The sequence below is a fragment of the Desmodus rotundus genome, chromosome 3, assembly GCF_022682495.2.
Source record: "Desmodus rotundus isolate HL8 chromosome 3, HLdesRot8A.1, whole genome shotgun sequence".
In the NCBI taxonomy this organism is placed as follows: Eukaryota; Metazoa; Chordata; class Mammalia; order Chiroptera; family Phyllostomidae; genus Desmodus; species Desmodus rotundus.
Genome location: NC_071389.1, coordinates 154,893,597 through 155,034,370, shown reverse-complemented (window position 1 = coordinate 155,034,370; position 140,774 = coordinate 154,893,597). Strand labels below are relative to the sequence as shown.

The window sequence follows — 140,774 nt, the reverse complement described above, 5'->3', positions numbered from 1 at the left end:
CTTCACTGAAAAAGAAGAGAAAAGAAAAACACCTATTACTAAAAGCCAAAACTAAGTGGATATCCAAATGAAGGCACACACATGCACACACACAAACTCAGAGCATGCATTGCTGAAATGGACACACAGTGAGGAGAAGCACATATACTTAAGAAAACGGGAGTCAGGTACCCAGGTGCTAAAAAACATCACAGATATTGTTGTCATGTACAGATGTGAGGCACATCTGCTCAATCACCCTATCAGTACTGGTACATTGTTTGCTTCAGTTTCCTCATTGCAAAAATTAAGATAATGCAGCCCTCTTGTTTTTGTTGTGATAAATAGCAATACCTAGAACACAAATGGCACTAAAGAAATGTATGAGTCCATGTTTATGGATTTCCAGAGAAACAAATGTATGGAAAAAATCAGAATAATGGTTTGATCTGATGGGGAGATCACTGAAAAGGAACAGACAGAGATCTTTCTGGCACAATGAAAATGCTCTGTGCCCTTGCTGGTGTGGCTCAGTGTATAGAGCACCAGCCTGTGAACCTAAAGGTCTGCAGTTTGATTCCCAGTCAGACACATGCCTGGGTTGTGCGCCAGATGCCCAGTTGAGGGCAAGAGGAAACTGGTCAATGTATCTCTCACACATCAATATTTATCTCCCTCTCTTTCTCCCTCCCGTCCCATCTTTCCAAATACAGATAAAATCTTTCTAAAACATTATAAAATCTGTTATAAAATCTTTATACACAAAATTTTTCAAAAAGAAAGAGAATGCTCTGTATCTTCATCAGTATAATAGTTACACAGAGTACAGATTTTCAAGTTTTTAATTTTAAAAAATGTATACATGTAAACTTTTTGCATTTCAATTAATGTACAAGTGCAAATGTTTTTATTATTATTTATCCACATTGTTGCATGTATCACCAGTTTATCTATTTCTTGCTAAGCAGAATTCCTTTCTGTAATAAACCACCTCATTTTTTTATCCATTGTTTAATCCACTGTCCTTGATGCTCATTTGGGGTTTTTCTCCCCAGTTTATGTCAGTTAGGGTAAAAATGGTGCTGTGAATATTTTTGTACAAGCCGTTCTGCCAACATACTCACTTTGTTAAAGAGTGAAATTGCTGACGCACAGAACAGGTACATGTCTAGCTTTGTGAGAAACCACCCGACTTTCCAAAGTGATTATATTACTTTACACTCTACAAGAAAAGTTCCAGGTGCCCCACACTTTCTGCCAACACTTGGCAATGTTAGCCATTCCAGTGAGTGTTCAGTGGCTCCTCATTGTGGTCTTTGTGTGCATTTCCCTGATGACTCTGTTGGGCAACTTTTTATAAGCCTTCTGCTCATTCACATGTTTCCCTTTCTGAGAGTCTTTTCTCGTCTTGGGCCCATGTTTTTGTATGGGATATTTGACTTTCTTATTATTGTAATATTTAGTGTGATTGGCATATTTATGATTGATTTATGGGCATAGGTTACATATATGTGTACTATTTTCAATAGTTTTCCCCAGGCTCTAGCTTGCCTATTCTCTCTTGATGGTTTCTTTTGATGGACAATTCAGTTTTGGTTTACCTGTCCTATCATTTAACTTTATTTTTTATTTAAAAAATAGGTTTAGCAATTTTCTTCCTATATCAACTCTCCAACACACACACGCAGAGCTTTCCAAGTTGATTTTAAGAGTAAACCTTTCACGTGTGTGAAAGATAATAACGGGAAAAACAGCACACATAGTACATAATTTAGTAGTAGACTCTATTACAGAGTCTTGACTTGGAAGTGAAAGATGGAAAATAAGAAGAATAAGAAGGATTAGAACATACTCTGCAGAAAGTTAGCTCTTGACCAGAATGTTACAGAACAAAACCAAAGGCTCAGTTTAAGGAGATAGAAAATTATTCAAGGGTCAAATCGGAAAAAAAGTTTAAATTTCTCTAGAGCTGTTTGTAACAGAAGAGCAACCAATGGAAAGAGCACAGTGAGTTCAGACTTTGCAGCAGGACATCGATGAAGGGAAAGCTATGCTGCAAGGGACACCATGAGAGCTGTCAGACAACTGTAGCAGTGATGGGAAGTTGAGGGGAAGGTATGCACACATAGAAAGGGGGACACTCTGGGCTGCTAGAGGAGGCAGTTAATGCTTCTTTCTCTCTGTTTCCTTCCAAAGGGTTATCATCCTTCAATGGCCTTGAGGAACCACAGCACCATGACTGAGTTCCTCCTCCTGGGGCTGCCTGCTGATCATCCCAGCCAGGCCCTACTCTTTGTGTTTTTCCTGGTAATTTACCTCCTGACTCTGTCAGGGAACCTACTGATGATCCTGGTGATCAGGGCCAACTCTCACCTTCACACCCCTATGTACTTCTTCTTGAGTCACCTCTCCTTCCTGGATCTCTGTTACTCTTCAGTCACGGTGCCCAAGACGTTAGAGAACCTCCTGTCTGAGAAGAAAACCATCTCTGTGGAGGACTGTTTGACCCAGGCCTTCTTCGTGTTTGACTCTGGGGGAACAGAGATCTGCCTCCTTGCAGCGATGGCCTATGACCGCTATGCTGCCATCTGCCACCCTCTACGCTACAGTCAGATGATGAGCGACCAGCTGTGTGTGGGGCTGGTGTGGGGATCTTGGGGCCTGGCCTTTCTGGATGCTCTCATCAACACCCTCCTAGCTTGGAACTTAGACCTCTGTGAGACTCGAGTCATCTCCAACTTCCTTTGTGAGATACCTTCTCTATTCCCCCTCTCCTGTTCCAACAGCTCCAATAACTTTGCTGTCCTGCTCTGTTCTGCCCTTCTGCATGCCTTTGGGACCTTCCTCCTGCTTTTCTACTCTTATGTCCGCATTGTCTCTACCATCCTGAGCATCAGCTCTACCTCAGGCAGAAGCAAGGCCTTCTCCACCTGCTCCTCCCACCTCACTGCAGTGACCTTATTTTATGCTTCAGGCTTCCTTCGCTATCTTATGCCCACCTCAGGCTCCCCATGGGAGGTGGTTTTCTCCATGCAGTACAGTGTGGTCACTCCCCTAGTGAACCCCCTTGTCTATAGCTTAAAGAACAAAGAAGTAAAAGCAGGTCTGAAAAATATGTTGCAGAAAAGTGTGCATCTTTTTTAGGGGTTACCAAGTTCTCTCCTAGATAGCAGAGAACAGGTAGAGGATGACTGGGAAACAGCATAATCACAGCAAGTTACATAGGTAATAGACACAAAGGACAAATTTTGTTCCCTCATAATGTCAGACATAACAAGCTATCTCCTAAAGACTCCTTTCTTGGACGTGCACACAAAAATGCAGCACATCGTTTCCCTGCTTCCTTTGGTTTGTATTTCATCTTTCTCAGTGGCAGAAAAATATGTATCAGAGAACTATTTCAATACAAATAATTTGGTTTTGACTTAGAGGTATATTATTCCTTTTGTTTGTGTAATATTACCAAAATCCCTAACATTGAAAAAACTGTTTATGTCCTGCATGCTCACCTGGATTCCTATGGGTATGAATTTAGAGTTACAGCCTTGCTTCAAAGTGAAAAACCAAGGTCTCTGAACGAAGAAAGACATCGGCTTCAGATTCATGGAGGAGTGAGTGGAAGGTGGGTTTAAGATGAGCTCTGACTGAAAAGGGTGTCCAGGCAAGGCAGGTGCAGCTTCAGTGTCTGAGAGAGGAAGTCAGCTTGTTGGACTTTAGTCCAGGCTGACAGACACCTTCCACAAGCCCTGTGAAGCATTATCTGCTATGTGACAAATGTAGCGAATGCCACTCATTCTAGGGTGGTATAGAAGCCCTGCTTTTTCCCCTTCTAAGTTTTACTGGTGCCACAGAAGAAGTGTGGTAAAGCTTGTTCTGGGGAAAGTGATGAGATTTAGATCAGAAGTGCATCAAGTAGAGAGGATCCTAGATAGGAGTTTCCTGAGAGACAAAAGAATGGTCATAGAGAAGAAGACCAGTCAGAAGAACTGCATGAAGCCACCTACCAAAGCATCACAGACATCTACATAAAACTGCTTGCTAAACCATCTTAGAAACCCAAAGGTAAAGCCATACGGACACTGTTATTTATTCTGAATATCTTAAGTGAAGATGATTTAATGCTAAGTCATTAGCCCTGACTGGTGAGCTCAATGGATTGAGCGCAGGCTGTGAACCAAAGGGTAGCCAGTTTCATCCCCAGTCAGGGCACATGCCTAGTTTGCAGGCCAGGTCCCCAGTACTGGGCGCTCGGGAGGCAACCACACACTGATATTTCTCTCCCTCTCTTCTCCTTCTCTTCTTCTCTCTCTAAAAATGAATACATAAAAATCTTAAAAAAATACTAAGTTATTAGAATTGAGCGGGGCCCAGAGAAGCAGAAAAGCATAAAGCTATACCAACCCTAGACTGAAGCTGATGATTCTACCTTGGCTGCTCTGCTGCTGGGGGCATCGGAGCCAGGACCATTTAGGAGAGGAACCGCAGATGATGCTAGACTCCTGAAGAAGGGCTGTGCTGCTCCTGTCAGAGTCAGAACATGGCTGCAGTGCTGTCTCCTCACCCTCATCTTCCTCTTCCTGCATCCTCTGCTTCTTCTTCCTCTTTTTCTCCTCTTTCTCCTCCTCCTCCTCCTCTTTCTTCATCTTCATCTTCTCCTTCTTCTCCTTCTTTATTATTAGTATTTTTAAAACAGACCACTGCCTCCAATTGGTTAAATGTAACCAGAAGACTATTAGCAAGAGACTCAGAGAAATGTCCTACGCAGGCTTCCAGCCAAAACAATGTAAAGTCAAGAATGTAAGGATGAATGTAGCGCTTGTAAATGTGACACTCCTGGGCAAGAAAAGAAGATTACAAAGGACACACCTTGGGAGGACAGGAACTGAGAACCTGGGTCTGTACCTGCCCCACAGAGCTACTGGCTGAGGTATTCACTGCCCCAATGAAAGCGTAGGAATGCAGGCAAAGGACATGTGAAATTTCTGTAACTCTACTCTAAGGCAAACTAGTGCAATTTGGGGCTCTAAGAGGCCTGTGGGTTTTTTCTCCACTCTGGAAACTCTGGAAATTACCAGACAGCCTTCAGAAAGAGGCTGCTTAAGGCCCCCTGCTCCTTTTTTGTCCCCCTCTTCCTTGGGGTGTTTATGTTCCTGCCAGGGCACTGCCCCTCTGCAGACCCTGCCCTGGCTCTTTCAGTGATCCAGCAAATTCACCCAAGGTTTTCTTCTTCGTGTTTTATTCTGGTTTTTTTTTTTTTAAGGAAATTTGGCTAAAGCAATTTTGTGTTATGATGACCTCTACTGACAAAACAGTGGCAAAATACCTCTTGTTACCTAATTTCAGAATCTCATACAAAGCAGACCTCATGCAGCTCCTTCCCTACTGTGCCCTCCTTCAGGTCTGTTTCCAACTGGGGCAATTTCCAAAGTTTGCAGCCAACATGCCTTTTTCATTTAATGACATTTTAAAAGGAGTATTTGTCACATGTTTAATTCTCAGCATCTAATTCATTAAAGGTACAGAGTCTAGAACTCATAACTGCTTTCAGATATTTTATCATATTTGCAGTTTTTGCAATACATAGACTTATGAAGCATGTAAACAGCTATTTGTTATTTTCCACATTACAGACCACAAGACTGAAAATATTCCATGGATTCTGCTAAGCAGTTTAAATTATTTTTACTTTACTTTATGTAGAAATCATAAGTTTATTGATTCATGTAAGACATTAATTTTTTTTATATTTTTAAATTATAAATTGTTAAAATACAGAAACATTGTTATACTACACAGTGAAAACCACTATTTATATTTAGGTATACCTCAGCCCAATTTTTCTATGACCAATGTCTTTAGGGTGCATTCTCATACATAGCTGGAACTATAATTTATAAGAATTTTGTCTGACATTTTACTTATCATAAAATAAAAATTCTACATTTTCAATAATATTGTAGTCTATATTATATTTTATCAGAAACAAAAAGTCCTCTAATTTAACAATTTCCCTATTAAACATTTGCAGTGTTTCCCCATTTCACTCAATCATTTATCTGGCAATTGTTTAAAGAGTTCTGCCCTCTTCTTCCCTCCTTTTTTCTGTCTCTTTTCTTTTTTATTTTTTGTGATAAGTTCTCATGGAGTAGAACCAGCCTTGCTGAGGTAATGGTGAAAAGCATAGGCTTGGGTGACAAAAAGAAAGGGCAGCAAGAGCAGGGGTGGCCAGACTATCAGGCCTTTGTCCTGGGGACTTACATAGTTGGCAGCATTGGGGTGAGGGAGTTACATATTGATAGGTGGGTAAAGGTGGTGTCAGCTCCCCCTGTGGAACATGACTACCCACCCCTCCCCACTGATAACCCTGCATGTGATTTCTGTGATTCTGTTCCTGTTCTAGTTGTTTGCCTAGTTTCTGTTCCATTTTTGTTTTTGTTGCTTTAGGTGCAGTTGTTGATAGTTGTGAGTTTGTTGTCATTCTACTGTTCATAGTTTTGATCTTCTTCTTTTTCTTATGTAAGTCTCTTTAACATTTCATGTAATAAGGGCTTGGTGATGATGAACTCCTTTAAGTTGACCTTATCTGGGAAGCACTTTATCTGCCCTTCCATTCTAAATAGCTTAGCTGTATAGAGTAATCTTGGATGTAGGTCCTTGCCTTTCATGACTTCAAACAGTTCTTTCCAGCCCCTTTTTCTCTGCAAGATTTCGTTAGAGAAATCAGCTGATAATCTTATGGGAACTCCTTAGTAGGTGACTGTCTCCTTTTCCCTTGCTGCTTTTAAGATTCTCTCCTTTTCTTTAATCTTGAGTAATGTAATTAATGATGTGCCTTGGTGTGTACTTCCTTGGGCCCAACTTCTTTGGGACTCATTGAGCTCCCTGGACTTCCTGGAAGTCTATTTCCTTTGCCAGATTGGGGAATTCTCCTTCATTATGATTTCAAATAAGTTTTTAATTTCTTGCTCTCCCTCTTCTCCTCCTAGCACCCTTATGATTCACATGTTGTAAAGTTTAAAGTTGTCCTGGAGATTCCTAAGGTTCTCCTCATTTTTTTAAATTCCGGAATCTACATTCTGATCCAGTTGAATATTTATTTCTTCCTTCTGCTCCAAACCATTGATCTGAGTCCCAGTTTCCTTCACTACACTGTTGGTTCCCTGTATTTTTTTCATTAATTCACTTTTCATACCCTTCACTTTTTCCTCTATTTTGCAACCATACTCAAACATTCCTGCGAGCATCTTGATTCCCAGTGTTTTGAACTGTGCATCTGATATGTTGGCTATCTCTTCATTGTTTAGTTGTATTTTTTCTGGAGCTTTGATCTGTTCTTTCTTTGAGCCATATTTTTGGTCTTGGTATAGCTGTTATGTAGGAAGGGGCAGAGCCTTAGGTGTTCACTGGGTTGGGCTAACCCTCTTTGCTGCGCTGTGACGCTGTCTATGGGAGAGGGGGTCTGAGAAGGAACAATACCGCTTGCTCAGCTCTTGCCTCACTTTCTGTCACTTCCCTAGCTCCCCACAGTTTGTGCCCTTTCAGGTGCTGATTCCCTGGTGTGTGGGTTTGTGTACCTTCTAGGACCCTGTGAGCCTCTCCAACAGACTCTCCTGTGAGATTGGGAGTTTCTCCCACCTTCACAAACCCCACATGCTTTTACAACCATAGGTTTTCAGTCTTTAGTTTCCCGTGCTGAAACCCTGGGTCTCGTGGTGTGTCTGGCTCCCCAGTTGTTCCTCCTGCTTATCAATGCAAAAATGTGGAACCACCTGGTCCGCCAGCCCCCACCTCTCCTGCATGGTCATTTGCCTTGCTGGGCATCCTCTGCACCCGGCTTCCAGTCTCTGCCCCTCCTACCAGTCTGCATGAATGTTTCTTTAACTCTTTGGTTGTCAAAATTCCATGCAGTTTGATTTTCTGGCATTCTGCTTGTTTTTTGTTTTTCAATTCATTCCTACTTTCTTTTGGTTGTGTGAGGAAACAAAGCATTTCTACCTATGCCTCCACCTTGGACAGAAATCCTCTCACTGTTCATTGTTCATCTGTGATCTCTGTACCACTGGCTGATAAAAAATGACTTCCAGTCAGCAGTTCTGCAATCATCGGCTCTAGAGCTAGGATGTGGGAGTTTTGGGAACACCCTGCTGATCCTTCTACTGCAAGGTTCCCTGACCTAGAACACTTGACTCCTCTTCACTCTCCTCTATCCTACCCCTTCTCTAAAACTAGCAACACCCCATAGGCTCTTCCTACAGAGGAATCCAACCCCAAAAACCACATGGGATGTGACAAGTGTGAGAGTCTAAAGCCATCTCTCTACCAAGATAAGCAATGTCTCCCCCCTTGAAAATTCACATATTCTTGTCATGTAAAGCAGTGGGGAAGCAGGTTGCTACATTTCAACCTGCCTTCTCTGCCTTCTCAGCTCTTCCAGGTCTTCTCACCCGGGCTCAGACAGGCACAGAGGAAAGGTCAGCAAGTCTACTGCTGAAGCAGAAGACCAACAGAGAAATGAGATCTGTTTCTTCAGCTTCCAGGCACTCCATGCTTTTGTGTGTTTTTCCTGGGATCTCATTCATTTGCATTATAAATTTTTATATAGCCAGGGAAGGAGAGAATTGGTGATAACTAAAGGTAGTATCACAGAATCTGCTATCCTTGTCAAAGGTGTCCGATGCCATTATTGGTAGGTATTATCAAATGTAGGGTATCTATGTCATAGGGAATACAAGTTGATTTAGCCACTATGGAAAACAATACAGAAGTTCCTCAAAAAATTAAAAATAATACTATCATATGACCCAGCAATCCCACTTCTCAGTTTATACCCAAAGGAAATAAATACAGGGTATCGAAGATACCCCATGTGGACTCCCATGTTTATTGCAGCATTATTCACAATACCCAAGATATGGAAATAACCTAAGTGCCCATCAACAGAAGAATGGATAAAGCAGATGTGGTACACAATGAATAATGTGGTATACAGTGGAGTACTATTTGGCCATGAGAAAGAAGGACATCCTGCCACTCACAACATGATGGAAACTGACAACATTATGCTAAGTGAGACAAGTCAGCAAAAGACAGGTAATGTGTGGTATCACTTATATGTAGAATCTAAAAAAGGCAAACGCATAAAAACAGACAGTAATTGGTGGTTACGAGCAGATGGGGTGTGGAGAAACAGGGCAGATCGTGTTTGAGGGTGAAAACTTGCAATGAGGAGTAACTCCAAGAGCTCCAATGCACAGTTCAATGAATATAGACAACAAAAGTCTACTATAATTATAACACTCACTAAGAGACTAGAACTTAACTACTCTAACTGTGGATGGAAAAGGGGCCCATATACTAACCCTGACAAGTTCAGAGAAGGCCTGCGAGGTGGGCCTTACCAACTCAGAGAACAAAAGTAATCACATGGAATGGTCTGAACATAAACATTTCTAACTAAAGGCAGGTCACAGCAGGTGGTCACATCCTAGGCCTGCAGCTTCCTTACCAAAGGTCAATCTTTGCCCCTAGTGAGCCTGTCTATCGTCCTTTTGCATCTAAAACAACACACCTCTGGAACTTCAGAGTAATCTCTTCTCTAGACCCCTCAGGGCATGACCACAGGCACCAGAGCAGGAGACCACAGAGCCCCTCAGTGTTATCTTGGTCCCACCTACCAGCTTACCTGCTGTGCATGTTAATTATTACCTGTTCTGTATCCACCAACCTAAAAGTATGTGGCTCTCCATTTTGCTTCTTATTCAATCTCTGCCTTGCTTTCTCCTGCCCCCTGAATCTCCTGCCTCCTTACATCACTTCCTTTTACTCTAATCTATAAAATAAGCTGCAAAACTGCCATGCTCTGGAGCATTTTTCTCAATTCACTGAGATATTGCTTCCTGGCAATTGTCATCAGTTTGGCTCAAATAAACTCAAAAAATTCTCTACTGCTTTAGATGTTTCTCACACGGACATAACCACTACAAATGCTAATTATTTAACGTGGTGGAGGTACTGTTACCACTACAATGGCAATCATATTGCAATATATAAATGTTGGATCTGCACAGTTGTAGTCTATGAAAAGAGAACAAGCCAACAGCTAAACCTCTGGAACAGTCAAAGTGGTACTCCAGTTGTCCTTAATGGTATGACTCCCTGCCTGGTGATGCTGCAGGTAGATTCTTTGGTGACTTCCATGGATAATCAAATGAAAATGTGATATCCCGAAAACACACACCACTTAACATATACTTTCTACTTCTGTATATGTTTAAACGTGTCTATAATAAAAAGTGTTTACCACAATTAAAATTTTGTTTTAAAGTTTTTCATCTATTTGGATTTCATTTGAACTGCAATAAATGCATGAATTAATTTTGGATGACATATTAAATTTTCATTTTCTTCTTTTCTCATTAAAATATCTTTAATAACTTTTTCATTTTACATATCTTCAATATCTTTTTTATTTTGTTTTATCATTACCATATTTTTATGATCACAAATATAAATATAAAAATAAGAAAATGGGAAGGAAGGGAAGAACAGAGGCAGGGAGGAAGAGAGAAGGGACGGGAGGCAGGCTATGAGAGAGGGAGGGAATTTTAACATTTAGGACTAGAAAACCTTGGAACTCCATATTTCTATCTTTACAAATTATTGGCCACCTTAGGGCCCTGCTCATATGATGCAACCCCCTGAAATAAGACTGATGCTGAGGGAAGAGTTGGCCCTGGAGAACTCATTCAGATTCAGAGCAGGCCCTCTGCCTAAGGGCCTCTCCAGGGACCTCTCTCACTCTCTAGGTCTAGCCAGGATCAAGTCCCTCCGGCCATTGTTACTTGGGCAGCAGAGCCAAAAAGCCTTCCCTTTGCACAGAAAGACTACAGGGACATTTCCCTGTTCAGAAGTTCCATCCCTGTGTCTCCTAAAGGAAGGACAAGGTCAGGGAAGCCACAGCTCTAACCATGTCTGTGGCTTTTGCTCCAGTGTTGGAACAGATGCCATTCAGGCATCCTCCACTGACAGCATCTCTTGTTGGCCTAGGGAGCCCAGGGGAAGAGAAATCTCCTTCTTATTAAAATCGATCTTCTCCAAAAACTGTCCATTCTGGGAACCTGTGAACATGCAGCCATGAATAGAAATTAGATCCTCATTTACCATCCAGGAGGGAGGGCTGACCATTTTGCCTTCCTCTGATCTAGACTAAACCCTACAATGTTCCATTTTACCATATGATCTGTGTGTTCTTTTATCTTTTGTCTTATTTATTTGTTTGTTTATTTGCTTCAGCTTTTGCAATCCCTATAATGTGGAGAATACGGTCCAAGTTTGACTTGGTTTTATACGAATCTCCTGGTACCAACTCAGGGAATAGGCAGTCTTTGCAGACTGTCTCGTTAAAGCCTGAAATTCAGGGCAAATTACAGATTCACACCTACCCTGGGATGGGAAGGCCTTGGAGTGACTTGGTGTGCACAACCCTTACTTCCATTTTGAGGACTCCTTCATGCCCACCTTTGTGAAACCAGTAAGCACCCCTGTGCACCACTTCTGCTTGGGTTGGCACAGAAGACGAGGAATTTTCTGCTTAGTACCACAAAAGGCCAAGGAAGATCGTTCCGCAATATTTAGCATTTCTAAGTTGAAATGGACTTTAGAAATTGCATGGTTCTCCCGGACTGTTTTCTCTTAATGAATTTGTTTTGTTGGTGGTGTTGTTTTAACTCACACATTTACAGTGGCATGAGAAAGGTCTTGTGCCATCATCAGCTGTCACAATACCCCTAACAATCTTTCAAATAATCCTCATGGTCTGTCAGCCAGATGGTCAGCCAAACCTTTACTACTACTCACTCACTAAGCCAGTCAGCCCTCCTGTGGTTTGATCTCAGTTCCTTTTGGAGCCAGAGAAGCTGGAGAAATGACCCTCTCAGTGCTCTGGCATCTGTTACCAACCCCTGTCCTTTCCTTCTCCAGTCGGGATAATCTCTGCTCTCTTCTCTTTCCCTCCTAGGTCTCATTATCTGCACTCTTTCTCCCACCTCTCCACCTTGGCCAATAGGTTACTGCCTTAAGCTGGGAAGGGCTGATGAGGTCCAACAAGGCAGGGCTGCCTTTGCTGCATGATCTCTCCTGGGTCTGCCGTGAAGCTTGACTCACAATGCCTCATCACCAGGCATCTTCTGAGACTGGACCCTTTTGAGCATTCTTTTCCATTTGTGTCCCTCTGAAGGAAAACTTGACTGCTCCATGGAAATTGGCAACATAACCACCGTCACTGCATTTGTTCTCCTAGGACTATCCAACAACCCTCAGATCCAGGCAATACTCTTTGTACTGTTCCTGGTGATTTACCTCCTGACCCTCATGGAGAACCTGCTGATGCTGCTGGTGATCAGAGCTGATTCCCATCTGCACAGCCCCATGTACTTCTTCCTGAGTCACCTCTCCTTCCTCGATGCTTTCTATTCCTCAATCATTGTGCCTAAACTGCTCGAGAACCTTCTTTCCAAGTGGAAGACTATCACCCTTCCTGAGTGTTTCACCCAGATTTCCTTGGTCATATTTTCTGGAGCCACTGAAGCGTGCCTCCTTGCAGTCATGGCCTATGACCGGTTCCAGGCTGTGTGCCACCCACTGTTGTACATGGTGGCTATGAACAGGAAAGTATGTATTGGCCTGGTGGGAGCATCCTGGGCCATAGGAATGGGGACTGGCCTAGTAAACACCCTTCTCCTGGCTCAGCAGCACTTCTGTGGCCCCAACCTCATCAGCAGTTGTTTCTGTGAGCTTCCTCCAGTGCTCCTGTTGGCCTGTTCTGACTCCTACATTAGCAATGCCGCCATCCTGACAACCATGGTGTTCCTGGGCTTTGGCACCCTTGTCCTATTGCTGGGTTCCTACACCCGCATCATCATGACAGCCCTGGGCATCAACTCTACCTCGGGTCGGAGCAAAATCTTCTCCACTTGCTCTTCTCATGTTCTTGTGCTCATCATATTTTATGGTTCAGGATTTATCAGGTATGTCATACTATACCTCCTGAAAGTAAACATAGGATATTTCTTACCCTCAGTGGCCTTCATCTGTAGAACAGAACATTGCAAAGTACCAGGATAATACTCAAGATGGAATTCAGGAAGCTACGTTCTAGTTTTGGCTCCACTGTAGACTAACTGTGAATTAGAAAAAATCCCTTTTCTTTTTCAGACCTCAGTGGGCTACTCTAAAAAATGAGCTTATACAAGAACTAAAATTGTTCCTACTTTCATTAACCTATGATTTGGGAGTTCTCGTAAAGGAAATCAGGAAACCTTGTTTAAAGTTCAGTAGATATTTATTCAGTGCAAGATTAAAAATAAAACATATCCTTGAAATAGATCCCATCTTTTCTGTGGGAAGATGATATCTCCAAAGCCTATTTATGCTATAACTATCTATTAGACACCTGCCAGACACCAGCTGCTTTACATGATCAAGCTTAGTATGTATCATGCTACAAGAGAAATATTAACCCCACTTTCAAGTAAGGAACCTGAGTTTCAGGATTATCAGGTAATTTTTGAAGGTCCCAGGACCAGACAGTTATGGAGCAATAATTTAAAATAAGTCTCACTGACCTCAAACCTCATGCTGTTCTCTACCATGCTTCTCTCAAACATAAACAACTACAGCTGATGAGTCCTCGCTTACTAGGAGACACAATAATTATGGTGTGTGCTCTCCATTAGTAAAATAGGGGTGGACTTGCACAAATTGTTCCATGTTTCTCTCACCTGCTTGAGACTTGGAGCAAAGCCATGGCTGGAAGAGGATGGTAAAGAATTGTCTGGGAGAGCTCACCTGAGCCTGTGAATAATTGTCATCATCTCTCTATCTCCGTTTCCTCGTATGCCATTGGGGGACAATAGAATTTCTCCTACCTATCTCACAAAAATTATTTTTGGGAGAAATAAATTAGAGAATGAAAAATCAGTGTAAAACAAATATCTTTTCAACCAAACACACCAGCACCCACAGAGAACATTTCAATGACGATGGTACCACTGTTTAAAAATAATAATAATAATAATAATGCTTCTTCGGGCAACACTGTCACTGGCATTCAACATGATGCATCCAAAATTTTAGCCTTATTATTTTGGATTCATGGATTGCACTTAACTCACTTTTATACTTCCCATTATTTAAGAAGCATGCTTCCTTTCTGAGTCAGAGAAAAAGGCACCTTAAGATAAATGTTTGTTGCACTAAGCATTATAAAACTAATGTGCTATGACTCTGAGGGTAGCTCCCAGACTTTGGATGTTGAGAACAATGACAGCTTTATTGAACTAAGCATACAGTTTTGTAAGGAACAATGATCACAAGTTGAGAAGATGTAGTTGTATACATTGGGAAAAGAAGATAAAAATTCCTCATATTATTCATAGCTAATACAGAAACATGCTTTGAAGAGTATGAAGTGCTGGGGAGATGCATGGAATTATTATTAGTTCTGCTTGCACCTGCAGCACTTAATCTGCCTGAAAACTAACTTTTCCCCAGTGCAGCTTCTGTAATATTCTGCATAAGATCATGCATGTTTGGAGGCCTTTGAAGGCAGAGATGCCTGACTTCTCACTGACCACAGAGTCATTTCCACGTGCTGCTACCAGTGATATTCGGCTCAGCCCTGAGGACCCTCTTTGCAGATTCTCCAAGATAGGATGGACAGCAGCTGCCAACAGTGCTGTGGCCATTGTCCTGAGCCTAGTTTATCCCTTTGTGCAATTACCTTCCAGGTACATGACTCCAGCATCTGGCTCAGTCCTGGAGCAAGTGCTCTCTGTGCAGTACAGTGTGGTGACCCCTCTGTTAAACCCCCTCATCTACAGTCTGAAGAACCAGGAGGTGAAGGCAGCTCTCAGGAGGGTGCTGGCCAGGAAGCCCAGAATGACCTTCTAACCTGGCCTCCACTGCCTCACCAGGAGGAAGTTACAGGAAAGAAGAGGACGTCAGAAGAGCTGTCACCATGCAGCTATCTCAGCACTCATTCTTTTCCAAAACAGAAGCCTTAGTTCTTCTGACTCCAGTCAAGTCAGATTTCCAGTCAAGCTTCCATAGACCAGATGACATCCATCCACGGGGGGCCCAGTCACCACCCATGAAAATTGGTACAGCTTCACTGGCCATTTCTACAACCATTGCTCATTCCTTGTCCTTTCTACCTTTCCTCTTTCTTCCTCCTCCTCACTCTTTTACTTTTGTCTATGCACAAAGTGTAAACCGACCTATCTCACCACTAGCAAATATTCTACTGCATTCTGGGGGAGCCCCTTTTGGTACTGTGAAACCCAATTTCCCCTTTGTTCCCTTCCCAATATATTCCTGGAAAGATTTACAGCTCCATAATAACATAGAAAGAAATAACATAAGTGTGTCTCCTCGTATCTTTGTTCTTGACAAGTCACATGTAAAGCAAAGCCTAGCAAGTTCCGCTAAAAAGGGCCTGTGCACAGACTAACGTGGACTCACTCCCTCTGAGCGCCAGCACAGGAGCAGCAGATTGAAAGGCACACAGGGAGAGAATGAAGTGTCCAGCATCATGGCAAGAACTGGGGAGCAGCTTTCTCCCAGACAAAATGCTGTCAGAGGCCACTGTTCCTTTTCTGAATGCTCCCACCCTCCCCCCAACAGGGCTAGAGAACAAACTGGCAGGTGCCATATCTGAGTCTCTATCAGGCTGCTTCACACTATTTGCCTTACCCTGGTGATTTCCTGAGATTCTGCCCAACCCAACTTTTCGACCCACCAAAGCTGTTTCATACAAGTGGCTTTTCTTGGCTCATGCTTCAGATATTCCTAAATTCTCTCAAATAACCAGCATCTGGCCTCAGCTTGCCCCATGCCTATTGCTAAGTGGCCCCAGGCCCAGCACTAACATCAGCCAGCCTTGGTTCACACCTTGGACTTATTTGGACACCTCCAAATCTGGCACAAGTAGCAGTTAACTGCAGATCATTCTGTAGCTTATGCCAGGTGGCTCCAGTCAGAACACAGGTGGTGGCTGACCTTTGCCTGCACCTCTCAGGAGGCACCAGAGCCTGCACACCCAGTGGAAAGCCACAACCACAGTGCAGCACCACCACCCTGCCACCTCCATAAGCAACCGCTCAAGGGGCAGAATCAGTGAGCACACTCAAGGGGCAGACTGAGCTCTCTGCTGAAGTAAGTCCTGCTCTGTGGAGTGAGTCCCTGCATAGCAGATCCTCCACAGTGGTCGAAGGTTGGTGATCTGTGGTCACAGTCAATCCTTGCAGCTGACTGGCCTGGGTAAATCCCTCCCATTGAACTGCCAATACCAATTAAGGCTCAACTACAGGAGGAGGGTGTACACAGCCCACACAATGGGTACACCTCCACCCACTGGACACTATGGGTTGTAGGGTAGGCTGTACCACTGGATCCTATACGACACTTACTACATTAGGCTATTTTACCAAACCAGAGAGTCATCGCAACTCTACATAATACATAGAAACAAACACAGGGAGGTGGCCAAAGTCAGGACACAAAGAAACCTGGCCCAAGTGAAAGAAGAGTTCAAAACTCCAGAAGAAGAACGAAACAAAATGGAGACAAGCAATCTACTAGATACAAGGTTCAAAACACTGGTTATAAGGATGCTCAATGAACATAGGGGAACAGCAGGTGAAATTAGAACTTCAACAGCAAAACACAGGGCATGGAAACCATAAAAAAAACCAGTCAGAAATGAAGGATACACTAACTGAAAGAAAGAACAATTTATAGGGAATCAACAGAAGGGTACATGAAGTCGAGTACCAAGTAGTGATTTAGAATATAAGGAGGCAAGAAATACCCAGGTAGAACAACAAGAAGAAAAAAATGAGGAGAGTGAAAGCAGCCCCTGGGACAACTTTGAGCTTACCAATATTTGCTTCATGAGAGTGCCAAAAGGAGAAGAGAGCAAGAAACTGGAAACCTATTTGAAAAAATAACGACAGCAAACTTCCCTAACTTGGTGAAGAAAATAGACATACAAGTCCAGGAATCTCAAAGAGTCTCAAACAAGATGAACCCAAAAAGGCCCACACCAAGACACATCATAATCAAAATGCCAAAGGATAAAGACAAAGAGAGAATCTTAAAAGCAGCAAGAGAAAACACCATTAGTTACCACAAGGGAGCTCCCATAAGACTGTCAGCTGATTTCTCAAAAGAAACTTTTCAGGCAAGGAGGGATTGGCAAGAGATGTTCAAGGTGATGAAGAGCAAGGACCTACAGCCAAGATTACCCTACCCAGCAAACCTGTCATTTAGATCAAAGGACAGAAAAAAGACTCCCCAGACAAGAAAAAACTAAAGGATATTATCATCACCAAAGCAGTATTATATGAAATGTTAAAGAGTCTCCTTTAAGAAGATGAAAAAAATGAGCAATAAAATGGCAATAAATACACTTCTATCAATAATTGAATCTAAAAAAAAAATAAATGAACAAGCAGCACAGAAACAGAATCACAGATACAGAGAATGTTTTGACAGTTGACAGATGGGAGGAGTGTCAGTGTGATGGGAGAAAATGGTCAAGGGATTAAGAAGTACAAATGGGACCTCTGGCCAATGGAGGCATAGGAAGATGCACTTTACCTCCTCGCACAACCAAGAAGGCCAACAACAAATTTAAAAACAATAAATACCCAGAACTACCAGAAAATTGAACTGTATGGAAGTCTGACAACCAAGGAGTTAAAGAAGAAACATTCATGGAGACCCGTAGGAGGGCTGGAGATGGGCATCCTGGGGTGGAGAGGACTAGTGGTTAGGTGGTGGCTTGAGTACTGGGCACGGCAGCAGCTGGCAGACCAGGTGAGTCAGTGGCTGGTGGAGCAGGCTGTCCCACATTTGTATGTAGATAAACTGGGAGGAGCAACTGGGGAGCAAGACAAACTGTGCCACCCAGGATTCTAGCGTGGGAAATAAAGTCTCAAAACCTCTGAAACAACCTGTGAGGGGTTGAGGAGGTGGGAGAAACTCCCACCCTCAAAGGAGAGTTCCTTGGAGAGACCACAGAGTCCTAGAACATACACAAAAACATCTACCCAGGAATCAGCACCAGAAGGGCCTAATTTGCTTGTGGGTAGTGGAGGAAGTGACTGAAAGCTGGCTGGAGAGCTAAGCAAGTGGCATTGTTCCCTCTTGGGCCCCGCCCCCACATGCAGCACCATAGTCAAGCAACCTGGGTTGTCCTGCCCATCTTTTAGTAAAATACCTAAGGCTCCACCCCTTGCTAGGTAACAGGAACACGGAGACAAAAAATTATGTCCCAAAGGAAAGAACAGATCAAAGCACCAGGTAAAATACAACTAAGCAACGAAGAGATAGCCAACCTACCAGATACACAGTTCAAAACACTGGTAATCAGGATGCTCAAAGAAATGGTTGAGTATGGTTGTAAAATAGAGGAGAAAGTGAAGGCTATGAAAAGTGAAATAAAGGAAAATTTACAGGGAACCAACAGTAAAGGGAAGGAAACAAGGACTGAAATCAATGGTGTGGACCAGAAAGAAGAAATAAACATTCGACCGGAACAGAATGAAGAAATAAGAATTCATAAAAATGAGGAGAGGCTGAGGAACGTCCGGGACAACTTTAAACATTCCTACATCCAAATCATAGGGGTGCCAGAAGGAGAAGAGGAAGAGGGAGTAATTGAAAACTTATTAGAACAAATAGTGAAGGAGAACTTCCCCAATCTGCCAAAGGAAATAGACTTCCAGGAAGTCCAGGAAGGTCCAAGAGTCCCATAGAAGTTGGACCCAAGGAAGCACACACCAAGGCATATCATAATTACATTACCCAAGATTAAAGAGAAGGAGAGGATCTTAAAAGCAGGAGGAGAAAATGGGACAGTTACCTACAAAGGAGTTCCCATAAGACTATCAGCTGACTTCTCTAAGGAAACCTCACAGGCAAGAAGGGACTGGAAAGAAGTATTCAAAGTCATGAAAGACAAGGGCCTACATACAAGATGATTCTATCCAGCAAAGCTATCACTTAGAATGGAAGGGCAGATAAAGTGCTTCCCAGATAAGATCAAGTTAAAGAAGTTCATCACCACCAAGCCCTTATTATTTGGAATGTCAAAGGGACTATCTAAGAAAAAGAAGATCAAAAATATGAACAGTAAAATAACAACAAACTCACAACTATCAACAATTGAACCTAGAAAAACAAAACCAAAAACGAACGAAGCAAACAACTAGTAGAAGAACAGGTTCACAGAAATAGAGATCACAAGGAAAGTTATCATGGGGAGGGGGGGAATGGGGGAAAAGGTACAGGGAATAAAAAACATAAAGGGTAGGTACAAAATAGATGGGGGGAGGGTAAGAATAGTATGGGAAATGGACAAGCCAAAGAACTTATAGGTATGACCCATGGACATGAACTAAGGTGGGGGAATGATGATGGGAGATGACTACAGGGTGGAGGGGAATAAAGGGGAAGAGAAAAATGAGACAACTGTAATAGCATAATCAATAAAATATATTTTAAAACAAGAAATACAAATTGGTTGTTACAGAATAATCATGGGGATGCAAAGTACAGCATAGGGAATGAAGTAGTCAAAAAATATATATGCATGGCCCATGGGTATGGACAACTGTGTGGGGATTGCCTGAAGTAGTGAGGGGATCTGGTTGGAGGGAGGCAAAGGGGGGAAAGTTAGGACAACTGTAATAGAATAAACAATAAAATATAATTTAAGTTAAAAATAATAATAGGTGTAAAAAAGTAAATTAAAGAATAATAAAGTAAAGCCTAGTATATGACGAATCCTCAATAAGTATTTGTTGACAAATTAAGGAATGAATGATGAGTCTGTCTTAAGAGTCTTTTCTCTTAGATGATCCTAGAAAATGGGAGAAGTTTAGAAATACCCTTTTCTAACATGTAACTCTTGACAGCAAAGCCCCTATCTAATAGCTTTTGTATCCCCATTGTCTAGAATAGTCCTGTCACCTAGAATGGACAGGACAGCATAATGAAAATCCCAGAACCCAGTGGTGAGGCTGACCACCGCCCAGGACCTCAGACACTGAGAAGGACCACATTAGAAAGGTAAGAGGAGCTACTACCCTTCGACCACAGCACCCCTCCACCAGGCCAAACAGCGCCACACCAAGAGGGCCCCTCAGGCACTACTGTTTCTCCAGTGGGAAAAAGAACACCCATGGTTGACATCTAGCTCACCCAGGGTGTGGCACCCTTCCTGAGAGGCCCACTCAGGTCTCACCTCACAGGGCTAACTGGGAGAATTTGAGGCCCTTAACCACTTGGTATCAGACAAAAACAGAGGAGGAACAGGTGAAACCATATATGTACTCACATATTGTTAGAAATTTGAAAGCCTGAAACTCCTAAGTGTTCTTGAGAGCATGAAACAGTAAGAACCTATGCCTCTGGTGGTGGGGATGTCAATTGGGGTAACTACATGGGCCTGAGACTGCCACCCCACAAGTGGGTCAGGTCATTATAGCTTTATCAGCCTGGCATGGGCAAAACTACTTAGGCACATAAAATATCTTCTCTGTTGACTGGCTCCTTTGATCATCACAACTTGTAACGCTGGTGTTGATATTCCCCAGCTCATGTGGGTGGAGGAAAATAACTTAGAAGCAAACCATGGGCCCCTGTATAGCTTCCCTGTGAGCTCCTCACAGGCCCACAGGAAACTGCTACCCAGCCTGATACCCTTCCAAGTCCCTAAACATCCACCTAAGTGTCAGGGCCCTTGCTTTGCTCTGACAGTTTCAACATGCCCTCCTGAGGAGAGTGCCTGATGGTTCTTACACATTCCATCCCTTGTAGTTAATTAGAGTTTGGCATTTGGTGGTGACTTCGGGGAATTCAAAAAATGGGCTCATCTGTCTCCCGAGCCACCAAATTCAGTTGGCCAATTTACTGGTTGCCTTCCCGTTGTGTTATATGTGGAAATTGCCTGCTTCACTGATACTTGGCCCAGTATTTAGACCCACAAAGGCAACTAAAAGTACAGAGGCCCATGGGATTTCATCTGGATCATATGAGAAGATTCGCCGATACCTCTTGTAAGAATCTGAGTGTTTTTCTTCTGTGCTTATTTAGTTAGAAAGACGTAACTAACCGTGTAAGTTACCCAAGACTCCTTCATCAAGAGTCTATCTTCCTGCCACCATTGAGACTTCCAACTAAGGAAAATGAAAATTGCCCTCTGGTTGAATGAATGAGCTCTAGAAGTATTGGTTCTTGTGTACAGAAAGAGCACTCGACTATGGATGACTCCTTAGTGTATGGAAAGACCAGAGCAAAGAGATGTCTTGTGTGCCGAGAAGTGTCAGGAGCTGGGTAACATCCTTCATGATTTCTGTAATGGTCTTCATCCAGGCCACCGCCACCATACCCGGAGACCTACAGCTCACGTTGAGGACTCTCTTCTCACAGGGGCCTTCTCATCATTCTTTCCTTGTGCTGGAGCTCAGCTCTGGACTCTGAGCACCAGCTGTGTCAGGGCTTTAAGGGTTTTTTCTACAAGGATTTTGTCATCAGTTACTCTTACTAGCTACTCAGTCATGTCTCTCTATGCTTCCAAAGTATTGTTAAAAATTGGTTTTGTTGACTTCTTGCATTCTTGCTACAAGTTGCATTAATTATAAATTTCAGGTGTAAGAGAAGCTGAACCGAGCAGGTTCCTACCTATGGGGAAACATATCAGAGTAGACCGGGAGTTCCTGGGGACCTAGAATCCCCTCCTCTTCCAAAAGTCTAATCACATCTGCTAAAGAGAGTTCAATCTTTTGTTCTTCTTTACCTCCCTGTCAGTTCTAGCTGCCAATATTGTAGGTGGTGAGAGGAGAAAAAGGAAAGGACGGAAGAGTTTCGGGAGGAAGTGCTAAGGTATGTGAAGTGTAACTGTCATGCACACTGACTATTTCTCCCTGTTCCAGGAGACCCGCCCCTTCCAAGGTAACAGGGGCAAAGGAGTTCTGCCTTCCAACACTAGACCTGTCATTCCTCCTACCCCATTACTCATCCTCCACAATGACTTCAAATTAAAAACTTTCTCTGTAATTATGCTGAGCAGGTAAAATGTCACACATGGAATAGTCCTCAGCTACCTATATCTTTGGAAATAATAGGATAAGAACATTGGACATGAAGGATTTATTAATTTATAAATAAAATAATGTGTTATGTCCCCCAGAACTGATTGAATTTTAAATTTAGACACAAATTATTTTTAATGTGAATTCACAATAGTGACATTCCAGCATAAATCATCTGGGGTTTTTTTTCTTAAAATGAATTCAACATTTTTCTTAAAATGTCTCAAAAATCAACCTTCTGCTCCACTTCTCCTTAAGATAGAATCTGAAAAAAAATGCAGACGAGAAAAAAGTGGCCACCTGAGAAGTGCTCAGGCAAAACTATCCCCGGCAAACTGGCAAATAAGTATCATATTAATAGGAAAGTACCGGGTTCCAATTTTGGACATACCACTCTCCTCTCTGTAAAGAAAGACGCCTGTCCCTCTTCCCCCTTTTCTGAATTTCAAAAATAATCATTAAGACATCCGTGTCAGCGGATTCCACTGTTCCCTCTTTAAAGGCTAGTGAACAGAATTTGGAATTTGTGTTTATCTTTGACTATGCTGTTAAAATAAGCCTGTTCCTATTTTGTCACCAAAGGGTCTGTGTTGAGCACTAGGGTAAGAAAATCTGGAATCCTACAATATGGGCTTCCACCTACCTTGCTAATGGGTTGGGTGGCCAGATGTACATTGTATGTATGTGTGGTAGAATCAACGCCATTATCAGCTCAAAGCTAAGCAGTAAATTGAAAGTGCTTAGAAATTTTTCTATTGGATTGAATGGATTTAACTTGCTAATGAAGAAGACAGAGAGAATGTTTATTTCAACAGGATTCTAGAAGCACATAGATGAGAAAAACAGGAAAATTGACTTTTCCATTTGATTTTCTTCCTTACCACAGAGTCTAAATTAACTTGGGCCACCACCCTAGACCACACATTACCCACTGGACACAACTGACAGGTAACTTGCATCTGATACCTGAGAAGGACTTGAAATATGGGAAGGTGCCTAAATGCTGCATAGCATGAGTGAAGCAAGCCAGGAAGAGCAAGGGCGAATTCATGGGCTGCCCCAGCAGAAATACAACTTGAGTCCTATGTGCAACACCAACACCAGACCACTTTATGTCAGGCAAAAGCCAAAGGATTCACAGATAATTCAGAGTGTCTGTGGGCAAGTAGGGATTATTGTAATAAGTTACCACCCCAGGCAAGTGGGTTCTTCAAGGGGCAGAGTTTGAGTGTATGATGATGGGTCAGATTTCAAGCTTGTTATAAAGAAGGCTATAAAGGCAATTCAGCTTTGGGGATTGGGAGCATTTTATTTGAAATCTAAGTCAAATAAGTACATTCATACAGTAGTTCATGAGAGGATTATGGCAGGCTGTCGGTCCAGTCTAAGTACAACACCCTACACAGTGCAATCTATAGATATTTGTTGATTATTGAATGATTGAGGGGAGGAATAAAGGAAAGAAGGAAGGAGGTAGGTATAGGTGAATAGATGGATGGATAGATGAATAGATGACTAAATGCTGAAGTGGATAAATGAAAAATCAGATGGATAATCAGAGGACATGAGGATGAGTGAGTGAATAGATAGGTGGTTGAATGTTGTGGTTTTCATCAACCTTCCTGATATGGACAAAAATGAGCTAGTGTGTGTGATATGCTCCCTGTGGATCAGGGGTTGTAGGCACTGTTATTTATCAGGAAAGCCTTCTTGCAATCCTTTACAGCTAGGTGATTACCTCCACACTCCTTTGCATTTATTTTTCTTTCAGTCTCCTTCTTGGTTAGTTTGCTTTCGAATCAAGCTGGATTCAAGCTGGGCAAATTTCTCAAGGAGAGGCCCTACATAGCTTTTCCATTCTTTCTACATTTTACAAATTTTGATAAAGACTCATCACATGCCTTATAGTGCAATGTGTATTGGGTATTCAAAACAATATAGAGCTTAATTCCTATCTTCAAAGAACATGTTGCTTCACTGAAAAAGAAGAGAAAAGAAAAACACCTATTACTAAAAGCCAAAACTAAGTGGATATCCAAATGAAGGCACACACACGCACACACACACAAACTCAGAGCATGCATTGCTGAAATGGACACACAGTGAGGAGAAGCACATATACTTAAGAAAACGGGAGTCAGGTACCCAGGTGCTAAAAAACATCACAGATATTGTAGTCATGTACAGATGTGAGGCACATCTGCTCAATCACCCTATCAGTACTGGTACATTGTTTGCTTCAGTTTCCTCATTGCAAAAATTAAGATAATGCAGCCCTCTTGTTTTTGTTGTGATAAATAGCAATACCTAGAACACAAATGGCACTAAAGAAATGTATGAGTCCATGTTTATGGATTTCCAGAGAAACAAATGTATGGAAAAAATCAGAAAATGGTTTGATCTGATGGGGAGATCACTGAAAAGGAACAGACAGAGATCTTTCTGGCACAATGAAAATGCTCTGTGCCCTTGCTGGTGTGGCTCAGTGTATAGAGCACCAGCCTGTGAACCTAAAGGTCTGCAGTTTGATTCCCAGTCAGACACATGCCTGGGTTGTGCGCCAGATGCCCAGTTGAGGGCAAGAGGAAACTGGTCAATGTATCTCTCACACATCAATATTTATCTCCCTCTCTTTCTCCCTCCCGTCCCATCTTTCCAAATACAGATAAAATCTTTCTAAAACATTATAAAATCTGTTATAAAATCTTTATACACAAAATTTTTCAAAAAGAAAGAGAATGCTCTGTATCTTCATCAGTATAATAGTTACGCAGAGTACAGATTTTCAAGTTTTTAATTTTAAAAAATGTACACATGTAAACTTTTTGCATTTCATTGAATGTACAAGTGTCATGTTTTTATTATTATTTATCCACATTGTTGCATGTATCACCAGTTTATCTATTTCTTGCTAAGCAGAATTCCTTTCTGTAATAAACCACCTCATTTTTTTATCCATTGTTTAATCCACTGTCCTTGATGCTCATTTGGGGTTTTTCTCCCCAGTTTATGTCAGTTAGGGTAAAAATGGTGCTGTGAATATTTTTGTACAAGCCGTTCTGCCAACATACTCACTTTGTTAAAGAGTGAAATTGCTGACGCACAGAACAGGTACATGTCTAGCTTTGTGAGAAACCACCCAACTTTCCAAAGTGATTATATTAATTTACACTCTACAAGAAAAGTTCCAGGTGCCCCACACTTTCTGCCAGCACTTGGCAATGTTAGCCATTCCAGTGAGTGTTCAGTGGCTCCTCATTGGGGTCTTCGTGTGCATTTCCCTGATGACTCTGTTGGGCAACTTTTTATAAGCCTTCTGCTCATTCACATGTTTCCCTTTCTGAGAGTCTTTTCTCGTCTTGGGCCCATGTTTTTGTATGGGATATTTGACTTTCTTATTATTGTAATATTTAGTGTGATTGGCATATTTATGATTGATTTATGGGCATAGGTTACATATATGTGTACTATTTTCAATAGTTTTCCCCAGGCTCTAGCTTGCCTATTCTCTCTTGATGGTTTCTTTTGATGGACAATTCAGTTTTGGTTTACCTGTCCTATCATTTAGCTTTATTTTTTATTTAAAAAATAGGTTTAGCAATTTTCTTCCTATATCAACTCTCCAACACACACACGCAGAGCTTTCCAAGTTGATTTTAAGAGTAAACCTTTCACGTGTGTGAAAGATAATAACGGGAAAAACAGCACACATAGTACATAATTTAGTAGTAGACTCTATTACAGAGTCTTGACTTGGAAGTGAAAGATGGAAAATAAGAAGAATAAGAAGGATTAGAACATACTCTGCAGAAAGTTAGCTCTTGACCAGAATGTTACAGAACAAAACCAAAGGCTCAGTTTAAGGAGATAGAAAATTATTCAAGGGTCAAATCGGAAAAAAAGTTTAAATTTCTCTAGAGCTGTTTGTAACAGAAGAGCAACCAATGGAAAGAGCACAGTGAGTTCAGACTTTGCAGCAGGACATCGATGAAGGGAAAGCTATGCTGCAAGGGACACCATGAGAGCTGTCAGACAACTGTAGCAGTGATGGGAAGTTGAGGGGAAGGTATGCACACATAGAAAGGGGGACACTCTGGGCTGCTAGAGGAGGCAGTTAATGCTTCTTTCTCTCTGTTTCCTTCCAAAGGGTTATCATCCTTCAATGGCCTTGAGGAACCACAGCACCATGACTGAGTTCCTCCTCCTGGGGCTGCCTGCTGATCATCCCAGCCAGGCCCTACTCTTTGTGTTTTTCCTGGTAATTTACCTCCTGACTCTGTCAGGGAACCTACTGATGATTCTGGTGATCAGGGCCAACTCTCACCTTCACACCCCTATGTACTTCTTCTTGAGTCACCTCTCCTTCCTGGATCTCTGTTACTCTTCAGTCACGGTGCCCAAGATGTTAGAGAACCTCCTGTCTGAGAAGAAAACCATCTCTGTGGAGGACTGTTTGACCCAGGCCTTCTTCGTGTTTGACTCTGGGGGAACAGAGATCTGCCTCCTTGCAGCGATGGCCTATGACCGCTATGCTGCCATCTGCCACCCTCTACGCTACAGTCAGATGATGAGCGACCAGCTGTGTGTGGGGCTGGTGTGGGGATCTTGGGGCCTGGCCTTTCTGGATGCTCTCATCAACACCCTCCTAGCTTGGAACTTAGACCTCTGTGAGACTCGAGTCATCTCCAACTTCCTTTGTGAGATACCTTCTCTATTCCCCCTCTCCTGTTCCAACAGCTCCAATAACTTTGCTGTCCTGCTCTGTTCTGCCCTTCTGCATGCCTTTGGGACCTTCCTCCTGCTTTTCTACTCTTATGTCCGCATTGTCTCTACCATCCTGAGCATCAGCTCTACCTCAGGCAGAAGCAAGGCCTTCTCCACCTGCTCCTCCCACCTCACTTCAGTGACCTTATTTTATGCTTCAGGCATCCTTCGCTATCTTATGCCCACCTCAGGCTCCCCATGGGAGGTGGTTTTCTCCATGCAGTACAGTGTGGTCACTCCCCTAGTGAACCCCCTTGTCTATAGCTTAAAGAACAAAGAAGTAAAAGCAGGTCTGAAAAATATGTTGCAAAAAAGTGTACACCTTTTCTGGAGGTTACCATGTTTTCTGCTAGGTTACAGAGAACACATACAGGATGGTTGAGAAAGAGCATAATCACATCAAGTTACATAAGTAATAGATACAAAGGTAAATTTTGTTCCCTCATAACGTCAGACATAACAAGCTATCTCCTAAAGCCTCCTTTCTTGGACGTGCTCACAAAAATGCAGCAAATCACTTGCTTGCTTTGGTTTCTATTTCATCTTTCTCAGTGGCAGAAAAATATGTATCAGAGAACTATTTCAATCCAAATAATTTCGTTGCAGACCTCTGTATAATAGTGGTATATTTTTCCTTTTGTTTGTGTAATATTAACAAAATCCCTAGCATTGAAAAAACTGTTTATGTCCTGCATGCTCACCTGGATTCCTATGGGTATGAATTTAGAGTTACAGCCTTGCTTCAAAGTGAAAAACCAAGGTCTCTGAACGAAGAAAGACATCGGCTTCAGATTCACGGAGGAGTGAGTGGAAGGTGGGTTTAAGATGAGCTCTGACTGAAAAGGGTGTCCAGGCAAGGCAGGTGCAGCTTCAGTGTCTGAGAGAGGAAGTCAGCTTGTTGGACTTTAGTCCAGGCTGACAGACACCTTCCACAAGCCCTGTGAAGCATTATCTGCTATGTGACAAATGTAGCGAATGCCACTCATTCTAGGGTGGTATAGAAGCCCTGCTTTTTCCCCTTCTAGGTTTTACTGGTGCCACAGAAGAAGTGTGGTAAAGCTTGTTCTGGGGAAAGTGATGAGATTTAGATCAGAAGTGCATCAAGTAGAGAGGATCCTAGATAGGAGTTTCCTGAGAGACAAAAGAATGGTCATAGAGAAGAAGACCAGTCAGAAGAACTGCATGAAGCCACCTACCAAAGCATCACAGACATCTACATAAAACTGCTTGCTAAACCATCTTAGAAACCCAAAGGTAAAGCCATACGGACACTGTTATTTATTCTGAATATCTTAAGTGAAGATGATTTAATGCTAAGTCATTAGCCCTGACTGGTGAGCTCAATGGATTGAGCGCAGGCTGTGAACCAAAGGGTAGCCAGTTTCATCCCCAGTCAGGGCACATGCCTAGTTTGCAGGCCAGGTCCCCAGTACTGGGCGCTCGGGAGGCAACCACACACTGATATTTCTCTCCCTCTCTTCTCCTTCTCTTCTTCTCTCTCTAAAAATGAATACATAAAAGTCTTAAAAAAATACTAAGTTACTAGAATTGAGCGGGGCCCAGAGAAGCAGAAAAGCATAAAGCTATACCAACCCTAGACTGAAGCTGATGATTCTACCTTGGCTGCTCTGCTGCTGGGGGCATCGGAGCCAGGACCATTTAGGAGAGGAACCGCAGATGATGCTAGACTCCTGAAGAAGGGCTGTGCTGCTCCTGTCAGAGTCAGAACATGGCTGCAGTGCTGTCTCCTCACCCTCATCTTCCTCTTCCTGCATCCTCTGCTTCTTCTTCCTCTTTTTCTCCTCTTTCTCCTCCTCCTCCTCCTCTTTCATCATCTTCGTCTTCTCCTTCTTCTCCTTCTTTATTATTAGTATTTTTAAAACAGACCACTGCCTCCAATTGGTTAAATGTAACCAGAAGACTATTAGCAAGAGACTCAGAGAAATGTCCTACGCAGGCTTCCAGCCAAAACAATGTAAAGTCAAGAATGTAAGGATGAATGTAGCGCTTGTAAATGTGACACTCCTGGGCAAGAAAAGAAGATTACAAAGGACACACCTTGGGAGGACAGGAACTGAGAACCTGGGTCTGTACCTGCCCCACAGAGCTACTGGCTGAGGTATTCACTGCCCCAATGAAAGCGTAGGAATGCAGGCAAAGGACATGTGAAATTTCTGTAACTCTACTCTAAGGCAAACTAGTGCAATTTGGGGCTCTAAGAGGCCTGTGGGTTTTTTCTCCACTCTGGAAACTCTGGAAATTACCAGACAGCCTTCAGAAAGAGGCTGCTTAAGGCCCCCTGCTCCTTTTTTGTCCCCCTCTTCCTTGGGGTGTTTATGTTCCTGCCAGGGCACTGCCCCTCTGCAGACCCTGCCCTGGCTCTTTCAGTGATCCAGCAAATTCACCCAAGGTTTTCTTCTTCGTGTTTCATTGTTTTTTTTTTTTAAAGGAAATTTGGCTAAAGCAATTTTGTGTTATGATGACCTCTACTGACAAAACAGTGGCAAAATACCTCTTGTTACCTAATTTCAGAATCTCATACAAGGCAGACCTCATGTAGCTCCTTCCCGTACTGTGCCCTCCTTCAGGTCTGTTTCCAACTGGGGCAATTTCCAAAGTTTGCAGCCAACATGCCCTTTTCATTTAATGGCATTTTAAAAGGAGTATTTGTCACATGTTTAATTCTCAGCATCTAATTCATTAAAGGTACAGAGTCTAGAACTCATAACTGCTTTCAGATATTTTATCATACTTGCAGTTTTTGCAATACATAGACTTATGAAGCATGTAAACAGCTATTTGTTATTTTCCACATTACAGACCACAAGACTGAAAATATTTCATGGATTCTGCTAAGCAGTTTAAATGATTTTTTACTTTACTTTTGACTATGTTGAAATCATAAGTTTATTGATTTGTGTAAATATTAATATTTTTCTTTATATTTTTAATTATAAATTATTAACTACAGAAACATTGTTATAGTACACAGTGAAAACCACTGTTAACATTTAAGTATACCTCAGCCCAATTTTTCTATGACCAATGTCTTTAGGGTGCATTCTCATACATAGCTGGAACTATAATTTATAAGAATTTTGTCTGTCATTTTACTTATCATAAAATAAAAATTCTACATTTTCAATAATATTGTAGTCTATATTATATTTTATCAGAAACAAAGGTCCGCTTATTTAACAATTTTCCTATTAAACATTTGCAGTGTTTCCCCATTTCACTCAATCATTTATCTAGCAATTGTTTAAAGAGTTCTCCCCTCTTCTTCCCTCCTTTTTTCTGCCTCTTTTCTTTTTTATTTTTTGTGATAAGTTCTCATGGAGTAGAACCAGCCTTGCTGAGGTAATGGTGAAAAGCATAGGCTTGGGTGACAAAAAGAAAGGGCAGCAAGAGCAGGGGTGGCCAGACTATCAGGCCTTTGTCCTGGGGACTTACATAGTTGGCAGCATTGGGGTGAGGGAGTTACATATTGATAGGTGGGTAAAGGTGGTGTCAGCTCCCCCTGTGGAACATGACTACCCACCCCTCCCCACTGATAACCCTGCATGTGATTTCTGTGATTCTGTTCCTGTTCTAGTTGTTTGCCTAGTTTCTGTTCCATTTTTGTTTTTGTTGCTTTAGGTGCAGTTGTTGATAGTTGTGAGTTTGTTGTCATTCTACTGTTCATAGTTTTGATCTTCTTCTTTTTCTTATGTAAGTCTCTTTAACATTTCATGTAATAAGGGCTTGGTGATGATGAACTCCTTTAAGTTGACCTTATCTGGGAAGCACTTTATCTGCCCTTCCATTCTAAATAGCTTAGCTGTATAGAGTAATCTTGGATGTAGGTCCTTGCCTTTCATGACTTCAAACAGTTCTTTCCAGCCCCTTTTTCTCTGCAAGATTTCGTTAGAGAAATCAGCTGATAATCTTATGGGAACTCCTTAGTAGGTGACTGTCTCCTTTTCCCTTGCTGCTTTTAAGATTCTCTCCTTTTCTTTAATCTTGAGTAATGTAATTAATGATGTGCCTTGGTGTGTACTTCCTTGGGCCCAACTTCTTTGGGACTCATTGAGCTCCCTGGACTTCCTGGAAGTCTATTTCCTTTGCCAGATTGGGGAATTCTCCTTCATTATGATTTCAAATAAGTTTTTAATTTCTTGCTCTCCCTCTTCTCCTCCTAGCACCCTTATGATTCACATGTTGTAAAGTTTAAAGTTGTCCTGGAGATTCCTAAGGTTCTCCTCATTTTTTTAAATTCCGGAATCTACATTCTGATCCAGTTGAATATTTATTTCTTCCTTCTGCTCCAAACCATTGATCTGAGTCCCAGTTTCCTTCACTACACTGTTGGTTCCCTGTATTTTTTTCATTAATTCACTTTTCATACCCTTCACTTTTTCCTCTATTTTGCAACCATACTCAAACATTCCTGCGAGCATCTTGATTCCCAGTGTTTTGAACTGTGCATCTGATATGTTGGCTATCTCTTCATTGTTTAGTTGTATTTTTTCTGGAGCTTTGATCTGTTCTTTCTTTGAGCCATATTTTTGGTCTTGGTATAGCTGTTATGTAGGAAGGGGCAGAGCCTTAGGTGTTCACTGGGTTGGGCTAACCCTCTTTGCTGCGCTGTGACGCTGTCTATGGGAGAGGGGGTCTGAGAAGGAACAATACCGCTTGCTCAGCTCTTGCCTCACTTTCTGTCACTTCCCTAGCTCCCCACAGTTTGTGCCCTTTCAGGTGCTGATTCCCTGGTGTGTGGGTTTGTGTACCTTCTAGGACCCTGTGAGCCTCTCCAACAGACTCTCCTGTGAGATTGGGAGTTTCTCCCACCTTCACAAACCCCACATGCTTTTACAACCATAGGTTTTCAGTCTTTAGTTTCCCGTGCTGAAACCCTGGGTCTCGTGGTGTGTCTGGCTCCCCAGTTGTTCCTCCTGCTTATCAATGCAAAAATGTGGAACCACCTGGTCCGCCAGCCCCCACCTCTCCTGCATGGTCATTTGCCTTGCTGGGCATCCTCTGCACCCGGCTTCCAGTCTCTGCCCCTCCTACCAGTCTGCATGAATGTTTCTTTAACTCTTTGGTTGTCAAAATTCCATGCAGTTTGATTTTCTGGCATTCTGCTTGTTTTTTGTTTTTCAATTCATTCCTACTTTCTTTTGGTTGTGTGAGGAAACAAAGCATTTCTACCTATGCCTCCACCTTGGACAGAAATCCTCTCACTGTTCATTGTTCATCTGTGATCTCTGTACCACTGGCTGATAAAAAATGACTTCCAGTCAGCAGTTCTGCAATCATCGGCTCTAGAGCTAGGATGTGGGAGTTTTGGGAACACCCTGCTGATCCTTCTACTGCAAGGTTCCCTGACCTAGAACACTTGACTCCTCTTCACTCTCCTCTATCCTACCCCTTCTCTAAAACTAGCAACACCCCATAGGCTCTTCCTACAGAGGAATCCAACCCCAAAAACCACATGGGATGTGACAAGTGTGAGAGTCTAAAGCCATCTCTCTACCAAGATAAGCAATGTCTCCCCCCTTGAAAATTCACATATTCTTGTCATGTAAAGCAGTGGGGAAGCAGGTTGCTACATTTCAACCTGCCTTCTCTGCCTTCTCAGCTCTTCCAGGTCTTCTCACCCGGGCTCAGACAGGCACAGAGGAAAGGTCAGCAAGTCTACTGCTGAAGCAGAAGACCAACAGAGAAATGAGATCTGTTTCTTCAGCTTCCAGGCACTCCATGCTTTTGTGTGTTTTTCCTGGGATCTCATTCATTTGCATTATAAATTTTTATATAGCCAGGGAAGGAGAGAATTGGTGATAACTAAAGGTAGTATCACAGAATCTGCTATCCTTGTCAAAGGTGTCCGATGCCATTATTGGTAGGTATTATCAAATGTAGGGTATCTATGTCATAGGGAATACAAGTTGATTTAGCCACTATGGAAAACAATACAGAAGTTCCTCAAAAAATTAAAAATAATACTATCATATGACCCAGCAATCCCACTTCTCAGTTTATACCCAAAGGAAATAAATACAGGGTATCGAAGATACCCCATGTGGACTCCCATGTTTATTGCAGCATTATTCACAATACCCAAGATATGGAAATAACCTAAGTGCCCATCAACAGAAGAATGGATAAAGCAGATGTGGTACACAATGAATAATGTGGTATACAGTGGAGTACTATTTGGCCATGAGAAAGAAGGACATCCTGCCACTCACAACATGATGGAAACTGACAACATTATGCTAAGTGAGACAAGTCAGCAAAAGACAGGTAATGTGTGGTATCACTTATATGTAGAATCTAAAAAAGGCAAACGCATAAAAACAGACAGTAATTGGTGGTTACGAGCAGATGGGGTGTGGAGAAACAGGGCAGATCGTGTTTGAGGGTGAAAACTTGCAATGAGGAGTAACTCCAAGAGCTCCAATGCACAGTTCAATGAATATAGACAACAAAAGTCTACTATAATTATAACACTCACTGAGAGACTAGAACTTAACTACTCTAACTGTGGATGGAAAAGGGGCCCATATACTAACCCTGACAAGTTCAGAGAAGGCCTGCGAGGTGGGCCTTACCAACTCAGAGAACAAAAGTAATCACATGGAATGGTCTGAACATAAACATTTCTAACTAAAGGCAGGTCACAGCAGGTGGTCACATCCTAGGCCTGCAGCTTCCTTACCAAAGGTCAATCTTTGCCCCTAGTGAGCCTGTCTATCGTCCTTTTGCATCTAAAACAACACACCTCTGGAACTTCAGAGTAATCTCTTCTCTAGACCCCTCAGGGCATGACCACAGGCACCAGAGCAGGAGACCACAGAGCCCCTCAGTGTTATCTTGGTCCCACCTACCAGCTTACCTGCTGTGCATGTTAATTATTACCTGTTCTGTATCCACCAACCTAAAAGTATGTGGCTCTCCATTTTGCTTCTTATTCAATCTCTGCCTTGCTTTCTCCTGCCCCCTGAATCTCCTGCCTCCTTACATCACTTCCTTTTACTCTAATCTATAAAATAAGCTGCAAAACTGCCATGCTCTGGAGCATTTTTCTCAATTCACTGAGATATTGCTTCCTGGCAATTGTCATCAGTTTGGCTCAAATAAACTCAAAAAATTCTCTACTGCTTTAGATGTTTCTCACACGGACATAACCACTACAAATGCTAATTATTTAACGTGGTGGAGGTACTGTTACCACTACAATGGCAATCATATTGCAATATATAAATGTTGGATCTGCACAGTTGTAGTCTATGAAAAGAGAACAAGCCAACAGCTAAACCTCTGGAACAGTCAAAGTGGTACTCCAGTTGTCCTTAATGGTATGACTCCCTGCCTGGTGATGCTGCAGGTAGATTCTTTGGTGACTTCCATGGATAATCAAATGAAAATGTGATATCCCGAAAACACACACCACTTAACATATACTTTCTACTTCTGTATATGTTTAAACGTGTCTATAATAAAAAGTGTTTACCACAATTAAAATTTTGTTTTAAAGTTTTTCATCTATTTGGATTTCATTTGAACTGCAATAAATGCATGAATTAATTTTGGATGACATATTAAATTTTCATTTTCTTCTTTTCTCATTAAAATATCTTTAATAACTTTTTCATTTTACATATCTTCAATATCTTTTTTATTTTGTTTTATCATTACCATATTTTTATGATCACAAATATAAATATAAAAATAAGAAAATGGGAAGGAAGGGAAGAACAGAGGCAGGGAGGAAGAGAGAAGGGACGGGAGGCAGGCTATGAGAGAGGGAGGGAATTTTAACATTTAGGACTAGAAAACCTTGGAACTCCATATTTCTATCTTTACAAATTATTGGCCACCTTAGGGCCCTGCTCATATGATGCAACCCCCTGAAATAAGACTGATGCTGAGGGAAGAGTTGGCCCTGGAGAACTCATTCAGATTCAGAGCAGGCCCTCTGCCTAAGGGCCTCTCCAGGGACCTCTCTCACTCTCTAGGTCTAGCCAGGATCAAGTCCCTCCGGCCATTGTTACTTGGGCAGCAGAGCCAAAAAGCCTTCCCTTTGCACAGAAAGACTACAGGGACATTTCCCTGTTCAGAAGTTCCATCCCTGTGTCTCCTAAAGGAAGGACAAGGTCAGGGAAGCCACAGCTCTAACCATGTCTGTGGCTTTTGCTCCAGTGTTGGAACAGATGCCATTCAGGCATCCTCCACTGACAGCATCTCTTGTTGGCCTAGGGAGCCCAGGGGAAGAGAAATCTCCTTCTTATTAAAATCGATCTTCTCCAAAAACTGTCCATTCTGGGAACCTGTGAACATGCAGCCATGAATAGAAATTAGATCCTCATTTACCATCCAGGAGGGAGGGCTGACCATTTTGCCTTCCTCTGATCTAGACTAAACCCTACAATGTTCCATTTTACCATATGATCTGTGTGTTCTTTTATCTTTTGTCTTATTTATTTGTTTGTTTATTTGCTTCAGCTTTTGCAATCCCTATAATGTGGAGAATACGGTCCAAGTTTGACTTGGTTTTATACGAATCTCCTGGTACCAACTCAGGGAATAGGCAGTCTTTGCAGACTGTCTCGTTAAAGCCTGAAATTCAGGGCAAATTACAGATTCACACCTACCCTGGGATGGGAAGGCCTTGGAGTGACTTGGTGTGCACAACCCTTACTTCCATTTTGAGGACTCCTTCATGCCCACCTTTGTGAAACCAGTAAGCACCCCTGTGCACCACTTCTGCTTGGGTTGGCACAGAAGACGAGGAATTTTCTGCTTAGTACCACAAAAGGCCAAGGAAGATCGTTCCGCAATATTTAGCATTTCTAAGTTGAAATGGACTTTAGAAATTGCATGGTTCTCCCGGACTGTTTTCTCTTAATGAATTTGTTTTGTTGGTGGTGTTGTTTTAACTCACACATTTACAGTGGCATGAGAAAGGTCTTGTGCCATCATCAGCTGTCACAATACCCCTAACAATCTTTCAAATAATCCTCATGGTCTGTCAGCCAGATGGTCAGCCAAACCTTTACTACTACTCACTCACTAAGCCAGTCAGCCCTCCTGTGGTTTGATCTCAGTTCCTTTTGGAGCCAGAGAAGCTGGAGAAATGACCCTCTCAGTGCTCTGGCATCTGTTACCAACCCCTGTCCTTTCCTTCTCCAGTCGGGATAATCTCTGCTCTCTTCTCTTTCCCTCCTAGGTCTCATTATCTGCACTCTTTCTCCCACCTCTCCACCTTGGCCAATAGGTTACTGCCTTAAGCTGGGAAGGGCTGATGAGGTCCAACAAGGCAGGGCTGCCTTTGCTGCATGATCTCTCCTGGGTCTGCCGTGAAGCTTGACTCACAATGCCTCATCACCAGGCATCTTCTGAGACTGGACCCTTTTGAGCATTCTTTTCCATTTGTGTCCCTCTGAAGGAAAACTTGACTGCTCCATGGAAATTGGCAACATAACCACCGTCACTGCATTTGTTCTCCTAGGACTATCCAACAACCCTCAGATCCAGGCAATACTCTTTGTACTGTTCCTGGTGATTTACCTCCTGACCCTCATGGAGAACCTGCTGATGCTGCTGGTGATCAGAGCTGATTCCCATCTGCACAGCCCCATGTACTTCTTCCTGAGTCACCTCTCCTTCCTCGATGCTTTCTATTCCTCAATCATTGTGCCTAAACTGCTCGAGAACCTTCTTTCCAAGTGGAAGACTATCACCCTTCCTGAGTGTTTCACCCAGATTTCCTTGGTCATATTTTCTGGAGCCACTGAAGCGTGCCTCCTTGCAGTCATGGCCTATGACCGGTTCCAGGCTGTGTGCCACCCACTGTTGTACATGGTGGCTATGAACAGGAAAGTATGTATTGGCCTGGTGGGAGCATCCTGGGCCATAGGAATGGGGACTGGCCTAGTAAACACCCTTCTCCTGGCTCAGCAGCACTTCTGTGGCCCCAACCTCATCAGCAGTTGTTTCTGTGAGCTTCCTCCAGTGCTCCTGTTGGCCTGTTCTGACTCCTACATTAGCAATGCCGCCATCCTGACAACCATGGTGTTCCTGGGCTTTGGCACCCTTGTCCTATTGCTGGGTTCCTACACCCGCATCATCATGACAGCCCTGGGCATCAACTCTACCTCGGGTCGGAGCAAAATCTTCTCCACTTGCTCTTCTCATGTTCTTGTGCTCATCATATTTTATGGTTCAGGATTTATCAGGTATGTCATACTATACCTCCTGAAAGTAAACATAGGATATTTCTTACCCTCAGTGGCCTTCATCTGTAGAACAGAACATTGCAAAGTACCAGGATAATACTCAAGATGGAATTCAGGAAGCTACGTTCTAGTTTTGGCTCCACTGTAGACTAACTGTGAATTAGAAAAAATCCCTTTTCTTTTTCAGACCTCAGTGGGCTACTCTAAAAAATGAGCTTATACAAGAACTAAAATTGTTCCTACTTTCATTAACCTATGATTTGGGAGTTCTCGTAAAGGAAATCAGGAAACCTTGTTTAAAGTTCAGTAGATATTTATTCAGTGCAAGATTAAAAATAAAACATATCCTTGAAATAGATCCCATCTTTTCTGTGGGAAGATGATATCTCCAAAGCCTATTTATGCTATAACTATCTATTAGACACCTGCCAGACACCAGCTGCTTTACATGATCAAGCTTAGTATGTATCATGCTACAAGAGAAATATTAACCCCACTTTCAAGTAAGGAACCTGAGTTTCAGGATTATCAGGTAATTTTTGAAGGTCCCAGGACCAGACAGTTATGGAGCAATAATTTAAAATAAGTCTCACTGACCTCAAACCTCATGCTGTTCTCTACCATGCTTCTCTCAAACATAAACAACTACAGCTGATGAGTCCTCGCTTACTAGGAGACACAATAATTATGGTGTGTGCTCTCCATTAGTAAAATAGGGGTGGACTTGCACAAATTGTTCCATGTTTCTCTCACCTGCTTGAGACTTGGAGCAAAGCCATGGCTGGAAGAGGATGGTAAAGAATTGTCTGGGAGAGCTCACCTGAGCCTGTGAATAATTGTCATCATCTCTCTATCTCCGTTTCCTCGTATGCCATTGGGGGACAATAGAATTTCTCCTACCTATCTCACAAAAATTATTTTTGGGAGAAATAAATTAGAGAATGAAAAATCAGTGTAAAACAAATATCTTTTCAACCAAACACACCAGCACCCACAGAGAACATTTCAATGACGATGGTACCACTGTTTAAAAATAATAATAATAATAATAATGCTTCTTCGGGCAACACTGTCACTGGCATTCAACATGATGCATCCAAAATTTTAGCCTTATTATTTTGGATTCATGGATTGCACTTAACTCACTTTTATACTTCCCATTATTTAAGAAGCATGCTTCCTTTCTGAGTCAGAGAAAAAGGCACCTTAAGATAAATGTTTGTTGCACTAAGCATTATAAAACTAATGTGCTATGACTCTGAGGGTAGCTCCCAGACTTTGGATGTTGAGAACAATGACAGCTTTATTGAACTAAGCATACAGTTTTGTAAGGAACAATGATCACAAGTTGAGAAGATGTAGTTGTATACATTGGGAAAAGAAGATAAAAATTCCTCATATTATTCATAGCTAATACAGAAACATGCTTTGAAGAGTATGAAGTGCTGGGGAGATGCATGGAATTATTATTAGTTCTGCTTGCACCTGCAGCACTTAATCTGCCTGAAAACTAACTTTTCCCCAGTGCAGCTTCTGTAATATTCTGCATAAGATCATGCATGTTTGGAGGCCTTTGAAGGCAGAGATGCCTGACTTCTCACTGACCACAGAGTCATTTCCACGTGCTGCTACCAGTGATATTCGGCTCAGCCCTGAGGACCCTCTTTGCAGATTCTCCAAGATAGGATGGACAGCAGCTGCCAACAGTGCTGTGGCCATTGTCCTGAGCCTAGTTTATCCCTTTGTGCAATTACCTTCCAGGTACATGACTCCAGCATCTGGCTCAGTCCTGGAGCAAGTGCTCTCTGTGCAGTACAGTGTGGTGACCCCTCTGTTAAACCCCCTCATCTACAGTCTGAAGAACCAGGAGGTGAAGGCAGCTCTCAGGAGGGTGCTGGCCAGGAAGCCCAGAATGACCTTCTAACCTGGCCTCCACTGCCTCACCAGGAGGAAGTTACAGGAAAGAAGAGGACGTCAGAAGAGCTGTCACCATGCAGCTATCTCAGCACTCATTCTTTTCCAAAACAGAAGCCTTAGTTCTTCTGACTCCAGTCAAGTCAGATTTCCAGTCAAGCTTCCATAGACCAGATGACATCCATCCACGGGGGGCCCAGTCACCACCCATGAAAATTGGTACAGCTTCACTGGCCATTTCTACAACCATTGCTCATTCCTTGTCCTTTCTACCTTTCCTCTTTCTTCCTCCTCCTCACTCTTTTACTTTTGTCTATGCACAAAGTGTAAACCGACCTATCTCACCACTAGCAAATATTCTACTGCATTCTGGGGGAGCCCCTTTTGGTACTGTGAAACCCAATTTCCCCTTTGTTCCCTTCCCAATATATTCCTGGAAAGATTTACAGCTCCATAATAACATAGAAAGAAATAACATAAGTGTGTCTCCTCGTATCTTTGTTCTTGACAAGTCACATGTAAAGCAAAGCCTAGCAAGTTCCGCTAAAAAGGGCCTGTGCACAGACTAACGTGGACTCACTCCCTCTGAGCGCCAGCACAGGAGCAGCAGATTGAAAGGCACACAGGGAGAGAATGAAGTGTCCAGCATCATGGCAAGAACTGGGGAGCAGCTTTCTCCCAGACAAAATGCTGTCAGAGGCCACTGTTCCTTTTCTGAATGCTCCCACCCTCCCCCCAACAGGGCTAGAGAACAAACTGGCAGGTGCCATATCTGAGTCTCTATCAGGCTGCTTCACACTATTTGCCTTACCCTGGTGATTTCCTGAGATTCTGCCCAACCCAACTTTTCGACCCACCAAAGCTGTTTCATACAAGTGGCTTTTCTTGGCTCATGCTTCAGATATTCCTAAATTCTCTCAAATAACCAGCATCTGGCCTCAGCTTGCCCCATGCCTATTGCTAAGTGGCCCCAGGCCCAGCACTAACATCAGCCAGCCTTGGTTCACACCTTGGACTTATTTGGACACCTCCAAATCTGGCACAAGTAGCAGTTAACTGCAGATCATTCTGTAGCTTATGCCAGGTGGCTCCAGTCAGAACACAGGTGGTGGCTGACCTTTGCCTGCACCTCTCAGGAGGCACCAGAGCCTGCACACCCAGTGGAAAGCCACAACCACAGTGCAGCACCACCACCCTGCCACCTCCATAAGCAACCGCTCAAGGGGCAGAATCAGTGAGCACACTCAAGGGGCAGACTGAGCTCTCTGCTGAAGTAAGTCCTGCTCTGTGGAGTGAGTCCCTGCATAGCAGATCCTCCACAGTGGTCGAAGGTTGGTGATCTGTGGTCACAGTCAATCCTTGCAGCTGACTGGCCTGGGTAAATCCCTCCCATTGAACTGCCAATACCAATTAAGGCTCAACTACAGGAGGAGGGTGTACACAGCCCACACAATGGGTACACCTCCACCCACTGGACACTATGGGTTGTAGGGTAGGCTGTACCACTGGATCCTATACGACACTTACTACATTAGGCTATTTTACCAAACCAGAGAGTCATCGCAACTCTACATAATACATAGAAACAAACACAGGGAGGTGGCCAAAGTCAGGACACAAAGAAACCTGGCCCAAGTGAAAGAAGAGTTCAAAACTCCAGAAGAAGAACGAAACAAAATGGAGACAAGCAATCTACTAGATACAAGGTTCAAAACACTGGTTATAAGGATGCTCAATGAACATAGGGGAACAGCAGGTGAAATTAGAACTTCAACAGCAAAACACAGGGCATGGAAACCATAAAAAAAACCAGTCAGAAATGAAGGATACACTAACTGAAAGAAAGAACAATTTATAGGGAATCAACAGAAGGGTACATGAAGTCGAGTACCAAGTAGTGATTTAGAATATAAGGAGGCAAGAAATACCCAGGTAGAACAACAAGAAGAAAAAAATGAGGAGAGTGAAAGCAGCCCCTGGGACAACTTTGAGCATACCAATATTTGCTTCATGAGAGTGCCAAAAGGAGAAGAGAGCAAGAAACTGGAAACCTATTTGAAAAAATAACGACAGCAAACTTCCCTAACTTGGTGAAGAAAATAGACATACAAGTCCAGGAATCTCAAAGAGTCTCAAACAAGATGAACCCAAAAAGGCCCACACCAAGACACATCATAATCAAAATGCCAAAGGATAAAGACAAAGAGAGAATCTTAAAAGCAGCAAGAGAAAACACCATTAGTTACCACAAGGGAGTTCCCATAAGTCTGTCAGCTGATTTCTCAAAAGAAACTTTGCAGGCCAGGAGGGATTGTCATTAGATATTCAAGGTGATGAAGAGCAAGGACCTACAGCCAAGATTACTCTACCCAGCAAACCTGTCATTTAGATCAAAGGACAGATAAAAGGCTCCCAGACAAGAAAAAACTAAAGGATATTATCATCACCAAAGCAGTATTATATGAAATGTTAAAGAGTCTCCTTTAAGAAGATGAAAAAAATGAGCAATAAAATGGCAATAAATACACATCTATCAATAATTGAATCTAAGAAAAAATAAATGAACAAGCAGCACAGAAACAGAATCACAGATACAGAGAATGTTTTGACAGTTGCCAGATGGGAGGAGTATCAGTGTGATGGGAGAAAATGGTCAAGGGATTAAGAAGTACAAATGGGACCTCTGGCCAATGGAGGCATAGGAAGATGCACTTTGCCTCCTCGCACAACCAAGAAGGCCAACAACAAATGTAAAAACAATAAATACCCAGAACTACCAGAAAATTGAACTGTATGGAAGTCTGACAACCAAGGAGTTAAAGAAGAAACATTCATGGAGACCCGTAGCAGAGGTGGAGATGTGCATCCTGGGGTGGAGAGAACTGGTGGCTAGGTGGTGGCTTGAGTACTGGGCAAGGCAGCAGCTGGCAGACCAGGTGAGTCAGTGGCTGGTGGAGCAGGCTGTCCCACATTTGTATGTAGATAAACTGGGAGGAGCAACTGGGGAGCAAGACAAACTGTGCCACCCAGGATTCTAGCGTGGGAAATAAAGTCTCAAAACCTCTGAAACAACCTGTGAGGGGTTGAGGAGGTGGGAGAAACTCCCACCCTCAAAGGAGAGTTCCTTGGAGAGACCACAGAGTCCTAGAACATACACAAAAACATCTACCCAGGAATCAGCACCAGAAGGGCCTAATTTGCTTGTGGGTAGTGGAGGAAGTGACTGAAAGCTGGCTGGAGAGCTAAGCAAGTGGCATTGTTCCCTCTTGGGCCCCGCCCCCACATGCAGCACCATAGTCAAGCAACCTGGGTTGTCCTGCCCATCTTTTAGTAAAATACCTAAGGCTCCACCCCTTGCTAGGTAACAGGAACACGGAGACAAAAAATTATGTCCCAAAGGAAAGAACAGATCAAAGCACCAGGTAAAATACAACTAAGCAATGAAGAGATAGCCAACCTACCAGATACACAGTTCAAAACACTGGTAATCAGGATGCTCAAAGAAATGGTTGAGTATGGTTGTAAAATAGAGGAGAAAGTGAAGGCTATGAAAAGTGAAATAAAGGAAAATTTACAGGGAACCAACAGTAAAGGGAAGAAAACAGGGACTGAAATCAATGGTGTGGACCAGAAAGAAGAAATAAACATTCGACCGGAACAGAATGAAGAAATAAGAATTCATAAAAATGAGGAGAGGCTGAGGAATGTCCGGGACAACTTTAAACATTCCTACATCCAAATCATAGGGGTGCCAGAAGGAGAAGAGGAAGAGGGAGTAATTGAAAACTTATTAGAACAAATAGTGAAGGAGAACTTCCCCAATCTGCCAAAGGAAATAGACTTCCAGGAAGTCCAGGAAGGTCCAAGAGTCCCATAGAAGTTGGACCCAAGGAAGCACACACCAAGGCATATCAGAATTACATTACCCAAGATTAAAGAGAAGGAAAGGATCTTAAAAGCAGGAGGAGAAAATAAGACAGTTACCTACAAAGGAGTTCCCATAAGACTATCAGCTGACTTCTCTAAGGAAACCTCACAGGCAAGAAGGGACTGGAAAGAAGTATTCAAAATCATGAAAGACAAGGGCCTACATACAAGATGATTCTATCCAGCAAAGCTATCACTTAGAATGGAAGGGCAGATAAAGTGCTTCCCAGATAAGATCAAGTTAAAGAAGTTCATCACCACCAAGCCCTTATTATTTGGAATGTCAAAGGGACTATCTAAGAAAAAGAAGATCAAAAATATGAACAGTAAAATAACAACAAACTCACAACTATCAACAATTGAACCTAGAAAAACAAAACCAAAACGAACGAAGCAAACAACTAGTAGAGGAACAGGCTCACAGAAATAGAGATCACAAGGAAGGTTATCATGGGGAGGGGGAGAATGGGGAAAAAGGTACAGGGAATAAAAAACATAAAGGGTAGGTACAAAATAGATGGGGGGAGGGTAAGAATAGTATGGGAAATGGACAAGCCAAAGAACTTATAGGTATGACCCATGGACATGAACTAAGGTGGGGGAATGATGATGGGAGATGACTACAGGGTAGAGGGGAATAAAGGGGAAGAGAAAAATGGGACTACTGTAATAACATAATCAATAAAATATATTTTAAAACAAGAAATACAAATTGGTTGTTACAGAATAATCATGGGGATGCAAAGTACAGCATAGGGAATGAAGTAGTCAAAAAATATATATGCATGGCCCATGGGTATGGACAACTGTGTGGGGATTGCCTGAAGTAGTGAGGGGATCTGGTTGGAGGGAGGCAAAGGGGGGAAAGTTGGGACAACTGTAATAGAATAAACAATAAAATATAATTTAAGTTAAAAATAATAATAGGTGTAAAAAAGTAAATTAAAGAATAATAAAATAAAGCCTAGTATATGACAAATCCTCAATAAGTATTTGTTGACAAATTAAGGAATGAATGATGAGTCTGTCTTAAGAGTCTTTTCTCTTAGATGATCCTAGAAAATGGGAGAAGTTTAGAAATACCCTTTTCTAACATGTAACTCTTGACAGCAAAGCCCCTATCTAATAGCTTTTGTATCCCCATTGTCTAGAATAGTCCTGTCACCTAGAATGGACAGGACAGCATGATGAAAATCCCAGAACCCAGTGGTGAGGCTGACCACCACCCAGGACCTCAGACACTGAGAAGGACCACATTAGAAAGGTAAGAGGAGCTACTACCCTTCGACCACAGCACCCCTCCACCAGGCCAAACAGCGCCACACCAAGAGGGCCCCTCAGGCACTACTGTTTCTCCAGTGGGAAAAAGAACGCCCATGGTTGACATCTAGCTCACCCAGGGTGTGGCACCCTTCCTGAGAGGCCCACTCAGGTCTCACCTGACAGGGCTAACTGGGGGAATTCGAGGCCCTTAACCACTTGGTTTCAGATGAAAACAGAGGAGGAACAGGTGAAACCATATATGTACTCACATATTGTTAGAAATTTGAAAGCCTGAAACTCATAAGTGTTCTTGAGAGCATGAAACAGTAAGAACCTATGCCTCTGGTGGTAGGGATGTCAATTGGGGTAACTACATGGGCCTGAGACTGCCACCCCACAAGTGGGTCAGGTCATTATAGCTTTATCAGCCTGGCATGGGCAAAACTACTTAGGCACATAAAATATCTTCTCTGTTGACTGGCTCCTTTGATCATCACAACTTGTAACGCTGGTGTTGATATTCCCCAGCTCATGTGGGTGGAGGAAAATAACTTAGAAGCAAACCATGGGCCCCTGTATAGCTTCCCTGTGAGCTCCTCACAGGCCCACAGGAAACTGCTACCCAGCCTGATACCCTTCCAAGTCCCTAAACATCCACCTAAGTGTCAGGGCCCTTGCTTTGCTCTGACAGTTTCAACATGCCCTCCTGAGGAGAGTGCCTGATGGTTCTTACACATTCCATCCCTTGTAGTTAATTAGAGTTTGGCATTTGGTGGTGACTTCGGGGAATTCAAAAAATGGGCTCATCTGTCTCCCAAGCCACCAAATTCAGTTGGCCAATTTACTGGTTGCCTTCCCGTTGGGTTATATGTGGAAATTGCCTGCTTCACTGATACTTGGCCCAGTATTTAGACCCACAAAGGCAACTAAAAGTACAGAGGCCCATGGGATTTCATCTGGATCATATGAGAAGATTTGCTGATACCTCTTGTAAGAATCTGAGTGTTTTTCTTCTGTGCTTATTTAGTTAGAAAGACGTAACTAACCATGTAAGTTACCCAAGACTCCTTCATCAAGACAGTCTGTCTATCTTCCTGCCACCATTGAGACTTCCAACTAAGGAAAATGAAAATTGCCCTCAGGTTGAATGAATGAGCTCTAGAAGTATTGGTTCTTGTGTACAGAAAGAGCACTCGACTATGGATGACTCCTTAGTGTATGGAAAGACCAGAGCAAAGAGATGTCTTGTGTGCCAAGAAGTGTCAGGAGCTGGGTAACGTCCTTCATGATTTCTGTAATGGTCTTCATTCAGGCCACCGCCACCATACCCGGAGACCTACAGCTCACGTTGAGGACTCTCTTCTCACAGGGGCCTTCTCATCATTCTTTCCTTGTGCTGGAGCTCAGCTCTGGACTCTGAGCACCAGCTGTGTCAGGGCTTTAAGGGTTTTTTCTACAAGGATTTTGTCATCAGTTACTCTTACCAGCTACTCAGTCATGTCTCTCTATGCTTCCAAAGTATTGTTAAAAATTGGTTTTGTTGACTTCTTGCATTCTTGCTACAAGTTGCATTAATTATAAATTTCAGGTGTAAGAGAAGCTGAACTGAGCAGGTTCCTACCTGTGGGGAAACATATCAGAGTAGACCGGGAGTTCCTGGGGACCTAGAATCCCCTCCTCTTCCAAAAGTCTAATCACATCTGCTAAAGAGAGTTCAATCTTTTGTTCTTCTTTACCTCCCTGTCAGTTCTAGCTGCCAATATTGTAGGTGGTGAGAGGAGAAAAAGGAAAGGACGGAAGAGTTTCGGGAGGAAGTGCTAAGGTATGTGAAGTGTAACTGTCATGCACACTGACTATTTCTCCCTGTTCCAGGAGACCCGCCCCTTCCAAGGTAACAGGGGCAAAGGAGTTCTGCCTTCCAACACTAGACCTGTCATTCCTCCTACCCCATTACTCATCCTCCACAATGACTTCAAATTAAAAACTTTCTCTGTAATTATGCTGAGCAGGTAAAATGTTACACATGGAATAGTCCTCAGCTACCTATATCTTTGGAAATAATAGGATAAGAACATTGGACATGAAGGATTTATTAATTTATAAATAAAATAATGTGTTATGTCCCCCAGAACTGATTGAATTTTAAATTTAGACACAAATTGTTTTTAATGTGAATTCACAATAGTGACATTCCAGCATAAATCATCTGGGGTTTTTTATTAAAATGAATTCAACATTTTTCTTAAAATGTCTCAAAAATCAACCTTCTGCTCCACTTCTCCTTAAGATAGAATCTGAAAAAAAATGCAGACGAGAAAAAAGTGGCCACCTGAGAAGTGCTCAGGCAAAACTATCCCCGGCAAACTGGCAAATAAGTATCATATTAATAGGAAAGTACCGGGTTCCAATTTTGGACATACCACTCTCCTCTCTGTAAAGAAAGACGCCTGTCCCTCTTCCCCCTTTTCTGAATTTCAAAAATAATCATTAAGACATCCGTGTCAGCGGATTCCACTGTTCCCTCTTTAAAGGCTAGTGAACAGAATTTGGAATTTGTGTTTATCTTTGACTACGCTGTTAAAATAAGCCTGTTCCTATTTTGTCACCAAAGGGTCTGTGTTGAGCACTAGGGTAAGAAAATCTGGAATCCTACAATATGGGCTTCCACCTACCTTGCTGATGGGTTGGGTGGCCACATGTACACTGTATGTATGTGTGGTAGAATCAACGCCATTATCAGCTCAAAGCTAAGCAGTAAATTGAAAGTGCTTAGAAATTTTTCTATTGGATTGAATGGATTTAACTTGCTAATGAAGAAGACAGAGAGAATGTTTATTTCAACAGGATTCTAGAAGCACATAGATGAGAAAAACAGGAAAATTGACTTTTCCCTTTGATTTTCGTCCTTACCACAGAGTCTAAATTAACTTGGGCCACCACCCTAGACCACACATTACCCACTGGACACAACTGACAGGTAACTTGCATCTGATACCTGAGAAGGACTTGAAATATGGGAAGGTGCCTAAATGCTGCATAGCATGAGTGAAGCAAGCCAGGAAGAGCAAGGGCTAATTCATAGGCTGCCCCAGCAGAAATACAACTTGAGTCCTATGTGCAACACCAACACCAGACCACTTCGTGTCAGGCAAAAGCCAAAGGATTCACAGATAATTCAGAGTGTCTGTGGGCAAGTAGAGATTATTGTAATAAGTTACCACCCCAGGCAAGTGGGTTCTTCAAGGGGCAGAGTTTGAGTGTATGATGATGGGTCAGATTTCAAGCTTGTTATAAAGAAAGCTATAAAGGCAATTCAGCTTTGGGGATTGGGAGCATTTTATTTGAAATCTAAGTCAAATAAGTACATTCATACAGTAGTTCATGAGAGGATTATGGCAGGCTGTCGGTCCAGCCTAAGTACAACACCCTACACAGTGCAATCTATAGATATTTGTTGATTATTGAATGATTGAGGGGAGGAATAAAGGAAAGAAGGAAGGAGGTAGGTATAGGTGAATAGATGGATGGATAGATGAATAGATGACTAAATGCTGAAGTGGATAAATGAAAAATCAGATGGATAATCAGAGGACATGAGGATGAGTGAGTGAATAGATAGGTGGTTGAATGTTGTGGTTTTCATCAACCTTCCTGATATGGACAAAAATGAGCTAGTGTGTGTGATATGCTCCCTGTGGATCAGGGGTTGTAGGCACTGTTATTTATCAGGAAAGCCTTCTTGCAATCCTTTACAGCTAGGTGATTACCTCCACACTCCTTTGCATTTATTTTTCTTTCAGTCTCCTTCTTGGTTAGTTTGCTTTCGAATCAAGCTGGATTCAAGCTGGGCAAATTTCTCAAGGAGAGGCCCTACATAGCTTTTCCATTCTTTCTACATTTTACAAATTTTGATAAAGACTCATCACATGCCTTATAGTGCAATGTGTATTGGGTATTCAAAACAATATAGAGCTTAATTCCTATCTTCAAAGAACATGTTGCTTCACTGAAAAAGAAGAGAAAAGAAAAACACCTATTACTAAAAGCCAAAACTAAGTGGATATCCAAATGAAGGCACACACACGCACACACACACAAACTCAGAGCATGCATTGCTGAAATGGACACACAGTGAGGAGAAGCACATATACTTAAGAAAACGGGAGTCAGGTACCCAGGTGCTAAAAAACATCACAGATATTGTAGTCATGTACAGATGTGAGGCACATCTGCTCAATCACCCTATCAGTACTGGTACATTGTTTGCTTCAGTTTCCTCATTGCAAAAATTAAGATAATGCAGCCCTCTTGTTTTTGTTGTGATAAATAGCAATACCTAGAACACAAATGGCACTAAAGAAATGTATGAGTCCATGTTTATGGATTTCCAGAGAAACAAATGTATGGAAAAAATCAGAAAATGGTTTGATCTGATGGGGAGATCACTGAAAAGGAACAGACAGAGATCTTTCTGGCACAATGAAAATGCTCTGTGCCCTTGCTGGTGTGGCTCAGTGTATAGAGCACCAGCCTGTGAACCTAAAGGTCTGCAGTTTGATTCCCAGTCAGACACATGCCTGGGTTGTGCGCCAGATGCCCAGTTGAGGGCAAGAGGAAACTGGTCAATGTATCTCTCACACATCAATATTTATCTCCCTCTCTTTCTCCCTCCCGTCCCATCTTTCCAAATACAGATAAAATCTTTCTAAAACATTATAAAATCTGTTATAAAATCTTTATACACAAAATTTTTCAAAAAGAAAGAGAATGCTCTGTATCTTCATCAGTATAATAGTTACGCAGAGTACAGATTTTCAAGTTTTTAATTTTAAAAAATGTATACATGTAAACTTTTTGCATTTCAATTAATGTACAAGTGCAAATGTTTTTATTATTATTTATCCACATTGTTGCATGTATCACCAGTTTATCTATTTCTTGCTAAGCAGAATTCCTTTCTGTAATAAACCACCTCATTTTTTTATCCATTGTTTAATCCACTGTCCTTGATGCTCATTTGGGGTTTTTCTCCCCAGTTTATGTCAGTTAGGGTAAAAATGGTGCTGTGAATATTTTTGTACAAGCCGTTCTGCCAACATACTCACTTTGTTAAAGAGTGAAATTGCTGACGCACAGAACAGGTACATGTCTAGCTTTGTGAGAAACCACCCGACTTTCCAAAGTGATTATATTACTTTACACTCTACAAGAAAAGTTCCAGGTGCCCCACACTTTCTGCCAACACTTGGCAATGTTAGCCATTCCAGTGAGTGTTCAGTGGCTCCTCATTGTGGTCTTTGTGTGCATTTCCCTGATGACTCTGTTGGGCAACTTTTTATAAGCCTTCTGCTCATTCACATGTTTCCCTTTCTGAGAGTCTTTTCTCGTCTTGGGCCCATGTTTTTGTATGGGATATTTGACTTTCTTATTATTGTAATATTTAGTGTGATTGGCATATTTATGATTGATTTATGGGCATAGGTTACATATATGTGTACTATTTTCAATAGTTTTCCCCAGGCTCTAGCTTGCCTATTCTCTCTTGATGGTTTCTTTTGATGGACAATTCAGTTTTGGTTTACATTTCCTATCATTTAACTTTATTTTTTATTTAAAAAATAGGTTTAGCAATTTTCTTCCTATATCAACTCTCCAACACACACACGCAGAGCTTTCCAAGTTGATTTTAAGAGTAAACCTTTCAAGTGTGTGAAAGATAATAACGGGAAAAACAGCACACATAGTACATAATTTAGTAGTAGAAACTATTACAGAGTCTTGACTTGGAAGTGAAAGATGGAAAATAAGAAGAATAAGAAGGATTAGAACATACTCTGCAGAAAGTTAGCTCTTGACCAGAATGTTACAGAACAAAACCAAAGGCTCAGTTTAAGGAGATAGAAAATTATTCAAGGGTCAAATCTGAAAAAAAGTTTAAATTTCTCTAGAGCTGTTTGTAACAGAAGAGCAACCAATGGAAAGCACAGTGAGTTCAGACTTTGCAGCAGGACATCGATGAAGGGAAAGCTATGCTGCAAGGGACACCATGAGAGCTGTCAGACAACTGTAGCAGTGATGGGAAGTTGAGGGGAAGGTATGCACACATAGAAAGGGGGACACTCTGGGCTGCTAGAGGAGGCAGTTAATGCTTCTTTCTCTCTGTTTCCTTCCAAAGGGTTATCATCCTTCAATGGCCTTGAGGAACCACAGCACCATGACTGAGTTCCTCCTCCTGGGGCTGCCTGCTGATCATCCCAGCCAGGCCCTACTCTTTGTGTTTTTCCTGGTAATTTACCTCCTGACTCTGTCAGGGAACCTACTGATGATCCTGGTGATCAGGGCCAACTCTCACCTTCACACCCCCATGTACTTCTTCTTGAGTCACCTCTCCTTCCTGGATCTCTGTTACTCTTCAGTCACGGTGCCCAAGACGTTAGAGAACCTCCTGTCTGAGAAGAAAACCATCTCTGTGGAGGACTGTTTGACCCAGGCCTTCTTCGTGTTTGACTCTGGGGGAACAGAGATCTGCCTCCTTGCAGCGATGGCCTATGACCGCTATGCTGCCATCTGCCACCCTCTACGCTACAGTCAGATGATGAGCGACCAGCTGTGTGTGGGGCTGGTGTGGGGATCTTGGGGCCTGGCCTTTCTGGATGCTCTCATCAACACCCTCCTAGCTTGGAACTTAAACTTCTGTGAGACTCGAGTCATCTCCAACTTCCTTTGTGAGATACCTTCTCTATTCCCCCTCTCCTGTTCCAACAGCTCCAATAACTTTGCTGTCCTGCTCTGTTCTGCCCTTCTGCATACCTTTGGGACCTTCCTCCTGCTTTTCTACTCTTATGTCCGCATTGTCTCTACCATCCTGAGCATCAGCTCTACCTCAGGCAGAAGCAAGGCCTTCTCCACCTGCTCCTCCCACCTCACTGCAGTGACCTTATTTTATGCATCAGGCTTCCTTCGCTATCTTATGCCCACCTCAGGCTCCCCATGGGAGGTGGTTTTCTCCATGCAGTACAGTGTGGTCACTCCCCTAGTGAACCCCCTTGTCTATAGCTTAAAGAACAAAGAAGTAAAAGCAGGTCTGAAAAATATGTTGCAGAAAAGTGTGCATCTTTTTTAGGGGTTACCAAGTTCTCTCCTAGATAGCAGAGAACAGGTAGAGGATGACTGGGAAACAGCATAATCACAGCAAGTTACATAGGTAATACACACAAAGGACAAATTTTGTTCCCTCATAATGTCAGACATAACAAGCTATCTCCTAAAGACTCCTTTCTTGGACATGCACACAAAAATGCAGCACATCGTTTCCTTGCTTCCTTTGGTTTGTATTTCATCTTTCTCAGTGCAGGAAAATATGTATCAGAGAACTATTTCAATACAAATAATTTGGTTTTGACTTAGAGGTATATTATTCCTTTTGTTTGTATAATATTACCAAAATCCCTAACATTGAAAAAACTGTTTATGTCCTGCATGCTCACCTGGATTCCTATGGGTATGAATTTAGAGTTACAGCCTTGCTTCAAAGTGAAAAACCAAGGTCTCTGAACGAAGAAAGACATCGGCTTCAGATTCATGGAGGAGTGAGTGGAAGGTGGGTTTAAGATGAGCTCTGACTGAAAAGGGTGTCCAGGCAAGGCAGGTGCAGCTTCAGTGTCTGAGAGAGGAAGTCAGCTTGTTGGACTTTAGTCCAGGCTGACAGACACCTTCCACAAGCCCTGTGAAGCATTATCTGCTATGTGACAAATGTAGCGAATGCCACTCATTCTAGGGTGGTATAGAAGCCCTGCTTTTTCCCCTTCTAAGTTTTACTGGTGCCACAGAAGAAGTGTGGTAAAGCTTGTTCTGGGGAAAGTGATGAGATTTAGATCAGAAGTGCATCAAGTAGAGAGGATCCTAGATAGGAGTTTCCTGAGAGACAAAAGAATGGTCATAGAGAAGAAGACCAGTCAGAAGAACTGCATGAAGCCACCTACCAAAGCATCACAGACATCTACATAAAACTGCTTGCTAAACCATCTTAGAAACCCAAAGGTAAAGCCATACGGACACTGTTATTTATTCTGAATATCTTAAGTGAAGATGATTTAATGCTAAGTCATTAGCCCTGACTGGTGAGCTCAATGGATTGAGCGCAGGCTGTGAACCAAAGGGTAGCCAGTTTCATCCCCAGTCAGGGCACATGCCTAGTTTGCAGGCCAGGTCCCCAGTACTGGGCGCTCGGGAGGCAACCACACACTGATATTTCTCTCCCTCTCTTCTCCTTCTCTTCTTCTCTCTCTAAAAATGAATACATAAAAATCTTAAAAAAATACTAAGTTATTAGAATTGAGCGGGGCCCAGAGAAGCAGAAAAGCATAAAGCTATACCAACCCTAGACTGAAGCTGATGATTCTACCTTGGCTGCTCTGCTGCTGGGGGCATCGGAGCCAGGACCATTTAGGAGAGGAACCGCAGATGATGCTAGACTCCTGAAGAAGGGCTGTGCTGCTCCTGTCAGAGTCAGAACATGGCTGCAGTGCTGTCTCCTCACCCTCATCTTCCTCTTCCTGCATCCTCTGCTTCTTCTTCCTCTTTTTCTCCTCTTTCTCCTCCTCCTCCTCCTCTTTCTTCATCTTCATCTTCTCCTTCTTCTCCTTCTTTATTATTAGTATTTTTAAAACAGACCACTGCCTCCAATTGGTTAAATGTAACCAGAAGACTATTAGCAAGAGACTCAGAGAAATGTCCTACGCAGGCTTCCAGCCAAAACAATGTAAAGTCAAGAATGTAAGGATGAATGTAGCGCTTGTAAATGTGACACTCCTGGGCAAGAAAAGAAGATTACAAAGGACACACCTTGGGAGGACAGGAACTGAGAACCTGGGTCTGTACCTGCCCCACAGAGCTACTGGCTGAGGTATTCACTGCCCCAATGAAAGCGTAGGAATGCAGGCAAAGGACATGTGAAATTTCTGTAACTCTACTCTAAGGCAAACTAGTGCAATTTGGGGCTCTAAGAGGCCTGTGGGTTTTTTCTCCAAACTCTGGAAACTCTGGAAATTACCAGACAGCCTTCAGAAAGAGGCTGCTTAAGGCCCCCTGCTCCTTTTTTGTCCCCCTCTTCCTTGGGGTGTTTATGTTCCTGCCAGGGCACTGCCCCTCTGCAGACCCTGCCCTGGCTCTTTCAGTGATCCAGCAAATTCACCCAAGGTTTTCTTCTTCCTGTTTTATTCTGGTTTTTTTTTTTTAAGGAAATTTGGCTAAAGCAATTTTGTGTTATGATGACCTCTACTGACAAAACAGTGGCAAAATACCTCTTGTTACCTAATTTCAGAATCTCATACAAGGCAGACCTCATGTAGCTCCTTCCCGTACTGTGCCCTCCTTCGGGTCTATTTCCAACTGGGGCAATTTCCAAAGTTTGCAGCCAACATGCCCTTTTCATTTAATGGCATTTTAAAAGGAGTATTTGTCACATGTTTAATTCTCAGCATCTAATTCATTAAAGGTACAGAGTCTAAGAACTCATAACTGCTTTCAGATATTTTATCATATTTGCAGTTTTTGCAATACATAGACGTATGAAGCATGTAAACAGCTATTTGTTATTTTCCACATTACAGACCACAAGACTGAAAATATTGCATGGATTCTGCTAAGCAGTTTAAATGATTTTTTACTTTACTTTTGACTATGTTGAAATCATAAGTTTATTGATTTGTGTAAATATTAATATTTTTCTTTATATTTTTAATTATAAATTATTAAATACAGAAACATTGTTATAGTACACAGTGATAACCACTGTTAACATTTAAGTATACCTCAGCCCAATTTTTCTATGACCAATGTCTTTAGGGTGCATTCTCATACATAGCTGGAACTATAATTTATAAGAATTTTGTCTGTCATTTTACTTATCATAAAATAAAAATTCTACATTTTCAATAATATTGTAGTCTATATTATATTTTATCAGAAACAAAGGTCCGCTTATTTAACAATTTTCCTATTAAACATTTGCAGTGTTTCCCCATTTCACTCAATCATTTATCTAGCAATTGTTTAAAGAGTTCTCCCCTCTTCTTCCCTCCTTTTTTCTGTCTCTTTTCTTTTTTATTTTTTGTGATAAGTTCTCATGGAGTAGAACCAGCCTTGCTGAGGTAATGGTGAAAAGCATAGGCTTGGGTGACAAAAAGAAAGGGCAGCAAGAGCAGGGGTGGCCAGACTATCAGGCCTTTGTCCTGGGGACTTACATAGTTGGCAGCATTGGGGTGAGGGAGTTACATATTGATAGGTGGGTAAAGGTGGTGTCAGCTCCCCCTGTGGAACATGACTACCCACCCCTCCCCACTGATAACCCTGCATGTGATTTCTGTGATTCTGTTCCTGTTCTAGTTGTTTGCCTAGTTTCTGTTCCATTTTTGTTTTTGTTGCTTTAGGTGCAGTTGTTGATAGTTGTGAGTTTGTTGTCATTCTACTGTTCATAGTTTTGATCTTCTTCTTTTTCTTATGTAAATCTCTTTAACATTTCATGTAATAAGGGCTTGGTTATGATGAACTCCTTTAAGTTGACCTTATCTGGGAAGCACTTTATCTGCCCTTCCATTCTAAATAGCTTAGCTGTATAGAGTAATCTTGGATGTAGGTCCTTGCCTTTCATGACTTCAAACAGTTCTTTCCAGCCCCTTTTTCTCTGCAAGATTTCGTTAGAGAAATCAGCTGATAATCTTATGGGAACTCCTTAGTAGGTGACTGTCTCCTTTTCCCTTGCTGCTTTTAAGATTCTCTCCTTTTCTTTAATCTTGAGTAATGTAATTAATGATGTGCCTTGGTGTGTACTTCCTTGGGCCCAACTTCTTTGGGACTCATTGAGCTCCCTGGACTTCCTGGAAGTCTATTTCCTTTGCCAGATTGGGGAATTCTCCTTCATTATGATTTCAAATAAGCTTTTAATTTCTTGCTCTTCCTCTTCTCCTTCTAGCACCCCTATGATTCACATGTGGTAAAGTTTAAAGTTGTCCTGGAGATTCCTAAGGTTCTCCTCATTTTTTTAAATTCCGGAATCTACATTCTGATCCAGTTGAATATTTATTTCTTCCTTCTGCTCCAAACCATTGATGTGAGTCCCAGTTTCCTTCCCTACACTGTTGGTTCCCTGTATTTTTTTCATTAATTCACTTTTCATACCCTTCACTTTTTCCTCTATTTTGCAACCATACTCAAACATTCCTGCGAGCATCTTGATTCCCAGTGTTTTGAACTGTGCATCTGGTATGTTGGCTATCCCTTCATTGTTTAGTTGTATTTTTTCTGGAGCATTGATCTGTTCTTTCTTTGAGCCATATTTTTGGTCTTGGTGTAGCTTTTATGTAGGAAGGGGCAGAGCCTTAGGTGTTCACTGGGTTGGGCTAACCCTCTTTGCTGCGCTGTGACGCTGTCTATGGGAGAGGGGGTCTGAGAAGGAACAATACCGCTTGCTCAGCTCTTGCCTCACTTTCTGTCACTTCCCTAGTTCCCCACAGTTTGTGCCCTTTCAGGTGCTGATTCCCAGGTGTGTGGGTTTGTGTACATTCTAGGACCCTGTGAGCCTCTCCAACAGACTCTCCTGTGAGATTGGGAGTTTCTCCCACCTTCACAAACCCCACATGCTTTTACAACCATAGGTTTTCAGTCTTTAGTTTCCCGTGCTGAAACCCTGGGTCTCGTGGTGTGTCTGGCTCCCCAGTTGTTCCTCCTGCTTATCAATGCAAAAATGTGGAACCACCTGGTCCGCCAGCCCCCACCTCTCCTGCATGGTCATTTGCCTTGCTGGGCATCCTCTGCACCCGGCTTCCAGTCTCTGCCCCTCCTACCAGTCTGCATGAATGTTTCTTTAACTCTTTGGTTGTCAAAATTCCATGCAGTTTGATTTTCTGGCATTCTGCTTGTTTTTTGTTTTTCAATTCATTCCTACTTTCTTTTGGTTGTGTGAGGAAACAAAGCATTTCAACCTATGCCTCCACCTTGGACAGAACTCCTCTCACTGTTCATTGTTCACCTGTGATCTCTGTACCACTGGCTGATAAAAATTGACTTCCAGTCAGCAGTTCTGCAATCATCGGCTCTAGTGCTAGGATGTGGGAGTTTTGGGAACACCCTGCTGATCCTTCTCACTGTAAGGTTCCCTGACCTAGAACACTTGACTCCTCTTCACTCTCCTCTATCCTACTCCTTCTCCAGTACTAGCAGCACCCCATAAGCTCTTTCTACAGAGGAATCCAACCCCAAAAACCACATGGGATGTGACAACTGTGAGAGTCTAAAGCCATCTCTCTACCAAGATAAGCAATGTCTCTCCCCTTGAAAATTCACATATTCTTGTCATGTAAAGCAGTGGGGAAGCAGGTTGCTGCATTTCAACCTGCCTTCTCTGCCTTCTCAGCTCTTCCAGGTCTTCTCTCCCGGGCTCAGACAGGCACAGAGGAAAGGTCAGCAAGTCTACTGCTGAAGCAGAAGACCAACAGAGAAATGAGATCTGTTTCTTCAGCTTCCAGCACTCCATGCTTTTGTGTGTTTTTCCTGGGATCTCATTCATTTGCATTATAAATTTTTATATAGCCAGGGAAGGAGAGAATTGGTGATAACTAAAGGTAGTATCACAGAATCTGCTATCCTTGTCAAAGGTGTCCGATGCCATTATTGGTAGGTATTATCAAATGTAGGGTATCTATGTCATAGGGAATACAAGTTGATTTAGCCACTATGGAAAACAATACAGAAGTTCCTCAAAAAATTAAAAATAATACTATCATATGACCCAGCAATCCCACTTCTCAGTTTATACCCAAAGGAAATAAATACAGGGTATCGAAGATACCCCATGTGGACTCCCATGTTTATTGCAGCATTATTCACAATACCCAAGATATGGAAATAACCTAAGTGCCCATCAACAGAAGAATGGATAAAGCAGATGTGGTACACAATGAATAATGTGGTATACAGTGGAGTACTATTTGGCCATGAGAAAGAAGGACATCCTGCCACTCACAACATGATGGAAACTGACAACATTATGCTAAGTGAGACAAGTCAGCAAAAGACAGGTAATGTGTGGTATCACTTATATGTAGAATCTAAAAAAGGCAAACGCATAAAAACAGACAGTAATTGGTGGTTACGAGCAGATGGGGTGTGGAGAAACAGGGCAGATCATGTTTAAGGGTGAAAACTTGCAATGAGGAGTAACTCCAAGAGCTCCAATGCACAGTTCAATGAATATAGACAACAAAAGTCTACTATAATTATAACACTCACTAAGAGACTAGAACTTAACTACTCTAACTGTGGATGGAAAAGGGGCCCATATACTAACCCTGACAAGTTCAGAGAAGGCCTGCGAGGTGGGCCTTACCAACTCAGAGAACAAAAGTAATCACATGGAATGGTCTGAACATAAACATTTCTAACTAAAGGCAGGTCACAGCAGGTGGTCACATCCTAGGCCTGCAGCTTCCTTACCAAAGGTCAATCTTTGCCCCTAGTGAGCCTGTCTATCGTCCTTTTGCATCTAAAACAACACACCTCTGGAACTTCAGAGTAATCTCTTCTCTAGACCCCTCAGGGCATGACCACAGGCACCAGAGCAGGAGACCACAGAGCCCCTCAGTGTTATCTTGGTCCCACCTACCAGCTTACCTGCTGTGCATGTTAATTATTACCTGTTCTGTATCCACCAACCTAAAAGTATGTGGCTCTCCATTTTGCTTCTTATTCAATCTCTGCCTTGCTTTCTCCTGCCCCCTGAATCTCCTGCCTCCTTACATCACTTCCTTTTACTCTAATCTATAAAATAAGCTGCAAAACTGCCATGCTCTGGAGCATTTTTCTCAATTCACTGAGATATTGCTTCCTGGCAATTGTCATCAGTTTGGCTCAAATAAACTCAAAAAATTCTCTACTGCTTTAGATGTTTCTCACACGGATATAACCACTACAAATGCTAATTATTTAACGTGGTGGAGGTACTGTTACCACTACAATGGCAATCATATTGCAATATATAAATGTTGGATCTGCACAGTTGTAGTCTATGAAAAGAGAACAAGCCAACAGCTAAACCTCTGGAACAGTCAAAGTGGTACTCCAGTTGTCCTTAATGGTATGACTCCCTGCCTGGTGATGCTGCAGGTAGATTCTTTGGTGACTTCCATGGATAATCAAATGAAAATGTGATATCCCGAAAACACACACCACTTAACATATACTTTCTACTTCTGTATATGTTTAAACGTGTCTATAATAAAAAGTGTTTACCACAATTAAAATTTTGTTTTAAAGTTTTTCATCTATTTGGATTTCATTTGAACTGCAATAAATGCATGAATTAATTTTGGATGAAATATTATATTTTCATTTTCTTCTTTTCTCATTAAAATATCTTTAATAACTTTTTCATTTTACATATCTTCAATGTCTTTTTTATTTTATCTTTTATCATTACCATATTTTTATGATCACAAATATAAATATAAAAATAAGAAAATGGGAAGGAAGAGAAGAACAGAGGCAGGGAGGAAGAGAGAAGGGACGGGAGGCAGGCTATGAGAGAGGGAGGGAATTTTAACATTTAGGACTAGAAAACCTTGGAACTCCATATTTCTATCTTTACAAATTATTGGCCACCTTAGGGCCCTGCTCATATGATGCAACCCCCTGAAATAAGACTGATGCTGAGGGAAGAGTTGGCCCTGGAGAACTCATTCAGATTCAGAGCAGGCCCTCTGCCTAAGGGCCTCTCCAGGGACCTCTCTCACTCTCTAGGTCTAGCCAGGATCAAGTCCCTCCGGCCATTGTTACTTGGGCAGCAGAGCCAAAAAGCCTTCCCTTTGCACAGAAAGACTACAGGGACATTTCCCTGTTCAGAAGTTCCATCCCTGTGTCTCCTAAAGGAAGGACAAGGTCAGGGAAGCCACAGCTCTAACCATGTCTGTGGCTTTTGCTCCAGTGTTGGAACAGATGCCATTCAGGCATCCTCCACTGACAGCATCTCTTGTTGGCCTAGGGAGCCCAGGGGAAGAGAAATCTCCTTCTTATTAAAATGGATCCTCTCCAAAGACTGTCCACTCTGGGAACCTGTGAATATGCAGCCATGAATAGAAATTAGATCCTCATTTACCACCCAGCAGGGAGGGCTGACCACTTTGCCTTCCTCTGATCTAGACTAAACCCTATAATGTTCCATTTTACCATATGATCTGTGTGTTCTTTTATCTTTTGTCTTATTTATTTGTTTGTTTATTTGCTTCAGCTTTTACAATCCATGCAAGGCGGAGAATACGCTCCAAGTTTGACTTGGTTTTATACGAATCTCCTGGTACCAACTCAGGGAATAGGCAGTCTTTGCAGACTGTCTCGTTAAGGCCTGAAATTCAGGGCAAATTACAGATTCACACCTACCCTGGGACGGGAAGGCCTTGGAGTGACCTGGTGTGCACAGCCCTTACTTCCATTTTGAGGACTCCTTCATGCCCACCTTTGTGAAACCAGTAAGCACCCCTGTGCACCACTTCTGCTTGGGTTGGCACAGAAGATGAGGAATTTTCTGCTTAGTACCACAAAAGGCCAAGGAAGATCGTTCCGCAATATTTAGCATTTCTAAGTTGAAATGGACTTTAGAAATTGCATGGTTCTCCCGGACTGTTTTCTCTTAATGAATTTGTTTTGTTGGTGGTGTTGTTTTAACTCACACATTTACAGTGGCATGAGAAAGGTCTTGTGCCATCATCAGCTGTCACAATACCACTAACAATCTTTCAAATAATCCTCATGGTCTGTCAGCCAGATGGTCAGCCAAACCTTTACTACTACTCACTCACTAAGCCAGTCAGCCCTCCTGTGGTTTGATCTCAGTTCCTTTTGGAGCCAGAGAAGCTGGAGAAATGACCCTCTCAGTGCTCTGGCATCTGTTACCAACCCCTGTCCTTTCCTTCTCCAGTCGGGATAATCTCTGCTCTCTTCTCTTTCCCTCCTAGGTCTCATTATCTGCACTCTTTCTCCCACCTCTCCACCTTGGCCAATAGGTTACTGCCTTAAGCTGGGAAGGGCTGATGAGGTCCAACAAGGCAGGGCTGCCTTTGCTGCATGATCTCTCCTGGGTCTGCCGTGAAGCTTGACTCACAATGCCTCATCACCAGGCATCTTCTGAGACTGGACCCTTTTGAGCATTCTTTTCCATTTGTGTCCCTCTGAAGGAAAACTTGACTGCTCCATGGAAATTGGCAACATAACCACCGTCACTGCATTTGTTCTCCTAGGACTATCCAACAACCCTCAGATCCAGGCAATACTCTTTGTACTGTTCCTGGTGATTTACCTCCTGACCCTCATGGAGAACCTGCTGATGCTGCTGGTGATCAGAGCTGATTCCCATCTGCACAGCCCCATGTACTTCTTCCTGAGTCACCTCTCCTTCCTCGATGCTTTCTATTCCTCAATCATTGTGCCTAAACTGCTCGAGAACCTTCTTTCCAAGTGGAAGACTATCACCCTTCCTGAGTGTTTCACCCAGATTTCCTTGGTCATATTTTCTGGAGCCACTGAAGCGTGCCTCCTTGCAGTCATGGCCTATGACCGGTTCCAGGCTGTGTGCCACCTACTGTTGTACATGGTGGCTATGAACAGGAAAGTATGTATTGGCCTGGTGGGAGCATACTGGGCCATAGGAGTGGGGACTGGCCTAGTAAACACCTTTCTCCTGGCTCAGCAGCACTTCTGTGGCCCCAACCTCATCAGCAGTTGTTTCTGTGAGCTTCCTCCAGTGCTCCTGTTGGCCTGTTCTGACTCCTACATTAGCAATGCCGCCATCCTGACAACCTTGGTGTTCCTGGGCTTTGGCACCCTTGTCCTATTGCTGGGTTCCTACACCCGCATCATCATGACAGCCCTGGGCATCAACACTACCTCGGGTCGAAGCAAAATCTTCTCCACTTGCTCTTCTCATGTTCTTGTGGTCATCATATTTTATGGTTCAGGAATATTCAGGTATGTCATACTATACCTCCTGAAAGTAAATATAGGATATTTCTTACCCTCAGTGGCCTTCATCTGTAGAACAGAACATTGCAAAGTACCAGGATAATACTCAAGATGGAATTCAGGAAGCTACGTTCTAGTTTTGGCTCCACTGTAGACTAACTGTGAATTAGAAAAAATCCCTTTTCTTTTTCAGACCTCAGTGGGCTACTCTAAAAAATGAGCTTATACAAGAACTAAAATTGTTCCTACTTTCATTAACCTATGATTTGGGAGTTCTCGTAAAGGAAATCAGGAAACCTTGTTTAAAGTTCAGTAGATATTTATTCAGTGCAAGACGAAAAATAAAACATATTCTTGAAATAGATCTCATCTTTTCTGTGGGAAGATGATGTCTCCAAAGCCTATTTATGCTATAACTATCTATTAGGCACCTGCAAGACACCAGCTGCTTTACATGATCAATCTTAGTATGTATCATGCTACAAGAGAAATATTAACCCCACTTTCAAGTAAGGAACCTGACTTTCAGGAATAACAGGCAATTTCTAGAAGGTCCCAGAACAAGCCAATAATGGAGTCATAATTTAAAATAAGTCTCACTGACCTCAAACCTCATGCTGTTCTCTACCATGCTTCTCTCAAACATAAACAACTACAGCTGATGAGTTCTCGCTTACTAGGAGACACAATAATTATGGTGTGTGCTCTCCATTAGTAAAATAGGGGTGGACTTGCACAAATTGTTCCATGTTTCTCTCACCTGCTTGAGACTTGGAGCAAAGCCATGGCTGGAAGAGGATGGTAAAGAATGGTCTGGGAGAGCTCACCTGAGCCTGTGAATAATTGTCATCATCTCTCTATCTCCGTTTCCTCGTATGCCATTGGGGGACAATAGAATTTCTCCTACCTACCTCACAAAAATTATTTTTGGGAGAAATAAATTAGAGAATGAAAAATCACAGTAAAACAAATACCTTTTCAACCAAACACACCAGCACCCACAGAGAACATTTCAATGACGATGGTACCACTGTTTAAAAAATAATAATAATAATAATGCTTCTTTGGGAAATACTGTCACTGGCATTCAACATGATGCATCCAAAATTTTAGCCTTATTATTTTGGATTCATGGATTGCACTTAACACACTTTTATACTTCCCATTATTTAAGAAGCATGCTTCCTTTCTGAGTCAGAGAAAAAGGCACCTTAAGATAAATGTTTGTTGCACTAAGCATTATAAAACTAATGTGCTATGACTCTGAGGGTAGCTCCCAGACTTTGGAATGTTGAGAACAATGACAGCTTTATTGAACTAAGCATACAGTTTTGTAAGGAACAATGATCACAAGTTGAGAAGATGTAGTTGTATACATTGGGAAAAGAAGATAAAAATTCCTCATATTATTCATAGCTAATACAGAAACATGCTTTGAAGAGTATGAAGTGCTGGGGAGATGCATGGAATTATTATTAGTTCTGCTTGCACCTGCAGCACTTAATCTGCCTGAAAACTAACTTTTCCCCAGTGCAGCTTCTGTAATATTCTGCATAAGATCATGCATGTTTGGAGGCCTTTGAAGGCAGAGATGCCTGACTTCTCACTGACCACAGAGTCATTTCCACGTGCTGCTACCAGTGATATTCGGCTCAGCCCTGAGGACCCTCTTTGCAGATTCTCCAAGATAGGATGGACAGCAGCTGCCAACAGTGCTGTGGCCATTGTCCTGAGCCTAGTTTATCCCTTTGTGCAATTACCTTCCAGGTACATGACTCCAGCATCTGGCTCAGTCCTGGAGCAAGTGCTCTCTGTGCAGTACAGTGTGGTGACCCCTCTGTTAAACCCCCTCATCTACAGTCTGAAGAACCAGGAGGTGAAGGCAGCTCTCAGGAGGGTGCTGGCCAGGAAGCCCAGAATGACCTTCTAACCTGGCCTCCACTGCCTCACCAGGAGGAAGTTACAGGAAAGAAGAGGACGTCAGAAGAGCTGTCACCATGCAGCTATCTCAGCACTCATTCTTTTCCAAAACAGAAGCCTTAGTTCTTCTGACTCCAGTCAAGTCAGATTTCCAGTCAAGCTTCCATAGACCAGATGACATCCATCCACAGGGGGCCCAGTCACCACCCATGAAAATTGGTACAGCTTCACTGGCCATTTCTACAACCATTGCTCATTCCTTGTCCTTTCTACCTTTCCTCTTTCTTCCTCCTCCTCACTCTTTTACTTTTGTCTATGCACAAAGTGTAAACCGACCTATCTCACCACTAGCAAATATTCTACTGCATTCTGGGGGAGCCCCTTTTGGTACTGTGAAACCCAATTTCCCCTTTGTTCCCTTCCCAATATATTCCTGGAAAGATTTACAGCTCCATAATAACATAGAAAGAAATAACATAAGTGTGTCTCCTCGTATCTTTGTTCTTGACAAGTCACATGTAAAGCAAAGCCTAGCAAGTTCCGCTAAAAAGGGCCTGTGCACAGACTAACGTGGACTCACTCCCTCTGAGCGCCAGCACAGGAGCAGCAGATTGAAAGGCACCAAAGGCACACAGGGAGAGAATGAAGTGTCCAGCATCATGGCAAGAACTGGGGAGCAGCTTTCTCCCAGACAAAATGCTGTCAGAGGCCACTGTTCCTTTTCTGAATGCTCCCACCCTCCCCCCAACAGGGCTAGAGAACAAACTGGCAGGTGCCATATCTGAGTCTCTATCAGGCTGCTTCACACTATTTGCCTTACCCTGGTGATTTCCTGAGATTCTGCCCAACCCAACTTTTCAACCCACCAAAGCTGTTTCATACAAGTGCCTTTTCTTGGCTCATGCTTCAGATATTCCTAAATTCTCTCAAATAACCAGCATCTGGCCTCAGCTTGCCCCATGCCTATTGCTAAGTGGCCCCAGGACCAGCACTAAATCAGCCAGCCTTGGTTCACACCTTGGACTTATTTGGACACCTCCAAATCTGGCACAAGTAGCAGTTAACTGCAGATCATTCTGTAGCTTATGCCAGGTGGCTCCAGTCAGAACACAGGTGGTGGCTGACCTTTGCCTGCACCTCTCAGGAGGCACCAGAGCCTGCACACCCAGTGGAAAGCCACAACCACAGTGCAGCACCACCACCCTGCCACCTCCATAAGCAACCGCTCAAGGGGCAGAATCAGTGAGCACACTCAAGGGGCAGACTGAGCTCTCTGCTGAAGTAAGTCCTGCTCTGTGGAGTGAGTCCCTGCATAGCAGATCCTCCACAGTGGTCGAAGGTTGGTGATCTGTGGTCACAGTCAATCCTTGCAGCTGACTGGCCTGGGTAAATCCCTCCCATTGAACTGCCAATACCAATTAAGGCTCAACTACAGGAGGAGGGTGTACACAGCCCACACAATGGGTACACCTCCACCCACTGGACACTATGGGTTGTAGGGTAGGCTGTACCACTGGATCCTATACGACACTTACTACATTAGGCTATTTTACCAAACCAGAGAGTCATCGCAACTCTACATAATACATAGAAACAAACACAGGGAGGTGGCCAAAGTCAGGACACAAAGAAACCTGGCCCAAGTGAAAGAAGAGTTCAAAACTCCAGAAGAAGAACGAAACAAAATGGAGACAAGCAATCTACTAGATACAAGGTTCAAAACACTGGTTATAAGGATGCTCAATGAACATAGGGGAACAGCAGGTGAAATTAGAACTTCAACAGCAAAACACAGGGCATGGAAACCATAAAAAAAACCAGTCAGAAATGAAGGATACACTAACTGAAAGAAAGAACAATTTATAGGGAATCAACAGAAGGGTACATGAAGTCGAGTACCAAGTAGTGATTTAGAATATAAGGAGGCAAGAAATACCCAGGTAGAACAACAAGAAGAAAAAAATGAGGAGAGTGAAAGCAGCCCCTGGGACAACTTTGAGCTTACCAATATTTGCTTCATGAGAGTGCCAAAAGGAGAAGAGAGCAAGAAACTGGAAACCTATTTGAAAAAATAACGACAGCAAACTTCCCTAACTTGGTGAAGAAAATAGACATACAAGTCCAGGAATCTCAAAGAGTCTCAAACAAGATGAACCCAAAAAGGCCCACACCAAGACACATCATAATCAAAATGCCAAAGGATAAAGACAAAGAGAGAATCTTAAAAGCAGCAAGAGAAAACACCATTAGTTACCACAAGGGAGCTCCCATAAGACTGTCAGCTGATTTCTCAAAAGAAACTTTTCAGGCAAGGAGGGATTGGCAAGAGATGTTCAAGGTGATGAAGAGCAAGGACCTACAGCCAAGATTACCCTACCCAGCAAACCTGTCATTTAGATCAAAGGACAGAAAAAAGACTCCCCAGACAAGAAAAAACTAAAGGATATTATCATCACCAAAGCAGTATTATGTGAAATGTTAAAGAGTCTCCTTTAAGAAGATGAAAAAAATGAGCAATAAAATGGCAATAAATACACTTCTATCAATAATTGAATCTAAAAAAAAAATAAATGAACAAGCAGCACAGAAACAGAATCACAGATACAGAGAATGTTTTGACAGTTGACAGATGGGAGGAGTGTCAGTGTGATGGGAGAAAATGGTCAAGGGATTAAGAAGTACAAATGGGACCTCTGGCCAATGGAGGCATAGGAAGATGCACTTTACCTCCTCGCACAACCAAGAAGGCCAACAACAAATTTAAAAACAATAAATACCCAGAACTACCAGAAAATTGAACTGTATGGAAGTCTGACAACCAAGGAGTTAAAGAAGAAACATTCATGGAGACCCGTAGGAGGGCTGGAGATGGGCATCCTGGGGTGGAGAGGACTAGTGGTTAGGTGGTGGCTTGAGTACTGGGCACGGCAGCAGCTGGCAGACCAGGTGAGTCAGTGGCTGGTGGAGCAGGCTGTCCCACATTTGTATGTAGATAAACTGGGAGGAGCAACTGGGGAGCAAGACAAACTGTGCCACCCAGGATTCTAGCGTGGGAAATAAAGTCTCAAAACCTCTGAAACAACCTGTGAGGGGTTGAGGAGGTGGGAGAAACTCCCACCCTCAAAGGAGAGTTCCTTGGAGAGACCACAGAGTCCTAGAACATACACAAAAACATCTACCCAGGAATCAGCACCAGAAGGGCCTAATTTGCTTGTGGGTAGTGGAGGAAGTGACTGAAAGCTGGCTGGAGAGCTAAGCAAGTGGCATTGTTCCCTCTTGGGCCCCGCCCCCACATGCAGCACCATAGTCAAGCAACCTGGGTTGTCCTGCCCATCTTTTAGTAAAATACCTAAGGCTCCACCCCTTGCTAGGTAACAGGAACACGGAGACAAAAAATTATGTCCCAAAGGAAAGAACAGATCAAAGCACCAGGTAAAATACAACTAAGCAACGAAGAGATAGCCAACCTACCAGATACACAGTTCAAAACACTGGTAATCAGGATGCTCAAAGAAATGGTTGAGTATGGTTGTAAAATAGAGGAGAAAGTGAAGGCTATGAAAAGTGAAATAAAGGAAAATTTACAGGGAACCAACAGTAAAGGGAAGGAAACAAGGACTGAAATCAATGGTGTGGACCAGAAAGAAGAAATAAACATTCGACCGGAACAGAATGAAGAAATAAGAATTCATAAAAATGAGGAGAGGCTGAGGAACGTCCGGGACAACTTTAAACATTCCTACATCCAAATCATAGGGGTGCCAGAAGGAGAAGAGGAAGAGGGAGTAATTGAAAACTTATTAGAACAAATAGTGAAGGAGAACTTCCCCAATCTGCCAAAGGAAATAGACTTCCAGGAAGTCCAGGAAGGTCCAAGAGTCCCATAGAAGTTGGACCCAAGGAAGCACACACCAAGGCATATCATAATTACATTACCCAAGATTAAAGAGAAGGAGAGGATCTTAAAAGCAGGAGGAGAAAATGGGACAGTTACCTACAAAGGAGTTCCCATAAGACTATCAGCTGACTTCTCTAAGGAAACCTCACAGGCAAGAAGGGACTGGAAAGAAGTATTCAAAGTCATGAAAGACAAGGGCCTACATACAAGATGATTCTATCCAGCAAAGCTATCACTTAGAATGGAAGGGCAGATAAAGTGCTTCCCAGATAAGATCAAGTTAAAGAAGTTCATCACCACCAAGCCCTTATTATTTGGAATGTCAAAGGGACTATCTAAGAAAAAGAAGATCAAAAATATGAACAGTAAAATAACAACAAACTCACAACTATCAACAATTGAACCTAGAAAAACAAAACCAAAAACGAACGAAGCAAACAACTAGTAGAAGAACAGGTTCACAGAAATAGAGATCACAAGGAAAGTTATCATGGGGAGGGGGGGAATGGGGGAAAAGGTACAGGGAATAAAAAACATAAAGGGTAGGTACAAAATAGATGGGGGGAGGGTAAGAATAGTATGGGAAATGGACAAGCCAAAGAACTTATAGGTATGACCCATGGACATGAACTAAGGTGGGGGAATGATGATGGGAGATGACTACAGGGTGGAGGGGAATAAAGGGGAAGAGAAAAATGAGACAACTGTAATAGCATAATCAATAAAATATATTTTAAAACAAGAAATACAAATTGGTTGTTACAGAATAATCATGGGGATGCAAAGTACAGCATAGGGAATGAAGTAGTCAAAAAATATATATGCATGGCCCATGGGTATGGACAACTGTGTGGGGATTGCCTGAAGTAGTGAGGGGATCTGGTTGGAGGGAGGCAAAGGGGGGAAAGTTAGGACAACTGTAATAGAATAAACAATAAAATATAATTTAAGTTAAAAATAATAATAGGTGTAAAAAAGTAAATTAAAGAATAATAAAGTAAAGCCTAGTATATGACGAATCCTCAATAAGTATTTGTTGACAAATTAAGGAATGAATGATGAGTCTGTCTTAAGAGTCTTTTCTCTTAGATGATCCTAGAAAATGGGAGAAGTTTAGAAATACCCTTTTCTAACATGTAACTCTTGACAGCAAAGCCCCTATCTAATAGCTTTTGTATCCCCATTGTCTAGAATAGTCCTGTCACCTAGAATGGACAGGACAGCATAATGAAAATCCCAGAACCCAGTGGTGAGGCTGACCACCGCCCAGGACCTCAGACACTGAGAAGGACCACATTAGAAAGGTAAGAGGAGCTACTACCCTTCGACCACAGCACCCCTCCACCAGGCCAAACAGCGCCACACCAAGAGGGCCCCTCAGGCACTACTGTTTCTCCAGTGGGAAAAAGAACACCCATGGTTGACATCTAGCTCACCCAGGGTGTGGCACCCTTCCTGAGAGGCCCACTCAGGTCTCACCTCACAGGGCTAACTGGGAGAATTTGAGGCCCTTAACCACTTGGTATCAGACAAAAACAGAGGAGGAACAGGTGAAACCATATATGTACTCACATATTGTTAGAAATTTGAAAGCCTGAAACTCCTAAGTGTTCTTGAGAGCATGAAACAGTAAGAACCTATGCCTCTGGTGGTGGGGATGTCAATTGGGGTAACTACATGGGCCTGAGACTGCCACCCCACAAGTGGGTCAGGTCATTATAGCTTTATCAGCCTGGCATGGGCAAAACTACTTAGGCACATAAAATATCTTCTCTGTTGACTGGCTCCTTTGATCATCACAACTTGTAACGCTGGTGTTGATATTCCCCAGCTCATGTGGGTGGAGGAAAATAACTTAGAAGCAAACCATGGGCCCCTGTATAGCTTCCCTGTGAGCTCCTCACAGGCCCACAGGAAACTGCTACCCAGCCTGATACCCTTCCAAGTCCCTAAACATCCACCTAAGTGTCAGGGCCCTTGCTTTGCTCTGACAGTTTCAACATGCCCTCCTGAGGAGAGTGCCTGATGGTTCTTACACATTCCATCCCTTGTAGTTAATTAGAGTTTGGCATTTGGTGGTGACTTCGGGGAATTCAAAAAATGGGCTCATCTGTCTCCCGAGCCACCAAATTCAGTTGGCCAATTTACTGGTTGCCTTCCCGTTGTGTTATATGTGGAAATTGCCTGCTTCACTGATACTTGGCCCAGTATTTAGACCCACAAAGGCAACTAAAAGTACAGAGGCCCATGGGATTTCATCTGGATCATATGAGAAGATTCGCCGATACCTCTTGTAAGAATCTGAGTGTTTTTCTTCTGTGCTTATTTAGTTAGAAAGACGTAACTAACCGTGTAAGTTACCCAAGACTCCTTCATCAAGAGTCTATCTTCCTGCCACCATTGAGACTTCCAACTAAGGAAAATGAAAATTGCCCTCTGGTTGAATGAATGAGCTCTAGAAGTATTGGTTCTTGTGTACAGAAAGAGCACTCGACTATGGATGACTCCTTAGTGTATGGAAAGACCAGAGCAAAGAGATGTCTTGTGTGCCGAGAAGTGTCAGGAGCTGGGTAACATCCTTCATGATTTCTGTAATGGTCTTCATCCAGGCCACCGCCACCATACCCGGAGACCTACAGCTCACGTTGAGGACTCTCTTCTCACAGGGGCCTTCTCATCATTCTTTCCTTGTGCTGGAGCTCAGCTCTGGACTCTGAGCACCAGCTGTGTCAGGGCTTTAAGGGTTTTTTCTACAAGGATTTTGTCATCAGTTACTCTTACTAGCTACTCAGTCATGTCTCTCTATGCTTCCAAAGTATTGTTAAAAATTGGTTTTGTTGACTTCTTGCATTCTTGCTACAAGTTGCATTAATTATAAATTTCAGGTGTAAGAGAAGCTGAACCGAGCAGGTTCCTACCTATGGGGAAACATATCAGAGTAGACCGGGAGTTCCTGGGGACCTAGAATCCCCTCCTCTTCCAAAAGTCTAATCACATCTGCTAAAGAGAGTTCAATCTTTTGTTCTTCTTTACCTCCCTGTCAGTTCTAGCTGCCAATATTGTAGGTGGTGAGAGGAGAAAAAGGAAAGGACGGAAGAGTTTCGGGAGGAAGTGCTAAGGTATGTGAAGTGTAACTGTCATGCACACTGACTATTTCTCCCTGTTCCAGGAGACCCGCCCCTTCCAAGGTAACAGGGGCAAAGGAGTTCTGCCTTCCAACACTAGACCTGTCATTCCTCCTACCCCATTACTCATCCTCCACAATGACTTCAAATTAAAAACTTTCTCTGTAATTATGCTGAGCAGGTAAAATGTCACACATGGAATAGTCCTCAGCTACCTATATCTTTGGAAATAATAGGATAAGAACATTGGACATGAAGGATTTATTAATTTATAAATAAAATAATGTGTTATGTCCCCCAGAACTGATTGAATTTTAAATTTAGACACAAATTATTTTTAATGTGAATTCACAATAGTGACATTCCAGCATAAATCATCTGGGGTTTTTTATTAAAATGAATTCAACATTTTTCTTAAAATGTCTCAAAAATCAACCTTCTGCTCCACTTCTCCTTAAGATAGAATCTGAAAAAAAATGCAGACGAGAAAAAAGTGGCCACCTGAGAAGTGCTCAGGCAAAACTATCCCCGGCAAACTGGCAAATAAGTATCATATTAATAGGAAAGTACCGGGTTCCAATTTTGGACATACCACTCTCCTCTCTGTAAACAAAGACGCCTGTCCCTCTTCCCCCTTTTCTGAATTTCAAAAATAATCATTAAGACATCCGTGTCAGCGGATTCCACTGTTCCCTCTTTAAAGGCTAGTGAACAGAATTTGGAATTTGTGTTTATCTTTGACTATGCTGTTAAAATAAGCCTGTTCCTATTTTGTCACCAAAGGGTCTGTGTTGAGCACTAGGGTAAGAAAATCTGGAATCCTACAATATGGGCTTCCACCTACCTTGCTAATGGGTTGGGTGGCCAGATGTACATTGTATGTATGTGTGGTAGAATCAACGCCATTATCAGCTCAAAGCTAAGCAGTAAATTGAAAGTGCTTAGAAATTTTTCTATTGGATTGAATGGATTTAACTTGCTAATGAAGAAGACAGAGAGAATGTTTATTTCAACAGGATTCTAGAAGCACATAGATGAGAAAAACAGGAAAATTGACTTTTCCATTTGATTTTCTTCCTTACCACAGAGTCTAAATTAACTTGGGCCACCACCCTAGACCACACATTACCCACTGGACACAACTGACAGGTAACTTGCATCTGATACCTGAGAAGGACTTGAAATATGGGAAGGTGCCTAAATGCTGCATAGCATGAGTGAAGCAAGCCAGGAAGAGCAAGGGCGAATTCATGGGCTGCCCCAGCAGAAATACAACTTGAGTCCTATGTGCAACACCAACACCAGACCACTTTATGTCAGGCAAAAGCCAAAGGATTCACAGATAATTCAGAGTGTCTGTGGGCAAGTAGGGATTATTGTAATAAGTTACCACCCCAGGCAAGTGGGTTCTTCAAGGGGCAGAGTTTGAGTGTATGATGATGGGTCAGATTTCAAGCTTGTTATAAAGAAGGCTATAAAGGCAATTCAGCTTTGGGGATTGGGAGCATTTTATTTGAAATCTAAGTCAAATAAGTACATTCATACAGTAGTTCATGAGAGGATTATGGCAGGCTGTCGGTCCAGTCTAAGTACAACACCCTACACAGTGCAATCTATAGATATTTGTTGATTATTGAATGATTGAGGGGAGGAATAAAGGAAAGAAGGAAGGAGGTAGGTATAGGTGAATAGATGGATGGATAGATGAATAGATGACTAAATGCTGAAGTGGATAAATGAAAAATCAGATGGATAATCAGAGGACATGAGGATGAGTGAGTGAATAGATAGGTGGTTGAATGTTGTGGTTTTCATCAACCTTCCTGATATGGACAAAAATGAGCTAGTGTGTGTGATATGCTCCCTGTGGATCAGGGGTTGTAGGCACTGTTATTTATCAGGAAAGCCTTCTTGCAATCCTTTACAGCTAGGTGATTACCTCCACACTCCTTTGCATTTATTTTTCTTTCAGTCTCCTTCTTGGTTAGTTTGCTTTCGAATCAAGCTGGATTCAAGCTGGGCAAATTTCTCAAGGAGAGGCCCTACATAGCTTTTCCATTCTTTCTACATTTTACAAATTTTGATAAAGACTCATCACATGCCTTATAGTGCAATGTGTATTGGGTATTCAAAACAATATAGAGCTTAATTCCTATCTTCAAAGAACATGTTGCTTCACTGAAAAAGAAGAGAAAAGAAAAACACCTATTACTAAAAGCCAAAACTAAGTGGATATCCAAATGAAGGCACACACACGCACACACACACAAACTCAGAGCATGCATTGCTGAAATGGACACACAGTGAGGAGAAGCACATATACTTAAGAAAACGGGAGTCAGGTACCCAGGTGCTAAAAAACATCACAGATATTGTAGTCATGTACAGATGTGAGGCACATCTGCTCAATCACCCTATCAGTACTGGTACATTGTTTGCTTCAGTTTCCTCATTGCAAAAATTAAGATAATGCAGCCCTCTTGTTTTTGTTGTGATAAATAGCAATACCTAGAACACAAATGGCACTAAAGAAATGTATGAGTCCATGTTTATGGATTTCCAGAGAAACAAATGTATGGAAAAAATCAGAAAATGGTTTGATCTGATGGGGAGATCACTGAAAAGGAACAGACAGAGATCTTTCTGGCACAATGAAAATGCTCTGTGCCCTTGCTGGTGTGGCTCAGTGTATAGAGCACCAGCCTGTGAACCTAAAGGTCTGCAGTTTGATTCCCAGTCAGACACATGCCTGGGTTGTGCGCCAGATGCCCAGTTGAGGGCAAGAGGAAACTGGTCAATGTATCTCTCACACATCAATATTTATCTCCCTCTCTTTCTCCCTCCCGTCCCATCTTTCCAAATACAGATAAAATCTTTCTAAAACATTATAAAATCTGTTATAAAATCTTTATACACAAAATTTTTCAAAAAGAAAGAGAATGCTCTGTATCTTCATCAGTATAATAGTTACGCAGAGTACAGATTTTCAAGTTTTTAATTTTAAAAAATGTACACATGTAAACTTTTTGCATTTCATTGAATGTACAAGTGTCATGTTTTTATTATTATTTATCCACATTGTTGCATGTATCACCAGTTTATCTATTTCTTGCTAAGCAGAATTCCTTTCTGTAATAAACCACCTCATTTTTTTATCCATTGTTTAATCCACTGTCCTTGATGCTCATTTGGGGTTTTTCTCCCCAGTTTATGTCAGTTAGGGTAAAAATGGTGCTGTGAATATTTTTGTACAAGCCGTTCTGCCAACATACTCACTTTGTTAAAGAGTGAAATTGCTGACGCACAGAACAGGTACATGTCTAGCTTTGTGAGAAACCACCCAACTTTCCAAAGTGATTATATTAATTTACACTCTACAAGAAAAGTTCCAGGTGCCCCACACTTTCTGCCAGCACTTGGCAATGTTAGCCATTCCAGTGAGTGTTCAGTGGCTCCTCATTGGGGTCTTCGTGTGCATTTCCCTGATGACTCTGTTGGGCAACTTTTTATAAGCCTTCTGCTCATTCACATGTTTCCCTTTCTGAGAGTCTTTTCTCGTCTTGGGCCCATGTTTTTGTATGGGATATTTGACTTTCTTATTATTGTAATATTTAGTGTGATTGGCATATTTATGATTGATTTATGGGCATAGGTTACATATATGTGTACTATTTTCAATAGTTTTCCCCAGGCTCTAGCTTGCCTATTCTCTCTTGATGGTTTCTTTTGATGGACAATTCAGTTTTGGTTTACCTGTCCTATCATTTAGCTTTATTTTTTATTTAAAAAATAGGTTTAGCAATTTTCTTCCTATATCAACTCTCCAACACACACACGCAGAGCTTTCCAAGTTGATTTTAAGAGTAAACCTTTCACGTGTGTGAAAGATAATAACGGGAAAAACAGCACACATAGTACATAATTTAGTAGTAGACTCTATTACAGAGTCTTGACTTGGAAGTGAAAGATGGAAAATAAGAAGAATAAGAAGGATTAGAACATACTCTGCAGAAAGTTAGCTCTTGACCAGAATGTTACAGAACAAAACCAAAGGCTCAGTTTAAGGAGATAGAAAATTATTCAAGGGTCAAATCGGAAAAAAAGTTTAAATTTCTCTAGAGCTGTTTGTAACAGAAGAGCAACCAATGGAAAGAGCACAGTGAGTTCAGACTTTGCAGCAGGACATCGATGAAGGGAAAGCTATGCTGCAAGGGACACCATGAGAGCTGTCAGACAACTGTAGCAGTGATGGGAAGTTGAGGGGAAGGTATGCACACATAGAAAGGGGGACACTCTGGGCTGCTAGAGGAGGCAGTTAATGCTTCTTTCTCTCTGTTTCCTTCCAAAGGGTTATCATCCTTCAATGGCCTTGAGGAACCACAGCACCATGACTGAGTTCCTCCTCCTGGGGCTGCCTGCTGATCATCCCAGCCAGGCCCTACTCTTTGTGTTTTTCCTGGTAATTTACCTCCTGACTCTGTCAGGGAACCTACTGATGATTCTGGTGATCAGGGCCAACTCTCACCTTCACACCCCTATGTACTTCTTCTTGAGTCACCTCTCCTTCCTGGATCTCTGTTACTCTTCAGTCACGGTGCCCAAGATGTTAGAGAACCTCCTGTCTGAGAAGAAAACCATCTCTGTGGAGGACTGTTTGACCCAGGCCTTCTTCGTGTTTGACTCTGGGGGAACAGAGATCTGCCTCCTTGCAGCGATGGCCTATGACCGCTATGCTGCCATCTGCCACCCTCTACGCTACAGTCAGATGATGAGCGACCAGCTGTGTGTGGGGCTGGTGTGGGGATCTTGGGGCCTGGCCTTTCTGGATGCTCTCATCAACACCCTCCTAGCTTGGAACTTAGACCTCTGTGAGACTCGAGTCATCTCCAACTTCCTTTGTGAGATACCTTCTCTATTCCCCCTCTCCTGTTCCAACAGCTCCAATAACTTTGCTGTCCTGCTCTGTTCTGCCCTTCTGCATGCCTTTGGGACCTTCCTCCTGCTTTTCTACTCTTATGTCCGCATTGTCTCTACCATCCTGAGCATCAGCTCTACCTCAGGCAGAAGCAAGGCCTTCTCCACCTGCTCCTCCCACCTCACTTCAGTGACCTTATTTTATGCTTCAGGCATCCTTCGCTATCTTATGCCCACCTCAGGCTCCCCATGGGAGGTGGTTTTCTCCATGCAGTACAGTGTGGTCACTCCCCTAGTGAACCCCCTTGTCTATAGCTTAAAGAACAAAGAAGTAAAAGCAGGTCTGAAAAATATGTTGCAAAAAAGTGTACACCTTTTCTGGAGGTTACCATGTTTTCTGCTAGGTTACAGAGAACACATACAGGATGGTTGAGAAAGAGCATAATCACATCAAGTTACATAAGTAATAGATACAAAGGTAAATTTTGTTCCCTCATAACGTCAGACATAACAAGCTATCTCCTAAAGCCTCCTTTCTTGGACGTGCTCACAAAAATGCAGCAAATCACTTGCTTGCTTTGGTTTCTATTTCATCTTTCTCAGTGGCAGAAAAATATGTATCAGAGAACTATTTCAATCCAAATAATTTCGTTGCAGACCTCTGTATAATAGTGGTATATTTTTCCTTTTGTTTGTGTAATATTAACAAAATCCCTAGCATTGAAAAAACTGTTTATGTCCTGCATGCTCACCTGGATTCCTATGGGTATGAATTTAGAGTTACAGCCTTGCTTCAAAGTGAAAAACCAAGGTCTCTGAACGAAGAAAGACATCGGCTTCAGATTCACGGAGGAGTGAGTGGAAGGTGGGTTTAAGATGAGCTCTGACTGAAAAGGGTGTCCAGGCAAGGCAGGTGCAGCTTCAGTGTCTGAGAGAGGAAGTCAGCTTGTTGGACTTTAGTCCAGGCTGACAGACACCTTCCACAAGCCCTGTGAAGCATTATCTGCTATGTGACAAATGTAGCGAATGCCACTCATTCTAGGGTGGTATAGAAGCCCTGCTTTTTCCCCTTCTAGGTTTTACTGGTGCCACAGAAGAAGTGTGGTAAAGCTTGTTCTGGGGAAAGTGATGAGATTTAGATCAGAAGTGCATCAAGTAGAGAGGATCCTAGATAGGAGTTTCCTGAGAGACAAAAGAATGGTCATAGAGAAGAAGACCAGTCAGAAGAACTGCATGAAGCCACCTACCAAAGCATCACAGACATCTACATAAAACTGCTTGCTAAACCATCTTAGAAACCCAAAGGTAAAGCCATACGGACACTGTTATTTATTCTGAATATCTTAAGTGAAGATGATTTAATGCTAAGTCATTAGCCCTGACTGGTGAGCTCAATGGATTGAGCGCAGGCTGTGAACCAAAGGGTAGCCAGTTTCATCCCCAGTCAGGGCACATGCCTAGTTTGCAGGCCAGGTCCCCAGTACTGGGCGCTCGGGAGGCAACCACACACTGATATTTCTCTCCCTCTCTTCTCCTTCTCTTCTTCTCTCTCTAAAAATGAATACATAAAAGTCTTAAAAAAATACTAAGTTACTAGAATTGAGCGGGGCCCAGAGAAGCAGAAAAGCATAAAGCTATACCAACCCTAGACTGAAGCTGATGATTCTACCTTGGCTGCTCTGCTGCTGGGGGCATCGGAGCCAGGACCATTTAGGAGAGGAACCGCAGATGATGCTAGACTCCTGAAGAAGGGCTGTGCTGCTCCTGTCAGAGTCAGAACATGGCTGCAGTGCTGTCTCCTCACCCTCATCTTCCTCTTCCTGCATCCTCTGCTTCTTCTTCCTCTTTTTCTCCTCTTTCTCCTCCTCCTCCTCCTCTTTCATCATCTTCGTCTTCTCCTTCTTCTCCTTCTTTATTATTAGTATTTTTAAAACAGACCACTGCCTCCAATTGGTTAAATGTAACCAGAAGACTATTAGCAAGAGACTCAGAGAAATGTCCTACGCAGGCTTCCAGCCAAAACAATGTAAAGTCAAGAATGTAAGGATGAATGTAGCGCTTGTAAATGTGACACTCCTGGGCAAGAAAAGAAGATTACAAAGGACACACCTTGGGAGGACAGGAACTGAGAACCTGGGTCTGTACCTGCCCCACAGAGCTACTGGCTGAGGTATTCACTGCCCCAATGAAAGCGTAGGAATGCAGGCAAAGGACATGTGAAATTTCTGTAACTCTACTCTAAGGCAAACTAGTGCAATTTGGGGCTCTAAGAGGCCTGTGGGTTTTTTCTCCACTCTGGAAACTCTGGAAATTACCAGACAGCCTTCAGAAAGAGGCTGCTTAAGGCCCCCTGCTCCTTTTTTGTCCCCCTCTTCCTTGGGGTGTTTATGTTCCTGCCAGGGCACTGCCCCTCTGCAGACCCTGCCCTGGCTCTTTCAGTGATCCAGCAAATTCACCCAAGATTTTCTTCTTCGTGTTTCATTGTTTTTTTTTTTTAAAGGAAATTTGGCTAAAGCAATTTTGTGTTATGATGACCTCTACTGACAAAACAGTGGCAAAATACCTCTTGTTACCTAATTTCAGAATCTCATACAAGGCAGACCTCATGTAGCTCCTTCCCGTACTGTGCCCTCCTTCAGGTCTGTTTCCAACTGGGGCAATTTCCAAAGTTTGCAGCCAACATGCCCTTTTCATTTAATGGCATTTTAAAAGGAGTATTTGTCACATGTTTAATTCTCAGCATCTAATTCATTAAAGGTACAGAGTCTAGAACTCATAACTGCTTTCAGATATTTTATCATACTTGCAGTTTTTGCAATACATAGACTTATGAAGCATGTAAACAGCTATTTGTTATTTTCCACATTACAGACCACAAGACTGAAAATATTTCATGGATTCTGCTAAGCAGTTTAAATGATTTTTTACTTTACTTTTGACTATGTTGAAATCATAAGTTTATTGATTTGTGTAAATATTAATATTTTTCTTTATATTTTTAATTATAAATTATTAACTACAGAAACATTGTTATAGTACACAGTGAAAACCACTGTTAACATTTAAGTATACCTCAGCCCAATTTTTCTATGACCAATGTCTTTAGGGTGCATTCTCATACATAGCTGGAACTATAATTTATAAGAATTTTGTCTGTCATTTTACTTATCATAAAATAAAAATTCTACATTTTCAATAATATTGTAGTCTATATTATATTTTATCAGAAACAAAGGTCCGCTTATTTAACAATTTTCCTATTAAACATTTGCAGTGTTTCCCCATTTCACTCAATCATTTATCTAGCAATTGTTTAAAGAGTTCTCCCCTCTTCTTCCCTCCTTTTTTCTGCCTCTTTTCTTTTTTATTTTTTGTGATAAGTTCTCATGGAGTAGAACCAGCCTTGCTGAGGTAATGGTGAAAAGCATAGGCTTGGGTGACAAAAAGAAAGGGCAGCAAGAGCAGGGGTGGCCAGACTATCAGGCCTTTGTCCTGGGGACTTACATAGTTGGCAGCATTGGGGTGAGGGAGTTACATATTGATAGGTGGGTAAAGGTGGTGTCAGCTCCCCCTGTGGAACATGACTACCCACCCCTCCCCACTGATAACCCTGCATGTGATTTCTGTGATTCTGTTCCTGTTCTAGTTGTTTGCCTAGTTTCTGTTCCATTTTTGTTTTTGTTGCTTTAGGTGCAGTTGTTGATAGTTGTGAGTTTGTTGTCATTCTACTGTTCATAGTTTTGATCTTCTTCTTTTTCTTATGTAAGTCTCTTTAACATTTCATGTAATAAGGGCTTGGCCATGATGAACTCCTTTAAGTTGACCTTATCTGGGAAGCACTTTATCTGCCCTTCCATTCTAAATAGCTTAGCTGTATAGAGTAATCTTGGATGTAGGTCCTGGCCTTTCATGACTTCAAACAGTTCTTTCCAGCCCCTTTTTCTCTGCAAGATTTCGTTAGAGAAATCAGCTGATAATCTTATGGGAACTCCTTAGTAGGTGACTGTCTCCTTTTCCCTTGCTGCTTTTAAGATTCTCTCCTTTTCTTTAATCTTGAGTAATGTAATTAATGATGTGCCTTGTGTGTACTTCCTTGAGCCCAAATTCTTTGGGACTCATTGAGCTCCCTGGACTTCCTGGAAGTCTATTTCCTTTGCCATATTGGGGAATTCTCCTTCGTTATGATTTCAAATAAGTTTTTAATTTCTTGCTCTTCCTCTTCTCCGTCTAGCACCCCTATGATTCACATGTTGTAAAGTTTAAAGTTGTCCTGGAGATTCCTAAGGTTCTCCTCATTTTTTTAAATTCTGGAATCTACATTCTGATGCAGTTGAATATTTATTTCTTCCTTCTGCTCCAAACCATTGATCTGAGTCCCAGTTTCCTTCACTACACTGTTGGTTCCCTGTATTTTTTTCATTAATCCACTTTTCATACCCTTCACTTTTTCCTCTATTTTGCAACCATACTCAAACATTCCTGCAAGCGTCTTGATTCCCAGTGTTTTGAACTGTGCATCTGATATGTTGGCTATCTCTTCATTGTTTAGTTGTATTTTTTCTGGAGCTTTGATCTGTTCTTTCTTTGAGCCATATTTTTGGTCTTGGTGTAGCTGTTATGTAGGAAGGGGCAGAGCCTTAGGTGTTCACTGGGTTGGGCTAACCCTCTTTGCTGCGCTGTGACGCTGTCTATGGGAGAGGGGGTCTGAGAAGGAACAATACCGCTTGCTCAGCTCTTGCCTCACTTTCTGTCACTTCCCTAGCTCCCCACAGTTTGTGCCCTTTCAGGTGCTGATTCCCAGGTGTGTGGGTTTGTGTACATTCTAGGACCCTGTGAGCCTCTCCAACAGACTCTCCTGTGAGATTGGGAGTTTCTCCCACCTTCACAAACCCCACATGCTTTTACAACCATAGGTTTTCAGTCTTTAGTTTCCCGTGCTGAAACCCTGGGTTTCGTGGTGTGTCTGGCTCCCCAGTTGTTCCTCCTGCTTATCAATGCAAAAATGTGGAACCACCTGGTCCGCCAGCCCCCACCTCTCCTGCATGGTCAGTTGCCTTGCTGGACATCCTCTGCACCCGGCTTCCAGTCTCTGCCCCTCCTACCAGTCTGCATGAATGTTTCTTTAACTCTTTGGTTGTCAAAATTCCATGCAGTTTGATTTTCTCCATTCTGCTTGTTTTTTGTTTTTCAATTCATTCCTACTTTCTTTTGGTTGTGTGAGGAAACAAAGCATTTCTACCTATGCCTCCACCTTGGACAGAACTCCTCTCACTGTTCATTGTTCACCTGTGATCTCTGTACCACTGGCTGATAAAAATTGACTTCCAGTCAGCAGTTCTGCAAGCATCGGCTCTAGTGCTAGGATGTGGGAGTTTTGGGAACACCCTGCTGATCCTTCTCACTGCAAGGTTCCCTGACCTAGAACACTTGACTCCTCTTCACTCTCCTCTATCCTACCCCTTCTCCAGTACTAGCAGCACCCCATAAGCTCTTTCTACAGAGGAATCCAACCCCAAAAACCACATGGGATGTGACAACTGTGAGAGTCTAAAGCCATCTCTCTACCAAGATAAGCAATGTCTCTCCCCTTGAAAATTCACATATTCTTGTCATGTAAAGCAGTGGGGAAGCAGGTTGCTGCATTTCAACCTGCCTTCTCTGCCTTCTCAGCTCCTCCAGGTCTTCTCACCTGGGCTCAGACAGGCACAGAGGAAAGGTCAGCAAGTCTACTGCTGAAGCAGAAGACCAACAGAGAAATGAGATCTGTTTCTTCAGCTTCCAGGCACTCCATGCTTTGTGTGTTTTTCCTGGGACCCCATTCATTTGCATTCTACAAAAGGAAAGTGATATTTCCTTCTCCATCAAAAAAGAATGACATGAGTTCTCACCACTAATGTGAAGTCCCAATTAAACCAATGAAATAAACACCCTTTCCCCTTTGTTACAATCCCAAAATTTTTATATAGCCAGGGAAGGATGGAATTGGTGATAACTAAAGGTAGTATTGCAGAATCTGCTATCCTTGACCATTATTGGTAGGTATTATCAAATGTAGGGTATCTATGTTGTGGGAATACAAGTTGGCTTAGCCACTATGGAAAACAATACAGAAGTTCCTCAAAAAATTAAAAATAGTACTACTGTATGGCCCAGCAATCCCACTTCTCAGTTTATACCCAAAGGAAATAAATACAGGGTATCGAAGATACCCCATGTGGACTCCCATGTTTATTGCAGCATTATTCACAATACCCAAGATATGGAAGTGCCCATCAACAGAAGAATGGATAAAGCAGATGTGGTACACAATGAATAATGTGGTATACAGTGGAGTACTATTTGGCCATGAGAAAGAAGGACATCCTGCCACTCACAACATGATGGAAACTGACAACATTATGCTAAGTGAGACAAGTCAGCAAAAGACAGGTAATGTGTGGTATCACTTATATGTAGAATCTAAAAAAGGCAAACGCATAAAAACAGACAGTAATTGGTGGTTACGAGCAGATGGGGTGTGGAGAAACAGGGCAGATCATGTTTAAGGGTGAAAACTTGCAATGAGGAGTAACTCCAAGAGCTCCAATGCACAGTTCAATGAATATAGACAACAAAAGTCTACTATAATTATAACACTCACTAAGAGACTAGAACTTAACTACTCTAACTGTGGATGGAAAAGGGGCCCATATACTAACCCTGACAAGTTCAGAGAAGGCCTGCGAGGTGGGCCTTACCAACTCAGAGAACAAAAGTAATCACATGGAATGGTCTGAACATAAACATTTCTAACTAAAGGCAGGTCACAGCAGGTGGTCACATCCTAGGCCTGCAGCTTCCTTACCAAAGGTCAATCTTTGCCCCTAGTGAGCCTGTCTATCGTCCTTTTGCATCTAAAACAACACACCTCTGGAACTTCAGAGTAATCTCTTCTCTAGACCCCTCAGGGCATGACCACAGGCACCAGAGCAGGAGACCACAGAGCCCCTCAGTGTTATCTTGGTCCCACCTACCAGCTTACCTGCTGTGCATGTTAATTATTACCTGTTCTGTATCCACCAACCTAAAAGTATGTGGCTCTCCATTTTGCTTCTTATTCAATCTCTGCCTTGCTTTCTCCTGCCCCCTGAATCTCCTGCCTCCTTACATCACTTCCTTTTACTCTAATCTATAAAATAAGCTGCAAAACTGCCATGCTCTGGAGCATTTTTCTCAATTCACTGAGATATTGCTTCCTGGCAATTGTCATCAGTTTGGCTCAAATAAACTCAAAAAATTCTCTACTGCTTTAGATGTTTCTCACACGGACATAACCACTACAAATGCTAATTATTTAACGTGGTGGAGGTACTGTTACCACTACAATGGCAATCATATTGCAATATATAAATGTTGGATCTGCACAGTTGTAGTCTATGAAAAGAGAACAAGCCAACAGCAAAACCTCTGGAACAGTCAAAGTGGTACTCCAGTTGTCCTTAATGGTATGACTCCCTGCCTGGTGATGCTGCAGGTAGATTCTTTGGTGACTTCCATGGATAATCAAATGAAAATGTGATATCCCGAAAACACACACCGCTTACATATACTTTCTACTTCTGTATATGTTTAAACTTGTCTATAATAAAAAGTGTTTACCACAATTAAAATTTTGTTTTAAAGTTTTTCATCTATTTGGATTTCATTTGAACTGCAATAAATGCATGAATTAATTTTGGATGACATATTATATTTTCATTTTCTTCTTTTCTCATTAAAATATCTTCAATAACTTTTTCATTTTACATATCTTCAATATCTTTTTTATTTTGTCTTTTATCATTACCATATTTTTATGATCACAAATATAAATATAAAAATAAGAAAATGGGAAGGAAGAGAAGAACAGAGGCAGGGAGGAAGAGAGAAGGGACGGGAGGCAGGCTATGAGAGAGGGAGGGAATTTTAACATTTAGGACTAGAAAACCTTGGAACTCCATATTTCTATCTTTACAAATTATTGGCCACCTTAGGGCCCTGCTCATATGATGCAACCCCCTGAAATAAGACTGATGCTGAGGGAAGAGTTGGCCCTGGAGAACTCATTCAGATTCAGAGCAGGCCCTCTGCCTAAGGGCCTCTCCAGGGACCTCTCTCACTCTCTAGGTCTAGCCAGGATCAAGTCCCTCCGGCCATTGTTACTTGGGCAGCAGAGCCAAAAAGCCTTCCCTTTGCACAGAAAGACTACAGGGACATTTCCCTGTTCAGAAGTTCCATCCCTGTGTCTCCTAAAGGAAGGACAAGGTCAGGGAAGCCACAGCTCTAACCATGTCTGTGGCTTTTGCTCCAGTGTTGGAACAGATGCCATTCAGGCATCCTCCACTGACAGCATCTCTTGTTGGCCTAGGGAGCCCAGGGGAAGAGAAATCTCCTTCTTATTAAAATCGATCTTCTCCAAAAACTGTCCATTCTGGGAACCTGTGAACATGCAGCCATGAATAGAAATTAGATCCTCATTTACCATCCAGGAGGGAGGGCTGACCATTTTGCCTTCCTCTGATCTAGACTAAACCCTACAATGTTCCATTTTACCATATGATCTGTGTGTTCTTTTATCTTTTGTCTTATTTATTTGTTTGTTTATTTGCTTCAGCTTTTGCAATCCCTATAATGTGGAGAATACGGTCCAAGTTTGACTTGGTTTTATACGAATCTCCTGGTACCAACTCAGGGAATAGGCAGTCTTTGCAGACTGTCTCGTTAAAGCCTGAAATTCAGGGCAAATTACAGATTCACACCTACCCTGGGATGGGAAGGCCTTGGAGTGACTTGGTGTGCACAACCCTTACTTCCATTTTGAGGACTCCTTCATGCCCACCTTCGTGAAACCAGTAAGCACCCCTGTGCACCACTTCTGCTTGGGTTGGCACAGAAGACGAGGAATTTTCTGCTTAGTACCACAAAAGGCCAAGGAAGATCGTTCTGCAATATTTAGCATTTCTAAGTTGAAATGGACTTTAGAAATTGCATGGTTCTCCCGGACTGTTTTCTCTTAATGAATTTGTTTTGTTGGTGGTGTTGTTTTAACTCACACATTTACAGTGGCATGAGAAAGGTCTTGTGCCATCATCAGCTGTCACAGTACCCCTATCAATCTTTCAAATAATCCTCATGGTCTGTCAGCCAGATGGTCAGCCAAACCTTTACTACTACTCACTCACTAAGCCAGTCAGCCCTCCTGTGGTTTGATCTCAGTTCCTTTTGGAGCCAGAGAAGCTGGAGAAATGACCCTCTCAGTGCTCTGGCATCTGTTACCAACCCCTGTCCTTTCCTTCTCCAGTCGGGATAATCTCTGCTCTCTTCTCTTTCCCTCCTAGGTCTCATTATCTGCACTCTTTCTCCCACCTCTCCACCTTGGCCAATAGGTTACTGCCTTAAGCTGGGAAGGGCTGATGAGGTCCAACAAGGCAGGGCTGCCTTTGCTGCATGATCTCTCCTGGGTCTGCCGTGAAGCTTGACTCACAATGCCTCATCACCAGGCATCTTCTGAGACTGGACCCTTTTGAGCATTCTTTTCCATTTGTGTCCCTCTGAAGGAAAACTTGACTGCTCCATGGAAATTGGCAACATAACCACCGTCACTGCATTTGTTCTCCTAGGACTATCCAACAACCCTCAGATCCAGGCAATACTCTTTGTACTGTTCCTGGTGATTTACCTCCTGACCCTCATGGAGAACCTGCTGATGCTGCTGGTGATCAGAGCTGATTCCCATCTGCACAGCCCCATGTACTTCTTCCTGAGTCACCTCTCCTTCCTCGATGCTTTCTATTCCTCAATCATTGTGCCTAAACTGCTCGAGAACCTTCTTTCCAAGTGGAAGACTATCACCCTTCCTGAGTGTTTCACCCAGATTTCCTTGGTCATATTTTCTGGAGCCACTGAAGCGTGCCTCCTTGCAGTCATGGCCTATGACCGGTTCCAGGCTGTGTGCCACCTACTGTTGTACATGGTGGCTATGAACAGGAAAGTATGTATTGGCCTGGTGGGAGCATACTGGGCCATAGGAGTGGGGACTGGCCTAGTAAACACCTTTCTCCTGGCTCAGCAGCACTTCTGTGGCCCCAACCTCATCAGCAGTTGTTTCTGTGAGCTTCCTCCAGTGCTCCTGTTGGCCTGTTCTGACTCCTACATTAGCAATGCCGCCATCCTGACAACCTTGGTGTTCCTGGGCTTTGGCACCCTTGTCCTATTGCTGGGTTCCTACACCCGCATCATCATGACAGCCCTGGGCATCAACACTACCTCGGGTCGAAGCAAAATCTTCTCCACTTGCTCTTCTCATGTTCTTGTGGTCATCATATTTTATGGTTCAGGAATATTCAGGTATGTCATACTATACCTCCTGAAAGTAAATATAGGATATTTCTTACCCTCAGTGGCCTTCATCTGTAGAACAGAACATTGCAAAGTACCAGGATAATACTCAAGATGGAATTCAGGAAGCTACGTTCTAGTTTTGGCTCCACTGTAGACTAACTGTGAATTAGAAAAAATCCCTTTTCTTTTTCAGACCTCAGTGGGCTACTCTAAAAAATGAGCTTATACAAGAACTAAAATTGTTCCTACTTTCATTAACCTATGATTTGGGAGTTCTCGTAAAGGAAATCAGGAAACCTTGTTTAAAGTTCAGTAGATATTTATTCAGTGCAAGACGAAAAATAAAACATATTCTTGAAATAGATCTCATCTTTTCTGTGGGAAGATGATGTCTCCAAAGCCTATTTATGCTATAACTATCTATTAGGCACCTGCAAGACACCAGCTGCTTTACATGATCAATCTTAGTATGTATCATGCTACAAGAGAAATATTAACCCCACTTTCAAGTAAGGAACCTGACTTTCAGGAATAACAGGCAATTTCTAGAAGGTCCCAGAACAAGCCAATAATGGAGTCATAATTTAAAATAAGTCTCACTGACCTCAAACCTCATGCTGTTCTCTACCATGCTTCTCTCAAACATAAACAACTACAGCTGATGAGTTCTCGCTTACTAGGAGACACAATAATTATGGTGTGTGCTCTCCGTTAGTAAAATAGGGGTGGATTTGCACAAATTGTTCCATGTTTCTCTCACCTGCTTGAGACTTGGAGCAAAGCCATGGCTGGAAGAGGATGGTAAAGAATGGTCTGGGAGAGCTCACCTGAGCCTGTGAATAATTGTCATCATCTCTCTATCTCCGTTTCCTCGTATGCCATTGGGGGACAATAGAATTTCTCCTACCTACCTCACAAAAATTATTTTTGGGAGAAATAAATTAGAGAATGAAAAATTACAGTAAAACAAATACCTTTTCAACCAAACACACCAGCACCCACAGAGAACATTTCAATGACGATGGTACCACTGTTTAAAAAATAATAATAATAATAATGCTTCTTTGGGAAATACTGTCACTGGCATTCAACATGATGCATCCAAAATTTTAGCCTTATTATTTTGGATTCATGGATTGCACTTAACACACTTTTATACTTCCCATTATTTAAGAAGCATGCTTCCTTTCTGAGTCAGAGAAAAAGGCACCTTAAGATAAATGTTTGTTGCACTAAGCATTATAAAACTAATGTGCTATGACTCTGAGGGTAGCTCCCAGACTTTGGAATGTTGAGAACAATGACAGCTTTATTGAACTAAGCATACAGTTTTGTAAGGAACAATGATCACAAGTTGAGAAGATGTAGTTGTATACATTGGGAAAAGAAGATAAAAATTCCTCATATTATTCATAGCTAATACAGAAACATGTTTTGAAGAGTATGAAGTGCTGGGGAGATGCATGGAATTATTATTAGTTCTGCTTGCACCTGCAGCACTTAATCTGCCTGAAAACTAACTTTTCCCCAGTGCAGCTTCTGTAATATTCTGCATAAGATCATGCATGTTTGGAGGCCTTTGAAGGCAGAGATGCCTGACTTCTCACTGACCACAGAGTCATTTCCACGTGCTGCTACCAGTGATATTCGGCTCAGCCCTGAGGACTCTCTTTGCAGATTCTCCAAGATAGGATGGACAGCAGCTGCCAACAGTGCTGTGGCCATTGTCCTGAGCCTAGTTTATCCCTTTGTGCAATTACCTTCCAGGTACATGACTCCAGCATCTGGCTCAGTCCTGGAGCAAGTGCTCTCTGTGCAGTACAGTGTGGTGACCCCTCTGTTAAACCCCCTCATCTACAGTCTGAAGAACCAGGAGGTGAAGGCAGCTCTCAGGAGGGTGCTGGCCAGGAAGCCCAGAATGACCTTCTAACCTGGCCTCCACTGCCTCACCAGGAGGAAGTTACAGGAAAGAAGAGGACGTCAGAAGAGCTGTCACCATGCAGCTATCTCAGCACTCATTCTTTTCCAAAACAGAAGCCTTAGTTCTTCTGACTCCAGTCAAGTCAGATTTCCAGTCAAGCTTCCATAGACCAGATGACATCCATCCACGGGGGGCCCAGTCACCACCCATGAAAATTGGTACAGCTTCACTGGCCATTTCTACAACCATTGCTCATTCCTTGTCCTTTCTACCTTTCCTCTTTCTTCCTCCTCCTCACTCTTTTACTTTTGTCTATGCACAAAGTGTAAACCGACCTATCTGACCACTAGCAAATATTCCACTGCATTCTGGGGGAGCCCCTTTTGGTACTGTGAAACCCAATTTCCCCTTTGTTCTCTTCCCAATATATTCCTGGGAAGATTTACAGCTCCATAATAACATAGAAAGAAATAAAATAGGTGTGTCTCCTCGTATCTTTGTTCTTGACAAGTCACATGTAAAGCAAAGCCTAGCAAGTTCCGCTTAAAGGGCCTGTGCACAGACTAACGTGGACTCACTCCCTCTGAGCTCCAGCACAGGAGCAGCAGATTGAAAGGCACCAAAGGCACACAGGGAGAGAATGAAGTGTCTGGCATCATGGCAAGAACTGGGGAGCAGCTTTCTCCCAGAAAAATGCTGTCAGAGGCCACTGTTCCTTTTCTGAATGCTCCCAATCTCCCCCCACACCTACTCCCACAGAGCCACAGAAGAGGCAGGCAGGTGCCATATCTGAGATTTCATCATGCTGATTCACGCTGTTTGCCTTATCCTGCTGATTTCCTGAGGTTCTGCCCAACTCAACTTTTGGGCCCAACAAAGCTGTTTCCATACAAGTGGCTTTTCTTGGCTTATGCTTCAGATATTCCTACATTCTCTCAAATAACCAGCATCTGGCCTCAGCATGCCCCATGCCTATTGCTAAGTGGCCCCAGGCCCAGCACTAACATCAGCCAGCCTTGGTTCACATCTTGGACTTATTTGGACACCTCCAAATCTGGCACAAGTAGCAGTTAACTGCAGATCATTCTGTAGCTTATGCCAGGTGGCTCCAGTCAGAACACAGGTGGTGGCTGACCTTTGCCTGCACCTCTCAGAAGGCACCAGAGCCTGCACACCCAGTGGAAAGCCACAACCACAGTGCAGCACCACCACCCTGCCACCTCCATAAGCAACTGCTCAAGGGGCAGAATCAGTGAGCACACTCAAGGGGCAGACTGAGCTCTCTGCTGAAGTAAGTCCTGCTCTGTGGAGTGAGTCCCTGCATAGCAGATCCTCCACAGTGGTCGAACGTTGGTGATCTGTGGTCACAGTCAATCCTTGCAGCTGACTGGCCTGGGTAAATCCCTCCCATTGAACTGCCAATACCAATTAAGGCTCAACTACAGGAGGAGGGTGTACACAGCCCACAAAATGGGTACACCTCCACCCACTGGACACTATGGGTTGTAGGGTAGGCTGTACCACTGGATCCTATATGACACTTACTACATTAGGCTATTTTACCAAACCAGAGAGTCATCGCAACTCTACATAATACATAGAAACAAACACAGGGAGGTGGCCAAAATCAGGACACAAAGAAACCTGGGTCAAGTGAAAGAAGAGTTCAAAACTCCAGAAGAAGAACGAAACAAAATGGAGACAAGCAATCTACTAGATACAAGGTTCAAAACACTGGTTATAAGGATGCTCAGTGAACATAGGGGAACAGTAGGTGAAATTAGAACTTCAACAGCAAAACACAGGGCATGGAAACCATAAAAAAAAACAGTCAGAAATGAAGGATACACTAACTGAAAGAAAGAACAATTTATAGGGAATCAACAGAAGAGTACATGAAGTGGAGTACCAAGTAGTGATTTAGAATATAAGGAGGCAAGAAATACCCAGGTAGATCAACAAGAAGAAAAAAATGAGGAGAGTGAAGCAGCCCCTGGGACAACTTTGAGCATACCAATATTTGTTTCATGAGAGTGCCAAAAGGAGAAGAGAGCAAGAAACTGGAAACCTATTTGAAAAAATTATGACAGCAAACTTCCCTAACTTGGTGAAGGAAATAGACATACAAGTCCAGTAATCTCAAAGAGTCTCAAACAAGATGAACCCAAAGAGGCCCACACCAAGACACATTTTATTCAAAATGCCAAACGATAAAGACAAAGAGAGAATCTTAAAAGCAGCAAGAGAAAACACCATTAGTTACCACAAGGGAGTTCCCATAAGACTGTCAGCTGATTTCTCAAAAGAAACTTTGCAGGCAAGGAGGGATTGGCAAGAGATGTTCAAGGTGATGGAGAGCAAGGACCTACAGCCAAGATTACTCTACCCAGCAAACCTGTCATTTAGATCAAAGGACAGATAAAAGGCTCCCCAGACAAGAAAAAAACTAAAGGATATTATCATCACCAAAGCAGTATTATATGAAATGTTAAAGAGTCTCCTTTAAGAAGATGAAAAAAAATGAGCAATAAAATGGCAATAAATACACATCTATCAATAATTGAATCTAAAAAAAAATAAATGAACAAGCAGCACAGAAACAGAATCACAGATACAGAGAATGTTTTGACAGTTGCCAGATGGGAGGAGTATCAGTGTGATGGGAGAAAATGGTCAAGGGATTAAGAAGTACAAATGGGACTTCTGGCCAATGGAGGCATAGGAAAATACACTTTGGCTCTTTGCACAACCAAAGGAAGGCCAACAACAAATTTAAAAACAATAAATACCCAGAACTACCAGAAAATTGAACTGTATGGAAGTCTGACAACCAAGGAGTTAAAGAAGAAACATTCATCCAGGCCTGTAGGGAGGTTGGAGATAGGCAGCCAGGGTGGAGAGGACTGGCAGCAAGCTGGCAAGTGGAGGACTGGGCAAGGTAGCCGCTGGCAGACCGAGTGAGGCAGCTGCTGGTTGAGTGGGTAGTCCCACATTTGGGTGCAGATAAACCACGAATAGCACCTGGAGAGCAAGCCCAACCACACAACACAGGTTTCTAGCATGGGAAATAAAGTCTCAAAACCTCTGGCTGAAAAAAACATGTGGGGGGGTTGAGGATATGGGTGAAACTCCCATCCTCACAGGAGAATTCGTTGGAGAGACCCACAGAGTCCTAGAACATACACAAAACCACCCAGCCAGGAATCAGCACCAGGAGGGCTCAATTTGCTTGTGGGTAGTGGAGGAAATGACTGAAAGCCAGTGGAGAGCTGAGCAGTGGCATTGTTCCCTCTCCGACCACCCACCCCACATACAGTGCCACAACCAAGCAACCTGGTTGCCCCACCCAGGTGAGTACTTAAGGCTCCGCCCCTTAATTGGTAACAGGCACATGGAGACAAAAAAATATGGCCCAAAAGAAAGAACATATCACAGCACCAGAAAAAGTACAACTAAGCAATGAGGAGATAGCCAACCTATCAGATACACCGTTCAAAACACTGGTAATCAGGATGCTCAAAGAAAAGGTTGAGAATGGTTGTAAAATAGAGGAGAAAGTGAAGGCTATGAAAAGTGAAATAAAGGAAAATTTACAGGGAACCAACAGTAAAGGGAAGGAAACAGGGACTCAAATCAATGGTGTGGACCAGAAAGAAGAAATAAATATTCAACTGGAACACAATGAAGAAACAAGAATTCAAAAAAAAATGAGGAGAGGATTAGGAACCTCTGGGACAACTTTAAACGTTCCAACATCCAAATCATAGGGGTGCCAGAAGGAGATGAGGAAGAGGAAGAAATTGAAAACTTATTAGAACAAATAATGAAGGAGAACTTCCCTACTCTGGCAAAGGAAATAGACTTCCAGGAAGTGCAGGAAGCTCAGAGAGTCCCAAAGAAGTTGGACCCAAGGAAGCACAGACCAAGGCACATCATAATTACATTACCCAAGGTTAAAGAGAAGGAGAGGATCTTAAAAGCAGCAAGAGAAAACAAGGCAGTTACCTACAAAGGAGTTCCCATAAGACTATCAGCTGACTTCTCTAAGGAAACCTCACATGCAAGAAGGGACTGGAAAGAAGTATTCAAAGTCATGAAAGGCAAGGGCCTACATTCAAGATTACTGTATCCAGCAAAGCTATCATTTAGAATGGGAGGGCAGATAAAGTGCTTCCCAGTTAAGATCAAGTTAAAGAAGTTCATCACCACCAAGCCCTTATTATATGAAATGTTGTTAAAGGGACTTATCTAAGAAAAAGAAGATTGAAACTATGAACAGTAAAATGACAACAAACTCACAACTATCAACAATTGAACCTAAAAACAAAAACAAACTAAGCAAACAACTAGAAGAGGAACGGGTTCACAGAAATAGAGATCACAAGGAAGGTTATCATGGGGAGGGGGAGGGGAAGAATTGGGGAAAAGGTACAAGGAATAAAACCATAAAGGGTAGGTACAAAATAGCCAGGGGGAGGTTAAGAATAGTATGGGAAATGGACAAGCCAAAGAACTTATAGGTATGACCCATGGACATGAAGTACGGTGGAGGAATGATGGTGGGAGAGGGCTACAGGGTGGAGGGGAATAAAGGGTAGGAGACAAATGGGACAACTGTAACAGCATAACTCAATAAAATATATTTTAAAAAAATGAAGTACAGACTTCCGGCCAAGATGAGACATAGGTAGTCACACTGTGCCTCCTCACACAACCAAAAGAAACACAACGACAACTGAAAAACAAAAAACAATCAGAATTGACCGAAAATCGAGCTGTATGGAAGTCCAACAACCAAGGAGATAAAGAAGAAACACTCATCCAGACCTGTAGGAGGGGCAGAGACGGGCAGCTGGGCGAAGAGGACTCGATGCAAAGCTGCAGCTGGCTGGCAAGGCAGCAGCTGGTGGACCGGGCAATAGACCATGCAACCCAGAGTTCCAGCACAGGGAAATAAAGCCTCAAACCACTGATTGAAAACACCTGTGGTGTTGAGGCGGCAGTGGGAGAAACTACCAGCCTCACAGGAGAGTTCGTTGCAGAGACCCACAGCATCCTAGAAGGTACACAAACCCACCCACTCAGGAAGCAGCACCAGAAAGGCCCACTTTGATTGTGGATAGCGGAGGGAGTGACTGAAAACCAGCAGAGAGTGGAGCAAGTGCCATTGCTCTCCCTCGGACCCCTCCCCCACATATAGCATCACAGTGCAGCCATGAGTGTTACCCCGCCCTGGTGAATACCTAAGGCTCCGCCTCTTTACGTAACAGGCGCACCAAGACAAAAAAAAAAAAAAAAAGGCCCAAATGGAAGAACAGATCAAAGCACCAGAAAAAATACAACTAAGCAGCGAAGAGATAGCAGACCTATCAGATGCACAGTTCAAAACACTGGTAATCAGGAAACTCACAGAATTGGTTGGATTTGGTCACAAATTAGATGAAAAAATGAAGGCTATGCTAAGACAAACAAAAGAAAATGTACAGGGAACCAAAAGTGATGCGAAGGAAACTGGAACTCAAATCAATGGTGTGGACCAGAAGGAAGAAAGAAACATCCAACCAGAAAAGAATGAAGAAACAAGAATTCAGAAAACTGAGGAGAGGCTTAGGAACCTCCAGGACATCTTTAAACGTTCCAACATCTGAATTATAGGGGTACCAGAAGGAGAAGAGGAAGAGCAAAAAATTGAAAACTTATTTGAACAAATAATCAAGGAGAACTTCCCTAATCTGGCAAAGGAAATAGACTTCCAGGAAGTCCAGGAAGCCCAGAGTCCCAAAGAAGTTGGACCCATGGAGGAACACACCAAGGCACATCATAATTACATTAACCAAGATTAAAGATAAGGAGAGAATCTTAGAAGCAGCAAGAGAAAAGGACTCAGTTACCTACAAAGGAGTTCCCTTAAGACTGTCTGCTGATTTCTCAAAAGAGACCTTACAGGCAAGAAGGGGCTGGAAAGAAGTATTCCAAGTCATGAAAGGCAAGGACCTATATCCAACATTACTGTATCCAGCAAAGCTTTCATTTAGAATGGAAGGTCAGATAAGTGCTTCTCAGATAAGGTCAAGTTAAAGGAGTTCATCATCACCAAGCCCTTATTCTATGAAATGTTAAAGGGATTTATCTAAGAAAAAGAAGATAAAAAATATGAACAGTAAAAATGACAGCAAACTCACAGTTAATAACAACCACACCTAAAACAAAAACAAAAGCAAACTAAGCAAACAACTAGAACAGAAACAGAACCACAGAAATGAAGATCACATGGAGGGTTATCAGTGAGGGAGTGGGAGGGGGAGAGGGGGGAAATGTACAGAGAATATGTAGCATAAATGGTAGGTAGAAAATAGACAGGGGGAGGGTAAGAATAGTATAGGAAATGTAGAAGCCAAAGAACTTATATGTATGACCCATGGACGTGAACTATAGGGGGGTATTGTGTGTAGGGGGGGTGTGCAGGATGGAGTAGAGTGAAGGGGGGGAAATTGAACAACTGTAACAGCATAATCAATAAACTATATTAATAAATAAATAAATAAAAGTACAAATTGGTTGTTACAGAATAATCATGGGGATGCAAAGTACAGCATAGGGAATGAAGTAGTCAAAAAATACATATGCATGGCCTGTGGATATGGACAACTCTGTGGGGATTGCCTGAAGTAGTGAAGAGATCTGGTTGGAGGGAGGCAAGGCGGGGTCGGGCGGGGGAAGTAGGGACAACTGTAATAGAATAAACAATAAAATATTATTTAAGTTAAAAAATAATGATAGGTGTAAAAAAGTAAATTAAAGAATAATAAAGTAAAGCCTAGTATATGACAAAGCCTCAATAAGTATTTGTTGACAAATTAAGAAATGAATGATGAGTCTGTCTGAAGAGTTTTTTCTCTTAGATGATCCTAGAAAGTGGGAGAAGTTTAGAAATATCCTTTTGTAACATGTAACTCTCGAGAGCAAAGCCCCTGTCTAATAGTTTTTGTATCCCCATTGTCTAGAACAATCCTGTCCCCTAATAGGTTTTTAATTAGTGTTAGATAAGTGAAAAGAATGAGTGAATGAGAGAGAAGGGGGAGTGAAAAAAAAAACATATTAAAAGGAACATTTTTAATTTAATCCAGTAAAATTCCTGCATTCACAACAATATAGATGTCAGAGGAAAGATGCAGGGAAGAAAAACTGGAATAGAAAGAAAAAGAACCCATGATTTGGGACATTGTGCAGACTCCTCACACAGAGCTCTGTGCATGGTGCACACTGTGATGGCCCCTGCCCCGAGCCTCCCCACAGCCCACCTCAGCCTGGACCTCTGCAGCTCCCTGCCTGGTTCAAGACATTGCAGACCTATAGGAGTGGGAAGGAGTTGGAGAAAGCAGAACAAGTGCTCATCCACCATCCCACCTCCCATTCAGCTCACAAGAAACTTCTCAGGAAGAAAACAATAGCAGCTAGACTCATAGATAGTGAGCAGGATGACAGCTATGGTGGGGGGATAATTAGGGGGTAGAAGGATGGAGCAAAAAGGAAGAAGGACTCATGGACATGGACAACAGTGTGATGATTGTGGGGGGAAGCAGGTAAATAGTAATGGAAAAAATACAATAAAAATACAAATAAAATAAACAATAGCAGCTTCCTTCTGTTCCTACCCAAAGGCCAAGACCTCCACATCAGTCAAAACTCCCTCAAAGTCAGCTTCCTGGCTTATCTCTGTCCTTGATCCTCTGACCCTCAGGCTATAATCTTCTCCATAAATTTATTGTCAGTTTCTTTCAGCAAAGGCCGCTGAAAATTATGGCCTCATAAATGGCATACCCATAGGTGAAATTCCCTGATCCTCTCTGTAGGATGAAGGCCAGGGCTATCCAGCTGAGCCCCAAAGAGCCTAAACTTTAGTTGCATTTCTGCTCTGGCCATGTAATAGAGCCGATCCCTTATATTTTCCAGAGAATATGGCTCGCTGGGGGTGCAACCAAGACAGGATAAGTTAAGAAGTAGATGTGTGAACTCAATGGGGGAATGGACATCCAATCCTGACCATATACTCATACACAGGGGTTACTCCTAAAACACTAGAGACTTGAGGCAAAGCTTTTTGTCCCATAATTAAGAGGAGAATAGCATGCAATACCCCTGGGATATGCATCACATTATGTTTAAATTCACACTAAAATCATATGATGAATACAAGTTATTTCCTGAGGGATGGTCTCTATACCCTTTGACTGGCCCTATAGGTCCCTAAACAGGACAGGGGCCTCATTTGGGAGATGCCAGTCTCTGAGACCAAAGGAGCAAGGTCAGATTGCCTAAAGCCCCAGCAGGTGTACCAGGTGGGAACAGTGTAATTAGCTATATTAGACACGTTAGGAAAGTAGGAAGAAGACAGGAATCAGAAGATAACTCAGCTAATTCAGAAATGTGGTAAATTAAATTGGAGTTTTTGAATACTGATTGTCAAAGCAGGAAGAGATTTACGAAAAACCATTTAGATTAAAATACACATTTGAAGAAGAGGAAATTGAGGTACAGAGAATGGAGACGACCTGCCCAGATTTGACCCATCAATGAATAGCAGAAACCGACGTTAAGACTTGACACAGACAGATCTGATCAGGTCACTGGGGAGAAGTAGGAAGGGGCCATAGGTGGAGCAATGGTAAACTGTCTAGGATGGGATTGTTTGAGAAGCTGAATGTTTCCAGAGTGCATGGAATTATGGGCTAGAAGATTTGAAATAAAAGAAGGGCTCTCAGTCTCCTGGATGGGCTGGCTCTGGGGCTCTCTCTCTCCGGCTTTCTCAAGGAGGCCTGTATGATCATGCTGCAGCTGCCTGCATTTCCCAACAGATGGCATTTTGGATAGATTTTGGATGGGAATAAACTCTGCACACAGCCTAGGGTTGGGCTGGTCTGACAGAAGGTGGCAGGGTTATTCTTTGGGTGTTCTGTAGGGAACAACCTCTGAGGCAGAAGCCTGCCATTCTTCCAAAATTGTGTAGCTTTTTTATCTTCTGTTGTTTTAGTTTGTAAACTAACCTTGTAGAAATAAGATAATTAAAACTAACAGGAGGAAATGATAGGAGACCTCAGGTGTTAGAGATTAGCCTTAATTGATACGTTTAAGTGACTAATGCGTGTGGAAAGCTGTTATTCCAAAATTGTGAAGCTTTTAAACAGAGACTTCTTTCCTTTATCACCAAAACTTTGCCTCTGGAATTTTGCCTAGAGGGTGGCGGCGGGCAGCAGGACCCCAATTGCTGTTCAGTAACAGTCTCAAATATCCTGATTTTCCTTCTTTCACATTCCTTATAATCATTGGAATAAAGTTCGGTGAAAATCCTCCTTAAAAACAAGTGAAGCAGCAAGGAGGAGTAACAGAGCAGGGTTCAAACTAAAAGGCCCCAGGTATTCAGATTCTTCTATTACTAAGCTGACTGTAAGTGTCTTCTGTTCTTATCTCTGGTCTCCAGAGAGAGTTCCTCTCACAGCTCTTTGTGAAGAATATTCCCTTATCTCACAGGTAAAGAAACCCCTCAAACCCTCAAGTCAGCCATTTGAGATTTTTGGAGGTTCTATCCTTGCTGTCTTTTCCCATCCCACATCTCCACCTGTCAAAATCCTACCCACCACTTAAAGCCAACTCAAATGCCACTCCTTTCGTGAATCCTTCTTTGATTGCTTGTCCCACACACACCAAAATATAAATTGCCTTTCCTCTTATGGATGCTCAGGGCATATTTCTAACCTCTCCCATGATGTTTGTGATAATATTCCTTGTATATAATTATTTACTAATGTTTATCTCCTCTCCCTTACTAGTCCTTTTAGCCAATTTTGGTTCCCCTCTTTAGTGCCTTGAATATGTTAGGTGATCCATAAAAGTTTGTTGAATGAATTGGTACAGAAAATAAATCCATCTTTCTGTTATAAATTCAGCCTATTTCCTCTTCAGTAGAGATGGAAGGTGGCTATGACCTATGGCTTCAGTGTCTACCCACTCACCCTATTTCCTCCCTCTCCCTCCAAGAAGAAAATACAGCCAGTTACTCAAAATCAGGCCCTTTATTTAGAACAGAGGTAGAATCCATTGTTGTAGTGAAAGTGCCATCAGGGGCACTGAGCATGGGACAAAAGTTCAGTGCACCAGTCAGGCATCCCTGGAAAATAGTCCTCAAGTGTCCAATGGTGTTACTACAGGGCCCAGGCCTCAAAGGCAAAATATCTTCAAGGGAGTAGAAAGATGCAGACTGAGGTGTCTTTGGGGAAGAGAAGTTCCAGGAGCATATAAAGGGCCAAAGCAGCAAGGACAGGCAGCAGGCACTCACAAAGTCTCACAGAGCCACTGTTCCAGCTTCTCTGAGCAGAGTGGTTTATGGGCCAACCTGATAATGGAAAGGAGACAGGGCAAGTTAGCTGACTGGATCTTAGCTCAAACTTTCATTTAGCTTTATCCCCAGGTGGGCTAAGGTGGAACAGTATGGATGAAAATTACAGAAAGACATTCCTAGACTGATGAGCCACTAGTGGAATACGGTCCATTTTTAAAACTCAAAAAACAAAATTGTAGGGCTAGAAAAGGTGTACAGTGGTACTAAGGATTCACATTAGGGTCTAGGACTATACAAGTAGAATTAGATGTTCACGTCTAGGTGAAAACAGGCTGCGTCTCAGCCTTATTAGGACAATTGCCAAACAGGAATAAAGTGAGGGAGGCTTAAAACTTGGAAAACAGTCTGCTCGATGAGTGTTGATTTGGAGACTATATTCTAGATTAAATGACCAGAAGATAGAGAGGAGGGGAGTGATACTGGAGCTAAAGATATGAGAAGAAGGAAGGGAAAGGAAACGTAGAAAATGGAATGAGAATTCACCAGTAGTCAATTCCTTCACTATCCAGGATCTTCTTGGCACACATCATGTCATCAGTAAGGTCATCATCCAAAAACTCTGGCAGGGGACAAAATGAGAGAGCTAAGTATTACCCAGAAAGGTAATGAGTTTTCCTCTTCCCAGAATCTAGTAGGTCTGGTCCTTCTCTGAACTGTTGCCTTCCTCCATAAGAAAGCCAACACGGTAATGCCTCCCCCTAGGTGAAGGGCATTTCTGGAGGAATTATCAACTTCATCAATGGACTTACTCTGAAAATGCAGGGAATCAGAATTCAAGACTCCCAGACAGCTCAGATCATCTACCCATGAACTTCAGGGGACTATTTGGGGACTTGGTGATCATAATAAACTCCAGTAGTCTCTTACTCAGTACTCTCAATTCAAGTCTCACAGTTGATGAAGAGTCCAAGGCAATGAATCCAGAGATTATCCCAGGGGTGGGTTTGATAGAAACAAAGAAACAGGGTACAAGAGGCTACTCACTCTCACAAGAGATGTTACATATGTTCCTTGACTGATGTATATGTTTGTCTCTGCACCAAAGTTTATTATTGATCTGGAAGAGTCCATATTCTGTTCTGCCATTGTTATGGACTATGGTTTGTGTGTCATAAGCAGTCATATGAAATATGGTGCAGATCCCTGGGGAAAGAGGAGAAAGGTGTCAGAGAGATGGCTGGGGCAGCATAAATGAGCACCTGTGTTCCTAGAGAGAAAAAGGCTCTCCAGCAAATCCCCAAATATGGCAAAGCACAGAGTATTTTGATGAGATTTTTTAAAAAAAAAGTTTCCAAAAAGATATGACATTGGGAAAAAGAAAAGATAGGAGAATAAATGTATTAGAAGAGTAAATAGAGAGAACCAAGATGGCGGCGTAGGTAGACACACTGCACCTCCTCCCACAACCAGAACTGACAGAAAATTGAACGTCAAGGAAATCCAACACCTAGTAGATAAAAAAAGAAACATTCATCCAGACCGGTAGGAGGGGCGGAGACGGGCACTGGGGCAGAGAGGACTCGAGTTTCCGTGGCAGGACCAAGACTGGCGGAGTGTGGAACGAACGGGGCAGGCAGTCTGACCACTAGCAGACCCTGCGGCTCTACATTCCGGCACAGATAAACCGAGAGGGCCGGACTCAGAGTGGCGGAGAGTGGGGCAGGCAGTGTGGCGGGTAGCACCCCGTGGCCCCACATTCGCACATAGATAAACTGAGACGAACAGGGGAGGGAGTGAAGCAGACCGTGCTACCCAGGGCTCCAGCGCGGGGAAATAAAGCCTCAAACCTCTGAGTGAAAACACCCGTGGGGGTTGAGGCGGCAGCAGGAGAAACTCCCAGCCTCACAGGAGAGTTCGTTGGAGAGACCCGCAGGGGCCTAGAGCGTGCACAAGCCCACCCACTCAGGAACACGCACCAGAGGGGCCCAATTTGATTGTGGGTAGCGGAGGGAAAGACTGAAATCGGCAGAGAGTGGAGCAGGCGCCATTGCTCCCTCTCGGCCCCTCCCCCATGTACAGCATCACAGCACAGCGACCAGCGTTACCCCGCCCTAGTGAACACCTAAGGCTCCACCCCTTTAAGTAACAGACGCGCCAAGACAAAAAAAAAAAATGGCTCAAGTGACAGAACACTTCAAAGCTCCATAAATAATTCAACTAAGCAGCGAACAGATAGCCAACCTATCAAACTACCAGTTCAAAACACTGGTAATTAGGACGCTCACAGAATTGGTTGAAAAAGTGAAGGCTATGCTAAGAGAGACAAAGGAAAATGTACAGGGAACCAATAGTGATGCGAAGGAAACTGGGACTCATATCAACGGTGTGGACCAGAAGGAAAAAAGAAACATCCAACCAGAAAAGAATGAAGAAACAAGAATTCAGAAAACTGAGGAGAGGCTTAGGAACCTCCAGGACATCTTGAAACGTTCCAACATCCGAATTATAGGGGTGCCAGAAGGAGAAGAGGAAGAACAAAATATTGAAAACTTATTTGAACAAATAATCAAGGAGAACTTCCCTAATCTGGCAAAGGAAATAAACTTCCAGGAAGTTCAGGAAGCTCAGAGAGTCCCAAAGAGGCTGGACCCAAGGAGGAATACACCAAAGCACATCATCATTACATTACCTAAGATGAAACAGAAGGAGAGAATCTTAGAAGCAGCAAGAGAAAAGGACTCAGTTACCTACAAAGGAGTTCCCATAAGACTGTCAGCTGATTTCTCAAAAGAGACCTTGCAGGCAAGAAGGGACTGGCAAGAAGTATTCAAAGTCATGAAAAGCAAGGGGCTACATCCAAGATTACTGTATCCAGCAAAGCTTTCATTTAGAATGGAAGGGCAGATAAAGTACTTCTCAGATAAGGTCAAGTTCAAGGAGTTCATCATCACCAAGCCCTTATTCTATGAAATGTTAAAGGGACTTATCTAAGAAAAAGAAGATAAAAAACATGAACAGTAAAAATGACAGCAAACTCACATTTATTAACCACCACACCTAAAACAAAAACAAAAGCAAACTAAGCAAACAACTAGAACAGGAACAGAACCACAGAAATGGAGATCACATGGAGGGTTATCAGTGAGGGAGTGGGAGGGGGAGAGGGGGGAAATGTACAGAGAATATGTAGCATAAATGGTAGATAGAAAATAGACAGGGGGAGGGTAAGAATAGTATAGGAAATGTAGAAGCCAAAGAACTTATAAGTATTACCCATGGACATGAACTATGGGGGGGGGAATGTGGGAGGGAGGGGATGGGCAGGATGGAGTTCAGTGAAGGGGGGGAAATGGGACAACTGTAATAGCATAATCAATACATACATTTTTTAAAAAGACAAAAAAAAGAAAAGTCATATGTTGAAATCATAAAAAAAGAAGCATTTCTATGGAAATAAAAGACAAACAAAGGCTAAAAAAAAAAGAGTAAACAGATTTCCCATCAAGATGGAAGCATAGGTAAACAAGCCCTCCCTCCACACACAGCTATAGGAAAAAATACAACCAGGCTACAAAACAAATTTCACCCAGAATTGTCAGAAAATCTAGCTGTGTGCAAGTCTGACAATCAAGGATTTAAAGTAGCCACATTCATCCAGATGGGTAGGAGGGATGGAGGCATGGAAATGCATGGAGATGGAATGGGCAATCCCACATCCACATGTGGTAGATAAAAAAAAATGAGAGGGATACCTCATAAGCAAGGGATCCCAGCCCCAGTCCAGACCACTCAGCCCAGGATCCAGGTGCCAGGCAGATAAGTCCCCATAACTTCTGTCTGTAAAAACCAGTGGGGATTAGGGTGGCAGAAGAAACTGTGTCCTCTTAAAGGGCCCACAATGAACTTAGGACTCATGCACACCCACTCCCTCTGATATTCAGCACCCGAGCAACAGCTGGAGGGATACCAGTAGCACATGGGGAGAAAGTGAAGTGTGAGTGGGGAAACAGCTTCCTCCTGGGCAAAACTCCAGAGACCAGGCAGCAGCATTTTCCCCTCTGTGAGCCCTCCCCCACACAGAGCAACAGAGTGGTGACATGGGTTGCCACACATTGGCGATTACCTAAGGCTCGGCCATAAAACTTAACAGATACATGAAGACAGGGAGTCAAAGCAGCTCTACCTAATATACAGAAACAAACACAGGGAAGTTGCCAAAATGAGGAGACAAAGAAATATGGCCCAAATGAAAGAACAGAACAAAACTCAAAAACAAAAAAAAAGAACTAAATGAAATGGAGATAAGCAACCTATCAGGTGCACAGTTCAAAACACTGGTCATCAGGATGTTCCAGGAACTCACTGGGTATTTCATCGGCATAAAAAAAACCCAGGCAGAAATGAAGGTTACATTAAGTGAAATAAATAAAAATCTACAGGGAACCAACAGTGGAGAGAATGAACCAGAGAATCAAATCAACAATTTGGAACTCAAGGAAGGAAAAATCATTCAATCAGAACAGCAAGAAGAAAAAAAATTCAAAAAAATGAGGATAGGGTTAGGAATTTAAATGTACCTACATCCAACTCATAGGGGTGTCAGAAGGAAAAGAGGAAGAGCAAGAAATTGAAAACTTATTTGAAAAAATAATGAAAGAAAATTTCCCTAATTTGGTGAAGGAAATAGATGTACAAGTTCAGGAAGCACAGAGAGTCCCAAACAAGATAGACCCAAAGAGGAACACACCAAGACACATCATAATTAAAATGCCAAAGGTTAAAGACAAAGAGAGCATCTTAAAAGCATCAAGAGAAAAGCAGAGAGTTACCTACAGAGGGGTTCCCATAAGGCTGTCAGCTGACTTCTCAAAAGAAACTCTGCAGGCTAGAAGAGACTGGCAAGAAGTGCTCAAAGTGATAAAAAGCAAGGACCTACAATCTACATTATTCTATCCAGCAAAGCTAGCATTGAGAATTGAAGGGCAAATAAAGTGCTTCCCAGACAAGATAAAACTAAAAGAGTTCATCATCACCGAGCCATTATCATAGGAAATGCTAAAGGGAATTATATAAGAAAAGAAGATCAAAACAATGAACATTAAAATGGCAATAAATTCACAACTATCAATAATTGAATCCAAATAACAAGCTAAACTAACAAGCAGGACAGGAACAGAATCATAGATATGAAGATCATTAGGAGGGTTATCGGTTCGGAGGGGTAACAGGAAAAAGGGGAGTAAATTTGCAGGGACTGAGAATCACAAATTGGCAGGTACAAAATAGACAGGGGATGATAAGAACAGTATAGGTAATGGAGTAGCCAAAGAACCTATATGCATGACCCATGGACATGAACTATAGAGGGGATTGCTGAAGGGAATGGGGGTACCAGGTGGAGGGGGGCAAAGGGAAAATGATTGGGACAACTGCAATAGCATAATCAATAAAATATATTGAAAAAGAGTAACCAGATAAACAAAGAAGGTAAGAGAATTATTAGATAATCCAATGAAAGTGGAGACAAAAGCGAGAGGAAAGGGGGGGTGGAGGAAAGAAGCAGATGGAAAATGGGATGAAGCAAGGCAGCAGAAAACTCACATTCAGGTAAAGTGATGCCTCCATAGCCATCCATGTCTTTCAGCACCTGGGACAGCTCGCATTTTGTAAATTGCTTGGTCTGGAGGGCAGGGAATAGAATGCTCACCAGGAACAGAGAGATGAAGGACATCATGTTGGCTTCATCCAAGAATCTGAAATGGGGGTACCACACAGCTTCACTTCCTTTTATTTGTAGAGAACGCCTCAGGAGCCCTGGCACCAAGCCCTACTTCTGGGAAAAGGATGAAGAGAAACTGCCACACAGAAACATAGAGCCTGCCAACTTCCTTCCATAATTTCACCCCACTTTTCCTTCCCCTTTCCTAATCTCTAGTCCATACAGGTATTATTTGTTCTCCCTCCAGAGAGTGTTCCAAGCATGGTCCTGTTTCCTACTTGGCTTTATTTATACCTTTGTTTCTTGTAAGGCTGGTTCTAGGAAGGAGGATGTTGCGGCCGTAGACTGCTTGCCTATAATTTGGTTGTATCTCTGCCCTTCCCTGTAAGCAATAAAAAGCTGTATTCAGGTCAGAAATCACAGCTAAAAGCAGAACAGAAAATAAATGTGCCTTGGACAATAGGAACCATTATTTTCCTAGAAGTGTTTGTAAAATAGTGTAACTGGGATCATCAGAAAAAGAAGATAGATGTCTAATGGGAACAGTTACAAACATTCAGAGAAAGATGCAGATTATTGGAAAAAGACCAAACAAGAACAGCAATGATCACAGCACAGGAAGAGGGTGTATGGAAAGATGTGCACACAGCTAATGGAGAAAAGCTCCTGCTAAAATCTCCCTTTCCAGACAGGCTTAGTTAGGGTGCTCTGCTTGCAGGCTGAGACATAAATCAAGGTAGTGAAGAGGCATTTACAACACACTGGACTTTTCAGAAATATACTAGGAAACTGTGTTCATTATCTCGGGTGCTATGGTAAAAATCAAGGTTTCTCAAACCACTATCTTTTTTTGGAGGACTCCTAGAGATTAAGAAATCAGAAGCATCTGCTTCAAAACACATTTCGCAGAAGCCAGCCAAAACTATAGTTTGTACATACTGTTTATAGATACAGTCAAGGGCAAAGACTTGGGGAGGAACACCCTAAGGGCCACAATAATATTGATCATTACTTCTTATAGTTAACATCCTCCCCTTGTTCTACTTCCTGTCATTATTCAGGTAAATTATCACTAGATGAATAAAGCTAGATCTTGAACTTGAAACCCAAATGTCAGATGAATTCTTAATTAAATTATAGAGTTATTTAAAGGAAATAAAATTTGGAGAGGGGGTGCTCTCTACTGACACTTTCTGTTTTTGTTGCTTATACAAACATCCTTGCGAAGTAACTTAGTACAATTAATTCACATTCTATAACCACACCACAGACCTGCTCTCAACTTGTATAGAATTATTTTAAATTGTTGCTTTGCATTACTACTTCTATAACTGCTCTTATGCTTATATAAACCATGCATTTACTTCTGGATTGAGAATAGTATTAATAAAAAATGCAAATACACAAATGTAAATCAAAACACACAAATTATTTTGCCCTGACAGCTGTGTTTCGGTTGCTCGGGCATTGCTCCACAAAGTGAAAGGTCACAGGTTCAATCAATTCCTTATCAGGGCATGTGCCTGGGTTGCAGGTTCAGTCCCCAATTGGGGTGCATGGAGAGGCAACCCATCAATGTATCTCTTGCACATCGATGTTTCTCTCCCTTTCTCCTTCCCTTCCCCTCTCTCTAAAAATAAATAAATAAAATCTTTTAAAAAAACACACAAATTATTTTAAAATATACTAACTAAAATGAACTTTACATTTTAATATTAGCGAAAACTAATATGCATGAATTACTAAAAGGCAACAAAATTGATATGCAAATCTTAATAGATTTTTCATTCTCAATATATAAAATGTCTATTTTTATTTCTTTAATCCTCACCTGACGCGGATCCTAGCCCACAGGATCCGTTGTGGTAGCAGCATTCAAATACACACGGACTACAGAAATCTTGTGGAGGAAAAGGGACAGCGCGGCCACTCTCTCAAGAGGAGACTGCCTCTGAGCGCCTCGGCCACTCCCTCAAGAGGAGAGCACCCAGACTTGCCTTGACAGGCTTTTATTGTTTTTCTAGCCCCCTTACATCAAAGAAGGTCCTCCTTTACTATGCAAAGGTTTGCTTTGGGTGGTTATCTTTTGCAGACAAAGGAGAGGGTGTCGCTGAATACATCAAAGGAGGATATTTGCAATGTAAAGGGAGAAGTGGTCGAAGCTGCTAGGTTCCATACATGGAAGGTCTAGCCCAGATTTTAGGAAGATGAAGATACTCAGTAAACATTTGCTTGCCTCAGCGTGAGGGAGGCTTAGCAAGAGCAAGTCTCATAGCAGTCAAGATACAATGCAGGCCTGATTTCCCACTGGAGAACCTATCCATGGACATGGGTCCTGCCCGCCAACCTCGCTCCCCACTGGCTTTTCTGAGTGAGGGCTGAGCTACATTTCCCACGCTGGAAACAGTTCCCCGCACTCACCCAAGGATATGTTTATTGATTTTAGAGAGAGAGGAAAGGAGAGAGAGACAGAAATATCCATGTGAGAGAGGAATATCAATTGGCTGCCTCCCACACACGCTGCCGCCAGAGATCAAACACACTGCCAACGTATGTGCCCCAACCAAGGGTTGAACCTGCAACCTTTTTGGTGTACAGTACACTGCTCCAGCCAATTGAGCCACCTGACTAGGGCTAAAATGTCTATTCTCAAATAAATATATATTTAAATAATTTTATATAACACCTTTGATAGAATCTTACATCCTGCCTTTTGTTAATGTGGTAATTTTTCTTCTTTCCTTTTTGGATGGGTTTCCTCTTCCCTCACTTCTTCCCTGACACACATTGTCCCATTTATGTGTATTAACAAGCTACCATATACCCATCCACATTTTTATCAATTATTGTATTTATATACATACATATTGTTTTGCTATTCATTTTTAAAATTTTAGTCCATCTGAAATTCTATCTGGGTTCTCTCCTCCACTCAACTTGTCATATTTGTCTGTTCTGACACAAATACCTTATTGTTTTCATTGCAGTGGCTTTTTGGTATGTTCTCATATCTGGTAAGACAAGTCTTCCTTGTTATTGTCTCTGTTTTAGAAAATTAATCAAACTTTTTATTTGCAAAAGGAATTTAAACCCACATAAAGTTTTTAAAATATTATAACAAACTCACTTACACCCTTTGTGTAGATTCACCCACTCTCAACAATTTGCCACATTTGTGCTTCTCTCTTATATTTTTCCCTAGCTTTATTCAGATAAAATTGACATATAACATTGTATAAGTTTTAGGTACACGACATGATGATTTGATACATGTATATATTGTAAAATGATGCATCAAGGTCAGTTAACACCTCCATCCTCTCACATGACTACCATTTGCGTGTGTATATGTGTGACAAGAACATTTCAGATCTACTCTGATAGCAGAATATAATACAGTATTGTGAATTACAGTCACATTGCTGTACATTAGATTCCCAGAACTTATTTATCTTAATACTGGAGGTCTATACCCTTGACAAATATCTCTCCATTTCCCTACCCCCAGCCCCTGGCAACAACCATTCTACACTTTGTCTCTATGAGTTGGATGTTTTCAGTTTCATGTGAGCGAAATCATACAGTAATTGTCTTTCTCTGTCTGACTTATCTCACTTAGCAAAATGTCCTTTTGCTAAGTCCATCCATGTTGCTGCAAATAGCAGGCTTCCTTCTTTTTTTTTTTTTTTACTTTCTTTTTAAATCATTTTTTATTGTTATTCTATTACAGTTGTCTCAGTTTTTCCCTTTGCCCTCCTCCTCCAATCTCACCCCACACCCAGTACTCCCACAGTCAATTCCCACACTGTTGTCCATGTCCATGGGTCATCCATACACATTCTTTGTCTAGTCCCTTCCCTTCTTTCCACTATTGCCTCCCCTCTTCCCTCTGATCACTTTCAGTCTGCTCCATGTTTCCATGCCAGTGGTTCTATTTTGTTTATTTTTTTAATGCTAAATTTTCTTTACCATTCACCCATTGAGGGACATATATTGTTTCCATATCTTGGCTATTGTGAATGATGCTGCAATAACCATGGAGACTCAGCTATTTCTTCAAGATTATGATTTCATTTCCTCTGGATATATACCCAGGAGTGAGATTTCTGGAGCATACAGCATTTCTATTTTTAATTTTTTGAGGACTCTACATATTGTTTTCCATAGTGGTTGCACCAATTTACATTTCTACAAATAGTGTACAAGGGATCCCTTTTGTCCACATCCTCATCAATGCTTGTCATCTCTAGTGCTTTTGATAATAGCCATTCTAACAGATGTGTGTGATATCTCCTTGTGGTTTTGATTTACATTTCCCTGATGATTAGTGATGTTGAGCACCTTTTCATGTACCTGTTGACCATTGGTATGTCTTCTTTGGTAAAATGTTTCTTCAGGTCCTCTGCCCATTTTTTAATCAGCTTATTTGGTTGGGTTTGTTTTGGCAGCAGATCTTGCTTTGTTTTGCTATTGAGTTGTAATGAGTCCCTTTTATATTTTTGATATTAATTCCTTATCAGTATATAACTTGCCAACTTGGGGTATGTTCAGAGATTCACTCAAATAGCCAGCTGGCGTATGAAGGGTAAGCAGAAGGGATGATCTATTTGTTTTGCCCTATGTTATCTTAGGATAGTAAAAATAATTATTTTTAACTAATTAACTTATTTTTTATTTTTTATTGAATTTATTGGGGTGACATTGGTCCATAAAACCACACAGATTTCAAGTTTACACAGAATTTTCTTTCTCTTAATATCTTCTATTTACCCTTCTCTCTTATTATTCAAAGACAAACTTGTGTGGAGTGTCAGATTTGAATTCTGGCTCCACAACTTGATAACTGTATGATCCTGAACAACGTATTTGACCTCTCTGTGCTGTAGTTGCCTAATATATATGTGCCTAGTACATATATATATAATGTCTAGATATTTAGAAAGATATTTATACCTCATATATATATAAATCATGTAGATAATATGGATGTAGATAATAACTGCCTCCAGAATTCTTGTGAGGTTTCAATGAGATAATTTTGGTTATTCAAGATTATTTCTCTACAATTTAGCTGTAATACCTGATTGGTCCTGGGAGGAGATTAGTGTAGCTTCCATTTACTCCTCCACCATCTTGGGTCCTGAGATAATTTTGTAAAGCTCTTATCAGAGTACCTAGTACATAATAGGACATCCCCTTCTTTATGTTCTCTCTATTATCTATTCATTCTTTTTTTTAATTTTTTTAATCCTCACCCAAGGACATTTTTTCATTGCTTTTCCTCTTTTTCTTCCTTTCTTCTTCTTCTCCTTTTCCCTCTCCCTCTCCCTGTTCCTGTCCCTCTCCTCCTTCATCTTCTTTTTTTGGAAAGAGAGGAAGAGAGAGAAACATCAGTGTGAGAGAATTGATTGGTTGCCTCCTGTAGGTGCCCAGACTATGGATAATACAGACCCTAATCAGGGATAAAACCCACAGCCTAGGTATGTGCTCAGGCTGGAAATAAAACCCACCACCCTTTGGTTATAGGATGGCACTCCAACCAACTGAGCCATAGCAGCCAGGGCCTCTCCAGTCAATCTTGATGCTTACAGCAATGAGTTGATATAAGGATACAAGAAACAATTGTATGACAGGGAATATTTCCCCAGGCAGGATTTTTGCATTCAAGGAAGCAAATTTTTTAAAAAAATTATCTCTGTGACTTCCTGGAGAACCACTTCCTGGATGAAGAGGTAAAACTCATCAAGAAGATAAGTGACCATCTGGCTAACTTCCACAGGCTGGCAGGCCCCCAGGCTGGGTTAGGAGAGTGTCTCTTTGAAAGGCTCACCCTCAAGCACAACTAGGAGCCTCTGGAGCCCAGAGAACTTTGAGGGGCCCCTCTGCATCCCCATGGTGTCTGGCTTCTGCCTGAGCCTCTCCTTGAAACCACTAGGCATCCTTTTAACCACCCCAGAGCCCTGTTCCATGCTTGGGACCCAATAGAATCAATAGAGCATTTTGCAGGGGGGAAAAAAAAAAACAGTGAACACCTTGAATGAAAAATGCTTCAAGGTGCAGAATAATATGCATACTACTAGGCCATTTGTTTGAAACTTAAAATCACACATAATAGGACTTCCAGCCAAGATGGAGGTTAAGTAGATATACTTTGCCTCCTCATACAATCAAAAAAAGGACAACAAATTTAAAAACAAAAAATAACCAGAACTGCCAGAAAACCAAACTGTATGGAAGTCTGACAACCAAGAAGTTAAAGAAGAAACACCCATTCAGGCTGGTAGGAGGGGCAGACATAGGCAGGTGGACTGGAGAAGACGTGCAGCAAGGTGGCGGCTGACAGACCAGGCAGTCTCACTTTTGCATGCAGATAAACCAAGAGGAACAACTGGGAAGTGAGACAGACAACTCAAACCAGGGTTCCAGCATCAGGAAACTAAGCCTCGAAACCCCTGCTATAAAAACCTGTAGGGATTGCAGGAGCAGAATAAACTCCCAACCTCACAGGAGAGCTCATTGGAGAGACCCACAGGGTCCTAGAACATACACACACAAACCCATCCACCCAGGAATCAGCACTAGAAGGATTCAATTTGCTTGTGGGTAGCAGGGGAAGTGACTGAAAGCCAGCTGGGAGCTGACAAGCAGCATTGTTCTCTCTTGAACCCCTCCCCCACATATAGCACCACTATATTTAGCCCCTTACTAAATAACAGGCTCACAGAGATGAGAAAATGTGACCCAAATGAAAGAACAGATCAAAGCTCCAAAAATAGAACTAAGTGATGAAGAGATAGCCAACCTATCAGATGCAGAGTTCAAAACACTGGTAATCAGGATGCTCATAGAAATGGTTGAATATGGCAACAAAATAGAGGAAAAAGTGAAGGATATGAAAAGTGAAATAAAGGAAAATGTACAGGGAACCAACCGTGAAGGATGGAAACCAAGACACAAATCAATGATTTGGAGCAGAAGGAAGAAATAAAAATTCAACTGTAACAGATTGAAGAAACAAGAATTCAAAAAAAAATGAGGAGAGGCTTAGGAACCTCCAGGACAACTTTAAACGTTCCAACATCCAAATCATAAGGGTGTCAGAAGGAAAAGAGGAAGAGCAAGAAATCGAAAACTTATTTGAAAGAATAATGAAAGAGAATTTCCCTGATCTGGCAAAGGAAATAGACTTCCAGGAAGTCCAGGAGGCTCAGAGAGTCCCAAAAAATTGGACCCAAGGAAGCACAGATCAAGGCACATCATAATTACATTACCCAAGATTAAAGAGAAGGAGAGAATCTTAAAAGCAGCAAGAGAAAAGGAGACAGTTACCTACAAAGGAGTCCAATAAGGCTAGCAGCTGATTTCTCAAAAGAAACCTTGCGGGCAAGAAGGGGCTGGAAAGAAGTATTCAAAGTCATGAAAGGCAAGGACCTATATCCAAGATTGCCCTATCCAGCAAAGCTATCATTTAGAATGGAAGGGCAGATAAAGTGCTTCCCAAATAATATAAAATTAAAGGGGTTCATCATCACCAAGCCCCTATTATATGAGATGTTAAACAGACTTATCTAAGAAAAAGAAGATCAAAAACATGAACAGTAAAATGACAACAAACTCACAACTATCAACAACTAACCTAAAAAATATATATATAAATATACATTTATATATAAATATATAAATATAAATTTATACATATAAATTTATATATTTTTTAATATATATAACAAAAAAAACTAGGCAAACAACTGCAACAGGAACAGGATCACAGAAATGGAGATCGCATGGAGGGTTATCAGCAGGGAGGGGGAGGGGTGAAAATGGGGGGAAAGGTACAGAGAACAAGAAGCACAATTAGTAGGCACAAAATAGACAAGGGGAGGTTAAGAATAGTATAGGAAATGTAGAAGCCAAAGAACTTATACGTATGACCTATGGACATGAACTTAGGGGTGGGGGAATGCAGGTGGGAGGGTGGTACAGGGCAGAGGGGAACAAAGGGGGGAAAATGGGACAATTGTAATAGCATAATCAATAAAATATATTTTAAAAAAGACAATAGAAGAGAGCAACTAAACTAAGAGCTGGGGGATTTTACAGATAAAATTGACAAGCCTTTAGCTAGACTTACAAAGAAAAGAGAGAGAAAACTAAAATAAATAAAATTATAAATGAAAGGGATATTAAACTGATACCACAAAAATAAAGGGTCATAAGAGACTACTATGAATAATTACACAGAGCAAATTGGACAACCTAGAAGAAACAGATAAATTTCTAGACACACAAAACTACCAAATCTGAGTGGTGAAAAAAGAAAATCTGAACACATGAATAACAAGCAAAAAGATTGTGTCATTAACCAAAAACGTCCCAAGAAAGAAAAGCCCAGGACCAGATGTATTCAAGGGAAATTCTACCAATCATTCAAAGAAGAGTGAATGCCAATTCTTTGCAAACTCTTCCTAAACTGAAGAGGAAGGAACCCTCCCAAACTCTTTTTTATAAAGCCAGCATTACCCTGAGAGCAGAGCCAGATAAGAATACTACAAGAAAATAAAACTACAGGCCAACACGCTTAATAAATATAGTTGTAAAAATGCTCAACAAAGTAAGTGCTAGCAAAACAAACAGTACATTAAAAAGATCATACACCCTGATCAAGTGGAAATTATCCCTGGTATAAAAGGGTGGTCCAAGCAACTAAAAGCCATGTACCTGTAAACACGAATTGTGTGCTTTCTCTTTTTGGCCATTGGTCTGCACCCTCCCAGAGTTATTTCAGATCTTCCTAAAATCTCTTTTGCATTGGATGAATTTATTTCACTTTCTCCACAAAAGCTCCAAAATATCAGGAATCATAGAGATTTTGATATATTTTTCATTTACCTCCAGACCCTATATTTAAGAATATTGGTAACCTAGGCTGGAAATAAGCAAAAGATGAAGAAACTCCTGTCGAACAAGCATCGGTGGCTGGAAATCAATAGTTGGGGTAGGGGCATCTTTAGGGACATGGAGAAGGACATTGGAAGTACTCTGGGTAGTGACTAAAAGAGTGATCTCTAGACTCAGCCAACCCGTTGAAGGCCTGAATAGAATAAGAGGCTGAGATATTGGTCTTTCCTTGCCTTCAGACTCTGTCTCAGACTGGGAATTACACCGTCAGCTCTCCTTGTTCTCAGACTCAGACTTGTACTAGAACTTAGAACGTTGGCTTTTCTGGATCTGGGCTTCTCAGCCCCCATAATCTCATGGACAAATTACTGATGATAAATGAATACACACACAAATATATAGATTTGTAATAATATATGCATATATATCAGTGAACACAGATGTTAAAGAGAATTGGAGTATTGTTGGGTGTTTAGATCTAATTACTTTTTTCAGGTGCAGAGATACTATGAACTTAATCTCTAGTGGTCTTCTGTTCAACCAGTGGTTTACTGATTGCAGACGCCAAGAGCCTCAGTCCCTCCAAATTCAGTGATGGCCATCATGGGTCTCCCACCAGATTGAGTGGGAAAATACTTTTAATCAAACACAGGTAATGAGCCTAAGTTCAGCAGAGCATATAAGGACAACCCCCTTTGGGGACATTCCAACAAAGAACAAGCCTTGAAAATCACACTTCTTTCTCCTACCAACTCCCTTCTCTTGCCATCCCCCCCTTTCCATGCATTTGTCCAAATCTAGGATTGCTCCCTCAACCCCCAACCCCCCGCCAGACATTATTCCTGGTACCATCCTTGGTTACATACCCTTCCCTGAAATTCACACTGGCAGTTTGGGGAATTAGCCTTGGGCAGCCAATTCCTTCTTCCTGGCACAGATGCCAGCACGACTGCCCACACAGAGACACTTTGTGCCCAAAGGGTATAAGAGACAACAGCATCCTGGACATACCAGTCCTTGGGTTCCACTAGCTGCAAAAATGAGGTCAGTTCTGATCATCTCCCTCCTCAGCTGCTTCTTTGCAGCTTACAATGCCAAAATCTTCTCCAAGTGTGAGCTGGCCCGCAAGCTGAAGGCCCATGGAATGGATGGCTTCCATGGCTACAGCCTGGCAAACTGTGAGTATGAACTACTCATCTGCCCTTTCTGTCCCGGCCCAAAGAGGCTTCCCCAATGCAGCAAGCTCTCCCCAACTCAGCTTTCTCCCAATCCCCTGCCTGTTCTTCTCGTCTCCTTCCCCTCTGCCTTCTAATTCCTATCTTGTTTTCCTTCTCTCTCTTTCCACCTATTATCTTACCTATAATAGATTTTCTTCTGCTTCTTCCTCAAATCACCTTCCCACCAATGGCCTGGAATATTTCCTTGGACATACCCAGGGACTAACCAACGCACTTCTAGTTTTACTGCCGTCACCTCTGCTTTCGTCTGCGTTCTTTTTAGTTCAGGTCTCTGGAACACAACAGGTGCTGCCTCCTACCCTCGCCCCTGCTCTTTTGTCTGCCAAAGAATAACCCACATCTGCCAAGTTTGTCTAAGGTTGTTCTACTGGTGTCACAAGGGCGTTAGATGGGGATCGTGAGAACAGAAGGCAAGGCAGTGACAAGGGGGCAAGAACTGAGAGTCACCCATCTCATTGGTAGGCACAAGTGAAACTATTTTAACTTCTCTTGAATATCTTAATTGTTCTCCATGCCAAACCTTCTCTTTCATATTACCCCCCAAGGATAGTTTTCCTGAAACTTCTTCCTGGGATTCCCCCACCACTCCACCTCTTTTCTTGCATATACCTTGGGGTATAGAGCAAAAGTGCATATCCATGGCAAGAACTGGATATTTGGCTGGAAGGTGAGACTGGGGAACCGACTGTGACTGATTGATGATTGGGCATTCCTAATGCATGCATTTAACATGGGCTAATTATTGCTTAAGCCTGGGAATACACCAGGATTATAAAAGACCTCTAACATTGAGGATCTCGTGGTCTTTGCATTTCAGTCTTAATGGGCTTTCATTTCTGGTAGTTCTAATACAGCACAAGTTAAATCTCATTATGGAGATCGCTCCCTTTTTTATCCACACTTTTTGCTCTTTTGGACACAGGGGTCTGCGTGGCCGAGCATGAGAGTAACTTCAACACCAGGGCCTTTAATGGAAAAAATACTGATGGCAGTAGTGACTATGGGCTCTTCCAGCTGAACAACAAGTGGTGGTGCAAAGACAACAAGTATCCCTCAGCAAATGCCTGCGACAAAATGTGCAGCAGTAAGGACTCTATTCCTCTGGGGCCCAGGTGGAGCGGGGGCAGGTAAAACAGGTGCCACACTGAACGCACTACTCCCTAACAACTGCCCGTTGGCCTGTGCTTCGGGGGGGCTGACCATTCAGAAGAAAAGGGCCCTAAGCAGTCCTCACACTAAACCAGGATTCCACAGAGACCCTCCTGTCAAAAAGGAGGGAGAGACATACACTGACCCTTGACTAAGCCTCACTGTCATGGGTCCCCATGTCTCCAGATGTGTTATCCTGTCCCTCACACTGACACCACCACATCACCATTCCACAACCCCACACACACCACTCAGGAGGCGCTAAGCAGTCACCTGAAAAAAAGGCTCTCCCTAGCCCTTCAAGTGCTGGATGCCTTCTGGAGGGAAGAGGGCTCAAAGACAGATTCTCGGCAAAGGCACAAAACCCAGCAAATGAAAAGCAAACCTACTGAAGGGCTCCAGAGATAAAGGGTTTCTGAATCTCAAGGCTGTTTCCTCTGGAAATTCCTCTCAAAAAATGATTATTAAAACAGGAAAAGGGATTTTTCCCTCCCCACTCATCCACTTTTCCTTTCAGAATTTCTGGATGACAACATCAGTGATGACATTGCCTGTGCCAAGAGGGTTGTGCAAGATCCCAAAGGGATGTCTGCTTGGTAAGGGGAACGAGGAGGGCAGAGGCCAGCTACTCTGTTGGAGACGGGCCCAGACCGCCTCTGGGATGCTCCTGTGTGCGGTGGCATCTGTGCTCTAGGCCTTTGCCAGGCCTTTGCAAGGAGACCGTTCTCCTGGTGTGAAATGAGGCAGAATAATATTGTGACATTTTCACCCCAGGCATGACTGCAGCACCCACCCACATGTCTTGGGTGGGCAAGCCTTCCCTATCTGGGACTCTCCCACAGCATAAACAGACCCCAACCCACAGGCCCTGCATTCCCTCCCAACCAAGCCCTTACAGACTTCTGACCATGCCTCTGATCTATGTTTTATTTCTCTGTCATTAGGGTGGCCTGGGTAAATCACTGCAAAAGCAACGATTTGTCCAAATACCTGGCCAGCTGTGACCTGTGAGACTGTCCTTGAACATGGCTCCTGAAGGTGGCCCAGAAGGCAGGGCAATTGTTCAAGGTCCTTTTGGAAGCTCTGAATGTTCCCCCGTCTCTGCCTCCAATAAAAATTACTCAAATTCAGCCATCTCAAGGAGCATGTTTAAGGGCTGGGGTTGTAATAGAGACTTGCTGCATGATATAGATAGCCGGAAGTCCTGTTCGCTCCAAGCCTACCACTGAAGTTTCCCGTATCTCCCCTGGAAAGATACTTTAAGGAGAACCCTTGCTTGAGAACTTCTTATGCGTTACCCAGTCTAAGCTAGAATTGACAGCTAAATACAGCATTCTAGATGCCAACTCTTATGAAATTTAGTACTGGTGCCTAATATTATTCTCCATCACCATGAAGTTCAAGATAAAACAGAAGTAAGTTGCAGGAGAGATTTGATTTAGACATGGGGAAGAATTGGCAGAATATCAGGCTGATTCTGTTGGTTAGGATAAATGACTAAGCTGCTTAACCGAGCCCCGAAAATATGGTGCTCTCACAAAGTAGTCCAAGACAGGTAGAAAGGTTCCCTTGCCCCACATATTGCACCTCCACCATCCTCTACAGCAGTGCTACTCGAAGTGTGGTCCACGGGCCAGCAGCATCAGCATCACTTGGGAGCAGGTTATATTCCTCTCTGTAGGCTCTAGGGCAGTCTGTTTCCTACCCATTCAGGTGTTGGCAAAATTCAGTCTCCCGCAGTATGGACCAAGGTCTGATTCTTTGTAGGGGGCCATATATAGCAACTAGAAACCTCTCCCTTGTCCCTATACATAGTTACCCCCACATCTCAGAACCACCATCAAATCCTTCTCACACTGTTTTCTCTGATCATAGCTGAGAAAGGTTCTCCACTTTAAAGGACTCGAGATTAGATTGGGCCCACTGGGATAAATCCTGGATACTTTTCCCATCCAAAGCCCTTAACCGTAATCACGTCTATACACTTCCTTTTGCCAAGTAAGGTAACACTCACAGGACCCAGGGATTAGGATATGCACATCTTGGGGGACAACTATCCTACCACAGGTACATCTTGGGACTACATTGCCCAACTCCAACTGGGCACGTGCAGCAACGGTAGGATTACCAAAGGCGCTGGGCTCTTTGGGAATGAATGGTCAGGATCACATTACCAAGTAAGCTCCCAAGACCTACCAACATGATAACCAAGGAAGAAGGGAATTTAGAACGTTTAGTGAAGGGAGGTGACTACAAGCCGTGGCGCCAAGACAAACCGCAGCAATGGACGTTTTAATTCATTCCCCTAAGCAATCTTGCTATCTTCCTTCTAAGAGGCCCCTCAGGAATTGTGAACATGCACGGAAATTAATCTGTCTGGCACATGGTAGAACGTAGTGGGCATTGGAATATGCCACCCAACTCTCAAGGGTACATACAGCAAGCAGTTATCAGCTCCCAGCTCCCTCCCCTTTATATATACAAGGTTTTCCAGTCATGGTAACAGCCTGAGGCCACACTTCCCTCAGGTTGCTATGGTGACTGAAAACAGAAGTACTAGGCCATTTCTTCTAAGAGGGACACTTCCAGGAACTCTAGTAAGCAGACTTTCTCAGATGGGATGCAGTCTGAGGCTTTCTACCAAATCATTTTTCCTTGTGCCTAATAGAAGCCACGACCTTGGAGGAGTGGCAGCTATACGCGGCCTTCTCAAAACTCACCACTGCTACTGCGTTTACAAGAGTAACCATCAAATTTCTGGACTGCTGCCCTGGCCAAGTGGCTTAGTTGGCTAGAGAATCGCCCTGTATACCAAAAGGTTGCAGTGTTGGTCCCCAGTTGGGCCACATTTGGGAGGCAACAGATTAATGTTCCTCTCACAGGAGCATTTCTTTTTCCCTTCCTCTAAACATTAATAAACATTTCCTCAGATGATTTTTTAAAAACTTAACTTCTGGGGTGCTAATTCCCTGGCCTCCACTTCCCCTCCCCTATCCCAGAAGTGTGCATGGGCCTGTTTACAGAACAATCGTAACGGGTCGGTGCTAGTGGTTTGTGGATCACATACAGCTGCACAAGTCATGTTTCTCCTGTATATAAAGTACTGGACAAGAAAGCAGTAGAAACCACGAACTGAGAGTGTATTGCAAAGACCTATGCAAGATCCCAGGAATTCACCCCACGGGCCTTCTAAGTTACTTTCAACCTTTCCGTGAATGTACATATTTAAACTTAAGCGGAAGTGATGGTGTAAATTAGCCATTTTCAACCCATATGCTGCAAGAATCTTCAAATATTCAATACCTATTTAGTCAGGGGCACTGAACTTTGCTCTTAGGTTGCCAAAAAAAAAAAAAAAAAAAGGCAACAGCAAGCACAATCACTAACCAGTATCAGTGACTCAAAATTACACTTTTTTGTTTTGGTCAGACCAGCAAGAATATATTTCCTTGCTGCAGAATTTGTCACTAATGTGTCATAAGATGAAAAAGGTTGAAAATCGCTGGTTTAACTGTATATAAACTTTTCTCTGTTCCTCAGTTTGGCTCTTATTGGAGGTAATCTTTTGGCCTCCTTATTATAATGCATCACAATAGACAACTTCTAGCACAGGGAACTTAACCCTGAGTTTCTGTTTTAGCCCCACCCTTAGATTCCCCAGAAAGATCCTGACAATTTACGCCTATCTCTGTGATCCAGCATCAGACCCCACTTCTCTAGTTTTATTTTTTTTAAGATTTTATTTATTTATTTTTAGACAAAAGGGGAGGGAGAGAGAAGGAGAGAAAACACCAATGTGTGGTTGCTTCTCACGTGCCCCCAACCAGGGACCTGGCCTGCAACCCAAGAATGTGCCCCGACTGGGAATCGAGCGGCCAACCCTTTGGTTCACAGGCCTGCGCTCAATCCACTGAGCCACACCAGCCAGGGCTGGGAGTTTTATTTTTATGTTCATGTATATACATTCCCAGCCCTGGAGAATTTTTAAACGATAATCAGACATTGCAAGATGGACATGGGAGTAGGAGTAGGGGGCACCAAGGAGGGGCAGGCCTTAATAAGGAGGTCCCACCCCTTTCCATTTACTTCTAACAGGTCTTTATCTTATCCTGCAAACCAAACCCCAAGTAAGTTACGGAAAATGTATTTACTTCTTGGAATCAAAGTCTATCTTGCCCCATTTTCCCTTTCCCATCAGAAACGGCTCCTTAAGGACCTCCCAACTACAAACCAAACATTCATTCAAGTGATTGTTTTATATTTTCATAACATTTTAACATTTAATAGAAACTATATACAATAACTTTTTATGGTATTTTACATAAGATAGTCACTACAGAAATTTACATAGGACAAAAGCAAGATGGACGGTTACAGAGGGCCCGGTCTTTGTGGGCCATTTTCTGTGGGGGCAGGGGGATCAGATTACCCAATTAGGTGAGAGGTGAGAAAAGGCTAAAATACAGGCTGTTAGAGAATAATAACCAGATATTGGTCCATCAACATCCCAAGAGTACACACCTCCCACCTAAACACCTATCTGGATTTATGCCAAGACTTGGGAAATCCCCTTACACGGAGAGCTTTCCCTGTCGGCAGAGTGCCAAACACTCACTCAATCCCAGCAGCTCTGACAGGATTCTCGTCTTTCTTCCTTGCCCAGAGTGGGAAGACACCCACAACTTTTAGACACTGTTGGTCCCTTCCCCCAAAATGTGGTGGATGTCTGACTATAGTACTCAACAACCCAGAAGAGAAAAAAACTAGTCTGGGTTGGCCTTTAGAGAGAGAGATGGTCAGAAATACTTAAAGAATGGGAAATTCAAATCCTCCAAAGTCAAATGGTTCGCAAAACCAACTATCAGCTGACAGAAGCGTGCTCTGGCTTCCCATTTGCAGTGGCCACTCCAGTTTGAGGCAGTGGTGCAGAGGCTTTCTCAGAATTTCGAGATCCCTGTGATCTGCACCCATCTCCAGCCATCTGCATCTGGCCCTGTTAAAAGAAAGTCACTTTGGTTACAAATGCATTTGTTGTGGTCTGAAGCATGAATCTTAATAATGTCCATATATCAGAGCAACAGGAACGAGACAGTAGAAATAAAATAACTCTGGGCAGTTGTTCTTCCCCATACTTAACTGTCCCCGACTCTTGCAGTCAGAAGTCATTACTTGAAGCATTCCTGAGGCTCTCCCAATGGGAGAGCTGCGGGTTGTTCCTTCCCAATGAAAACAGCCATTCTGTGCTCAGGTTCCAGAACAACCAACAGATCACAGGAAGACAGTCCTTTGGGCCTCTGCTTGAAACCAACAGCTATCGTGTAACTGCTGGTCTTCAGTCAGGGCCATTCAAATCCCTCCCAAGGCTCAGAGAAAGAAACCAAATCCCATTACCTATCTTTATCCTATGATGAAAATAGTCCCAGTGCTAACCTCTCCCTTAAAAGGAACAATTTACACCTAGATTCTTTGTCTAGTTAACTAAATAAATTTGTGTCCTGCTCTCCGAGATATGAGAAGCAGGGGTTCTCTCTGGTGACCTGCCATCTGGGGCACTTTTACAGTCTCTGTGCGTGACAACCCCACTCACTCCCTGGGAGTACACACTGCTGGCTGCGTGACTACATGAGGGAAGCCTGGCTGGGGTTGTTCTTCACTTGCCAAAATATCCACTGGAACTTCAGCAGTGTCTTTCACTGAATGATCTTCAAGGGTCAGTGCAGGATCAAACAGCAAGGGTGAAGGAGGACACTGCATACTGTCACCCACAACATCCAAGTCCTAGGAAAAGAAAGAGAAAAGCCTATGAGCAATACCAAAGGCACCAATTCGCTGAAGTTGGCATATACTTCAGCAAACCAGTAAGCAATTTTCCCGTACTTCCCTTACCCTGGCCCACCGTGAATAAAAATCTTCCCCTTAATGCCCAGAAAATGGGGTAAGATCCAAAAGCACTAAGACTTTTTTCTTGCTGCCACATATAAAGCACAGACCACCATAGTAGCTTTAAAAAGCGTATTTTTTTCAATCAGCAAAATTCCAAATTAAAGTGAACTATTGCCTTAAAATATTCGACAATATGAGATTGCTTGATTAATGTCTTAAGAGCCACAAAGCACGCCAGTGAGCAAAAGAGGGAAAGGCAGAGAAAAGAGAAATGAAGGACAAAAAAATCAGTCCCTCTTAATGGCTACAAAATACTGTTTTGGGTAAGTCCCTATACCCACAGAGCAAGTTCCTGATTCTTAAACTTAACATAGCCCAACTGTTGTTTAAAAAAAAAAAAAAAAAAAGACATGATATTCTATAGGCTGTTTCCTCTAACTGAATTGGTCATTCCCACTGGGGTCCTGAATGGCCAGCAGACAACAGGAAGACATTGCTCTTGGCTCCTGTTTGAAACCAATAGCTACAATAAACCACAGGTCTTGATTCAGGGCCTAAAGCATTTGCAAAGGCTCAGATGATGTGTATGAGACTTTTATGTCACCACTTTCTAAGAGGCTTCTCTTAAACTATCCTGCCTAAGAGTGAAAACTGCCCTATGTACAATCCACTTTAGAGAGGCTCTGTTTCCAGTAATCTAATTTCACAGGAAGCTCCCCTAGCTCACTTAGTTTATGCTTTTATATAAGTCTCAAGAGTTTGAAATCCTTTCCCTTTCTTTGGTGTGAATCACCAGAAACAGGAATCACATCTTCAAAATAATTAAGGTTTAAAAAAAAAGAATATAAGAATATTAAACTTAAAGCTGCTCAATTTAAGCAGAAACACAGGGAAAGGGACACAGTCAGCTACATAACTACCTAACGTTCATCTCAGGTGTGTACTGTTCAGAAACTTCTGTAATATCCACAGAAACCAGTGTTCTCACATGGTTAAGACAGTTAACTACTTTCTTCAATTCTTTTACTATGCACAATTATGATATAAATAACTTGGAATTTAAAAGAACCCATTTAAGTGGTGAGGCAAAAGGTTTTGAAATCTCAAGATGGCAATGGCATGGAAATGTTTTCAAAGATACTGAAAAGGCTTTTCTCACATATTCAGTGTTGTCTGTTACAAGAATTAAAACTGGGGAAAGGATCCTAAAATAAGAGAGGAAAAAACAATCAGCAGAAATGCTTACCATAACAGGAATGTTTAGAGACACAAGGATCAAAACATTTTAAGAGAATCCATTTTTCTTCTGCTCTCAAAAGCTCACTCACACACAAATAAAGCAAGCTCAAAGTAATAGGATTAAGTTAGTAGGTTGTTACTTGCCAAACATCCTTGAATCAAAGCACAGAAAACAGACAAATGTAATACCCAGAATGAAAGGCTGAATTTTTACCCATATTAATAGCTCATAACTGGCCCTCCCATGAGAAAAGTTATTTGCAAGTTATAGAAATGATATCTAAGAACACATATAACAAAACTGCTTGGTGAAACTCATAATTAAGAAATCATTTCTTCCCAGCAAAATTTTATACTAATACATAAAGAATTTGTGGGAAGACAAAAATCCTTTTCTAAAACTGAATTTTGTCTCAACATTTTCTGGAGAATTTTTACCTCCAAAGATTAAGAATAAAACTACTTTTTAATAAGCTAGGTGGTTCATCAAAAGTACATTGCATGAACGCAACAGATTTCCAATTCCAAATAGCTCATGGTTTATCATTTTTACCTCTAACAAAGGTTCATCTTAAAAACCCATTGGATTCTCAAAAGTAAGGTTTTTTCCTCATATATTCTTTTAGAAATCCATGCCCAAAATAAAGATTAAAAAATTCGACAACATATATTTGTAAGTATTTTTTTAAATTGGGAGTCCTAAAATGTCAGTTTTTGCCTACAGTCACAACTTACAATCCGTAACATTTTGTGTAAATATTCTCCAAAGAGCAAATAATATAATCTTCAAACATACTGGAATAGTCACATTTTCTTAACTCTAGATTATCAAAGGTTTGAGAAAGAAAACATCATTTAAAACATGGGGAAAACAGGTCAAAGGGGAAAAGCAAATGGTCAAAACAGAAATGGCTCTGGAAATGATCAGATGACATAAACAATAATCTAGTAGATCTATATAAAACATGCTGGTTTTTACATATGAACATTAACATTTGAAGAGAATTTGGTGATGTAGTGGTTATTTTTTAGACCCTATAAAGCTTCTTGTGTTACTAAGCTTTAAAAATAAAGGTACCCCTCTGGGTTTTCGTCACATGTAAAATGAAGGAAGTGGACAAAAATCTGTCCTTCTCAATAGAGGGTGACCTGTTCATTCACTCTCTTCCACGTAATCTCAGTGGAAAAGTTTGGGAAACACTAGAGAATATAACCTCTAAGGTCTTTTTCTAGTTCTCATATTCAATGAATCTGTGTGAAAGAAACTTTTTAAACAACCACTATAATCAGGATTATAACAAAAGTTTTATTATGAATGAATAAAAATCACAAGTTTATTATACTTGTACACTGTATATAACTCCCAAAAGGGAGGGGAAATCATGAAAAAAATTACAATGTTTATTCTTAATGCCATGTTTTTCAGATATTACCTTGACCTAGTGTATCTTTTTTTAGTGTATCTTGAGGCCACCCAAACCTTGCTTCTATCCTTGGCAAACAATCTTGTAGCCTACATGGAATTTTCCATTTAGATTTTTCCCCTTAAACATATCACGGTTATATATGGTACCTTTATTATGAAATGCAAAAGACTTATCTTCAGAATAATGAAGACCTTTATCCAGGAGACTAAGCAAAGTGCCAAGACAAAGATGCAATGTCAACTGATCCCTAGTCAAGGGTAGTGTCAATTAAGGAAACAAAATCTGAGCTGGTTTATGGGCTGGTACCAATGGAAGAACAAGCTGAGAAAGGCAGTAAAAGTAAATACTGAGGGAGATCAATGTTGTTCTAGTCCATTCACAACAGAATATGTAATAACATATCCAAATTGAAAATCAGTAACCAGGGCTGGTGTAGCTCAGTGGATTGAGTGTGGGCCTGCAAACCAAAGGGCTGCCGGTTCGATTCCCAGTCAGGGCACGTGCCTGGGTTGTGGGCCAGGTCCCCAGTAGGGGGTGTGCAAGAGGCAACTACACATTGATGTTTCTCTCCCTCCTCTCCTCTCCTCTAAAATAAATAAATAAAATCTTAAAAAAAAAAAAAAAACAGTAACCAGAGGTAAGTTTAGAGTGCTTTATTGGGACACACATTAATCTGAAAATGAAGCCGCTTACTATAGAGCCAGGACACAAGTTTACACTGTCAAGGGTAGAGATATCAGAACTTGTTCATTATTAGTAAGATTCTAGTGAATCACTCACCTTGTGGATGGGTACCAAATTTCCTGGCTACACCAAATCCAGCCATAATCTTGCCTTTCCAACTTCCCTTAGTTTACAGTCTCTCTTACCATTTTCTCAGAAAAACTACTGCCAATTTAAACTGTCTCTAAGTGAATATGCTAACATACACATACAAACATGTAGATATCATTTCAAAAACTTTATCAAACTCTCCTGACCACAAAAAACTAACCTATTCTTACCATTAATAAATAAGGCCTTGCCTCAAGGGCCAAGCAGAGCAGAGCTTCTCTAACTTACATCACTGAACTCCAGAGGTAAACTCTCAGTGGGCTGAAGCTCAGCAGCACTCAAGTACAGATCCATGGGGCCGGCTTCCAGATCGTCTGGCACAGACAGTACCTGCTCGGGCTTATACATCTGAGGAGGCAACTGGAAATGCAGTGGGCAGCAGGGATCCTCAGAGAGGCTTACAGGAACTGGTTTGTTGCAGGGTACCTCTTCAGACCCCTGGCAGCATTTGAAGAGAACCTGATTCATGTCCTGACAAATATCTGCAGAAAAATGGTCAAGGGAAATAAACTGGATCTATGGGAGGTATAAAATAGAGGAGGTGTCTGCCATGAAAACTCGAGGTCTGGACTACACAAGATAACTGGTTACATTTCATACAGAAGCAAATGTAGTTAGCAATTTTTCTAATTCCAGTTCTACCAGTAATTTAAAACTAGCCCCAAACCTCCATCTCAAAATCCTAGTCATTTAAACTGGAGACATTAATCTTGTTCTCTTTATAAGGTCAAACACAAAACATTTGAAAATACAGTGCTAAGCAAACAGCAACAATCCCAGGAACCTGCACTTATTCAGAAGAAGCATGTCAAGGAAAATGTAAACAACTTACAGAGTCCTCTACCAACGCCTTCTAAGAGTGAAGAGTTACAAAGCTGTCTGCGCTCCATTGAGCAGACTGGCAAAAAGTTTGCAAAACCTTTTTGAACCTTGTTTCCAAAATGTTTATTTTACATGATAAATTTGCTTAAAGCATCAGAGGACTGGGGAGAACAAAAGCTCTAGTAATAGTGACTGGCTATCATATTCTGAAAGGAAGTAAAAATACACTTCTATACCCTTTTGGGGGGAGAGAGGGGTGTTAGTGCAAGGAGTCTCCTGTTATTACCCCAAAGAGAAAGGGAAGATAATTTTCCTTATGAGAGCCCACGGAAAGAAAGTGCTCCAGGAATGCTCCAGCTCTAACATGACAGCCAATGCTAAGGCTGGAAGCAGAAAAGGGCTATTATTTCTAAGTTGACAAGAAGCTCTGTAGGATGAATCAAAATTGAAATCATGATTAGATAAAATAACAAAACTCCAGTTCAAGTTACTCTATGAAGCACATTTTACTAAAGTGTTATCATTTCTAAAACTCCTAACTGCACGGTTATTTTATTATTTCAAATTTAGGCTTATTTTTAAGTAAGAAGGCACAACTGTCTATAAACTGTACCCAAGATTATTGAATGTCACCATAATTGAAAAATAAATGTTTAAAATTAAAATTATCTGGTCAAGATGGAGGTGTAGGTAGAAACCCTTCGCTTCCTTGCACAACCAAAAGGAGGATAACAACCGATCTAAAATCAATAAACAACCAGAAGTGCCAAAAAATCAAACTGCATGGAACCCCGACAACAAAGGAATTAAAGAAACATTCACCCAGACCAGTAGGAAGGAGGTAGGAAGACAGGCAGCCCAGCAGGCAGAGAAGACCCTTGGAAAGGCAGAAGACCGTGCGGGCAGGGCTGACCGAGAGGTCCTGCAGGAAGGCAAGGCTGCGGACTGAATGGGAAACTAAGATTCAAAGCTAAATATAAACCACGATGGGGGTTGCCATGGTGGGAGAAACTCCCAGTCTCACAGGGAGTTTGGTGGAAAGTGAGGCCAGAGCCGAGCAAGCAAGCAGCATTGTTTCCTCTCTGGCCCCTCCCCCACAGGCAGTGCCACAGGGCAGCAAGGAGGGTTGCCTGCCCTGGAGAATACCTAAGGCCCTGCCCCCTTACAACAAAACAGCTGTGCTGAGTACAAAGAAATATGGCCCAAAGGAAAGAACAGATCAAAACTCCAGAGAAAGAGCTAAGCTACGAGGAGATAGCTTAGGAGACATCACTCTACCTGATGCAGAATTCAAAACACTGGTAATCAAGATGCTCACAACTCTGATTGAGCTTGGTCAAAAAATGAAGGAACAAATCAAGGCACCCAAAGTGAAATAAAGCAAAATACCCAGGGAACCAACAGTGAGGGGAAGGAAAATGGGACTCAACAATTTGGAACAAAAGGAGAAATAAACATCCAATTGGAACAGAATGAAGAAACAAGAATTCAAAAAAAAAAAAAAAAAAATGAGGAGAGGCTTAGGAACCTCTGGGACAACTTTAAACATTTCAATATCCAAATCATAGGGCTGCCAGAAGGTAAAGAACAAGAAGTTAAAAACTTATTAGAACTAATAATGAAGGAGAACTTTCCCAATCTGGCAAAGGAAATAGACTTCCAATAAGTCCAGGAAGCCCAGAGTCCCAAAGAAACTAGACCCAAAGAGGAACACACCAAGGCACATCATCATTAAGTTACCTAAGATTAAAGATAAGGAGAGAATCTTAAAAGCAGCAAGAGGAAAGCAGAGAGTTACCTACAAAGGAGTTGCCATAGGCTATCAGATGATTTCTCAAAAGAAACCTTACAGGCAAGAAAGAAGGGGCTGGAAAGAAGTATTTGAAGTCATGAAAGGCAAGGACCTACATCCAAGATTACTCTATTCAGCAAAGCTCTCATTTAGAATGGAAGGGCAGACAAAGTGCTTCCCAAATAAAATAAAATTAAAGGGGTTCATCATCACCAAGCCATTATTAATATGAAATGTTAAAAGGACTTATGTAAGAAAAAGAAGATGAAAACTATGAACAGGTAAAATGACAACAAACTCACCACTATCAACAACTGAACCTAAAAAAAAAGAAAAACAATGAAAACAAGAAGTAAGCAAACTGGAACAGGAACAGAATCAGAGAAATGGACATCACATGGAAGGTTTTCGGTGGGAAAGGGGAGAGGAAGAATGGGGGGAAGGTACAGAGAATAAGAAGCATAATTGGTAAGCACAAAATAGACAGGGGAGGTTAAGAATGGTACAGGAAATGGAGAAGCCAAAGAACTTATATGTACAACCCATGGCCATGAACTAAGGGAAGGGAATGCTGGAGGGCTGGGGTCTGCAGAGTGGAGGGGGGACAAAGGAAAAAAAAATGGGAAAACTGTAATAGCTTATCAATAAAATACACTTTAAAAAATAAAAAAAATTTAAGGTAATTTTTAAAAAACAAAAAAATCTAATTAACACAATTTTAATTTTTAAACCAAATAAAAATTCTTGAATAAAGCCACTTCTTTCAATCCATTATTCTAAGACAGGGCTTCACAACCTTGGCCCCACTAATGATGCCAGCTGCCCTAGGCACTATAGGGCATTCAGCAGCATTCCTGGCATCTACCCACTAGATGTCAGTAGCACCCCTATTCGAGTTGTAACAAGCAAAAATGTCTCCACGTTGCTAAATGGGACAAAATGAGCCCCAGCTGAGAATCTACTCTAAAGGAAGAACAGTACAAAATAAAGAAATATTTGTTGAATGGAAATGACTGAATGAACAGACATATGAATCTAATGGGAACACAGTTTCTGTGTGCTTAAAAAGCCCAATCTTAAATTACTAATATTTAAAAAAGTTAGTCATTAAAATTAAATGTTTTAATCAAAACTTTTTTCACGGAACTTAAAGGACTTTCACAAGTCTCTTATTTAATACCACATATCCTGGACAACCTTCCCCTCATCCTCTCCACCCCGTTTCTTTTCAGATGGGGACGACAGAGGAGAGAAGGGAACGGCTGACCTACACCTAGAGTCTGTGTCCTTCACTTTCAGTCCAGTGCTGTCTCCGTTAGAGCACAGTAAAGAGTTAACAGGTCACCACTGGCAGCTGCATCTTCCTCTGGGATAAGGACTTAAGGAAGGGTAAGTGACTTAAGCAACTATGGAGTGGAAAAGAAAAGAGCATAAAAGAAAAAAATATTTCCCTCCTCTTTCCAAATGTCTCATTTTCAACTTTGCTTTTTAAAATATTAATATTCTAATAGACTGTGAGTATAGCACTATAAGAAGTCTAAAATACTCATTATCTATAAATTGGTTTTTTTCTTTTGCCTTATAAAGTAATTCAAACCCACTGAAGAAAAGCAGAGGGGAAAAGGGCATTCATAAACCCAGCTTCCAAAAATAGTCGCATTTCTATTATACTCCCTCCCACTAATTTAGTTCCATGTAGTTAAAACATACTCTACAGAATTCCATATCCTATTTTATTAACATCAAATGTTTTCCATGTCATAGATTTTATTAAATGTTTAATAACATGTTCCATGTTATGCTGTATCATAATTTTCTTCTCTTCTCCATCTCTAAAAATTTTAAGACAGCCTCCAATTAGAGAACTTGTATGTAATAATGGTCTGCATTTAATTAGCTCCTTCAAATAAATTCTGAGGTATTATCATATCAAAGAATATGAATATTATCAAACTATTTTATAAAAAGTCTATTCCTACTGGCAGCATTTAGAGGGCCCATTTCACCATACTGTCACTAATTTCTGAAGTTTACTCTTATTAAATATCATATATAAGTATCAAATTGATAGATTAAAACTTGCTTTATTTCCTATTTCACTTATTTAAAACAATGATAAGTACTATTCAACTATCAGCCATCTCTATTTTTAAATCTGTCCAAAGATAGCCTTTGCCCAATTACGTTTTGGGCATTCAATTTGTGTTTTTAATTTGCACAAGCATTTTACATAAGGACAATAATCCCTTAAGCAGACATTTGTTGCAATAACAAATAAACTGGTAATATATTTGATAAAAATAGAAAAAAATAAGTTTCCCTTTCGAAAGACCAAGGGAAGGTTCTCTTTCTATTGAAAAAAATATACTTTTTACTTTTAAATGTTTTATCCCTTGCCAGGTAAATGAAACCCAGCAAGACTTATGCCTTTCATATAATAAATATCATACTGAACAAAGGCTTTTAGAGTGAAAAGTAACTTCCTCAAACAATGTCCACAATAAAGATGTACTTTCACCATACAATAAAGTCAAAAATTTTTGTGGCCTAATCATAGGTGCAGTCCCACAGCAGAATCAAAAGATGCTATGATGGTTCAAAGGCAAATTAACTAGAAGGTAATCATCCTATTTTTGTAAATAGAAAGTTTTCAATTTAAATGAAGTCTAAAAATACAAGTTAGGGCTCTGACCACACAAAAGGGTAATAATACTCAAACGAAGCTCACAGTTCAGAATTGTCCTATTGTTATTGGTAGAAAACTCACAGTAATTTTTTTGTAATAATTGAACTTAACAGTATTATAATTCTAACAAACAGGTTAAATCAGAGATCTCTGTATTTTGGAATCCCAGTATTAACTGCCTACAAATAAATATTAACCCACGTCTATTACCAATGACCCAGATGTTTCTTTCTAATGAATTGACCATTACATTTCCTAAGTCCTGAAATGGCCAACAGACCATAGAAAGTCACTGCTTTAGGCTCCTGCTTGAAACCAGCAGCTTCAGCAAACTGCTGGCCTTGATTCAGGGCCAAAGGAAAACAAAGCCCTCAAATTTCACAAACTATCAGTTTCCCACTAGCCTCTGGTCTAGCTAGCCAACTGAACAGAGTAAAAAGATACGGGTAAGGCAGTGTCTGGTCATTGGAAGAGACTGATTAGAACAACGAACATCATCCACAAAGGCCAAGCACCTCTGACTAGAACGAGTGGTATGGGCCTAAAATGGAAAAAAACAGGGAAGTCAAAAAACCAAGCAAGCAAACAATAAAACAAACAAATAAACAAACAAAAAAAACCACCCCAAGCAACCCACGTAAGAACATACAACCAATTATCTGAAAATACTTAGTTACAATATGTAAGAAAGGAACATCTTTTAAAAGCTAGAAAATTCAGCATTTAAATTTATTCACCAATACTATGTAAAAGGGAAAAAAATTTTTAATCAAAAATTTAGAATTGACAAATGAATCAACCCTAAGTTGATTTTTACTTCTCCTTATTATGAAAATGTGATATAGACTAATGGTTTTAAACTATTTTCTTTTAGCAGAACCCTTTCCAAATTTTAATCTTATGTGGAATCTCAAAAACATAAAAATGAAATGACTCATTAAATCAGAGACCAAGGGCCTTAGAAACAAATTTAACAGTGATCATGAATTCCTCCTCCTATCAAACCTTACTTCGCCACATTCATTGCTCCTATTATTCTACCTATCTTTCTGCCTTCTAAAACAAGGTTCTGTGCCTATTTCTGAACTAATTAATTTCTGAACCAAAGAACTGAGAACTCTATAGCAGCCCCTCAATTTGCTGATGAGAACAGAGGCCCACAGACATTACTGGTACAGGCACAGAACTGGTGAGGAAGGAACTGAGACTAGAACCTATGTCTCCGGACTTCCAGATAATGTTCTTTTCAATATACCCCGCCCCCGTCCAGTAAGTCAGAGCCAAGACTGTCCAACAGTGCTTGGACGATTACCTTAACTTCATAAATAAAACAAATGTATACACCGTAGACGTATATACACAAATTACCTGTTGGGCGGCACCATCTGTGGCCAGCATTCTGCGTTCCTTCAGCTGCCTATGTAGTAAGGCTTCCACTCCATAGCGCTGACGATACCTCCGAAGACATTTTAGACGCTTTAAGTTCTCTCGTTCCTTGGCCAAAAGTCCCTCTGGACCAGTCAGGAGACTACTACCTGGAAAAGATGCAAGAGTCAAGATGCTAACTGCCAAGCAACCACCTAAGGGCTCATCTCCAAAATCTTGCGCCATAAGATAGTAAACAGAAAAATCTTGGGCCATAAGATAGGCAGTTTCATCAAAAGCAAACTCTCCTCTGCTACAGATACCAACACAGAGATATAACTCTTAACTACTACCCACACGCAGGTACACATGTTGGACCTGCAACAGGCTGTTGGAACTTGAATAAAACTTACCTAAAGCTTCGTGTTCCACTTTGCGATTATGTAAGTAACGTCGCTTCTTTTCTTTGAGCAGATGCTGAAGTCGTTTAAACTGATCAATGTATAAAGACTGTAAGCGAATTAGTTTCTCACGCATGATCAGGGCCACTTCTTCAGCTGTGTAGACACCAGCATGTCTGGAATAAACAGAAAATTCAGCAAAGCATAAGAAAACACAGTAATAAAACCCAAGCTTAAAAAGAGAAAAGGGTAAATATTAGACATTATTTAATAAGCAATCAAGTGCTGAGGCAATCACCTTATTAAAAGCAATCTTTTCACACATTTTACCAAATTGTTATCAAAAAGAAAAAAGAAAAAATCTCCAGGAATGAACATTACTTAATCTATGATCTCACAATATGAGGAAGGGAAGATGTTTCATTATTTTTCCCAGTTATTTGCATTATGTTTAAAAAGTAAAGATGTAGTACACTCGAAATTTTTATTCATCTACATCTTATTTCATCTAATACAGGAAAAGTCATTTATCTGTCAGGACAACCTAAAAGTGTTCAGTTTATTGTAGCATGTTATCTTAAAGTATTTTAATTAAAGTACAAAAGATTAAAAAATTCCATCTAATTTAAAAATATGCCCCTATTAAAAAAAATACATTCCTACATTGGAGCTTACCTACGTGGGCCCTCAAACACTGGCCACAATGGCTTGGCTAATCACTGTCTTCAGCTCATTTTGTCGGTAACATTCTCAAAATACAGTACCCTGGGTTAAACCTAATTATCAAAACTCTTAGATGATCCACATCAATTTTATTAAATTTTGCTGCCAATTATAATGTATATATTTTTAAAAAGCTATTCCACTGACTAATGAGGTTATAAAGAAACTCAAAACCAATAGTAACTGCAAATTCAAAATATTTGTGGTTCTATCTGTCTTTTGTGATCATTATACAGCAGGGAAAGCAAGCCTGCTATATACCCTAGCCTGGTGTTTTCTCATTCTAACTCAGAAAAGTTGTTTATTATTTAAAAGACAATACACACAAATTACATACTTAATTCTAAGTTTAAAAATTATGCTTTCTTTAAAAATTAGCTGTTAAGTCACTGAAACACATAGATAAATAGAATTATCAACTATAAAACTGAATGCATAAGCTCTGCCACAGTTTTTTCTTAACAGGAACCAGTAATACCTGTGTATAAATATTGTATAACTATAAAGCACTCTGAAGTAAAAAAAAGCAAACAGAAATTAAGAACAGAAACATGAATAAAACCAGCAAATTACAGAAGTGACAAAACCCAAGATTATCAGAAAATATGAAAAGGTCTTAAAACTAATGCCTAAATAAGGTGACTAGGATAGGTCTTCAGGAAAATGAGGCATGCCTGCATTAATATGTCTGCAACCCTAAAATACAGAGGCCTTAGCCTAAGTGTCAAGTTTATTAAAATGAAATCAATTTCACCATACCCTACCCAAAGAGAATTTAGCCCATGGTTTGAGAACTACAATTTATAAATGGGAAGACACTACAATTAGAATTTACTACAAATCAAATAGGGAGATGAGGGGTGAGCACCCTAATATGAATTCCTAGTGCATGTGACAAATGTGTCATATATTTAAATATGGATGTTTTAGACAGTCACAGCTAGCTGAACAATACTAAGTCCCCTTCCTCTAACATGCACAAATATAAGTCAAGGTTTTGTGTTTTTTTTTTTAATCCTCACCTGAGGATGTTTATTGATTTGAGAGAGGGAGAGAAACATCAATGTGAGAGAGAAACACCAATCGACTGCCTCCTGTACATGCCCCGCCCGACAAGGGACTGAACCTGCAAACCTAGGTGTGCACCCCAACCAGCAATCGAACCCGCAACATTTTAGTGTACGGGACATCACTCCAACGAAGCCACCCAGCCAGGGCAATGTAAGTCAATGTAAGTTTAATGTTAGAATTCATCTTCAAGAAAGAAGCTTCCAGGCAAGATGGAGTTGGTAAATGTGGTACTCAGAACCTCCCACAACCACATCAAAAATTACAACTAAACTACAGAACCACCATCATTCAGAACCACCTAAAATCTAATTAACAGAAGTCTTGCAATTAAGGATATAAAGAAGCCACACAGAGGCCCTCACCAGGTAGCTCAAGTTGGTTAAGCATCATCCCAATAAACCAAGGTTGCAGGTTCAATCCTGGGTCAAGGCACATACAGGAATCAACCAATGAATGCCTAAATAAATGGAACAACAAATCGATGTTTCTCTCTCTCTAAAAATCAACCCTGGCTGGTATGGCTCAGTGGACTGAGTGCTGGCCTGCAAACCAAAGGGTCGCCAGTTCAAGTCTAGGGCACATGCCTGGGTTGCAGGCCAGGTCCCCAGTAGGGGGTGCACGATAGGCAACCACAGATTGATGTTTCTCTCCCTCTCTCCTTCCCTTCCCCTCTCTAAAAATAAATAAATTGTTTTTTGTTGTTTTTTTTTTAAATCAATCAACAGACCTGGCTGGTGTAGCTTACTGGATTGAGCGTGGGCTGTGAACCAAAGGGTCGCCAGTTAGATTCCCACTCAGGGCGCATGCCTGGGTTGCGGGCAAGTCCCCAGAGGGGGCCACGTGAGAGGTAACCACACGCTGATGTTTCTCTCCCACTCTTTCTCCCTTCCTTCCCCTCTCTCTAAAAATAAATAAATAAAACCTTTAAAAAATAAAAAAATTTAAAAAATCAATCAATAAAAAAAAATTTAAAGAAGACATCACACAGAGACTAGTAGAAGGGTTAGAACACTGAACGGGCTAGTCCCAAACCCACATGCAACAGTTAAAAATCAGGAGGGATATGCTGCCTTCAGAGGTCCCCCCGAGGAGTGAAGGCCCCAGCCACACACCACGTCCCCCTGCTCCAGTTGATCCAGAGACAGGAAGAGAAGTCCCCAAACCTTTTGGGGTAGCAATACTTATACCAGACAAAATAGACTTAGAAAGGCTGTAACAAGAAATAAAGGACCTAGCAATTCCACTTCTGGGCATTTACCTGAAGAAACCCAAAACACTAAATCATATATATATAAGATTTTATACACACACACACACTCCCCTCCAAATGTTCACTGCAGCATTATTTACAATAGCCAAGATATGAAGCAACCAAAGTGTCCATCAACAGACGGAATGGATAAAGTAGTAGTGCATAACAACGAAATGACTCAGCTATAAAAAAAAAACTTGCCATTTGCAACATGGATTGACTTAAAGAGGGTATTGTGCTGAGTAAAGTCAAGTCATACAGAGAAAGAAAAATGCTGTATGATTTCACTTATATGTAGGATCTAAAAAACAAAATAAACAAACAAGCGGAACGGAAACAGATGCACAGAACATTCTGACGACTGTCAGATGGGAAGGGGGATGGGCGAAAAAGGCGAAGGGATTAAGAAGTACAAATTGGTAGTTATTAAATAGTTACAGGATGTAAAGTACAGCATCCGGAATAGAGTCAGTAATACTGTAATAACTATGTATGGTGTCAGATGGGTACTAGATTTATCGGGGTGATCTCTTTGTAAGTTATATATAAATGTCTAATCACTGGATTGTACTCCTAAAACTAATACAATATTGTACATCAACTGTAATTAAAAACTAAATTTTTTTTTAAAAGGAATCCTCTTATATTCCATTAAATAGTGTCTCTTATTGAAAGGCATTCTCTCAAATTTCTTTTATTTTGGTAACAATGAAGACTCAATAACCTGAAATGACCTTTACCAAAACAAGTTCTGGTTGCTTGCATAAGTCATACAGTAAGACATTTTTTTCAAAAAGTGAAAGAAGCCCTGGCATGTGTGGCTCAGTGGACTGAGTGCGGGACTGCGAACCTAAGAGTCACCAGTTCAATTCCCAATCAGGGCACCTGCCTGGTTGCAGGGCCTCTCTTTCTCCCTCCCTTCCCTTCTCTCTACAATAAATAAAATCTTTTTTAAAAAAGTGAAAGAAATATTTAACAATTACTCTTAAGCTAAAACTTCACCAGTATTGGATGTTGCTGTAAGTGAGCTTTTCAAGATCACTTTTTGCAAACCAATTCAGTAAGTGGTCACTCTGAAGGGAATCACGTGAAGATATATACCGATAGGGGAGGGGGCTGTGCCACCAGTAACTCCAGGTAGAATGCATCTCTAATGACATCATCACAAATACAAATAATACCTTTTCTGAAACAAGCAAGTGAATATATATGCTCTAAGTCGTTAATGATTCAAAAAGTGGCCTCAGTTATGACCAACACTGGCACCAAAGATGAACATTTTTAGTTAAAAGAATTTCATTAAACACTTGTATTAAATACAACAAGGCCGTAATATGTAACCATATAAGTACGAGCAGACACTTAACTCTATATACGTTCCTAAAGATGCAAACTTTTTTTAAAATAATCTTACTAAGAATTTACAGAAAGCCTTATATTTCATTGCCTAATAGCTGCACGTATTTAAGGTTTTATTTTCCTCTTTGGATGTTCCCTTTAGGAAAAACTGACATCAAGTACCTAGTCATTTTAGTATTTATACATCTCATAATAACTTAACTGGTATTTGGTTTATATAGCAGTCTACTGTAAGTTAGATTAGTGTGAATGTGTCCCCCCAAAACTAATCATCTCTAGGTTACTGATAAAATTAAGTTTCCAGATTTTCAAAGCTGAGTGTGTACCACACCAGCAGTCACTTTGTGACCCTTCAAAGCAGCAAGTTTGGCATTTCTAGAAGCACAATGAAAAAATTTTTTAAAATACACTTGGTATAAAGTTACTACTGTGAGAGAATCTTGCTACAAATCAAACATTCCTTCTCACACTACTTAGCTAACTGTCCACAAAAGTACTTCCTGATCTGATGACTAGAGATTACTCAAAAGACAGAGATGAACTTACTCCGAAAATGTAACCCTAAATGAATTCTTATAAACCTCAGCATCCAAGGAAATGAAGAAAACTCTAAAAAAACTGAAGTTCAATACAATCTAATCTAGAAATTCATTACCCCTCCCACTATATACATACTTTTACCTCAACTGTCGGGGAAGAGTGTTCAGAGACAGAAGTCAGAAAGAAAAAAAAAAAAAAAAAAAAAACCCTAAACTAAACCCAAACCATGAGACAGAGAAATATGAGACTTTGGAGTAGCAATGTTTTTATGTTTCTGCAACTCCTAAGATGATCATGGGTTATGTGAAGAGAGGAACCTTAGTAAGATAATAATAATTAAGCTATATAGGCTGATTACTCACTTCCTGGTTTCTAAATCAGTTTGTCTTAGGCATGAAACCAAAGGAAACTCTTGGCACATCTTTTTATTTTTCTTCAAAAAACAAAAAAACAAAACAAAAAAAAAAAACCCAAAAAGCAAAATGTAACTCTGCAAAAATATAGTTATTCAAATAAAATCACTTTATTATACCTGGGGTTTAAGCCAAGAACACATTCACATCTATTTTCTCTTCTCGCCCTGGCTGGGTGGCTCAGCTGGTTGGAGCGTCATCCCATTCACTAAAAGAATGTGGGTTCGATTCCTACTCAGGGCACACACTTAGGTTGCGGGTTCAGTCTCAGTGGGGGTGCATAGGGGAGGCAACTGATTGATGTTTCTCTCTCTCAAAAAAAAAAAAAAAAAAATCCTCTTATCTAACTGATGTAAGCATTTCTCAACCCACCTCCCACTCCTACGTCCAAGAAATTTCCTATTTTCTCCCCTATACTTTCTCAGGTGTAAAATTTGACATCCAAAATTTTCCCAAATTACAAGACTTCTAAAAAAGAATCAAATCCTGCCTTGAAGCAAGATGGTGATAATTCGTGACAGTTTAATCTACAGAAGCTGTTTCTGCTCACAAATAGCTAAGCTATCTTCAAACCCCTTAAGTTATTAATCTTTTAGTAGTATGCAATACTACATTCCACATACTAACTATATAACATATTTAAAAGCCTTATGTGGAATTGTAACTTACTTTAAGGGATCTTCTTGATCACTGTCTATGCTATCAGCTTCACTGTCAGGGTCACCTCTCCATGTCTGATCCACAGTAATGGGTTCCTGCTCCCCATCACTCCAGCTGTCTTCATCTGAGGCAAGGAAGGGAGAGCAGCCATTAAGACTTCCCACCTCTGTAACTCCACCACACAAAACTAGATTACTTAATACATCAACCCAAATCTTAAATTTAAGTGAGTTCACCATGCCCTCAAAAGTACAAGAAGTCCAACTCAAAATTATTTCCTGAAATTACCTTACCTAGCAAAGATAAGTATAAAAACAGTGAAGAAAATAGTCATAAACTCAGGAACATAAACCTAAGCACATGCTACTTCAGAACTGGTGAACAACACAGCAATCCTGGAACTTCACCAAATTGATAATGAATTCCTGTTATTAAGTACCATATATGTTCAAGACACTGTGCTAAACCAAAATAAGTTTTTTGTTACCTTTCTTCTTCCTTTTTCATTCTAGGAGAAGATCCTTACCCAGAATTCGGCTGGCTTCACTGCGACTACTTTCTGGAGTCTGAGACCCCAGCTCCGTCTTAGCATATGAGCTCAGCTGGCACAAGAGAGTTTCACCCATAGGCCCTGGATTGTTCTTCTTCATTTGAGCATGAAGTGCCAGGGCATTTCTACGGGCATGTTCAGCACAGAAGGACACCCTATGGAGACAAAATATTTACATTTTATACTGAGATTCTTTCTTGAGAAAGTTTAATGATTTTTGCACTCAGTTATCTTTAGATCATTTTTAGGAAATTAAAATAACCATTATCTTCATTTATAAATACTTAAAAGTCCAGGGGGGCAGAGTAATTTACTGGCCCAAGGTCAGCTCAACTATTTGGTTTTACTAAAGGGAAATGCTGTAGCATAATCTAATGCTCTACCTATCAAACAAAAATTCCAACTATAAAAATGATGGACAACAAATCAAAGAGATCCACTTCATTTTTCAAAACTGATTCTGGAAGGAAACTCTACATTTTACTTCAATATCAATACACAGCAGGTAATAAATGTCGCACACAACTTTAAAATCAAAAGGGTATATAACACAGAATTATCTAGCCAAGTTATGTTTCTGCACGGATGTCTTTGTACATAATGAAAGCCATGAAGCCTTTCCCAGAAAAATAAACATTTTGCGGATTATTTAACAAGGTTCAGAGATGGCCAAAAGAGCAAGAAATGCCAGGGTTAAGAAAAATCTAGAATATCCCTTTATTTTAAAGATAAGGAAACGATCCAAAGAGATGATATGAGTGACCCAACTGGAAGTCATGTCCTTCCGATTTTCACCGTTTTAATTTCTTTTATTTTCCAAGGATATACTCATAATCCCAACCTTACATGCAGGTGAGGTAAAAACTCGGTAGCTACACCCAAGCGCACACCATAACCCATTCCACTCTCACTTTAAAATTACAAATACAAACGACAAAAATATCTACACATATATACCCATCTTTCTTCTCAGGCTTTGGGGCAGCACAAGGGCATCTCTTCCCGTTCTTCGTGGAAATATAACTACATTGCTTGAAGGGTGCATTCTTGTCTTCAAGGATATGCTTAATGCAAAACTCCTGCCCCTCCAGACGGGGTAGTGAGCATGGACGATGAGTGAATGAACAAGAGAGGGGCTCCTGAGACCTGGGTACTGGGGTGATCCTCCCCCTATTGGTCGGCAAGACGTGGATCCGAATCCTGTTCATATCAAAACCTGCAGGATAACACAAAAGGTCAAAAAGTCCTCACCCGTACCAAAAATGTTTCCTCCACAATACCCAGGCAGACTGCGGGTAGTTTCTAAAGGACAGAGAGAAGTCACCCTCCGTATCCCCCTTGGCCCGGGTCTCCCCAGGCATTAGTGATTTTGCCTCACTTCCACTTCTCCCTCCAGGCCATCCCCCCACCCCGAACACCACTATGCTGAAAATACTATCGCAAGGACTCGCAATAAAGCAGCACGAGCAGGAAGAGTCAGCAACGCAGCGGAGCCGCGACTCGCCTCCGCCTCCCTGCACGCCGCCTTTGTCCCGGCCCGCCTCAGAGCTCACTGCTGAGCCCAGCCGTTCCTCAGCTGCCCGTGCAAGCGCCATTTTGTACTTAGGCTCTGGGCACCAGAGTATCTGGATCCTAGGAGCCTATAGGAGGAGAAAGACCCCGATGCTGACCAAGGCAGAGTAGCAGCCCAGAAGGGGCAAAAGGGGTAAAACAGCAGCCTCACGGCAGAGACAAAAACCAAGCACAGCTGCGTTCTTACCCGTGCTGCCTCGCCACGCCACGCCGTTCACCCTTTCTGGCGCCGTCAGCCGCTTCTAACTTGGCCACGCTCCTTTCCGGGCTCCCAACGGCCGATTGGCTACAGAGCCTACGGCGGTGCGCCATCATTGGCTGAGGTCATCTACCTATCATGCCTGGGGGCGGGGCTCTGAGAAAATTTGCGACTGGGGTAGGTCAAATGACCTATCCGTCTGCCGGCGACTCCGCCCCGGGCAGAGGGAGGGGCCCCGAGGGCAGGGTGCGGGGTTTGACTGTATTTCCTCTGCAGAGCGTGGCTGGTTTGCAGACTGCTGTTGGGCGTTCTGCGACCTTCGCCCGCAGCTTTTGCAGCACACCTACACCACAGGTTAAAAAAAAAATCAGACATTTGACACTGTTTATACAGGAAAAGGCCTTAGTTTTCTTTTGTGAGCAGTTCATTTACTGAAACATTTTCTTTTAACTGAGTGTGGAAATTACATACGTAAACATTTAATTTGCCAAACAATTTTAAGAGGTAAAGGATATTAATCTCCATTTTACAGGTAACTGAGAAAAAGAATGGGCTGACATGTAGTAAATGGGGGAAAGAGGCAAATTTGAACCCAGCCCTCATTCTTTTAAAGAGCACTGCACTGACAATAATGGAATACGAGTTGTGGTTTAGGCCCTGATTCTCTAAAATTCTCTACAGTTCCATGCTAAATAATGTAAATATATAGAAATAGCAAGCACGATCCCAGTTTTATCATCCTTTGAGAGGTTTCTTGGTTGTTAAAAGAATCTCTTTTTCATCTCTCGTAGAAATGAACACTTTTTCCCCAAAACCTTTTTGACTTTTTTTGCACTGCGATCTTCTCAAGCACCCTTATCTGTGGTTTCATTTAAGTAAGAGACTTCTCCACTATCGATGAGGTGAGCATAAAGAATTCACAACACTCAAGAGCCACAGTAAGTTTAGCCACAGGAAATGATTATAACAGTAGGCAAGTGGTGGGGACAGGTGAAGTGCTGTTTCCAAAGATTAGAGTGGCCTTAGGAGGCCTTTTCCTGAAATTTACTCATTTAACAAATTATTTACTGAGCACGTAAGTGCCAGACACTAGAGATACAGAAAGAGCAAGAAAGATAACCCTGCTTTTTTGGAGTAAACATTCTAACAGCAGTTTGGAGTTGTGGACACAGTACAAACATAATAGCAACTATGATTTATATACATAAGCAAACACTCAATCCTCAGAGGGGTACAAAGATACTTGTTATAAATACCCTGACAGGGGTGTCCCACCCA

The 140,774-nt window shown here is 41.8% G+C and overlaps 11 protein-coding genes and 3 non-coding genes across 26 annotated transcripts in view; 9 read left to right on the top strand and 5 right to left on the bottom strand.

The window, feature by feature from the left end:
• The window catches only part of LOC128780479 (olfactory receptor 8S1), a 6,106-nt gene extending 2,901 nt beyond the window's left edge, over positions 1-3,205 (top strand). For both annotated transcript variants that reach the window (XM_053920684.1, XM_053920683.1), the window contains one exon: positions 2,176-3,205. In XM_053920684.1, the coding sequence (XP_053776659.1) occupies positions 2,191-3,123 (933 nt within the window). In that variant the 5' untranslated portion in view covers positions 2,176-2,190 and the 3' untranslated portion in view covers positions 3,124-3,205. The remainder of the gene's footprint in view (positions 1-2,175) is intronic.
• Positions 3,206-10,848: 7,643 nt separating this feature from the next.
• On the top strand, positions 10,849-15,394 carry LOC128780618 (olfactory receptor 8S1-like). Of its 2 annotated transcripts, XM_053921981.1 has the most exons (3): positions 10,849-10,922; positions 11,996-13,004; positions 14,766-15,394. In XM_053921981.1, the coding sequence occupies exons 2-3, from the start codon at positions 12,232-12,234 to the stop codon at positions 14,926-14,928; spliced, it is 936 nt and encodes a 311-aa protein (XP_053777956.1). In that variant the 5' UTR covers positions 10,849-10,922; positions 11,996-12,231; the 3' UTR covers positions 14,929-15,394. The 2 variants fall into 2 exon arrangements, with proteins under 2 accessions (XP_053777956.1, XP_053777955.1); XM_053921980.1 differs by lacking the exon at positions 10,849-10,922 and having other exon boundaries at positions 11,123-13,004.
• Positions 15,395-20,659: 5,265 nt separating this feature from the next.
• LOC128780620 (olfactory receptor 8S1-like) lies at positions 20,660-29,309 on the top strand. 3 transcript variants are annotated; one of them, XR_008426564.2, is made up of 4 exons: positions 20,660-21,927; positions 23,023-23,084; positions 26,284-27,714; positions 27,926-29,309. XR_008426564.2 is itself a non-coding variant. In XM_053921995.2 (3 exons), the coding sequence occupies exon 3, from the start codon at positions 26,299-26,301 to the stop codon at positions 27,280-27,282; it is 984 nt and encodes a 327-aa protein (XP_053777970.1). In that variant the 5' UTR covers positions 20,660-21,927; positions 23,023-23,084; positions 26,284-26,298; the 3' UTR covers positions 27,283-29,309. The 3 variants fall into 3 exon arrangements, 2 of the variants coding, with proteins under 2 accessions (XP_053777970.1, XP_053777971.1); XM_053921995.2 differs by having other exon boundaries at positions 26,284-29,309; XM_053921996.2 differs by lacking the exon at positions 23,023-23,084 and having other exon boundaries at positions 26,284-29,309.
• Positions 29,310-34,964: 5,655 nt separating this feature from the next.
• Positions 34,965-39,510, top strand: LOC128780617 (olfactory receptor 8S1-like). Of its 2 annotated transcripts, XM_053921979.1 has the most exons (3): positions 34,965-35,038; positions 36,112-37,120; positions 38,882-39,510. In XM_053921979.1, exons 2-3 carry the CDS (start codon positions 36,348-36,350, stop codon positions 39,042-39,044), a joined length of 936 nt encoding a protein of 311 aa, XP_053777954.1. In that variant the 5' UTR covers positions 34,965-35,038; positions 36,112-36,347; the 3' UTR covers positions 39,045-39,510. The 2 variants fall into 2 exon arrangements, with proteins under 2 accessions (XP_053777954.1, XP_053777953.1); XM_053921978.1 differs by lacking the exon at positions 34,965-35,038 and having other exon boundaries at positions 35,239-37,120.
• A 5,643-nt stretch (positions 39,511-45,153) lies between these two features.
• LOC128780624 (olfactory receptor 8S1-like) lies at positions 45,154-54,071 on the top strand. 2 transcript variants are annotated; one of them, XM_053922016.1, is made up of 4 exons: positions 45,154-45,214; positions 45,972-46,046; positions 47,140-47,201; positions 50,400-54,071. In XM_053922016.1, exon 4 carries the CDS (start codon positions 50,415-50,417, stop codon positions 51,345-51,347), a length of 933 nt encoding a protein of 310 aa, XP_053777991.1. In that variant the 5' UTR covers positions 45,154-45,214; positions 45,972-46,046; positions 47,140-47,201; positions 50,400-50,414; the 3' UTR covers positions 51,348-54,071. The 2 variants fall into 2 exon arrangements, with proteins under 2 accessions (XP_053777991.1, XP_053777990.1); XM_053922015.1 differs by lacking the exons at positions 45,154-45,214; positions 47,140-47,201 and having other exon boundaries at positions 45,325-46,046.
• A 5,010-nt stretch (positions 54,072-59,081) lies between these two features.
• LOC128780353 (olfactory receptor 8S1) lies at positions 59,082-63,331 on the top strand. Its single transcript, XM_053919477.1, has 3 exons — positions 59,082-59,155; positions 60,229-61,237; positions 62,999-63,331. Exons 2-3 carry the CDS (start codon positions 60,465-60,467, stop codon positions 63,159-63,161), a joined length of 936 nt encoding a protein of 311 aa, XP_053775452.1. The 5' UTR covers positions 59,082-59,155; positions 60,229-60,464; the 3' UTR covers positions 63,162-63,331.
• Positions 63,332-68,900: 5,569 nt separating this feature from the next.
• On the top strand, positions 68,901-77,511 carry LOC128780622 (olfactory receptor 8S1-like). Of its 3 annotated transcripts, XR_008426565.2 has the most exons (4): positions 68,901-70,168; positions 71,262-71,323; positions 74,523-75,953; positions 76,165-77,511. XR_008426565.2 is itself a non-coding variant. In XM_053922001.2 (3 exons), exon 3 carries the CDS (start codon positions 74,538-74,540, stop codon positions 75,519-75,521), a length of 984 nt encoding a protein of 327 aa, XP_053777976.1. In that variant the 5' UTR covers positions 68,901-70,168; positions 71,262-71,323; positions 74,523-74,537; the 3' UTR covers positions 75,522-77,511. The 3 variants fall into 3 exon arrangements, 2 of the variants coding, with proteins under 2 accessions (XP_053777976.1, XP_053777977.1); XM_053922001.2 differs by having other exon boundaries at positions 74,523-77,511; XM_053922002.2 differs by lacking the exon at positions 71,262-71,323 and having other exon boundaries at positions 74,523-77,511.
• A 5,786-nt stretch (positions 77,512-83,297) lies between these two features.
• Positions 83,298-87,852, top strand: LOC123479051 (olfactory receptor 8S1). 3 transcript variants are annotated; one of them, XM_053919599.1, is made up of 3 exons: positions 83,298-83,371; positions 84,445-85,453; positions 87,215-87,852. In XM_053919599.1, the coding sequence occupies exons 2-3, from the start codon at positions 84,681-84,683 to the stop codon at positions 87,375-87,377; spliced, it is 936 nt and encodes a 311-aa protein (XP_053775574.1). In that variant the 5' UTR covers positions 83,298-83,371; positions 84,445-84,680; the 3' UTR covers positions 87,378-87,852. The 3 variants fall into 3 exon arrangements, with proteins under 3 accessions (XP_053775574.1, XP_053775572.1, XP_053775573.1); XM_053919597.1 differs by lacking the exon at positions 83,298-83,371 and adding an exon at positions 83,553-83,958; XM_053919598.1 differs by lacking the exon at positions 83,298-83,371 and having other exon boundaries at positions 83,553-85,453.
• A 9,845-nt stretch (positions 87,853-97,697) lies between these two features.
• LALBA (lactalbumin alpha) lies at positions 97,698-103,438 on the bottom strand. Its single transcript, XM_024575358.1, has 4 exons — positions 103,306-103,438; positions 98,749-98,907; positions 98,248-98,323; positions 97,698-97,758 (listed from the first exon to the last, which is right to left on the bottom strand). The coding sequence occupies exons 1-4, from the start codon at positions 103,436-103,438 to the stop codon at positions 97,698-97,700; spliced, it is 429 nt and encodes a 142-aa protein (XP_024431126.1).
• A 9,922-nt stretch (positions 103,439-113,360) lies between these two features.
• Positions 113,361-115,991, top strand: LOC112318649 (lysozyme C, milk isozyme-like). The gene is made up of 4 exons (XM_024575887.2): positions 113,361-113,499; positions 114,482-114,643; positions 115,226-115,304; positions 115,653-115,991. The coding sequence occupies exons 1-4, from the start codon at positions 113,361-113,363 to the stop codon at positions 115,717-115,719; spliced, it is 447 nt and encodes a 148-aa protein (XP_024431655.1). The 3' UTR covers positions 115,720-115,991.
• Positions 115,992-118,958: 2,967 nt separating this feature from the next.
• Positions 118,959-139,564, bottom strand: KANSL2 (KAT8 regulatory NSL complex subunit 2). Of its 3 annotated transcripts, none has more exons than XM_024575607.3 (10): positions 139,485-139,564; positions 138,683-138,941; positions 137,702-137,880; positions 137,185-137,299; positions 131,170-131,333; positions 130,760-130,926; positions 129,836-129,932; positions 124,320-124,573; positions 120,367-120,486; positions 118,959-119,701 (listed from the first exon to the last, which is right to left on the bottom strand). In XM_024575607.3, the coding sequence occupies exons 2-10, from the start codon at positions 138,931-138,933 to the stop codon at positions 119,570-119,572; spliced, it is 1,479 nt and encodes a 492-aa protein (XP_024431375.1). In that variant the 5' UTR covers positions 138,934-138,941; positions 139,485-139,564; the 3' UTR covers positions 118,959-119,569. The 3 variants fall into 3 exon arrangements, with proteins under 3 accessions (XP_024431375.1, XP_045040166.1, XP_045040167.1); XM_045184231.2 differs by lacking the exon at positions 139,485-139,564 and adding an exon at positions 139,230-139,360; XM_045184232.2 differs by lacking the exon at positions 139,485-139,564 and adding an exon at positions 139,230-139,360 and having other exon boundaries at positions 124,422-124,573.
• On the bottom strand, positions 119,917-120,054 carry LOC112318729 (small nucleolar RNA SNORA2/SNORA34 family). Its single transcript, XR_002976251.1, has one exon. It is a non-coding gene; the product is annotated as a small nucleolar RNA SNORA2/SNORA34 family (small nucleolar RNA).
• Positions 121,015-121,148, bottom strand: LOC112318728 (small nucleolar RNA SNORA2/SNORA34 family). The gene has a single exon (XR_002976250.1). It is a non-coding gene; the product is annotated as a small nucleolar RNA SNORA2/SNORA34 family (small nucleolar RNA).
• LOC112318726 (small nucleolar RNA SNORA2/SNORA34 family) lies at positions 129,611-129,747 on the bottom strand. Its single transcript, XR_002976248.2, has one exon. It is a non-coding gene; the product is annotated as a small nucleolar RNA SNORA2/SNORA34 family (small nucleolar RNA).
• Positions 139,565-140,774: the final 1,210 nt, after the last annotated feature.

Bases quoted from the DNA above. Each gene is read 5' to 3' on its own strand.
- LOC128780618 (XM_053921981.1), top strand. From the start codon at position 12,232: ATGGAAATTGGCAACATAACCACCGTCACTGCATTTGTTCTCCTAGGA. The intron at 13,005-14,765 runs GTATGTCATACT...ATTACCTTCCAG, and splicing joins TATGGTTCAGGATTTATCAG to GTACATGACTCCAGCATCTG.
- LOC128780620 (XM_053921996.2), top strand. From the start codon at position 26,299: ATGGCCTTGAGGAACCACAGCACCATGACTGAGTTCCTCCTCCTGGGG.
- LOC128780617 (XM_053921979.1), top strand. From the start codon at position 36,348: ATGGAAATTGGCAACATAACCACCGTCACTGCATTTGTTCTCCTAGGA. The intron at 37,121-38,881 runs GTATGTCATACT...ATTACCTTCCAG, and splicing joins TATGGTTCAGGATTTATCAG to GTACATGACTCCAGCATCTG.
- LOC128780624 (XM_053922016.1), top strand. From the start codon at position 50,415: ATGGCCTTGAGGAACCACAGCACCATGACTGAGTTCCTCCTCCTGGGG.
- LOC128780353 (XM_053919477.1), top strand. From the start codon at position 60,465: ATGGAAATTGGCAACATAACCACCGTCACTGCATTTGTTCTCCTAGGA. The intron at 61,238-62,998 runs GTATGTCATACT...ATTACCTTCCAG, and splicing joins TATGGTTCAGGAATATTCAG to GTACATGACTCCAGCATCTG.
- LOC128780622 (XM_053922002.2), top strand. From the start codon at position 74,538: ATGGCCTTGAGGAACCACAGCACCATGACTGAGTTCCTCCTCCTGGGG.
- LOC123479051 (XM_053919599.1), top strand. From the start codon at position 84,681: ATGGAAATTGGCAACATAACCACCGTCACTGCATTTGTTCTCCTAGGA. The intron at 85,454-87,214 runs GTATGTCATACT...ATTACCTTCCAG, and splicing joins TATGGTTCAGGAATATTCAG to GTACATGACTCCAGCATCTG.
- LALBA (XM_024575358.1), bottom strand. From the start codon at position 103,438: ATGATGTCCTTCATCTCTCTGTTCCTGGTGAGCATTCTATTCCCTGCC. The intron at 98,908-103,305 runs GTGAGTTTTCTG...CTCTTTCCCCAG, and splicing joins AGGCATCACTTTACCTGAAT to GGATCTGCACCATATTTCAT. The intron at 98,324-98,748 runs GTGAGTAGCCTC...GTCCCCTGCCAG, and splicing joins ATGTAACATCTCTTGTGAGA to AGTTTTTGGATGATGACCTT.
- LOC112318649 (XM_024575887.2), top strand. From the start codon at position 113,361: ATGAGGTCAGTTCTGATCATCTCCCTCCTCAGCTGCTTCTTTGCAGCT. The intron at 114,644-115,225 runs GTAAGGACTCTA...TTTTCCTTTCAG, and splicing joins CTGCGACAAAATGTGCAGCA to AATTTCTGGATGACAACATC. The intron at 115,305-115,652 runs GTAAGGGGAACG...CTCTGTCATTAG, and splicing joins CCCAAAGGGATGTCTGCTTG to GGTGGCCTGGGTAAATCACT.
- KANSL2 (XM_045184231.2), bottom strand. From the start codon at position 139,320: ATGGCGCTTGCACGGGCAGCTGAGGAACGGCTGGGCTCAGCAGTGAGC. The intron at 124,574-129,835 runs GTATCTTTTTAC...ATTTTTCTGCAG, and splicing joins GACCAGACACTGCCTTACCC to ATATTTGTCAGGACATGAAT. The intron at 119,702-120,366 runs GCAAGTGAAGAA...TTCTTTTAACAG, and splicing joins AAGTTCCAGTGGATATTTTG to GGCCAGATGCAGATGGCTGG.